Below are 144,179 nucleotides of genomic sequence, written 5' to 3' on the forward strand. Positions count from 1 at the left end.
CAATCGGTTGCAATGTCATGCGAGCTTGCCATGTCATGCAAGACATGTTCACCTACTGCATCCAGTAGGCCAGGTAAAAGTGGGTGATGCAATTGAGGATGTTGGTGTTGGATGGCCACGTCGTTTGCGAATGAAGGATCCTATCTTGATCCATTCAAGAAATGTGGGGGGGGGGGGGGGGGTCCCATTTGTTATGCTCAACTTAGGAAGTTGCTTTGGTTTAGCAATGGCACTCATTGTTTCAAGAGGAGACACTGGCGTGCGTGTGACGAGTGTGCGATTGAAGATCTTTTGGAAGAAGAATCCATAGCGTGACATATTACAATTCGTATAAACATTCCATGGAAAAAGTGTTTTCTTGCTAAGGAGGACACCAGAGCGTAGCTGAATACAGAGAAATGAAAGCACAAAGAGAAGGGAGAGTGGCCAACTTTGCTTATTACTAGGCTTACTTACAAGGGGGAGTGTTGTTTTGCAAAGGGCATACACTTCGCAGAAGTGGTACTCAAACGCAAGACAAATATGTACAAAATAGTAAAGGACAGGTGTTCATATGAGAGCCACACGGGGGGTTCATGTTAAGCACTAGCGACGAATGCTATCACGTATCCAACACTATTAACGGTAAACTCCCCAGACGGTTTCTTCTCGAACAACAAGTTCCCGGTGGCAACTATGCTCCAATTGTGAAACTCAATGAATGGGTAGCGAAGCTTTGAGAAATCATCAACATGGACCCCGTGGCTCTATATGGCAACCTGGAGACCGTCGTGATTCACGACACAACCTTTCAAGCAAGGCACATGGTGAACAACCTGTGGACTGTCAAAGCTCTAGCAAAAGGGGCGTTGCAGGTCTCGATTGACTTTCGACCCAATGCAGCTATTGCATTGAAACTCGACAAGTGGGCTGTTTAAACTAATGAAATGCAAAAGACTATTGACGTGTAACAGAATGGCCAGTTTTGGTTAGTAGGAATGTCCCTATGTATGCAACATGTCGCGTCTAGTTTTTGTACCTTCTTCCCATAGCCTAATTGGGACACCTGGCTAGCGAAAGTCTCCTCCAAAATTGTTCGTAGACATCCCTCGAGAATAGGGACATGCTTGGCATGCATGTACAATATGTTCTTCGCCACATACATGACCATGCCATTGTCTACAAACTCTTGCACTAAGTGTGCGAGTGTGTTTCCTGTCCGCCACCACAAAAGTCAGCTGTGAAAGGGAGGGATATAATTAGCCACGCGCGACTGTCAATGGTGGTTGCACTTCATGCATGTGTACAAGAGGTCTTACCATGGCACGATCTTTTGGGTTTGGCATGTCTACAATAATGATTTGGTCGAACGGTGGTCCATCAAGGTCGACTTTGACAACAACGAATGCAACAGTAGTCATCAACAAAACAAATGATGCTTTGGAGCTCTCCACCTCATTCGCCACCCATGGTGTGTACGCTCTTATTGCCTTCTCAGGAGCAAATGAATTATCGCCATCAAAAGACTCTCCCTTTAGGATTGTGGTTGTTGCATCCACACGTAGAGATATAAAAGCGGTGCCCCCTTCACCGACAACTTTCTTGGTGATATCAAGCCCTCAATTCGAAAGAACCCATCGACCTAAAGGACATCCTTCAGTTGTGAAACGAAAGCGTGCGAGACGTGGAGTGTTATAGTTTCACAAGATTGTGAGTCCATTAGCTCTGCTCGCATGAAAATTAAATATGACACGTCCTTTTCTTTGAAAGTGCCATACTTGGCTAACACCTTTCCCTCGAACTCAAAGCGATATAGCACATATTCAAACAAAGCCTCTATGGATAAAACTGGGAGATGATTGGAGTGCAAGAGAATCGCGTTTGTTGGCACTATCGTGTTTAGAGTTTGTGTTGCAATAGCTATTGCGTTCGAGCAATGTCTAGGAGGGCTTTGCCCTTGTCGTGATCAACCCTTGGCAGCACGATGGAGCTTGCTGGGAAAAAGCGTGCATGAGCATATGTGCGTAGTGAAATATTCTAGCACTTGCGTTCGATCCTACCTTAATTGCTAGCATCTTTTTGTGAGAGCTTGTGTGAAAAAGGGTTTTTCAATTGTCCAAAGCCTTTGTGTCTTGAAGTTTATGCTTTCCAAGTGCTCATTTCAAAAAAGCTTAAATTATGTTTTTTTAATTGGATCAGATTGTGGGCACATTCATTTGCAGTTTCAAGGCCGCAAAACAAAAACATACTTGCTGTTGCGTCCTAGTGGATGGAATTTTGATTAAGTACCAAAGATTTTAGTTAAAACAACGCAGTGCCACAACACAATCCAACAAGGACGTTACACCAGCATATGAACACGAAACAAGCAATATAGGAAGCTACTCTATAGCAATGTCTGATTCGCTATCTTCTTCGACATGTGGTAATTTCAATTCTGCTATAAGCAAGGCAAAAACCCATTAAAGAAATGAGCCATAAGCTGTGACATTCGTTGTTTACCTTCCGCATATGCTTGCTCTGCTGTGGCGTGGAAAATTGCCCTCAGTTTTTTCAGAATGTTCTTCTTTATCTTTGAGCTTTTCAGTAGAGTTCCGTCCTTACGAAACGCTTTAGTGGAGGTCAAGACCAGTGGGACATCGATCAAGCATGGTGGACCAGGTGCTGTAGTTTTGAGAAGGCAGCCACCGTATCCTTTACTGGCAAGAGCCCGAACATCCTCGGTGACAATTGCTATATAAACCAGGTTTGAAACTGAGCTAACATATACAGGCACGTCTCCTACATTTCTGTGTGTGCCACACATCAAGAGCGTGAGGATTTCGAAAGCCTTGGAAACCCAAAATCAGAAGCATTTAAACAATGCAGCAAATGGCAAAATGAACGGAAACAAGGCAGCGAACGGAAACTAGGACTGTGGAAGTGCAGAGAGCTTAGTAGTAGTCCAAAACCCCAAAAACACAAGCGTGCTATGTACAGACTAGATCATGTGGCCGCCAAACAATGAATTGGCGTGGAGAATAAATTCCAGAAACAAGGGAGACGGGCAGGGCAAAGAAACTTCGAGGGCCAGAAGACGTTGGTTGACAAACAGGAACACCGATGTAGACGGACATTTATTCTGGGCTTGGCAAGGAGTCATGAGAATCGTGTTCCTGCGGACAAGTTACCGTGGTTTCGTGCTTCGTGCGATCCCTCTCCAGTCTCACCAATATTTGCTTTCAGATTTAGGCAACGAACATTGAAGATATGACCACCACATGGCGATATCGTTAGATTACCTTCGTCCTGGGTTTCATATGCTCATGTAAAATCTTGACTTTCGCTTGGTCTGAGGACAACAGTGTTGCTTGATTGTGGTGTCTTCACCTACATCTACAGCATGAGGGATTTCCGGTGCACCAAAAGAACAAAAGCACTACGAGAATCGGGAGAGAACATCAAAACGAACAGCATATTGAAACACAGGAAATCAAAAAAGGACCGCGATAACTTGAAGTTGCTTCTTCAGCGCAGCCTGGGGCTCGGCTATGCTCATAGGAAAAACACCAAAAGTGGCTCATCATGTTTGCACACAGCTATAAGCAATGAATCGAGAAACAGAAGAACGAAGCCACAAAATAGAAAAAAGAAAGACTGAACGTGAATATCGAAATAGGCATGGAAATTAGAACCGCTCCGTACCTTTTTCAATCAAACTGGCGACTACTAGTGTCCATTGAGTCTGCAGAGCGCTCCTGTTCGAAATTAGCCGCCGATAACTCATTCTCTTCGACATCGCCACCCATAATCACGAACAAGAGGAGCAAATTGTGTAGCGCCACCACCATGCTGTGCTACCTCATCAAATGGGCCACATCTTGTACCGTGCTCCCAAATTGGCATCTTGTATGGGTTAAGGCACAATACACCCAAATAGTAGTTCAAGAGTCGAACGATCCAAACGTTCGTTGCACAAATAGAACAGCTATGTAGGTTGCCCATGCCGAGGAAGGCACCAAAGGTAAAAGCAATGACTTTAACCCATCGAAACCCATGCTGAAACATCCATAACGCAGTAAGCGTTGGACTTCCTACATGATCAGATAACGCAGCAACAATGCAAATTCCAAAATTTGTCTTCAAAGCTTGCTTATTGGGCAAGGCTCTTCCCGTTTGTGCCACATGGCAACCTGTAGTGCTCCTCCAGCCTCTCCCTCAGCTTCTCTCATTGTGTGTCAATGTGGCAGTTTTAGCCTCTCCGTGTGGCACGTGGCTTCTCAACCTCCTTTATATATAGTAAGATAAGATGCCATCACATCATATTAGTTTTCAAGCTCTTTAACTCCTTCAAATAATCATAGTCCTAGTTTGTGTTTCCTAAAAGAGGTGGTGGTGCCTATGTTTTATGCATTAAGAGACCATGCATGCTATTGTGCCATGTCTCTTCCTTTGAGAGAGAGAGAGAGAGAGCCTTTTAAAAGTAGGAACTAGAGAAAAACAATAACCAAAGATTTTTAAAAATTAAAAGATAACTCATGAAGAGGTTGTAGGTGCTAAAGAATTGTAACACCTCCATAACAAGATTGACATGGTATCTCCAAATCGACCACCATTTCACTTTCTAGAAATTTTATTTCTAACATCAAGTAAACTATCTAAAGAAAAACTTTGCTTTTTAAATAGAACTCCCACCTAACATTTCTCTTGGAAGACACAACTTAAAGATGACAAATTGACATGGTTGAAGTTATTTCCCTTTGTATTATTGAATAGTAGAAATAGATGTTATGTCAAGCCCAAATGCAAGGCGTGTATTCAGCCATGTGAGTGAAGAAAAGAATAATAATTTTTTAAAAGTTAGGCCACAAGGCAAATTGACATAACTTCCTTCGTATTATTGAATAGTAAAAATAGACATTATGTCAAGACAAAACCATGTGAGTGAAGAAGAAGAAGAATTTTAAAGTGAGGCCATAAGGCAAATTGACATGGTTGAAGTTTTTTCCTTTTTATTCTTAAAGAGTAACAAGGTGAATGATATTTAATCATTCATAAGGCCTGCCCAAGATAAACAAGGTAAATTATATTCATAAGGCCTACCCAATATTGTCAATTGTTGTGTATAGAAGGGAGTGGTCAGACTAGTAAATAAAGTTTATTCCATATGTTGTGTTGTTATGCGTTTTTCTAGATATGGTCAATTGTGGAACCATGAATACAAATTGGTTCTTCTATTAATTGTTTGAAATCGTTTTGTGCCATGAATTTTTGTAGTTGTGTTGAATTTGTAGAATTGTTGCAATGTATATTGAAGTCTCCTAAGATTGTAGTTGGAATTTGTTGTTGTACTTTGTTTATCATTGTTTGCAATATATTTATGAGTGTTTATTGTGGTGAGGAAGGGTGTTTGTAAACATTAATTATTGCAAAGGTTGAATTTTGATATGTTTTGAATATTGTTAACAAACACTCTGACCTTTTGTGTGTAATGTATTCTTGCATTTGCAATTGAACATGAGTTTTGTAACATGTTGCAATACCAACACCATTGTTGTTTTGCAAGATTGTGAAATTTTTCAAGAAGAGTGATTCATTATTTTGGCAATGAAGTTCTTGGAGGCGTAATATTGTGGCACTCATGAGGCTTTTGTTGGCAACAATGTCTTTGTAGTGTGAAGAGAATGCTCTAACATTTAAAGATTTCAATGTCATTTGTGTACTTTTGTTTATGGAGTGGTTAATTTGTTTTGTAATTCATTGTCAATGTGATCTCAATCTTTCTATTTCTTTCACAACATTTTTGTCGATTTTGATGTGCTTAGGTTCAAGTGGCTTGACGAGGTAAAGGTTCTCCGGGTCGCAAACACGTGATAGTGCTGTGTATGTAAGGCCATGTGCCTTGATGAAAAAGGGGTCAAATGCAAGATAGTCCATAGATAGACCTTGCAAACGATGTATTGTTCTTGCAGCTGCTGGTTGTAGTGCAAATTGTCGTCTAGAGAGTGTTTAAAAGGTTTTTTCCAATTTGAAATTCTTTTATTATTTGGTGTATTGGTGTCCATTGTGGAGGAATGTCGCTAGTGTAGAGGTGCTTGTTGTTGAAGTGAGTTTTGCTTCCAATGATATTATTAGTAAATTGGACCCAAACAATTTGTGGTGAACGATTGTTTGAATATTCCGTCGGCACCATTGACTAGACCATCACCAATGTCCAAGTTTCCTGAACATATTTCTATTGTCATTCCTGGCTTTAGGTACAATATTTGGTGTAATCCATATGTGTTCTTAGGAGATGTAGCAATGTTTTTGTTTTGCTACATGTCCTGTGTCTTTTGTTAATTGCTTTCAAGATGTGTGGATTTTCCTTAAGCAATGAGAAGACCTCCTCATTGTGTGCATCCTTGGTTGCATTTGTGTAGAACAAGTAAGGTATGTTTTCCTTTTTTATTGGTTGACAAAAGTATTTATTGTTAAGATATGATATGTCTTGAAGAGTGTGTTCTCCAATTCTAATGTGATTTAGAATTTCTATGTATGTATTGTCCTCTTGGCACATAGGCTTTATTAATTTATAAAGTAGGACATTGTCTGTCCAAAATGATGACATTGATCTTGTGTTTGTTGCTTGGTCCATGAATATCCATGAGTCTTTTGTTGGACTTGCTTAACACAAATCTCCACAAAGAATAATGTCTAGACATTCCTCCAAAGGGGTGCAAGTGATTGTGCTTAGTCTCGCGGAGATGCATGTCAACAGCCACAAGTGTACTGTGTCCAATTAAAGAAACCTCGTCAAACACTACTAGTCCAAGGTCTTTGTATAGTTGAGATAGTTCTTGTAATTTATCGGCTAAGAGGCTTGTATAATGAGATGCCATTAGTGGTAAATGAAGTGCAAAATGTATGGTTGTGCCACCAATGTTGAAAGCTGCTTTTCCTGTGTATGCAAGCAATAACACTTTTGGGAGCTCTATGTCTAATGATTGTTTGTGTGAGTAGTGTCATAAAAGAGCTTGTACTATGAGTAATAGTGTAAACGTTTTCCCTATTCCTACATTCCCTGTTAGAAATAGATGATGTCATTTATTTGAAGCACATCTTTTCTTTAGCATTATGTCTTCGAGAAGTACGTTGTTCATTGTTTAGTAATCTCAAGGAATAGTAATATTGTGTGTTAGGTATCATTGAATATTTGGGCAAAGACTTGTCAAAATGTTAAGAGGTTTTTGCATTTTTTGGCATTTCTAACCCAATGTCGTATTTGTCGATGCTCTTTAATGTTTGGGTTGATGTTGAAGATGATGTTGTTGATGTATTATTTGACCTTGTGGGGAATTTTGGAATGAGTTTGATAAACTTTTCTTCATTGGGTTGTATGATGTGTTTGTTGAAAAAGAACATGTCATGCCATGTCTAATAAGTTCATTATTGTGATATGGAAGAAATAGAATGCATTTCTCTTGGTAGTTATTTTCTAGGTCTTTCTAAAGGTTGTAGTTGTTGTAGCGGATGATCTTAGGTTTCTTTCTCTTTTTTGTATTTGAAGTGGTAATTATGTATTGGCTTGTATAAGTTGCTAGGCATGTGTCGAGAACATTATTTGTGCGTTTCAAGTACTTCATCATAATGTCATCAAAGAAGATGTTGGTATTTTTAGGGTGCGTTTTCTCCAATTGCTCTCGACGTTTTAGTAGGTAAGTACATTTTTCGAGAGGATTTGTGTTAATATATTGAAATTGTCTAGTGGATGATGATAATGGCAAAGAAAGTGCTAAGTAAACTGATTGTTGAGAGCTAATATGTTGAGTATTCAAGATGGCATTGCCCGCTCTATGAATGTGTTCATTTGTTGGAGTGTTGGAAGCAATACTTTCGGTGAGTGCTAGTTTCACAGATTCTGTTATTTCTTTGTCTATTTTGGTTATGTACGATGTGCAGTATGTTGTTGCTCCATGTGGGTTTAGAATGAATTGAATATCTGTGTTTGCCCCCATAACTTTGACATTGTTGGGTTGAAGTTATTTGTGTAAATGTCTTTTGGTTCTCTTTTTGAAAATAAAGTGGGTTGAGAAATAGAAGAACGAATTGATGTATTCCTCTTCGCACATAGTCAATGCCTTTAGAAAGCTTGTGTAGTTGAGTGTTAATGTATGTTCTTCTAGTAGGTGACTTTTAATTTTTCTCATTGTTTTTTTGAAGTTTTTGTTTTCGATATGATCTTCCAAAGGTTCCAAGATTCGTGTCTCTTGCATAGGAAAACGTGAAAATCCAAATCTACATTTATCTTTTCTTTTGAAGCAAGTTTTATGATGTTTACGTGTTTGCATTGGAATTTGGAGATATTTGTTGAAATGTATTTATCAACAAAATCTTCAATGTCATGGTTGGAATCAATTCCAAACCTAGGGAAATTTTGGACGCACAAGAGGCCATGATCATGTTACTCCCTCTGTTTTAAAATTCTGTTACAAGGAAGAAGTCATTTATTTTTCCTAGAATTGTTGCATCTTTTTTAAATAAATTTTTAAGGGCTTGAAATTTGTGTACATAGTATTGTGCTGTTGTTATTGTATGAGATCTTATCAAATTACAAATTTCTATGTTTGAGTTAGAATTTGTGGATTCTTTTGGAGGATTTAGTTTTCTCAGACATAGTAAAAGTGGTTCCCAAAGTTTTTCTACAGCAGATAGTGTTATGAAGAAACATGGTGGTCCTAATTGTCTTAACATTGCAAATACCTGTTTCTTTTGAGTTGTTGCTTGTAATCAATGGAAGTTCTTAGATGTGTGAAGTCACGAAATCCAATGTTTGATTGTAGAAGCTTTTCAATATTAGTATCCAAAAGAGCATCTTTGACTTGCAATGTTGTACCTTTTGTTTGTGCTTTACGCCTACAAACCCAAGGTGAAGAAAGAATTTGACGGACCAATATTTTCATTGTTTTAAAAAAGAGGTTGTCTATAGACATTGCGAATCGACAATCCACATTTAATAATTCCCAAGTTGCAATAATTTGGTATGAAGTGCGCTCTGGAATTGCATAGTTTATTTCTTGCCCATAAAAAAGTTTAGGGTATGCTCTTCACATTATTTTTCTTTAAAAATACTTAGGGGTGAAAATCCTTCAGAAGGTGCTACAACAATAGTTTGATCTTCAAAGTTGACAACTTGTTGGCTTGCATCTGTGCCATGAACAAGAGTATCTGTTGCAATATCATCTTCTTCTATTTGGATACGCTCTTTAATATCTTGTTGCAATTGTTCTTCCAATTGTTGAATATTCTTAATATGACTTTCCCAAAGAGGATTTACTTTCACATTATATTCTTGATATAAAGGAGTGTCTAATAAATCCACCAATGCAAGCATAGTTAATGTTGGACGCATAGTACCACTCATGTAGCTATGTTTGTATGATAACTTGCATTTTATTGCAACTACAACAGTGTCATTTTGCCCTATGAATCTTGGTAATACTTGTTGGGCTCTATCAACATCAACAAATACATTGACAACACTTCCATGTAGACCATATTGACCTTCGTACGAAAGCTCGCAAATTTGTGCAAAGGGTATTTGAATGGAAACCAAACGTGCCTCGAGTTCATGTAGTTTGCTTGTGGATGGTAGCATAGTAGGCATTTGCAAGTTCCTCTTATTTAGTAATGGCATTTTTCTTTTAATCACATCTTTGTTGCAAATATGTTTTTTTGAAGTTGATGTTGATACGTTAAGTCCATTGGTTTGCAAAAATATTTCCTTTTGCTCTATGAGCTTTCTCAACTTCGACAGGAATTTCAGTTATCCACAACAAATACATGGAAATGATGGAGTATCCAATATCTTTTTCCAATATTGCTTTTCCTATATATTGTCATTCCTCTTTCTTTTGCATATTTGCGACTTTATTTTAGTGTGTTGGTCTTCTTCAAGTAAGATTGATGTATTTAACATCGCACTTGGGCAAAGAATATTTCTTTGCATTTTGTATACTTTGTTTAAAACTACTTGCATTGTATAAGTTGGTTATTCGGAAGTTTGGAAAAACAATGAAGCAACTTCTTTGGCTGAGAGGAAAGGATTTTGAAATAATATTTGTTGTAGTTCATTTGCATCTTTTTCATTCCACACTTGATATGTTCGTTTGTTATTTAAACGGATTAATGGAGTTAGTGTCTAAACATCATTCGATTCATCTAACAAGAAAGTATGTCTATTAATTCGTTTGGTGGGTCCTATTGAAAATTTATTTTTGATAATAACTCCATTGTAGCATAGCAAAGCAAATGATGTATCAAACATAATGTTGAATCTTTTTATAATATCAACAATTAATGCAAGTGATGTCGATGAACATTGAACTAAGTTTTATATGTCATTTATTGTTAAACATGACTTGTTAGACATTGTTTGGAAGATATACCATGGAACACCGAAATGCTTTAAATCAGAAACAATGTTCTCGAATAGAGTCATCAATATTTACTCATAAGTAAAACTTGGAAAATTTTGTACAAGACAAATGATGAGATTTGTGTTGAAGGGATATTGATTGTTAAAAGCTTTATCTCTTGTGAATTGTTTTTTATGAAGAAGAGTTTGTAAGTCCATCTTGACAAATAGATACAATTTTCATTCAATGTGTCAAAAGAACAACAAATTCTAATTGTTGTTGACAAATTTCATTACAACAAAAGTAGTGCAGTAAGCAAATGCAAATACTATGCATTAGGCTCAAATGCAATTACAAATCTAGAACTATTGACGGTGAAGCTTCCGCTAGGCTTTGTTGTTTTGAGCTTGCTTCATGCCATCATAAGATCTTCCTCGTACATTTGGAGAAAAGGAACACTTGAGGAGAGTATGATGTCCACATATGGACCTCGAACATGAATTGGAACCACCTTTCCATTGCGTTGAACTATATCACCAGTCAAGCTAGCAACTTGCTCAACATTTTGAGGGCCTTTGCAAGAATAGTGATATGGTTGAAGTGGGTCTCTACTAATGCGAAGTCCTTCACAAGTCTCACATACATGCTCCACAAGGTTTGCATTCACATTTGTGAAGTATGAAATTCCAAATACCTGCACTTGTGCAACAATTTGTTAGTAATTATTTCATGGTTGAATAATTAGCAGAAGTCTGGAGGCAAGAATATGCACCTATGTGCCATAGCCTATCCGAGAAACTTGGCTAGAAAATACTAATTGCAAAGCATCTTTGGTTGGACCATCAGGAACCTCCGCCAAAATGGTGAAGTCAAATACACAAATTGTATTCTTTGCCTTCAAGAATGAAACGTTCTTTAAGATGTACATAAGAACACCTTCGTCATTGAATTCTTGAATAAGCTGAGTCAATGTGGGTTTTCTCTCATTCACAAATCACACCTACAAAAAAAATTGAACATGAGTAAAAGCATACTTCATGATAAAGAAAAGGAAAAACTTTTGAGATTAACTCACTGCAGCTCGGTCTTCATCTTTTGGTCCATCTACAACAATAATCTGGTTGGCCATCCCTTCTTCATTTGCCACTTTGATTATTACAATTGCAATTGTGCCCATCACATTTGAATTACTCAACTTGCCAAAGTTTATATGCTCTGTTGCCCAGGGGATGTATGTGCATAGAGAATGATCAGGCAATAAACAAAGGTTCCCTTCAAATGGTTCGCCTCTAATGATGCATGTGGTAGCATCAACAAGCAAAGAGAATCTAGAGGTTCGACCCTATGTTGGTCCTTTTACTACAACACTTGCTCCTTCTATTTTATAGAATTCTCCAACTTGCAAAAAATTTACAAATTGATGAATGTAAGTGGAGGGAATGAGTAAAGTGACAGTGTGAGAACAAAACCTATCGGCAAGGTCACCTTTCAAGAATGTGGGATACTTTGGATTTGCTACTTTTGCTAAGTTGCACTAGAGAGTTGCCCCCACCTACAAAGTTTTCCTTTGACGGCACTATGGCTTTGGCAATAGAAGGGAAATTATGAGGTGGTGGTTGCAAATTTTGGGAATGATTAGGTCCATTGTAGGAGTTAACCTCATCATTTTCCTCTTTGCACAACAATTGTTTGCTTGCTACAAGTACAAATGTGGAAGAAAATAAGCTAGTACACTATTTACAATAATTTTATTTAACAATCATATATCTTTATGTTGCAATGTGATTGAAAATAGCATATTGTTTGAATGAAAAACACGATATCATGTAGAAATTAAATCCATTAAGATGAAGAATTTGAAAGAGAATGGAAGCACTCATAAATTTCATGTGAATTATATTTGCAATGCTTCAAAAGATAACATATATGCCAATAGTCAAATAATACAATGAAAGAAAGAGCATCTACATTTTTGGGCCAATGTACTCACAAATGCCCAAATAGCCATGTGAAAATAATAGAGTATCAATCAATAATAATCACATCCTTCTTGCTTCTTTTGGAGGGCACTAGTTTTAGTTCTTTGCTTTTATGTTTTTCACGCATCTTCCTATGTTCCACATGGGATGTTATAGTAGATTTAAAGCTAACATACTCCAGGTTTTCACAAACAAGCTTCTTCACTGGCACAAAAAAAACACAAATTAAAGAGTATTCATTAAGAAGAAAAAAGCAATTCTAGTTATGAGATCACCTTGAGCGTATGCCTCTTATGCCACTTTGAGGAAAGAATGCTTCAAGAAACGGCGTGGACTTTTCTTGATTGGAGAGTTTTTCACCAAATTCTCTTTTGGGGGTCTATTTGGGCTACCAAGGATAAAAGGTGTTGACCTTGGACTAGGCGGGGATGTTATTTTTTAAGCATGAGAGCAAACAGAGGCAGCAGGAGTGCCTAGAGAAATATAGATTATTTAGTCAAACTTGACAAAAAGTAAGAGAGATTAAAGGCATGAAATAGAAAAAATAATGTAAATAAACTTAATCTATGTTCCTGTTCACCACCAAAACGAACAAATAATAAATGAACAACGTACTTATATTCACGATTCACATACTATGAAAATGAATACTAAAATAAAAACGTATGAAAATAACATTTCAGATTACTGTTTATGTTTACGTATCCACAATAGTAAAGCAAAGTGTTCACATTTATCTAAGAGATGACATAATAACATATTTGACTGTGCGCAGTTCAATATTCTTGTTAAAGAATACAAAAGAACACAATGTTCGAGTCATTAATCGTGTCCAGAATATAAAAGCACTAGTAAAAACAATGGTCCTTATGATTTTCAGCACGCTGAATTGAATACACTAATCTCTGGGACAATGAAATAGAAAGGACTCTACCTCGTCACATCAGTGACCGAATAGTAAATCATCGAGCACAGAAATATTAACCCGGTAATAGGCACACATGTGAGACTAAAGCGGGATTTTATGAAGAAAAGCAGAAAGAAATGTAGGAAGGAATGTACTTCTTCAGTACCCACCGAACAGTCCAGCACACCCATATTAACTCGTTAACAGACAGACTTGTGAGTTGCATCGCAACGTGTACCATGGATCCTGTTAATTGGCTTGCCAATCATTTGTAAAGGTTCGATGACCCCTGCTTTCGCTGACGAAGGTGTAGTAGCTGATTCCAATGCATCCAGGCAAACTTTCACAAGTCCTGCACCCAAACAAAACCATAGCTAGCAGTCGAAATCTAGAAGTAAAGAAGTACGTTTAAATACGAAGGCAAGACATGAAGAGACAAGCATATCTACTTCAAACCTTTCACAAAGGCTCCACTATCAGTATCCATGTAATCTATGGAGTCCATATCACCAATTGTGGGTACGAGAAAGGAAAAGGAGTAGTGCATGTTTGCGAGATCGACGTACCAAATATATAGAGAAGTTATAAATTCTATGAGAGCATGTAATGCGCGACACAGAAGATAAGAAAAACGTTTGCACCAAGATCAAAGCATGCAAGGGACTAATCACTTGCAAATGGACAAACGGCCACCGAATTCCTCCAACTACTTCCCTGAGCCCTCTGTCATAATTCCTCATTAAACACAAGAATATAAGATCTTCCATTCCATGCATACATAGCCACCATGCGATGCACTAATCCAGTGAAGGGTACACTATGTGGGGACCACTAAGGCAGCAAAACTCTCCACCACCATGATTGTGAAATTGGACTAAATGGAGCATGCGACCTGCACACAAATCAAATCACATATTAAGCTTGTTGCACATGAAAACAACAAAATATAAACACACGATTCAAATGAGGCATAAGCACTCACAATAGCTCCACTGCAGTGATTGTGGAAATCCCGATTCACATTGCAAGTTCACCATCCACCGCCACACAAACTGCCTTAAACTTGGAGCTTTGAATGCATGCAAAATGACGAGGCTTGTTCGACGTTGGCAGAGGTGTTAATGAGGGGGGTGTCAGAAATGGGGATAAATAGGAAGAAGCGCGGATAAGGATGGCAGACTGACGAGACGCTGGTAGAGTGATTGGAGAGGAAGATGTGCAAACAAAGATGAAGAAGAAAGGCGTATGAAGAAGGGCTGCTTTGACAGATTTTGCAAGTTGTAGAGGGGGGGGCATCGTAAACGAAGATCACGATAAAATGAAGCAAATCTGCATGGCAAAAAGATGCTGCCACATAGAGTAACCACTCCACATGCACCGCCAAATTGACCAATCGTGTGCATCCATTTAAATAAATTATTTATTTTAACTCGAAAATCCAAATTTTGGCTGTGTCAAACTGTAGTCATTGCTTAGGCTACCCCAAGGCAGGCCAAAAAAGCAAACAAAAGGAAATGGTGGGGAGGAAGACTCTAGGAGATAAAGGGGGGGAGAGAGAGAGAGAGAGAGAGAGAGAGAGAGAGAGAGAGGGGTGGGGGGGGTTGGGGCGGAGGGAGAAAAGGTCGTAAGAAGACTTGAGAAGATAAAGAAGGGGACATGAGAGAGAGAGAGAGAGAGAGAGAGAGTGTGTGTGTGTGTGTGTGTGAACCACTTTAAAGTCTGCAATCGAGTCCAATGAAAAAGAGTCAACATATTCCCCAATAAGAAAAATGCACTTCCAAAATTCTAAAAATGCCTAATTTTTGCTTTGCCAAATTTGAAGCATTGCTAGGCTACTTAGATTACAGGCCAAAAATTGACGTTATGTCAAGCCAAAATGCAAGGTGTGTATTCAGCCATGTGACTAAACAAGAGAAAGAAGATTTTTTTAAAAGTCTGGCGACAAGGCAAGGCCGTCATGGAGTCATGTTTTTTTAAAGTAAAACGAGAAGGCAGGGCTCATGAGATGTCCATCCTCACGATCAAAACTTAACACCCAACCTCACGATCAAATTCGCTCTTGATGGTAACACCCAACAACAAAGTCACTCTTGATCCTAACACCCAACAACAAGAGTCACGTACCCTTTTTAAAAAAAACAACAAGAGTCAATTATCCTCAAAGTCTAACACACCCAACAACAAAGTCTCTCTTCGAATGACAGTCGAAGGAAATTGTATTGATTCTTGTTAATTCACCTCTCCGTGCAAGAATTCGGCAGTTTAACGGGAAAAGATGTCTTTGCGAGAAACACGCGAACAGAAGGGAATCAAACAATCGTCTTCATCGCCTCCAACAATCGCAATGCAAGAGCCTACGCATTGATTGATCGTCGGAACCTCCTGCACCGGATCATCATGAGCACTGTCTTACATAGTCAAGCAATGGCGATCCTGCCATTGATCCAGGCCTCGATCATGCGCTGAGAATGGAAATTCTGGTCAGCGGGCACCAGATGCCCGGCGTTGGACACCACTACGTGCGTGAGGACGGAGTAAGAGCGGACGTATCCGGCGAGCGTGCCGTTCTCCGTCCAAATCCGTCGGTTGGAGCCGAAGAAATCCGGCATTCCGTCCCATTGAATCAGCTCCATCCATTTTTCCGTCGATGCCACTCCGTCCTGGAGGTCGAACTGTCCTTGGTAGAGCAATACGGGGATCTCATTCATCAGCAGCTTCTCCACCAAATGCTTGGTGCTCTTCATCGTATCGTTGGCCAAACGCTCCCCTACAAGATCGCTGCAGTCTTCCCACTGCCGTTCTTCCGCCTTCAATGCCTCCTGCACTTCGTTTTCGTTCAGAAATTCCGTCACATAATCCTCCCCTTCCTTCGTCGTGTAATATGGCACCTCCCTTCTCACGTCCAGCAACGTTGCAAGTCCTGTCGCATTGCTCACATAGCCCAACACTTCCGTCCTCGCAGCATGCGCTGAGGCCCAATCTCCCTCCTCAATCAAATCCACAACTCTCCCTGCAAGCTTCTGCGTCTCGGCTGCTTGACTCGCATCGATCAGCCCCATTGCGTACGCTGTAGGCGCGTGCACCAGCACCTGGGGGCTGAGGATAATCCTCATCCTGCTCACTTTGTCTTTTGTGGGAGCAGCGCTTGCATGGGTCCCTCCTTCCGTCAACGGGCCTGGAGCCTAACGGAGTTTTCCAAACGGAAGGGCATTTATCTGAGGTGAATTACGGGGAAGGTTAACCTTCCCCAACGAGGTAAGCATTTATCCCCTGCTGCACTCCATCTCCCCTGCTGCTGCTCCATCGCCCCTGCTGCTACGCTCCATCCCGCTCCATCCCTGCTGCGCTCCATCCTTGCTGCGCTCCATCACGTGGAAGACCAACTCCCTTATCCAAAGCTCCCTTATCCAACGCCCCTCCATCGCTGGCCATATTGGTGGAATACTCTGTTAACACTGGCCTTATCCATTGCTCCCACTCCCTACTCCTTCGCAACTCCAGCCTGAGGCCTCCCGTTTGAGGTGTGCTCCAAGGTTCGCTCCCACCCTCACCTGCAAAGTTTGCTGGCTGTACCCGCTCCAACGTTCGCCCTTCCTTTGCTCCAAGGATCCACAAAGCAATAGCCTCTAAGGCTCGCTGCCCCGACGTCAAGCCTCAGGCCCTCCAAGCAAGACACCTCATACTCAGTAAGCAACATTCTACTAACCCGTTTGTTTAGTCTAAGGCAAACTAATAGTCATGAATGTAATCACGCACTCTGTGAATATAATCTCACTATCTCTGGTTTTTTTTTTGTAACGCCGAAATTTTTAAAATCCCCAATCTCTTTTTCCTTTTGTTGGCCAATCTCTCCATGTTGAATGTAATAGCATGATGTGTGAATATAATTTTTGCATTAAGAACATTTTTTTTTGGTAATGTAAACCTTCATAACCAATCACACACCCATGTGAATTTGGTGTGGAGGTGTGTAGGAGCTTATCTTAGCCACCAAGAACGTCACAAACCATGGCCGGTAAAAATTTCAAGCGCGGAGTGGAGGATGAAGGGCACTATTGGTTTGTTTGCTTGGTCAAAAAATGCCCGCTTCAACGCAAGAAGTTCACAACTCTAAGGACATTTAACAACCACAGGCGAATTATACACAACATGTCTCCTATTCCACACTTGAAGCGCGGTCCGAAGATAAAGCGAGTATGCAAAGATAAGAAAAGTGAGGATGCATCATGTGCTTCTCGCCACCTACAACGATCGATAAAGCGCTCGTTCTCGGTCGAAGAGAGGTATGCCAATTGTAGGGCTCAGGCAAAATACAGGGCAAAGCTTAGTGCCAAAAAATTATGGAAAACCTTGCCTTGCAAAGAAGGGATAGATGAAGCACAGTGGATTGAGGAGCATGTTCAAGGTTTCATGGCTACCTGGGACGCTCCAGCTCGTAAGGAGAAGCGTTTGTCCCGAACTTCCGAGAAGGTTCTCGGAAAGAAGCAAGCCCGTCAAGCCTCCATGGCTACATCCCTCGTCCCTGAGTCAAAGTGTGATAATCCTTTTGTTGATGATTCCTCGGAGGAGGACTAAGGACCTATTTGCATCTTGTGCTTTGTATTCAAAATGCAACTATTGTAATCTCTATTTGGAAATGACATTGTAAGCCTTATTTATTGTGAGTCATAATACAAGGAGGACTAAGGACCTATTTGCATCTTGTGCTTTGTATTCAAAATGCAACTATTGTAATCTCTATTTGGAAATGACATTGTAAGCCTTATTTATCCATGTTAATCTTTTCATTCATATTAGTCTCCACTCTTTATTATGTTTCCTCCAAGTTTAATATTGCTATGTAATCTCAATGAGTTTAAAGCTAAGAGAGAGAGAGAGAGAGAGAGAGAGTTTCTACCTACATGATCATATGACTTTGTGCATTATGAAGGATCCACCCATTTTTAAAGCAAATTAGAAGGCTAGAGACACAATTACAACATTTGTATACAGTCATCTCAAAATATGCAAAAAATAATCCATAATTGATGACATGTTCCTAGGTAGACATTCAATTCAATGTTTCAAGATTAACAATAACATCAATGATTAGGTTGTCTTGATGTAGCTTGCTTGTCTAGTTTTTTTTGCATCGTTACAGGAGCCTTCTTCTTGGGCCTTTGGAAAGGCTTTGCACTCTCATGTGGTGTTCTTCGCCTAGCAAGACTTCGTTCCACAAATGGCTTCTTTCGAACAATGCTGTTATCATAACCATCTTCCACAACCTGAAACTGAAGTACACAATCTGTCGCCTCGCTAGCATCTTTTACATCACAAAATTTATGCTTCATTCGCCTCATTAGGGACGCTAGATGTTGAAGTAGTCTCATGTCATCACCTGCATGAGGAAAATTTCAAAATTAGAGGCTCACCGTTTTCTTAAAAAACAAATAGAGACTCTCCAAATTTTTACGGCAACACTGACATACAAATGAACTTCGATTGCCTACTCACCTATACTCTCCATTTCCCAAGCGGATCGTTCCGTTTTGCAAGAAGCATAGGAAGTGCTCTGGAATATTTTGCCTAATATGAGATTCAATCCAGTGACTGTTCTCACTTCCATACAATACAAAACATGCTACTTGAATCTTTCCTAAAAGCAGCCATAGGAGCAAATGTCCCAAATTTTGGGGTGGCCTAATACGAAAGTCACATTCAAACCAAAAAGCCCATCTGGTATGAGGATCACTTGGCATGTATGTCAATGGGAAACCATACATCCATGGCACTTTTTCATCTGCCTTGTCAAATATTATTTTTCGCACGTGCCTGGGAATGCTTAGAGCCATGCCATCAATGAAATCTTGCAAATTCGTCTCTAACTCTGCCAAAATAGGGTTGCCTTAGCCACACGTTGTATACAAGAGGTAAGCCTATTCCATGAGATAGACACACAATGATTTATTACAAGCTTCTCTTGGACATTATACCTGGACTTTCGGGATCCCCTGGCATGGCAATGCGCAATCTTCTTTGTGGTGCCAGCATAGGAATCTTGACATGACCATGTCCCATATGTCCTATGCCATTTTGAGCAAAGCAGAGGAATCTGTCGGGTATGTGTGGTCTCACTTGCTGCTCTATCCATGGTCCCTCACCATTTGTTTCCAAACAAAAACAAATTACTTGTATTTTGCCTAGAACTATCCACATAAGCAAAGGTCCCATATTTTGGATGGGATAAAATTGAAACTTCTTTTCCAAGATGTAAACCCACCTCGTATACAAAGATGTGGGCATGTAGTATAATGGAAGACCACACTCCCAATTTGATTGGGCTTGCACAAGCCCATATATTTTTGTTTTGATGCTAGAGGGTAACTTTCCCATGTAGTGCTTGAAGATAGAAATTTCAATAGGGTCGATTGCTATGTGTTCCTCAGCTTCCCCTTCTGAAGTCGATTCCATATCTGCTACAAGTACATAAAAGCAACCAAGTAAACACATTTGCATGTATTTTTCTACACATTGCCACACCTTGGCTCTGACCCTACCAAAGAATACCTAGTGCATGAACCGGAAAATTATGCAATCACCTCTAAGTCCATCGGGACTTAATGCCATATCAATGTCATGTGACTCCTTTGATGACATGGTAGGAAAATATTTTGTCTTTTCCTTGAAGGTGGAAATCCAAGCACAGGCTTTTGCTATATCTAATCTTGGTGCCCCCTTGAAGACCATGTCTGCTACAAGTATGCACAAATTCATTAAAAGAATGTTCTTTGGTCTCACCCTTCCCTATGAATGAAAACTCCTTTGAGCAATGACACACATGCATGCAGTGGAAGAAAAAATCACCTGCGATCTCGACTGCTTCATCCAAGTCTGACATAATTGACTTCAATAACATTTCTCGATTGTGTGGGTCCTGGTACGAAGTATCTGCATGAAATTCTAGCCAATCACATGTGTGGGCATGAAGTGTAGGTGTTGGACCAAGCGTACATCTCATTGCAAAATAAAATGACATAATTTCATGAGTTTATTATGTGTACCTTTACCTGAACGTTCATGTGGATGTAGTGTCGAGTCATGTACATGCACTCTTGTTGTTGGAGCATGTGATGAAGAGGAAGCACCAATCTTGTCCTGGTACAAGTTGTGGCACTTGCGAACGATCGTGTGCACCTCTAAGCCCTGAAGAAGCATAACTTTGATTTGATGCTTGCACACATTCCCTTTCTTGGACCAGTTACAATTGCAGCAGGCCCATTCAGAGATGGCATTGTACACGGTGTAATAATGTTCGCGTTTGCTTTCACTCAGAACTGATGCAGTGCGTCCATCCCTTGAAAATGTAACAGATGCATCGCTAATATTGAGGGCTCTTGTGACAGAATGCTCTATTAGCCGTTCGATGTTAAAGTTATGCTTAAAGCCCTTCTCTTTAAGAACATCCATATACCAGTAGTAGGGTAAGCAGGCTGATGTAAGCTTATGTACCAGCCAATCTAGACGTCGCCCATATATTTTTTTCTTCTCACATAAAAAGCGAGACTTCAGAGTTGCGTGGTATGACTCGATTGCCCCGTTCGTGTCTTGATTTGCATGTGGGAGAGTACGTGCTGCTCGAACCCACATAGCTGTAGCACAACTAAGCAAGAGAGAGGTTACGCACGATTTGTAGACCCAATAGACAAGTCAGCATATAGAGAAGTAACACCACCTTGAGTATGGATATGTCCGAACTTACGTAAGCGATGGGCCCATCGATCTTGAAAATACTCTAGGAACTTCGATTCCTCGACAAAGTCTTCTATGAATTGGTCAATCTCCATCTCAACCTCAACCATCAATTGCTTGTCAGACCATGATTTATCACGTCCCATATGCATGATTAATCCCAACCTCTTAAAAATCTCGGCACGTTTGGGCCAATCGTTGACCTTTTTAATGACATGCTTTAACCAGCACCGTCGAACATGCCAAAGGCATAAATATATAGGTACATTGAAGACACGTCTACATGCATTCAAAAAAAGAGTAAGTAAGCTATTAGGAGGTCTTAAATTAGCAGAGACTGAGAACACACAAATGACAATATGCATTATCCAATAAGTATGTGTACCTCAAAGCTTGGATTTCTGCAGCTGCATCATCTACCATAAAGGCATTGATATCCCACGACTTGTTGAAGTCAAGGACACGATTGCGTAACACTCTCAACCAATATTCGGCCACATCCGTAGTGGAACTCGAGGTGATCACCCAAGCAACCGGAACTCCATTACGATGTGGATCAAAAACCAACATAGTGTACAATTGAAACTACAAGGTAGCCAAAGTGTAGCTATCATTATATTACTAGAACATGAAAGAAATATAGGATGAGAATGAGAATGAAAAATGCAGTTATAATAAGGTGTAGAGAAATATAAACTCTTACCTTATACACATTTGTTCCAAATGTTGAGTCTAATGCAACCAAGTTATCATTTCCAAACTCACTCATCTTCTGTAGTTGCCAAGGCGTTTGGATACCAAGGATGAAGTCATGGTGATTGTCTTGTTCTTGATATACGAAGACATGGTCTCTATTCTCAATCATCCACATTCGTATGCTTTGGGCATCATTGGAGTGTAGTTCATACGTACTCGAAGCTAAACGCTTTGCAATATTAAGTACATCCCTAATGGAAACAAAATCGTCTCTTTGATAAACACAATCCGGGCTTAACTGTTGCCTCTGATGCACCATTGCAATGTGCTTGTCCAAAACTTGTGAGGGAGTGAACCCCTTACACAACATATTGAATATCCATTGTTTCCTGTCTAAGGATAGCCATGGGGCAAAAGCAAGGTTGGGATCACTTATAATATCCATAGAATTTCCATGGCAAATAGTGTCATCCAAGTTAGTGTGATGCATGTGAATGTATGAAATGCATGCTACGTCAACCCAATGATACAACTGCTTTACCACAAAATGGCATTGGCAGCCTACTGCATTCCGCCCATGCATTGCATGAGGCCTAGATCCTTTTCCTAACTTTGGAACTTTGTTGGGATCCACAGGGAGTAGTAGAGCATTTTTGGCATCCAAGGGACCGAAGGAGCACCAATACCTACACCACACCCATATTGCAATGAGGGAGGACCTATTAACAACAAAGGATCGAACTCAACATAAATTTGGCATCCAAGGGACCGAAGGAGCACCAATACCTACACCACACCCATATTGCAATGAGGGAGGACCTATTAACAACAAAGGATCGAACTCAACATAAATTGATAAGAGCTTACGTTTTTTTAAGTAACCAAGAATTGTCTTTTGACTTTTTGAGGCACCCATCCTTTTTATGTTCTGTCTTTTGGATGCGAAAGCTTGTAGGGAACATCGAGTTTTGGCTCTCTCCCTCAATGAAGTCGTCAACACGATCCATGTTGATGTATGCTATGCGACAGACCTTGTATCGAGATCCAAGGTCTTCAACAAGATCCCAATGCAGGTTGCTTGCATTAAATAACCCAATGGGAGGTGTCTGCAATTTGCTGATATGGTATCCAGAATAAGTTTGTTTCAAGCAAATTGCTTTTTTCTCAATGTCTTGAAGCCTGTCATCGAAGAAGTTTAGAAATAGGTAAAAAGGATTTAAAAAAAACACAACCACCATGATTGAATAGAAAGGCACAACGTACGCAGTCACTGGGAGGGAAGCCATGGGGTCGACGGTGGATGGTAATCTTCACAGAGATGCTTTTGTAATTCTTGCAGATGCCCACGTGTTGGCCTCCCGAACCTATAGAACAAGCGAGGGCCAAGAAGACGTAAATAACTATGAGGAAGAAGGAGATCCAAAGGGGGGATTAATGGAGGGAGTAACGTTTGGGGAGTAAGGGGACACATGTAGTATTGGTGGAAGGGGACACATGGAGTATCGGTGGAAGGACAGATGGAATATTGGTGGAAGGGGACACATGGAAGGGGACACGCGTCGACTTTGTGGCTGGAGCAATCGACCCATGAAAGCGCTGCAGGTGAAGGTGGGAGCAAACCTTGGAGCACACCTCGAACGGGAGGCCTCAGGCTGGAGTTGCGAAGGAGTAGGGAGTGGGAGCAATGGATAAGGCCAGTGTTAACAGAGTATTCCACCAATATGGCCAGCGATGGAGGGGCGTTGGATAAGGGAGCTTTGGATAAGGGAGTTGGTCTTCCACGTGATGGAGCGCAGCAAGGATGGAGCGCAGCAGGGATGGAGCGGGATGGAGCGTAGCAGCAGGGGCGATGGAGCAGCAGCAGGGGAGATGGAGTGCAGCAGGGGATAAATGCTTACCTCGTTGGGGAAGGTTAACCTTCCCCGTAATTCACCTCAGATAAATGCCCTTCCGTTTGGAAAACTCCGTTAGGCTCCAGGCCCGTTGACGGAAGGAGGGACCCATGCAAGCGCTGCTCCCACAAAAGACAAAGTGAGCAGGATGAGGATTATCCTCAGCCGCACCTGGGCCACAGGGTGAGTCAACCCGTTGCCGATCGCGAGCCCGTCCAGCCTGATTTCTCCTTTCTTCCCCAGGATGTACTCGCTCAACGCTGGCACATACTTCCCCGCGTAGCTCTCCCCTGTGACGTAAAAGGGCCTCTCGCGGAAGCCCTTGTTCCTATCGAAAAAGGCTTCCAGAGCTTTGTACAAGTCGCTGGCCACATGTTCTTCGTCTGTGGGTATGTCCTCCACGTTCGGCGCGATGCTGAATCCAACGCCCACAGGATTATCCACAAAAAGGACTCCAAACAAGCGATTCCAGGGCGCGGAGTTCTGGTGGAGCTCCTTGTCCTGGCCCACTCTCCAAGGTCCAAGCTCATAGAAGTTGCCCACCATGCCAGAGCAACCAGGGCCGCCTTGAAGCCACAGGATTATGGGCGTCGTGGCAAGGTCATTCTGAGGGGAGATAGCTTCGTAAAATGCGAAGAACATGCGGGAGCCACTGCTATGATTGACGAGGAGGTAACCAGAGTCGGAGGGGAGGGCCTGAGGGGGGAATGCTGCGTAGAGGGAGGCGAGGGAGCTGATGAAGGAGGCAAAGAAGAGCCAAGGGAAGCGTGCTAGGGGACGGCTGAGCTCCATGAATTTGTGCTAGAAAGGTGCTGTACATCAGAGAGATCTACAGGAGAGTTTTTGCACGATGCATCCTGTGTAGATTTCGGAGAGGTTTTGTATGATCTACACAGAGAGATGATCTAGAGAGATTTTGTATGATCTACACGGAGAGATGATCTAGAGAGGTTTTGCATGATCTACACAGAGAGATCACAGAGATCTATCTACACGGGAGAGTTTGATTCTTTTGCATCGTACTTTGTTACCAATTAAGCACAATTTCTGCAACGGGAGTGATCAGAAAGATTTACGCTGGAGAGTTTGATTCTGCAAAAATTTGCACGATGCGTCCTTCGTTATTACCATTCTGCAAGAATTCTGCAAGTTTGATTCTGATCTACACGGGAGTGATCAGAAAGATCTACACTGGAGAGTTTGATTCTGCAAGAAATTGCACGATTCGTCCTTTGTCATTACCAATCTGCAAGCGAGCACACTCGTGACTGCAGCTTGTGAATCACATCACAACGTAGAAACGTGTTTGTCTTCGTGCTCCACAAAAAGCCCCACAAGAAACCACTTGTTTATCCATTTCAACATTTTGAAACTTGTAAAGTTGACAGGGAAAAATGGAAATTCGGTTCTCGAGGAAGAAGAGGGGTGAAAAGTAAGAGAACCAGGCCATGCATATAATATAGTCCCTAAAATCAAGGCACCTAAGTCACCTTTCTAGGGTGTTTACACACTCAAGCCGCCCAAGCTCTTCCACCAACCGATGAGCGCTTGAGGAGAAGGATGGCAGGTGGAGTGTTTACAAACTGCCCAAGCAAAAAAAAATCTTGCCGATATGCCCATCGAAAAGAAATTCTTGGTGGCTAGATTGGGCACCTCCTTATCCACCAATCATATTAATTTATAGTTTCTTACGTAACACTTTGTAGTTGGCGGGTAGCAAGAGACATTGGGCGGTCTGCAAAGACCCTCACCCAAGCTTGTCATAGTGCTTGGGCATGCATGGGCGGTCTTTAAAGGGCTTCACCATTATGGCTAGTTCAAAATAGCTCTCTTTCATCTCTTGGACCAATTCTAGAGGAATACATTTTTCCAAGCATATTATTAGCACTCCCTCGGTAGACGAACGTTGGATATTAATTTTCTAAGGCATTACTTGGACCAATTCTAAATGAAACCTTTTTTTAAGAGTTGGCTTGTTGATCTTTTGGATTTTCCACATGTCTTTTGTTATTCTAGTATTATTTTTACAAAATCCCCTCCCCCCCTTCTCTCTCTCTCTCTCTCTCTCTCTCTCTCTCTCTCTCTCTCTCTCTCTCTCTCCATCTGCCATGAGCATTCATGCTCTCTTGTTTTAAAACTATGTGCTTAAAATATATCACTTGCCAATTTTCGGGTCTATTGGCCACTTCTTCCATGCACAAAAAGCGACTCGATAGCACAAATAGCCAAGATTAATCCATAAGAAGGAGGTTTAGTATAGGAAGAGGGGGTATAAGCATTGCTAAATTTGCTAGAAGTTGGTGTTGGTATAAGTGTTAATATAGGCGTCATAGTTCACTTTTTTTGGGGTATTTTTGTTGTGTATAAAAATATTTAGTTTCATGTGGGTTCTAAATTTGTGCACATTGTCACCATTCCATCGCAAGTTTGTCCTTGGCCTCCTTGTAACTACATCTTGAAGTGGCAGACTATGCTACCGTGACTAACCAAACCTATGTCTTAAAGCAAACGGTTGTATATGTACTCAAGAGAAGCGTGGAAGAGTGGTATAAAGAGGGAATTATCTTATTGGATAAGCATTATGAGAAAGATCTAAAAGATAAGGATGAGATAATCGAGCCCTTCGGACAACGGTTTTAACTTGGAGCCAAACACTTCGAGTTACTAGATGGTCCCAAACATCTTCAACCGCTTTCTCACAAAGGAGATAGACATGGTTGATAGCTAACCAACATGCTAGCCTCCCTCTAATCAGCAACCATGGGCAAATTTATCAAATTTAGCTACCATGATCAACCACAACTAGAAGGGCAAAAACCATATGCATAAACATTCCAATCCCATATTAACAAGCTTTGTGAAATATTGTATTTGCCATTTGCAAAGATGATAACGTCATTCATGACCTCCTTCCTCTTAGAGGGGCACGTTGCTATAGTCTCCATGATGAAAAGATGCTTGAAGGGCAAGAGTCCTAACACGAGCCATCGAAGATACTTGTATTTGTGTGGTTGCCCATCCGTCTTACCTCTTAGCCTTGATTTCTCTTGCATGGTTGATGATCATGTGTTGGATGTAGCAAACATAAGCCTTACCCTATCTTTTCAAGCTCACTTGCAATGGGCCTTGCTTTGTGATTAAGTTTGTTGTATGTCCTATGGATGTCTGCATTGTTGTTATTTCGAAAGTGTGTTTGATGGCTTAACCATTTCCATAGCTTGGGTAGGTGCGCCAGTGAGTATTACATTGAAGTCCATGTGGGTTGATGTTGGTTATTAACTTGTACTTTTGAGAATTTTGCATGTAGGGGCCATGAGGGGTACTTCTGCTTCAAATTTGGAAATTTTAAAGTAGCCTACACTACTATATTGCTAAGGTGTATGCGAACAGGCTTTTGGTTATACGTTCCTGTGTCATAGTTCTTTCAAGTTTCTCTCTACTAAATTGATATGACTAACTTAATTGCATGGCCTACTTAGTCATTTTGAGGCTAGATATCATGGACTCCAATCTTTCTAGAAATCTCCTTGGCCCCTTAGACTTCAAGTATTCACATGTCACAATGGCTATACATGCATACTATAGGCCATACAAGCTATAATACATATATTCACAAGTGGTTTCGAAGACAACATACATGTATAGTATAGGCCATACAAGCTATAGTACATGCTCTTTTTTATTGTCCTTGGCATGGCTTAAATGGAGATGCCACATTTGTCCTTGCTTTTATTGAGTAATGGCCTCATCTGGGATTGTTCTAGCATTAGGACCATCGCTATCCAAGTCCAATACAATCATCTTTTATCAATTCCTTGGAAGGACTCTTTTATAATGCTTCTGGATTAGACTTGGACAAGAGATGTTGAGTAGGAGATGGATCTTGCTGTGGAGGCTATGGTCCTTAAAGCAAATCTTCTTCAAGTGTGGGGTCTCATTCGATGCTTCATATTGATGTGTTTCCACCTTGACATTGGAAGGGAAATCAATTACAAACTGAATTCATCTAGGTATGTGAAGTCAATGCTTGTTTCTTTTGGATATCTTGATTGATAATACTCTTTTATATGTACAACATCCCATAGTTATATGAGCCGGTATACAACATCCCATACTCTATTGTGTACAACATCCCATGATACTTTGAGTTAACCAAAAAAAAAACTAAAACAAAAAAGGTTATATACATTGCAAAATGGCTATTAATGTTAAGAATAGTGTAAATTCCACTTTTCTAGAGAGAACTATAGGGGCATAAGGACAATCCCTAACCCTAACCCTAATGCATAAAGTTCATATATTCTTCAATCATATTCATAATGCATGTAGTGTACAGTTACCTATCATGTACACTTCTCTCTCCCCTGCTTTCTCAACATGATATTGGAGCACATGGTTTCTTATGCTCACATCTTTGCAAAAGTTATTGCGCTTATCTTGTAGCCTAGAGAGAGACCTATATTTTGATTATTACAACACTTTGATGTGAGCTTCCTAGCTTATGATATCTCAGCTCAAAGCATTCAAACTCTTGTGTTTCCAAATTTCTATGAGTTTGACAGTCTGGTTGAACAATTGAGGAGAAAGTTCCTTTTTCTAGTGTTTCCTATCGGAGAGTCACATAGAGGTTTCCCTTGGGCACTCTATGCAAATTGCCTTGTGTGATGAAACCTTTAGAGCTTCGATCCGGAATAGCAAGGCCACCTCTACCTTTTGACACTTGCAGTGCATTCCAAGGAATATAATGAAACTTGCTCTTGCCAAGGGACTCTTCCCACCTCCACGAAACCCCCTTAGTAGCTTCTCCAATTCTAACCAATGACTCATTTATTTACGAAATGCCACATTAAGGCCACATATTTGTCACAAACAGTGAGCACATGGTGGATGACATTAATGTCCCTCCCCTTGCTCCCATGCATGATGGATTCTCCTTCCTTTCATTAATGCCCCTCTCTCATTGGATCCCTCCCTTGGGATTCCTTTCCTTCAATGAATGATCATCTCCCCCTTCCCTCAATGATCCCTCTCCTCTCACATTAATTGTTCCCTCCCCTCACGCTTTTTAACCCCTTCTTTCCCTCCTCTTTAGTTCCAAAGTAAGGGGCTTATGTCATGGAGGGGAAAAAGATGGGAAATAGGTATTTCCCTTATGTTTTACATGATGCATGAGGGGAAATAGAGGGGACCAAGGCAAATAACTCCAAGGCCTCTTGGTGCTATTTCCCATACCCTTGAGAACCATTAATGCGATACTTCTCTAGAGTCCTCACTCATTATGTTACATTTCTTCATAGCTGTCTCTCATTTTCCCTTTCACACACTATCATGCACTCTGGGAAAAACTTTAGATTTATGATCTTCCATGGGGAGAACATCCATCCCTATTTCCCTTGCATGACATAAGCTTAGTTATTTGCATTTTTGCATGAGATAATTCCAAAAGATGTCACTCTATTTAGGCCTCTTTTCCACCAGTAAATCTTATTTGGGGCGTTTTCTTATGCACCATGACATATTACCTATTAGAAAAGTCACACTAAATTTCACTTCATCTAATCAATTAATGTGGCTTAATCATAGGCGTGCAGCACAAAGGTCACATTTCACTTGGAAACCATGAAAATTATATGTTCCATAGGGTGCACAAATTTCAAAGTTTTGATCTCCCCATGGAGGGAAGGGACTTGGGTATGAATGGGAGCCACTTGAGGGTGACTTGGGGTCACAAAGTCCATTCCATTTCCTTCTTCATGTGCCTTTAACTGAACTATCTTCCCTTTTGCACAATCCATTACCACTCAGCAGCTACAATGGCAATTTTTGCCCTTTTGCACTGATTGGGCTAGGCAAGATGTGTTCGCAACACAACGCATTTGGATTGTAGGTAGTAGCATACAAAGCTCCTTCCATCTTTCTCTCTCACAAGACAAACCAAGACTAGGTAAGTTGTGCAGGGTACTTCGATCTCCTCTCACCCTCATCGGTATCCATCTCATCATTAGGCAGGGTCATTGGAATATCAATCGTGATTATCCAATCGAAAGTGTTCCGTAATCATAAACTGGACACTGCACGATAGCTGGCATGAACTTTAATCATACACCGATCAATCTGTTGCCAGTGGTGCCAACTCCTTCGTCCATTGATGGCTGGGAATTCGGGACAGCCGCCAGTTTGTTTTGTTTGTAGAGCCGGCTATGCTGTGTAGACAGAGACATCTCATGGAAAACTCTTTCCCCCCACTGGTCAGCGGTGGCTGGTTGAAAACCCAATGAAACCAACCCCACTTTCACCCTCGATTGGCTACTTCTTGACCTTCTCCTTCCACCATATTCCAATTCCCTAATCAACTTTAAGCTCCTCATATACCTTTGATTCGTAAACATCCAGCTCACAATCTTGGACTCGCATCTTTGTTGTAGTTCACTTCATTTATTGAACTTCCAATCCAGTGAAAGCCATTTGTCAGTGAGCTGGTTCACAAAATTCCAATGTTTTTTTTGGCGTGAACAAGCGTCTGCTGGTTCACAAAATTTCAATATTTTTTTGGCGTAGACGCTTGTGTGAGCAAAATGTCGCCCGATGGAAGTGTTCCGGCATGAGATAGATCTTCCGTACGTTTTGAAAGATCAACTTTGTCCGACTCTGTCGTATGAAAACGTGTTTTGATGACTTTTCGGGACTAGCTGCTCGCGCCTGTCTGTTGAAGCTCCCAATTTAATGACAGCCAAGGCAGCAAATTGTTGAAGCCATTTTCGATTGCGGGATGCAGGATAGTCCGCACTGCATGTAGTACAATCACAACCTACTATTGACTGCTTGTAAGATGTGCCATTTCTCTAATCTTTTTTGCTGTTTCAACCTTCTCATTGCTTATTCTTTGTGAAATACAAATCAGATTGCTAGACAACTGTAGTTTTGACGATACAATCGAGCCTTCTTCTCATGCTACATGAATATAGAGCAAAGATCCCTTAAAGTTACAATCCGGCAGTCTTAAAGGGACTAGCAGCTTATCTCTTCAATTACTGACTGTTCTCTATGTATATTTTTGCGTACCCATCGCTTCACTTTGAGAGCAATAGTATCTTACTCAAAGCTGCACTAAGGGTTTTTCTAATCATCTGGTGTAATGGATGTTCATTCCCATGTGTAGGTATTAGAGGAATGGATCATGATGAAGCCGATTTTGGAGACAATTTCTTTGGCGAAGAGGACGAGGTATTGGTAGACATGGAGGTGGTGAGGGAGGGAATGAAGCTTGTTCCTCTTTCTGACATGTGCTTTGGAGAACCAGATGGCGTCATGGATGTGGAATCCTCTATGAAAGAGCACATTCTGAGCCCTTTGAAATATACGATGCCGGACCAGATAAATTTTCAGGTCTCTCTCTCTCTCTCTCTCTCTATATATATATATATATATATATATATATCTATTTCCCAGGCAGCTTGTAGCAGAATAGGGGTCCACGGACCATACTAGCGCTCAAATCTCACTCCACATTTTGCACAGAATAGAGATGCTCAAATTTGCATCGTTACTTAGCAAAAGGGAGCACAACAGTGTCATTATCATGCTCCTCTGAAGAAGACTGATTGAAAGTTCAAAACTTTCCCGAAGTGTGCTCCATGTAGACAGCCTAGAGCTGACCTAATTGATGCAAGACTCTAGAAGCCTCCCACACCTGCTAGCCTCCCTTACTCCAGTCATAGAAGAGTAGTAATTTTGCTGAGCTTATAATTGATGGAAACAAATGAAAAAGGTTGCAGTGCCAGTTGAGGTCTTAACATTTGGCACAAGGAGCAAACTTAACAATGTGGGCACTGTACTTCTCCCTGTTCCCCTAGCTGCCTATTCAGCATACACATGATCACTTTCCTTCAATTCAAGAAGTAAGCAAAAGGCCCTTAATATTTGAATGGTGCATGAGGATGGAGTATGGTTCATTGAGAATTATATTTGAAGCATACTTTTTGAGTGGCAAACCTTCAAACGAGTGCAGGTGGATAAGGATAGTTACGAAAGGCTTATTGGTATTGGGGTAGGACCCTCAAAGGGTTTCATGAGCATATGTTCATATAAGTATAGGTAAAGGATTATAACGGAAGTGTTGTAACTTGTGAATGCCTCGTGGAGGGCTAGTGTATAATAGAAGATTTTTTCTAAGGGGGGGAAAGATCATCTTTGCATTTTTTAAAAGGGGGGAAAAGATCCTCTTTTAAGGCAGGGAAAATATCATCTTTGCTTATAATAGAAGATTTTTTTTGACGGGGGAAAAGATCATCTTTGATTTCTGGTGTGAGTATGGATTTGGTTTATGAGGCACTTCTTGACTGAGGTTCTTCGTTTGTTAATGAAAGGTTGCCGGGTTTCTTTGCATAAAAGTCCAGCTTAATTATATGGATTTTATGTCTTAGGGTTCTATAAAACAAGAAATTGGAGCTGGAGGCATCGAGTATCCAGGAAAGAAGAGATTTGAAGATGGTAGTGGACAGGATATTGTCAAGAATGCCAAAATAGAAGCTAACGAGATTGGAAGTAAGCCACCGAGCCAAGTCTTCAGTGATGTTGGAGCAGAAACTTTATTAAGAGTTAACTGTGCATCATGTATCTTTAGGTGCAGCTTAAGCTTCAACTCTTGCAATTGACATGTTTTCATTAATTTCTTTCAACAGGTTTTGGAAGGACATAAAAATGCTACATTGCTGATAGGATGCCTTTGATTACATTGAATTGTCTTTGTATTCCCTCTCTCTCTCTCTCTCTCTCTCTCTCTCTCTCTCTCTTGCATTGCTGAGCATCCAAAGGGGACTCTCATCTTTCTTTGTCAACCTAACCATGACTCGGAGTTTTGGCTCCAACCAAGGGAGTTTCTTTAACCTAAGGCCCTTTGATTGGGGTCTAACTTTGCCCATGTGTAGGGGTCCCCATTTGTAGAGGATGTCTCACTCTCGATGCACCTTGGATTTGAGTGGTGGCCAGATGTAGTACATGTGCTGACCACTATCTTGTGAGCGAAACCATCCCGCTTTTTGAAACAATATTCTTCTCTGTGTCCAAGCTTGCCACAATATCCACATTTCTGCCCGTCCTTGGTCTTTGCTTTAGATGCCTTGCTTATGAATGCGTGTTCCTGATCAATGGTCAGTACCTTGCGCCTCTCTTCGTCCAGTAGCATAGAAATCATTTTTGAGAGACTAGCATCATTGCTAACTCTTAAGATCTTAACAAGATCATCATAAGCTGGTGTAAGGCTGGAAAGAAGTACAGCTTTAGAATCAGCATCTTCCATAGGAACACCAAGATCAGTAAGTTGTAGAAGGATAGAGCGCATTCGATTTAGATGCTCTCCAAGCGCCTGATTCTCCGTCATCTTCAAACCAAAAAATTGTTGTTTGAGTAATACCTTTGAATTTCGGAGCCTTCACCCAAACAAAGTCTCCACTGCAGTCCAGTTCTCGCATGCTGTCTTGGAGAGGTCAAGATAATTGGCTATACCTCTTCAAACCAAAAAATTGTTGTTTGAGTAATACCTTTGAATTTTGGAGCCCCGACCCAAACAAAGTCTCCACTGCAGTCCAGTTCTTGCATGCTGTCTTGGAGAGGTCAAGATGATGGCTATACCTCTGCCAAGTGCTCGCCCGAGAATTCCCAGAGCCTGATCTATTGATTCAGGAGAGTCATGAGCCTTTTCCCCCGTTGGTTTCTTCTCAGCACCTGACACAATCGACCAAAAGCCCTTCTCCATCAAATACAAACGAAGCGTGAGCTGCCAAATAGGAAAGTTGGTGCTGTTCTAAGTAACCAGCTTCACTGCGTGTTCGGATTTGCTCTCCATCCTCTCTACCTTGGCTCTGATACCACTGTTGGTATGTGGCTTGTATGATACTATTGCATGCAATAATAAAACAGAAATCACTATCTATTTCATAAACTAAACATCTGATGCAAAATATTGCAATGAGAAAGAAGTGAGCTCTATCCTGTATTCACTTTTATTCATCTCCTCAGCTCGACCGAGCTTGTTTGAGTTACAACTGAATCTACACACACACTCTACTTACAACCTAAAACATGAGCCATATTATAGAGGAGGATTGAAGGTAGACATCGCCAAGCTCATCACGATCCGGCCATCGCGGAGAAATTGCAGCAGCTGATCACAAACGCGGCATCAGAGGGAGCCGAGGTCACAGCAAGACCATCAACCAACTACGCTTAGATTCCTCCATGCATCTGGCCATGGAGCTCAAACGCGGCATCAGAGGGAGCCGAGGTCACAGCAAGACCATCAACCAACTACGCTTAGATTCCTCCATGCATCTGGCCATGCAGCTCCATGTGGAGTTGATCTACCAACTCCCCTTGCTCAACCATGCACTCAGCCCAAACTAGAGTTTGCATGTCCCAACAAGGTGGAGATCGAGGATGTTTAGATCTTGAAGTGCAGGGTCACATCTTTCGTTTGAGTCCTCATAGAGGAGGCCGAACATGATAAGCACAAGATTTATTCCTGTTTTGTAGACTCCAGGATGGCCTTTGATTGTGTGCCTCGAGCAATGACATACCCACGCTAGATTATATTGGAATTCTCCAGGCAATTGGAAAGGTCTAGCTGATTCAATAGCAGGGCTGTCTGGACCAGTTTCTAGCAAACATGGGGTTTCCCTTTATCTCCCATGCATGCTCTTTGCCTACAGCTCATTAATAAATGAAAGAGGATAGAATCTCATTTCCATGTCCCCAAAGTGGACACGAAGCTGTCTCTTGTTTTGGAGGGACGAAAAGTTGGTATCCTTGATTATTGAAATCACAATTTTAATGCGAGAGCACATACTATAATTATATTTTCTTCCTCATGTGTATGGTCAGTGTTTTACACCTCTGTTGTGTTTTTTCGATCTGAAAAGTGTGATTGCTTTGTTTTTCAGTTCAACTATGTTTAATAATTTTGAATTAGTCAGGTCTTGACTCAGTGGAGGCTATTGGGGAAGTAACAACGGTGGCTGCAAAGGTGGCTGCAGAAATTGGTGCCAATGTTGCTACCAGTGGTGTTGTAGCAGAAACTGGCCCTCGTCCAGACTTCAGCTCCTGGACGGTGCAAGATGATCTTATGTTGAAAAATGCTATGGAGGTTCTTGTCTTTGCTACTAAGGACATTTAAAGGCTATCATAGTTTTTTGTTGGCAGGGTATCTTTGTCTTGTATCATTTTGCTTTGAATAGCATCAGTTGAAAACAAACTGACGTGGTCGACTTGGGATTTTAGGCGGGTGCAGCTATGGAGGCACTTGCAAGAGGTGCAGTGAAGTTCTCACAACGTTATACAGTAAGAGAGCTCAGAGAGCGATGGCGAGCTCTTTTGTATGATCCAGAAGTTTCAGAGCAGGCAGCAATTCGGATGCTAAAAAGTGAAGCTGCTGCAACAAATCCTGGGAAACTGTCTTTTTTGAACAGGCAAAAAGATCCACAAGATGCTCTGAGAAAACGGAAGCTGAACAGTGTCCGGACACATTATTACAAGATGAGGAAACGTATTGCTGCTGAAAAATTTATTGATGATGGTGAAGCCCTACCAAATAGGATAGCCACTGATATTATTTGTAGAGATTCTCCCCCAAAATCTTTGCTTGCCCCATTAGATGTGTGCACTTTTGAGCCTGGTGAAACAATCCTGAAGGAGCTGGAGCCTTGTGTAGAAGAGAGTACCTTTTCTCAGCTGGTCAGGCTGCTGGCTGTGGGAGGAGTTGGGGCAGTTGTTCAAGCACTTCCATCTGCTGCTGCTGGTGATCAACTCCAGGAAACAACACATGGTCGTGAGCATATGGTCTGTGTTTTGAATACTGAAGATACAAATGTCCCTTCCCCTCCTCCTGGTTCAATCATGCACTCGCCATCCTTCTTTCCCCCTGTAGATTCACCATTGGAGATTGAAGGTGAGGAAAACGAATCAAGTATTTCAGGTGGAGAATATGAAGGGACTGATGACTTTGAGATATCTGCGCATGAGTTATTGCCAGCCATTTCAGAGGAAAAAAAGAATAATTCAAGGGTAGCACCAGTTGGTAAGAAAGAGCCCACTTTAGATAACCTAGAGAGCAGTGGAAGAGATTCCATTGACACTCAGGGTTTGACTGCTGCTGTGCAATCTGGCATGTTAGATGGAATTGTTCAGAAGAATGACAAAGAAGCAATTATTCGAAATGCTGGAATTCACATCAGGAGAAGTTGTGGGATAGCTTTGACATCAATAGGTCCAATGAAGGAGAAGTCTTATCCCGAGGATCTTTTTGCAGCTGCTGCCAACCATCAGTCTAAATCCTATTCTAATCTACCCACATGTGCAGAACATGGAGTAGCCTTTGCTTCGCATCCAGAGTTTTCCGGCCAAATTGAGGAAGGTCTATGGTATGAAAATGGTGTGTTAGCACCCAGAAATGGGACAGGTGCTTCGCAGGAGAAGTATGAGGAGAGTTTGGAAAGTGAAGAAGAAATGCCAAGTTTTTCGGATGTGGAAGCAATGGTACGCTCACTTTCTTTCTCTTTGTTGCTGTATTTCCTTTCTTTTCCACTTGTCAATGATATTCCATCTGTTTATAGGTTGATAGTAAAATTTAACATGTCCAATGAAGGGACGTGGGGGTTTGGGGGGGTGGGGGTGGGCATTTTTCTTGTTCAGATTGTGTCGTGGAGCATGACATTCTGTGCTAACTGTACTTGGCTTGCACCGAACCTAGGTTGTGCTTTTACTCCGGCATGGGATGTATCAGCGAGGGTAGTTAACCCTTGAGGCTAAGACCGACAAGGTGGAGGTCTAGGTGGAATAACAAATGCATCTAAATGTAGCTTTAGGGGCTGTGGCCTATAAGAGGCTTGGTCCTCATAATGTGGCTATTAATGATTGTGCAACCTGGATTCCTCATATGTGCACCAATTGTGACCTTGCAAAGGACTCGGCACCACCAATACGCAGTGAAGACCCTAGCTGGACGACAGTGTGCCAACTTGGTTGGTCTCAGTTAACATGGCCCAACCGAGTCAATTAGATGACTTGGGGCAACTCGGCGGTTATCTAATTCAACCATTTTGGTGGCATATTGAGTCTTTTAGTAAGGGGTCTAGCCATTCTCCCTCACATACATTTGCACAGGCTTGAGCATGCCGATCATAATCTTTTGTAGCCTCTAAAGGTGCTTCTAGAGAATAAAGAGGACATGGACTAGTGTTTGATGAGAGGAGAGTTTAGCTCTCCCCTAGTGGCTTGAAATGACCTGGCTGATCTAGAAGGGGCCCACCGCTGAGTTCTTGGAATAAAAACTGCCTGGGATGGTGTCCTCACTCCTTGTTCATCCTTCCTTTTGCTGATTTTCTGCTCCAAGATAGTGCCATATAACTTTGCCATTAGGCTACTTACCATGATTGTCCGATATTTCTTTTACATCTTGCTATCTCCCTGCTTATGAATGGGTACAATCTTGCTTATCTGCCAATCTAATCGTAACCCCTTCCTCTAAAGCAATGTTCATAAGCCTGGTAAGCATTTGAGATAGAGAGAGAGAGAGAGAAAGAAAGAAAGTCTATTAATGTCCACGGGAGACCAACAGATCTATGGGACAGCAAAAGAACCATCTAGTACATTTGCTTTAGGGAGGGAACCTGACAGCTCCCAGGGAGTGCAAAAGCAACCCCAATTATTTAGATAGATAGATAGATAGATAGATAGATAGAGAGAGAGAGAGAGAGAGAGAGAGAGAGAGAGAGAGAGAGAGAGAAGGAGAAGTAGAATTTATTAGCGTCCTCGGGGGGCCAAAAATGACCCATGGGACCCATCTCAATACAATGTACAAAGAGTCTCCTCAAGGAGAGGGGTCAGGAGTCTATGAGTTCCTGACGACAAGTAAAAAGACGAGTGACAAAAGATCCCAAAGCTGCCGGAGAGGCAGTGGAGAGAACTGATGTCAACTGAGCGGAGTCCTCCAGTATCTACTGGTAGTCCTCCCTAATATGTGCATAACGGGGGCACTGTAGAGCTACATGTGCCTCCGTCTCAACTGTCTGCATGTCTAGGCTGGTGTATCCAAGCTCCCTGCTCAATGGCAAATGTATGAGATCTGGTACGGAACGTGGCTATGTTCCTGCGATATAGAAGGGGGATAGGTGTGCTAATATAAGGCTGAGCATGCGTCTCTATGGACATGTATGTAGACCAACATGAGGGATTTATGTTGTTTTTATACTATTCCAACTTTACCCTCTTTTCACTTGTCAGCCAGTGATTCTGCAAAGTGCTCAGTAAAGACAGTTGAAAATCTTGCATGTTGACCTTTGTAGGTGGCATGGTCAAATATGCTTCCACTTTCCATGTGTTGAACCATTTTCTTATGTTGGTTGCCCATCCTGTGCAGATGATCTTACTTTTGTAGTTCTTTTGAAGCTTTGTGCTGGCCTTTCATGCTTTATGAGGCAGCCTATCAGGTTGCATTTGCTGTACCTCTATTAGGTATTGCATAACTCTGATCAATGCATGAAATTTAATCGGTCTCCTTCCCGTTTCCAACGGAAGTACTGAGTATGGAGTAGTGGGTTTGACACAAAGGTGTCGCCTTAACAAAGCTTTTTGCATTTTCTCAATATCATTCCATGTAGAGGCTGAAATGCTGCCTCCCCATACTTCCACTCCATATAATACTGTCTGCACTACATATGCATCAAACAATACATTTCGAAATTTCCAGTTCTTGGTGTCGGTGTGCCTGCAATCATTCTCAAACTGGTAGCACTTCCCCCAGCTAGTGTCCATCCTTCTGTGTATACATTGCCACCATCTATGATCTGCCGGGATATCAACCCCTAAGTATTTGAAGGTGCTGAGATACTCAATAATCTGTCCACCAAAGGTGATCTGAGAGAGAGAGAGAGAGAGAGAGAGAGAGAGAGAGAGAGAGAGACGATATGATACGGTTATATGAAAGTCCTCTTGAGACTCTTCCAAATTTATGGGATTGGTGATCACTATCAACAAATAGTGATCTTTTACATCCGGTGAAAGAAAATAATGTAGACTTACTATATTGTTAGATGAGCTGGCTTGTGTGCTAGCCCAAGTATCTTGTTGTGGTGTTCCGAAACTTTATTTAGATAACTCCCTAGCTTTGTAGCTGGCTGCTGTAACAGATTTTCAAGTTGCCTCTTTTGTCTCTTTATCTTTCCCTGATGTGTGCATAGGCCTACATCTTAAGAGTACATGTGGCTCATTTCCCGCCTCCCCTGTGGGGCGTATTTTACATATTCTTTCTTCTCTTGGGACCCTAGGTCTTGCCCACCTTCCCCCTCTCCACTTCTCGATCATGTGAGCTGGTTCTCATTTTGCATATTAAATGCATTTTAAACATTGATAGGTCTTCCCCAAGGTTTTTTTGCATCCCATAGCTGTCCATTGGGGTAATGTCCGGTTTGTAGAACTGCATTTTATCTCTTGGGTCTTGCCATAATTTTTGTAGCATCTTCTTCGCCACTAGCTGTTATACCACATAATTCCATATGTTATACCACATGCATCCTCTGTTGGAAAGGTCACCTCCCCATCTGTAAGCCCCCATATGAGGAGAGCATGGAGGAGGGAGACCTAGGCAAGAGCTGCCACATGGGCATCTGTTTGGATGCCATGTGGGCAGCATGTCGAAAGGAAAGAACATGGAGAGGGGGCTGCCACATGGGCAGTACCTCACAGAAAAAGAGGATAAGGGGAGGCCACATGGACAACATCAAGGCTGTCATATGGGCAGCACTTTTGGACATATACTTGGAGCTCCAAGCCTGCATCAGATGGCGACTTGGTGCAGGAAAGATGGCGGGGGCATCAAGCCCTTGATATGGCCTGGCAAAGAGGCGACTGAAGAGCAACATGGCGGGGATGCTCTGGGTAGCAGGCTCCTTGATGGCGAGATGGTACAGCAGGGTAGTGGGCAGGCACATGGCCTGTAAACATGTATGTCAGCCTAGGTAGGCAGCCCTCCAAGCTCAGTTTGCCGCTCTTCCTTCTCTCCCAGTCCTCCAGGAATAGGCTCCAAGAGTAGGTCTCCTGCTGCTCCTGACAGCTTGTCTTTTGGTGCTCCAGAAGATGAGTAATGAGGGCTGGAGGCCCTCATCTTATAGGCCCCCAAGGGCCCTAAGAAATGGCCGACCCAGCAGGGGGATGAGCCGACCCCCTCTGGCCGACTTGGTTGGCTGGCACCAGCCGACCTGCTTGTCGGCCTGGTTGGCTGGCTCCATTTCCTATATAAGGGCCCCTTCTGTGCTGCTGCCAGAGACCCTACTCCAGGCCGTACACCTTCCCACAGACCCCCGCCATGCTGCACCATCATTCAAGGCCGGGCAGCAAGGTTGAGAAGATCATTTTGGACGGAAAGTCTCTAGACGCTCGAGGTGGAGCACGCGAGCTCGAGTCTAGAGAGAGCCAGAAGATAGGAGGAGTACCTTGTGGTAAGATCATACGACCACACCATTGGTGGGACTCTGGATCTATCTCTTTTGTATTGTGTCCATAGCTTTTGGACGGAAATATATTATTTTGGTGGTTTCTCTATCTGGCTGGTTCACTATTGATGAGTCTGCACATCTATGCTATGCACATAAGTTTAAGAAGTTTGTGATTCCACACCCCACACCACACTGTGTGAGCTCCTAGGCAATTCTATCAATCTTCTGCTGTGCGTACCCTCTGTTGGTCGATTTCTAACATCCTCTGATATATCAGCAGTTGTTATACCACATAATTCCATCCATTTCATCCCATCCAATCCCAGTGCCATCTGGTGGTGTGTGTAGCTTCCAATGTCCTGTGAGGTATCTTGTTGGCATCCATCTTCTCAACTTTGTTGAGGTAAGCCATGAATTGGCATAATGTCTTCCCTTCGGGAGGTATCATACCCATCTCAGCCAATAGGATGAGGTACGGTGTTTGAGCCTTAACCCTCGATTCTCCTATGAGAAAATTCTTGTGTAAAGTTTCTATTCTTTTTCAGTAGGTCCTTGAGAGCCCGGAAGCCGATGCTAGACATCCATAAAGGATCATTGTTTATACAAGCATTGTGTATAGAAACTATCTCATTTCCCAATTCCACAGGTGTGCCTTCCTGCACTTATTTTGGAAGCTGTACAAAGCTTTCAAACCCCTAGGATTATTCTTTCTACACATGTATTCCACTTGCAATCATCCGTAAATTCCAGCCTTAGGTATTTATAATTATTTGATTGTTTTCAAAGGCTCCCCTTCAAAATTGACATCAATCTGTTGATCGTAAGTCCTAATCAACATGAATTTTGTCTTGGCTATGCATGCATTCCCAAGTGTCTGCAGAAGTCCCCTAGTTCATCCAAATGTGCTTGCTCTTTGCGAAGAAGACCACATCGTCTGCATAAATAAGCAATAGTAAAGCATACGTTGCAATTTGGACACCTTCTTTGCCATTTATTCTCATCTAATCTTCCAGAGCATAGAGACCAAAAAGACTCGACGAGAAGGGACGGTCTTGTTTGACCCTTGTGTCACTGCTTATGAAGGATTTCCCTTTGGACCTTGACCCATCCACAAATGGTTGTGCCAGCTCATATAGATGATATGTAGCCTCTTTGAGTTTGTGGAATCGTGTCAAAGGTTTTCTTGACATCTACAAAGCAACAAAATACAGCCTATTTTTTATATTTGGCTCCTTTTGATGTAGCCCTTATGGCAATTAAATGTTATATTGTCGAGTGTTTGGGGTGGAACCTTGATAGGATGGTGCCCTGACCCCTTGTGTCTTTGCCCAATAGCTGATTTTTTGCTTATGAATAGTGCCATACAGTGTGCATTTAAAAAAAAAATGTGGGTGAGGACTTTCTCCATGTCCTCATCCTCACTCTGTTGTACTCCCTCCATCCGGATGTTATGTGCTTTCTCCATGTGAAAAAGAGGGGATATGTCTGCAATCCTCATGTGAGTGTCCACCCCGGGTTAGTAGGTTTGTGGAGCCATGCACTTTGGCTTTGTACTACCTCTGGTCCCTTGCTAAAACATCTCCTGACCTGGTCAAGTAACTACTTGACTTTGGAGGGGTTCATCTTTGAACTAGAGTCCAAAGCAACATGGGATAAACACACAAACAACCCATAGGGGTTTGAGCTAGCAGCTCACCTCACAACCGTAGGCTCATTACATCGAGCCACCCCCGAGCTAGAGGTCTAGAGCACTGTGAGAACAAGCTAGCCTCGAGGTTAGAACATGCATCCGTACCACATGCCCCTCTGAGCTATTGCTCTAAAGCCAGTAATTCTATGTCCAGAGGAGAGTCCACTCCTTAGATCCTTGATGCTGAGCCCCTGACCTATTCTTATAGATCAAGCGCTAGATACCCTTTGCAGTATGTCCTAAACTTAGGTTGCATGTCCAAAGTAGCTTTTCTTTTCTTGGGGTCCACGCTTTGCCATCTTTTAGCTCTACATACATATACATACATATACATATACATATACATATACATGTGCATGTGCATGTGCATATAGCATTACATATACATATATGTGTATGTACCTATAGAGGTACGTGTTCATGTACTTGTACACATGTACGTTGTACATGTACAAGTGCACATGTACTTGTACTCATTTATCTATACACGTATAGGTACATGTACATGTGTATAGGTATAGGTATAAGTACATATACATGTACAAGTACATGTAGACATATATGATGTATATGTATGTATACGTACATGCACACATGTATATGTAGATGTACATGTAAATGTGTATATCTACATACATAGTCACCCGTCCAAACGTTCATTCTACATATGTACATGTACATGCACATATCATGTGCGCAAGGGGTTGTACATGGCGCGAGGGGGGGATGTGTGCACATGCACGCAAGGGGGGGGGGGTTGCGTATGCAGTCACCCGTCCAAACGTTTGGATTTACATATACATATACATATACATGTACATGTACATATAGATACGTATACATAGACATATATCTACATACAAAGTCACCCATCCAAACGTTTGGATCTAGTTTAGGCCAAACCCAAATGTGGTCCCAATAAGTAATCCTTGACAATAGACTCTTCAAAATTTACATTTTATCTAAATCAACATTCTACAATCATGGAATGTGCAATGCGCATCTATACATGGGGCATATGTGTAATTGTACATTGTTGAATGTCATGGACGTTTTCATCATCCAACATTCAAATTTCAGATTTCATAGTTCATGGATCTTCAAACACAACGTTCACTAAATCAGCTGACCAGATCTCCTCAAATTTGGAAAAATCCCGTTTGGCAAATGAGTTTGTTTTGAATGGCCGCAAACATTTGGATCGTCTCTATTCAGTAAAAAACACTTGTGCATGCACCCATGCACATACAGACATATTTCGCACAAGCACCATAGCTCGTGAAGGACTGGAAGGAGGCCTTTGTCCTGTTTTACAGGGTATGTAGGGGCTTGAGTGCATCTCTTTAATTTTCAGATTTGTCCAGGATAGAACAGAACTCCCATATGTATTACTGTCTGTTGGAGGATATGCTTATTCTAATATAAATGTTGCAAGAGGATGAATAAACAGTTCTCACTAGGTCGACGGGACCAATAAATTGCATTGTTGCTCATGTTTGGGATTCAGACGGAGTATGCAATTTTAGAAAATGAAAGTTGATTCCTGACTGTGGAACTTGGGTATTGTTAGAGTGGTGTGCTTGTAGGTTGCCACGTCAGTTAGTGAGAGTCCTGCCTTATGGATTTCTTCTTTAAACACAGATATTAGACATGGATCTGGACCCAGCATTTGATGAGGATGTATCAGCACGTGCAGGTATTCCAATAATTTCTGTTTGTCAAGAAGTTTGGATTGTGTCTTGGCTGAATCGTTATTTCCTTCATGTCTATGTCTATCTGATGAGTTTTCCCTGAAAGTTTAGTCTAATCATTGAAAGTGTTTTTGTAGAGGATGTTCCTTGTATTTGGTGGTTGGATCATCAGGTTCTAGCATGCTTTGCTGCTCTATTAGAACAGTTTGTTCATCTTGTTAAGTACGTAAACGATTTCTGCTGTTTTCTCAAAGGGGGAAAAACATGGCTTAGCAAGCTCATTTGTACTCCGGAGGTTTATCTTAACAGCTGGAATATGCCATCTAAAACAGTACATGCTGAAATATCTTCTTATGAAGATTCATCCAATGTTACAAAAATCCCTTTAACATCTTCTTATTTAATCACAGAGCTATCTTTTTAGATTTGGTCTTGTAAGAAACAGGGTGCATCCCAGGAAATATCATCTTTTTTTTGCATCACCGGTGGGTAGAGGGAACCTGTTGCTCACTTTTAAGGGGGGAATCTTAAGGAAGCTTTAGTTTCCTTTTTAATCATCTAAGGAACTTGAAGTTTTAATTTCAGCTTATTGCTTTGTAGGCCACAATATGTGATTGTAATGCTTTTCTGAAGCAATGATATTCCAGACAGTTTCAGTGGCTTGTGATGTCGGACTGCTAGTTGCACTATATGTTAAAGTAACATGACTGATTTTTGTACGTTACTAGAGAAATAACTTCACTGAAGAATTTTTAATCAGGCTTTTGTTCTGTTATGTCCTATTGGTATCTTAATAATGCAACACGGTCTTGGTCTTTTCTCATTCCACCCACACAATTTACAAAGGTAAAGGGTGTCAAGGAGAATTGGAACAAGGGGAAGGTTTGAGAGAGTAATGATTGTTTTACAAGACAAAAAGATAAAGGTTTATTTAGAACAAGAGTTCATTCTAGTTTCTTTGATTGTCACAATTTTATTTGGTAGTATCCATTCTTCCTAGGAATACTTGAACCCTCTCTTTTCTTTATTTGTGCATTCCTTTAGCACTTTCTGTAGTACCAGGGGATTCTTTTTGTGTATTTGATCCAAATCTTGTCTCTTGGCAAGTACTCCAATGAAAAATGATGTAGGCAATTGGGTGCATGTAATGTCCATCTCAAATCTCCATGTATGCCTTAAACTCTATTCTTTTAGGGTACAGAATGTAATGAAACAACAAGAGTAAAATTTCCCTTTATTCATTGCCACTTGTATTACATTTATATCATAGGTCTCTAGGCATTGATTGTACCTCCACATTGGCTTTGCTCATCTTGTATCTTTGCGCTGATGCATTTTTTTCAGTTGTGAAATTCCATTCTCTTTTCATCATACATGTTGTGAAAGAAAGAACGGACAAGAAGGATGACCTCATCCATGGAGCCATGCCAGCGAAGAGGAGGAGGCATGTGGGGGTTCTTGTATTCACATGTTAGATTATGAGTTGTGTGGTTTGAACACACCCTTGGGGCACTTTTCTCTCTGATTAGGAGGCTTTTCCCTAGGGTTAGTATTAGGGTTAGCTTCCTTTGTAGAGGATATATTCCTCATTTCGGTCTTAATATAACTCTTGCATTCTCAATACATCTCCACATTTTGGTGTATTAAAAGTGGCAGCGGAAGATGCAAGCAAACTGAAGCTACAGAATCACACAGAGAACACTAGAGACAACAAGATGTGCCACAAACAGATTTGCTGTAACTCAGCCCTTAAACCAGGGCAGCAACTGCAATACAGGGAGTCCTGAATAGGATGAGAAACAGGAGCTGCAGAAGGGGCTGAACTGGAGCAGAGGATAGGGGCACAAGGAGGCTGGAGCCTGAGAGCACGGAGGCTGGAGGAGCCTGAAGCGAGGAGGCAGGAGCCTGGGAACGAGGAGGCTAGAGGAGCCTGAAGCGAGGAGGCAGGATCCTGGGAACGAGGAGGCTGGAGGAGCCTGGAGCGAAGAGGCAGGAGCCTGGGAACAAGGAGACTGGAGGAGCCTGGAGCGAGGAGGCAGGAGCCTGGGAAAGAATGAGGGATCTGCAGAGGGAGCGTGGGCAGCCAACAGGACAGCTAAGGGGCTTAGGTAGGGACGGCCATGAGCAGGCAAGAACTGGAGCCCTGAGGAGCTGCTGGAGTGGGTGTAGGAAATGAGGAGGGGGAGGGCCCTTATATAGGGAAGGCCAGAGGGTCGGTCTAGTTGGCCTAGACCGACCAGCTTGGTCGGTCAGCCAACTGGGCCGACCAGTTGGTCGGCCAGGGGCTGGTCGGCCAGGACCTGGTCGGCCAGGGGCTGGTCGGCCTGGTCTACCCCCTCTGTCCCCCTGCTTTGGCCCTGTTGCGTGGGAGCTGGTGTGCGCCCTGTGGAGGCCTGGAGATGTCAGTCTCAACACCCCCTCTCAGCTCCAGGGTGTGGCACAAGACCCAGAGAGCTGGCATGACGCTGGAGAAGGGGAGAGGAAATAGGTTTGGTAAAAATGTCGGTGACGTTGTCGGTAGTGGTGCTGAAGAGGAGCAAAATGGTACCGTCAAGAACCTTCTCTCGAGTGTAGTGGTACTGAATTTCGATGTGTTTTGTCTGAGCATGGAAAACCGGATTGCGAGCAAGGGCGATACAGCTTTGATTGTCACAAAAAAGTGTGGTAGGAGCGTGTTGCTGAAAACCACAATCGAGAAGAAGGCGCCGAAGCCACACAGCCTCACAGGTGGCACTACACATAGCACGATACTCAGCCTCGGTGAAGGATAGGGCGACCGTGGGTTGTCGTTTACTGGACCAGGAGATAGCGCAGAGCCAAAGGAGAAAACATAGCCCGTGGTAGAGCGGTGAGAATCGGGGTCGCTAGCCCAATGAGAGTCACTCCAACCTCGGAGAGTGAGCGGGGAAGGAGAGGAGCCACCGGCAGTATATAGGAGCCCGAAAGTAGAGGTCCCCTGAAGATAGCGGAGGAGACGTCGAGCAGCCTGCCAATGAGAAAGCGAAGGGGTTTGCATAAAGGTACTGAGGGTGCCGACAGAGAAGCCGAGATCCAGTTGAGTGTTAAGTAGCCATATAAGAGAACCAACAAGCTGGCGGTAGAGGGAGGCATCAGGATAAGCAGTGGACCCAGAAGCAAAAGGTTTAGAGTTGGGATCCATGGGAGAAGTGATGGGCCGACAGTCAGCCATGTGGAAAGTTTCGAGGAGCTCGTGAACATAGCGCTGCTGAGAGACAAAGTACCCCCTCTTGGTCTGCCAAATCTCAAGACCCAAGAAAAAATGGAGGAGGCCCATATCCGTCATCTCAAATTCAGTTTGAAGAGCAACTTTAATGGCAAGGATATGATTGGTATGACTCCCAGTAAGAATCAGATCATCCACATAAAGAATGATGAAGGTATGAAGCTGTCCTTCATGAAAGAGATAAAGATTGGGATCAGCCAGAGAGCGATGAAGCCCTTGGCGGCAGAAGAAGGTATCAATACGCTGATTCCAGGCCCTAGGAGCTTGCTTGAGACCGTAGAGGGCCTTGCGAAGGCGACAGACCATGGAAGGAGAACGAGAATCAATGAAGCCGGGTGGCTGATCCACATATACCTCTTCTTGAAGATCACCATTCAAAAACGCAGATTTGACGTCCATTTGAAAAATGGGCCACTGATGGTGGGCCACAAGAGCAAGGATCGTTCGGATGGTGCTCATCCGGGCGGTAGGTGCAAAGGTCTCCCCATAGTCGATGCCGGGTTGTTGGGCATAGCCTTTAGCCACCAGCCGAGCTTTATACTTGTCGACAGAACCATCGGAGGCGTACTTTGTTTTGAATATCCACCGGACACCGATTACGGAACGGTGTGAGGGACGAGGAACAAGGTCCCAGGTATGGTTCCGAAGAAGAGCATGAATTTCCGCTTCCATAGCCTGTTTCCAATGAGGCTGGGCCAGAGCCTGAGGAACGGTAGTGGGCTCGCGAGTGGCGAGGATGCGAGACATAAGGGCGTAATTGACATGGAGGGGATCAGAAGAGGACAGTGGGGGGTGGCGATGAGAGCGACGAGGCCCATCATCAGGGTGTGGTTCGGAGTAGGGATCCTCAAGACCAGAGGAGCGGAGAGTATCAATGAGCCATCGCGGAACACGTACCGAGCGGGGTTCCAAGGGAGGAGCAGACGAGGGTGGCGTCGGAGAAGGAGGCGGAGGAGAGAGAATAGGAGGTGATGTAACGGGGGACGAGGTAGGTGGAGGGATAGAGGGCTCCGGGGCATCGGACGGATCTCCAAGAACAGGAGGAGAGTCGGAGGATGGCGGAAGGACCTGCTCGTCGAAAAGGACATCCCTGCTCATGGAGATAATGCGACGGCGAGGATCATATAGGCGATATCCAGTGGAGACGGAGTTGTAGCCTACGAACAAGAGCTGGAAATGGGAAACATCGGGCTTAGATCCATAGTAAGCCTGATAAGGGGTCATGCCTGGAACCGCTGATGTCGGAGAGCGGTTAAGAGTATGGATCGCTGTCATCATGGCCTCAGCCCAGAGGGACTGAGGGAGCTGACTGTGAGTCAGCATTGTCCGAGCCATTTCAACGCCGGTACGATGTTTACGTTCAACCACGCCATTATCAGAAGGGGTCCCTGTGTTGGCAAATTCCCGTTTGACACCATGACTACTCAAGAACCGATCAAACTCGAGAGAGGTGAACTCACCACCCTTATCAGCACGAAGAATTTTGAGTGAGTGGTTGGATTCTTTCTCGACCAGGGCCAGCCAGGTCTGGAAACGACTGAAAGCCAGATCCTTGTGGGAAAGAAAATAGATCCAAGAATAGCGACTGAAGTCATCAACAAGGAGCATGTAGTACGAGGCTCCCCCCAGTGACATAACCTGCATAGGGCCACATAGGTCGAGGTGAACAAGACCAAGCGGAACGGTGGCACGGCGAGAGGCATGACGGGCGAACGGCTCGCGATGTTGTTTGCCCAATATACAAGAGGGACAGAGACCTTGGCGAGTGCCGACGTTAGGGAGGCCGAGGACAAGCTGGTCACGGAATGCACGATGGAGAGCATCAATGTGTAGATGACCAAACCGATAGTGCCAAAGGTCGCCAAGGGAGGTGCTTGTAAGGGAGGGAAGGGCGACAAGCTTGTAGATACCATTGGTAGAATGGCCGGTCCAAACCGGCTGTCCGGTAGCACGATCGCGGATGGTAACAGAGGCCGCTTCAAACTCGACCTTCATATTGTTTTGACAAATCTGATGAACCGAAAGGAGATGAAAGCCGAGAGACGGAACATAAAGAACACGAGAGGAGTGTTTACCCCCTTTGCCATCCGGAATAATATCAAGAGAGCCCTCTGAATGAACAGGAATAGAGTGCTTGTCGCCGATGCAGACACGACCAGGATGAGGAGTGAGATCCTGGAGCAGCGAGGAGGAGGGGGTCATATGCCGAGAGGCCCCACTATCAACGATCCATTCACGAGCATCGGAACTATGGAGAGCCAATGACTCTACGGCAGGAAGGGGTACCGAATTCAAGAGCTCAAGGTGAACAAATGCAGGGGTGGGGGTAAGGGAAGCATCAGCCGCAGCGGCCATGGGTGCGTCAGCTCGTTTGTGTTTGCGGTAGGGACAATTGCGCCAATAATGGCCAGGAGTGCCACAGTGATTGCAATTACCTTTGGGAGCAGGACGGTCACTGGAGGGATCTGAAGAAGATGAGTTAGTGGCAGAGGAGGGAGCATTCTTGGATCGAGGTTTGGGACGGTGGGCCACAAGAGCCTCAGAAGGACCATCAGAGGATTTAATGAACTGTTCCTCCTGATCCATCATCATGGGGACAAGTTCCTCCCAAGTGATGGTGCTGAGGCGGCCAGAGGTAATAAGAGAAGAATAGAATGCGGCGTATCGACTGTCAGTAATAACATGAGATAAGAGAGTAATAGCCATATCTTCGGAGGAGATAGCCTTGCCTGCATGGAGGATGTCCTGATGCATGCGCTGCATTTTATTGATGTGGTCCCGTATGGAAGGGGAAGTAGCCGGATCGAGGCGACGAAGCTGAACTTCCAAGGAGATACGTTTCATGGGAGTGACGCGAAGGTACATGCCATCAAGGAATTCCCAAATAGCACGTGTAGAAGTAAGGTGCTTGATATGATTGAGAACCCCTGGTTGACAATCGAGAAAGGTGAACGAGCGCACACGAGCATTCAATTTGTCCCAGATAAGAGAAGCATGTGGATCCTCCTCAGGAGACGACGAGGGATCCCGGGATCAACAAACTCGGCAAGATCATAAGATTCCAATACAGATGCCATCTGAATTTTCCAAAGGGAATAGTTGGTCCCATCTAACTGCCGAGCATATGGAAATGTAGGAAGAGTGGGGATGCGTACAGGCTTGTCAGACTCTTGAAAGAAGCTGGACATAGGGGGAACGCGAAGATCTGGAGCAGAATCCTTTGTTTCAGCAGCCATGACTGAAACCAGGGAGTGGACAGCAACCAGGGGCTGAAGAGAACGGGGCTGGTGAGCAGATCGAAATCTAGAACGGGGCTGCCGACAAGAGGAAGGCAGCAAAAAAAAATATAGGGGAAGAAGAGAGCTCTGTAGTCAGCGGGAAAGAGAGTTGCCGACGAGGACAAGCTCCTTCAACTTCATCAATACAGGAGCTCCAAGATTAGAGAGTATTCTGGTGCTCTGATACGATATTAAAAGTGGCAGCGGAAGATGCACGCAAACTGAAGCTACAGAATCACACAGAGAACACTAGAGACAACAAGATGTGCCACAAACAGATCTGCTGTAACTCAGCCCTTAAACCAGGGCAGCAACTGTAATACAAGGAGTCCTGAACAGGATGAGAAACAGGAGCTGCAGAAGGGGCTGAACTGGAGCAGAGGATAGGGGCACAAGGAGGATGGAGCCTGAGAGCACGGAGGCTGGAGGAGCCTGAAGCGAGGAGGCAGGAGCCTGGGAACGAGGAGGCTAAAGGAGCCTGAAGCGAGGAGGCAGGAGCTTGGGAACGAGGAGGCTGGAGGAGCCTGGAGCGAAGAGGCAGGAGCCTGGGAACAAGGAGACTGGAGGAGCCTGGAGCGAGGAGGCAGGAGCCTGGGAAAGAATGAGGGATCTACAGAGGGAGCGTGGGCAGCCAACAGGACAGCTAAGGGGCTCAGGTAGGGACGGCCAGGAGCAGGCAAGAACTGGAGCCCTGAGGAGCTGCTGGAGTGGGTGTAGGAAATGAGGAGGGGGAGGGCCCTTATATAGGGAAGGCCAGAGGGTCGGTCTAGTTGGCCTAGACCGACCAGCTTGGTCGGTCAGCCAACTGGGCCGACCAGCTGGTCGGCCAGGGGCTGGTCGGCCTGGTCTACCCCCTCTGTCCCCCTGCTTTGGCCCTGTTGCGTGGGAGCTGGTGTGCGCCCTGTGGAGGCCTGGAGATGTTAGTCTCAACATGGTGTTCTCCTCTCACTCCCATTCCCAACATATGGAATCAGAGCCCTACTTCTCTACTGGCTCAAGCTAGTTTTGCCTCAGGAGTTGTTCTTCCGGCAAAGCATCCGCCTTTCAAGAATAAACGCTTGATAGGTGAAGATGGGAGCTTAGCTTGATGCGCGATGACTAAGGATTTAGAGTGGCTTTTGGCTATTGATACAATCATTCCACTTGGCTTCAAGGAGGAACACATATTCTCATACCACTGCTATCGTCGCAATCTATGAGCTCCATGACATCTTTTTGTCTGCTAATGGTCGTAGGCTGTCACTCTGTTTGTTGCGTGTCACAGCTAGTCTCCTCACAAGTTGCCGCCGCCTGTCTCGTCTTAGTATTGTGCGAGCTCATGACCTCTTTTCACCTGCTCAGGGTCATACACGGTCTTTGTGTTTGTTGCATCGCACACTTAGTCTCCTCGCGAGTTGCCATCACCACCTGGCCTCAAGTCAATGTACTAGAGTGTTGGTACAGTCAAAATGACATATGGGTAAGCTTGGGAAGCTCCCCCGTGCGTTGTAAAGATTCATTTTGTCCTCTTTGTGACCTATGCGCCATTGTATGAGACCTGCTTTTTGTGTATGTGTTCATCCTCGCAACCCGCATCCACATCTGGCATTTTTCCCTCTAGTTAGAAGGTTTTCCCGCCTAGGATTAGTATTGCGGTTGGCTTCCTTTGAAGAGGATATATTCCTTATTTTGGTCTTTCTTTGTAACACAACTCTTGCATTCTCAATACATCTCATGTGGATCCCATTACAGGGGGGGATTGGTAGATTATGGGTAGTGTGGTGCAAACACACGCTTCGGGCATTTTTCCCTCTAGTTAGAAGGTTCCCCCCCTAGGATTAGTATTACGGTTGGCTTCCTTTGAAGAGGATATATTCCTTACTTTGGTCTTTCTTTGTAACACAACTCTTGCATTCTCAATACATCTCATGTGGATTCAATCCTAGTCAGGTCTAAGTACATGGAAGATGATTTTGTATGTACCTATTCAATAAACCAGCCCTTTAGTCCAGAAGAGGATGTAGCAAATAGGCAGCCCAATGGCATTGCGTGGTTGGAGGAGGTAGGTGTTTCAATGTGTGATCTATTGATAGTACATGATTACAGCCGTTCGGATGGACACTTTCCACTGTATCTGAGGTGTATATTGGAAACATCAGATAGTGGATCCAAGGCAGGCCGACCTCTGAGGGAGCAAATGGTTTTCATGTTGCAGGACCTTGCATATTTATAAAGGAATTACAGCAGGAATCGAGAATGTTGAAGTACCAACCTCTCGAGTCTCTAGTGACAGTATATGCAGTTGTGAATGTGAGATGGTGCCCTTTTTTCATGATTCTTTTTTAGACGTTTGCTTTCTATATTGTTTTTATATATGCAATCATGCTCATTTAATCAATGTTTACATAGGCAGCAATACAGGGATTTTCTGACCATTAATTATTGATTGATCAAAATTAGAAAGATGTAGATCTTCCAAACGGTTACTGCACTGCGCTCCCTGCTCTTCCTGCTTTTGATTTTCGTTTGCTAGTTTCATCAATGGTGAAGATTGCTAATCCAAATATTTTGCATGGTAGCCCGTGCACCTAGAGCAAGGCGAGGATTGAAGCTTAGTTGTGCACGCACAACATTAAAGAAACAGGGAGTACAAAAATACAGGCTTGAACTTACCTGGCTTTGCATTGACATAGCAGGTAAACCGAAATTCACCAAATCAAGGCAAATCTTCACTCCTGAATGAAATTCACGGAAATTAACCAAATCAAGGCAAATCTTCACTCCTGAATGAAATCTTTATTTCTGAATTCTCACAACCACGAATGAGGATGTTCTTAGAGAGAATGCTCCATATTTTGTATTGGCTATTGTGCGATGTTTTATGCTGTAAGTTTCCAAGCCTGGCAAGTCATTTGGAAAAGGCGGCGCTGCATTCTTTCTAGTAGCAACCGTTAGCCATCTAGTGACTACATTGTGGATCTTACCAATTCTCAGCAGGCACATCTGTCAAACCTATTTTGTCGTCAAGGCTAGTGCAGGAAATATCTTGTTTAATCAAACACACGTGTTTAAATTGCTGGCATACTTATCGAGGTAAGCCCAAAATTGGCATTTGGTGGGGAACTTAGTACAAGAATGATACTCTTCGGGTAAAACATCTATTTTTGGACAACTATATCTCTTGCATTATACATCTCGAATGAATGGCCTGTAAGACAATCTCTCACTGTGAGCAAGCAACAACAATTGATTGAGGTCGTATTTCCTGCATGGTTTTATGTGACGCCCTGATTGTATATTGACAATGCTATTGTTAGCATTGTTATCATTCTCTAGCTTCCTTCTGGCAAAATCCAGCTATATATGTTGGGCTTGGCACTATGATGCACATGATAAGTTGTTGTGAATGACCTACATCTTTCTCAACCTGCCGGACAAATGCGTTGTTTTACTTGGGAGCAGCATACCTCGATTTTCTCTGTGTATCCCGATCAAAATATCGAATCAAGTTAAGGAAAAAGTTGCAGTTAGTATTGAGCAGGAGAGAGAGTGAGGATAGTCTTATCTCCCGCTACATTGGTATTAGAGCTTCAGATTCTTTTCTAAGACAGAGGGGTTTCTAGGGGTATCTATTTTTATATTTTGTCCCTACCCCGAACAAGTGGTAGTACCATACTCCATTAGCTGCTCCCCCCCTTACTCCATCGTGCATTGGGCTTGCTCCCGTCTTCACCCATAGGTCTTTACCCCTTGCGGCGTGCAGTAAAGAGGGGGAATTTTTTCCGTAGGAATTAAGAGTTTGAGGTCAGTCAAGGACAGCCCCCATCGTGTATGGTCTAGACAAGATCCGGTAAGGACACCATGAGCACCAGTGAGCACCCCGACACAGGGGCAGGGGGGGTTTCAGTGCCTCAACCACCGCCACCATGACATGTCCATGTCTGCCATGGAAGCCATGTGCAGGCTATGATGCAGATGCAGCAACAATGGTGCGAGGCTCTCTTCACTTGCATGACCCAGCTTTAGGAGATGCAGGAAAATCGTGAGCAGGCTGCCAGAGAGCGCGAAATGCTAGCTTGGGAGGCACAAGAAGAATGCAAAAGGGAGGCTTGGGAAGCAAAAGAAGAACGCGATTGAGAAGCTCGAGAAGCCAAAGGGCAGCTCGGGAAGCAAAAGATGAATGCGATAGAGAGGCTCGGGAAGCCAAGGAACTTCGGGACCATGAGGCTCAAGAGGCCAGGGAGCTTCGAAAATGTACCGCTCGAGAAGAGAAGGAAAAAAGGGATCGATAGCTTCTCATTTCTGTTCTACGACCAGTGGGGGAAGAAATGGAGAGACTTCCACCTCTGGCCAAGCCCTCATTCTCGGGGAAGCTCAATTTCACATGATACAATGGTAAACATGAACCCTTTGTGTTGACTTCGTGGCTCAATCTGTTCGAAAGTTATTTTCCAGTGATGCCCACGAAGGAGAACAAGCGGTGCATCTAGCATCCATGCACCTCATAAGTGAGGCGGATGAGACCAAGATGCCTCTCTCAAACCCAGTCTTCCTCCGTCCCTATCACCTATATGCACCGAGGAAAGCCATAGGGAGCATCATCCTGGAGTATTAACCCACAGCACATATCCTTACGAGAAGTCAGCACTAGATCCAGGAATTCAATCAGGGTTGATGCGCTTAGCATTCACTCCTGGATTCATGAACCAAGTATTCAGATCAAGATTTGTCAGCCAGGTATACCACAGCCAGTCACCTCCATCAGCATGACGGGAGGCCACTTTCATATACTGATTCGAGTTTCAGCAAAAAGGTATATATGTGTGTGTGTGTGTGTGTGTGTGTGTGTGTATGTACATGTGTGTGTGTATATATATGTATGTATATATATGCATATATGTAGATACATACATACATACGTACGTACATACATACATACACACACATATATATGGATATGTGTATATATACATACATACATGTATATATGTGTGTGTGTGTTTATGTATGTATGTATGCCGTGTGTGTGTGTGTGTGTGTGTGTGTGTGTGTGTCACGGGCATCCTCAGCCCATAGCATGCTGGACTGCCATGTGGGTTGTCCAATCAGCACCCATCAGCCATGTGGGCAGCCACTTCAGCTGACTGCTATGCAAGCAACATCCAGATCAGCAAGCTGTACAGCGTGCCACGTTAGCAGTGCACCACATCAGCGATGACATCGGCAGGTCGGCTGTCACGACAGTAGCTGCAGCAGGATGATGAACATGAGCAGTCTGGTCGGTGGGCAGAGAACTGCCTGGTCGGTCCGTTTGAGGCCCAAGGGGCCCTATAAAAGCAGCCCTTTAGGCCTTCACTTCTCATCCACTCCTCAGGCCTCCAAGCCTTCACAGCAGCAGTATAGCCAGGCTTCCCCGCAGCAGACCAACAGGGTGCCTCAGCCTCTACAAGGATATAGTGAGGATTCACCTCCTCTAGGTAGTCCAGTTTCTCTACAGTTTTGCAGTGATGATTTCAGCCCCTCCATACAGTTGTATTCAGCCTTTTGAGCATTCATACATTTTAGTTATATATTCCTCTTCCGAGGTCCACTACATTTCTCTCCCTCTGATTCTCTCACTCACATCCACGGTATCGCTTTGTGTATTGAATGCATCATCTTGCAGTTGCAGTTAGTATTGAGCAGGAGAGAGAGTGAGGATAGGCTATCTCCTGCTACACTCCTTGCAAAGTGGCAAGTTCTTGCTGCAATTACGAGCTTTTACTAATAATATTGTCGAGGAAGAAATTGCTTCAGATTTATGCTTTGTTTTGCACCTTGTTTAATTGTTGGCCATCATTTGGTCTGGTTCTTTTGTCCGGTTTTTGTGTGAAAATTTTGCCTGCTCCATCAAGCAGTTGCGTGGTTTTTGTGTGAAAATTTTTCCTGCTCCATCAAGCAGTTGCGTTCAGCTGTGTTTTTCACTTGCTAGTGTAAGCTGTGGTGGCAAATTTAGTATCGAGGTTCTCTCCTTCTATGACCCTTTTTTTGGTCTTTGTACTTCTCTAAGTTTTTAAAAGGCTTGGGCTCTCTGAATTCTCAGTTGTTCAATTTGCTAGTTTATTTTTCTGTTGCTTATGTCTTGCAGATCAAAGGATTGCATTTTGTAGCATGTCTTTGTGGTAGTTTCTCTAGCATAGTGCTAAGTTGTAGAATCTTTCTTGCAGGAATGAAACTGATTTTTGCTGAAAGTGCGCAAGTTTGCATGCTCCATATGCCCTGTGCAAATCCTTACTCTAAACTCGTTTTTGCCCCCAAAGTCGAGTATTATGAGTGCTATGACAGTCAATATTATTGTGCTTTTTCTCAGTTAAACTTAGTTTAATGTTAGAAAACATGAAATGGTGGAGTTAGAGAGTTATGCCGATTGCTTCTGCCAAAATATAGTGCTCAGTTACTGCTGCTCTTCTTTTTGGTTGTGTTGGTAAGGTTGCATGTGTTCGCCTTTTCAAGGATCGTATTTAGAAGGAGATAAAGCTGAATTATCGTCTTGGGCGTCTTTAATACATCTTTTAATTGTAGGTTTTTTTCCCTTTAACTCTGAAGTAAATGTGATGTTGAACTTTTCATTTTGCATTGCTTGCTAATTACTCTTTTTGTAGAATCTCGGCGCTTGTACAAGAGACACCGCAAGACTGTCATGAGGTTGGAACAAGGTGCTAATGCTGCTCTTGAAAGGACTTTGCATCTTCGAGGAGCCATTGCTATTTTCTATGGACACCATTTACGGTATTTTATCACAAGAAATGAGGTACCAATCTATCTCTCAGTTTTTAAAACACATAGTCCACATCAGAAACAATTAGCATTTTCAACCTAAAGGAGGTTAGAACATGTTCAATACATAAAATCATTGTTAAAAGCCCTATGAGTGAAAAATGGAATCTGAAAATCACTTTTTGGTGGTCTAGAAGGCAACAAACAAAACTGATTTCGAGGGAGCATCATAAAAGAAAAATGTAGGCACAATTTTTTTTGCCGAAAAAACAGTGCTAATTATATTACTTCGAGAACAAAATACAAGAGGTCAGCTTATAGCTGACGGGCTGCGTTCACAAACCGGACGCAGCCCTAAAAGGTAGCATAATAAATCATACTCTCACGGAGGGATATGCTGAGTGTGAATGAACAGCCATCGGGGTAGTGTGAATGAACAGCCATCGGGGTAAATGTAGGCACAATTAGGGACCCAATTGTGCAGCATATACTTTCCTGGTGGCTGGTTTTGGAAGTAGGAATTGTAGAAGTGGTGACCTATAGCAAGAATTCAAGAGAATTCTCAGCAAAACGTCAAACTGGAGGTGAAGAAATAGCAATACATCAAACTGGAGGTGAAGAAATAGCTGTAGGAGGTAGGCCAGCAGCAGGACAGCAAGAGATGTAGCAAATAACGATGTAGGCACAATTAGGGACCCAATTGTGCTGCATATACTTTCCTGGTGGCTGGTTTTGGAAGAAGAAATTGTAGAAGTGGTGACGTATAGCAAGAATCCGAGAGAATTCTCAGCAATACGTCAAACTAGAGGTGAAGAAATAGCCGTAGGAGGTAAGCCAAGAGCAGGACAGCAAGAGATGTAGCAAATAATGTGGAATTGGAGAGGTAAGATGAGTGATGAAGGTAGAGGACAGTAGGAGCATCAAGCACATGCAAGAAGATGAGCGATTGAATCAAGAGTGTGGCATGGAAAGAAGAGGAACATGGCACCAATAGTAGAGGGTGGATAATCTTGCAGCGAGGTAGCCAGGTGTTAGAAATGACCCAAGAGAGGGTACACACAATGGAAGACTTATAGTAATGCCCAGGAGCTCACACAGTGTGGTGTGGGTGTGTGGAATCACAAACTTCTCGTCGAAAGGGCATACCCTTCCACAAGTGTCCATTCATTAAACCATCCATACGTCTAAGGTATAGAGAAAGAATTACGTCACAGATCGTGACATCCCCTCCCACTCAAAATAAGACCTTGGTGGAGATAATGAACTGGTGTAGAAAATATCACGGTAAATTCTGAAAATACTGCTGTAAAATGTCAGGGTACTGCTGTAAGTCTTCATCAGATTGCCAAGTAGCATCGGAGTTGTCCAGATCTTGCCAAAGAACAAGGAATTCGGTGATAAGTCGATGTTGAGTCTCTCGCTGTCGATGGTCTACAATATGCTCAGGAATAAGAAGAACATAATCGTCTTCGATTTTTGGGACATAATCACCTGCAGGAGGAAGTGCTTCATCGCTTAGAATGTACGTCTTTAGCCAAGAAATATGAAATGTTGGATGGATTTTACCCCATGATGGTGGTAATTCCAAATTGTAACTTAAAGGTGAATTTTTCTTGACGATCCGGAAAGGTCCATAGTATGTGAGTAGACTTTCCGTCTAGAATGATCTTCTCCACCTTGCTGTCTGGAAACCAGTCTAGGTGGGCAGCTTCCTGTTAGCTGAGTCTGCAGCACAAGGTACTACTTTCTCCTCCTGACTGTAGGCCCAAAGATAGCCCTGCTGCTGCTCCTTCTGCTGGTGGAATTGCTGCTCCAGATGATACTGAAATGAGGCCTGAATGGCCTCCTTATATAGGCCCCAAGGGGGGGCTGATAAAAACCGACTCAGTCTCTACAAAAACCGACCCAGTCTGTGTGAAAACCGACGAGACTGCTTGGAAAAAACCGCCCTTAAAGGGCTCACAAGTCAGGCCTTTTATGGCCCAAACTTCCAGGGCTTTTGGCCCTCCATTCAAGGCAAATATGCAGCCTATAAAAGGCCTGCCACCTGCCCACTGACAGTCACATTCCTTGCTGCAGATCTGAGCCTGCACTCCCTGCCATGTCTGCACCTCTGCAAACAGTGCGCCTCCATGTCCTAGATCCTCTGCAATCTCTCCCAGACTGTCTTGCTTCTGCTCCGTACTTTCCTGGCCCTGTGTCCTGCCCTTAACAGTCCTAGATGTGCTGCCCACATGCCAGCCATGATGCTGTCTATGTGGCAGCCCCTTTCTCTCATTTCCTGTTGGGTACTGCCCTAGGTCTCCCTCCCCCATGCTCTCCTCATATGGGGGCTTATAGATGGGGAGGTGACCTTTCCAACAATATCTTGGTTGCAACTTAGGAAACATAGACTTGACCGTCTTGTAGCGATGTGGGGCTACAAATAATAGCACCATGTCATCAGATTCAAATTCTAGGTGACGTCTATGTTTGTTGGCGGACCGTTGATACCGCTCTTGCGCTTTTCGCATATGATCCCTGAGTTGGAGTAGAATGTCTTGCATTTCTTGAACCAGTTGATCAGCTAGGGCCACTCGATGTTGAAGTACAAAATTCGTTGGTACAATCGGAGTGTGTCCACAAGAAAGAGTTATTATAAGCAAACTCAAGGAGTGGTAGATACTCTTCCCAAGCTACCAGGCGTGATTGAATATAATGTCGGAGCATTTCTTCCAGAACTTGGTTGACTCTTTCAGTCTATCCCTCTGATTCTGGGTGGTAGGCTGAACTGAACAGTAAAGTTGTACCCAAAGATTCGAATAGTGAAATCCAAAAGTGACTGGTAAACTTGGGATCTCTGTTGGAAACGATATTCTTAGGCAATCCATGGTGTCGGAAGATGTGTTGTATGAAAAGTTTGGCGATGTCCGGAGCCTGTGCACTTCTTTTGCAAGCAACAAAGTGTGCCATTTTGGACAATCGATCAACAATTACCATAATCTGAGTGTTATCTCTGGAGGATCGTGGTAGTGTTGTAATGAAATCCATGGAAATACTTTCCCACCTTTCAGTTGGAACTAGAAGAGGCTGAAGAAGTCTTGTTGGAAGTCATCGGCTTGCTTTCATTTGTTGACAAAATAAGCAAGATGTGACCATTTTGATGACGTCGCTTTTCATATGAGGCCAGTAGTATGTTGCGCTGAGTAATCTGTAAGTCTTGTTGATGCCTGGATGGGTAGCATAAGGAACTACATGATGCTTTTTTAACAAAAGACGTCGAACATCCTTGTCATGTGGTACACATATGCGATTGTGATAATACAGAAGGTCGACCGTATAATAATAGGATGAGAAAATCTTTTGTTCGGAAGTCGAAGGTTGATCTTTCGAAAGAACTTCTACTGCTGTGCTGAAATCTTTATCATTTAGATACTTCCCTTTGAATGAATTTGGTACATCCACAGATAATGTAGAGATTACCATAGCTGATGCTAGAGTTAACCTGCTGAGAGCATCTGCAACTACATTGCGTAGTCCTGGAATGTACTCAATGGTCATGTGAAAGTTGGCCAAAAACTCAACCCAGCGTGCTTGTCAAGCGTTCATGACTGGCTGAGTAAAGATATACTTTAGAGAGTGATGGTTTGTTTTGACCACCGAGTCGGCTCCCATGAGATAATGTTTCCAAGAGCGATAAGCATGTACAATGGCAAGAAACTCCTTATCATAAATTGGGTATCGGGTTTGGATATCGGAATGTTTATGGCTGTCAAAAGCAATAACTCTGCCTTCTTGTATCAAGACTGCTCCTGTAGCGATGTCAGAAGCGTCGGTCATGACCTCAAATGGAAGGGTTGGGTCAGCAATAGCCATAACTGGTGTGGTAGTGAGTGCTTGCTTGAGTTGTTGGAAACTATACTCTGTTTCGGTAAGCCACTGAAAAACAACTTGCTTTTCAATAATTCGGACATAGGAGTTGCGATCTCGGAAAACTGATAGACCTTTGTATGGTAGAAGTTTGCCATTCCAAGAAAAGAGCAGACATCATGAACATCCTTAGGAGTAGGCCAGTTTCGGATTACCTCGACCTTCTTGGGATCCACCGAGATGCCTTGAGCTGAGAACATGTCCCAAATATTCGAGTTGGGTCTTGAAGAACTCACTCTTCTCAACGCTGATGTAGAGAGAATTTGCGCGGAGAACTTCAAAAACTCGGTGAAAATGTTGTTTGTGCTCATGTAGGGATCTGCTGAAAACGAGGATGTCATCGAGATAAACGATGACGAACTTATCAAGGAAAGGCATGGAAATGTCGTTCATTAGTGTCATGAATGTGGCCGGGGCATTGTTTAACCCAAAAGGCATGACCAAACAATCATAGTGTCCATACTTTGTTTGAAAAGCTGTCTTGTACTCATTGCCTTCTCGTATGTGAATTTGATGATAACTTGAACGAAGATCAATCTTTGAGAATTGTGTTGCGTGTAGAAGTTGATCGAAGAGGGCATCGATGAGAGGCAATGGATACTTGTTTTTGATAGTGAGCTTGTTGAGGGCTCGATAGTCGATGCAGAGGCGCATTGACTTATTCTTTTTTTCCACAAGTAGTACAGGAGATCCGAAAGGGCTGTGACTGGGCCAAACGTGACCTTTGTCGAGTAGTTCGGTTACCTGTCTTTGGATTTCTTCATTTTGAGTGTAAGAAACCGGATAAGGAGGTTTCGACGGTGGATTACTGTCGAGAATAAGCTCGATTGGGTAATCCACCAGCGTCGAGGTGGTAACTGCTTTGGCAATTCTTGTGGAAAAATATCCAGGTAGGGCTGGAAAAAAGGTTGGTTGAGGTACTCAGGAGGATCCTTTGTTGGTGTCTCCTCTGCTGCCGTAACCAACAGAAGTGAAGTTTTACTTGACGTTTACGAACCCACTTCTTTACTTGTAGGGTAGAGGCAACTGGGGTTGAAGGAGAGTCCCTAGAACCAGTTAGCTCAATAAGTTTTCCCTGGTGGACAAACTGGATAGTATGGCTGCGAAAACTGATTGATGGATCATAGTCGTAGAGCCACTATTGTCTGAGTATGACATCATACCGAGAAAGAGGCATGATGTCGAAGTTCAACTTGTCCGTATAATGTTGGATGCAAAAAGACAAGTTTTTGATCCTGGTGTTGCACAAGAAGGTAGTTCCATTTGCGAGTTCAATCTGATAGTCCATGGGACTAGGATTGGTGGTCAAGCGAAGTTTTTCGACCATAGAACTAGCTAGGAAGTTATGAGAGCAGCCACTGTCGATGAGGATAGTGACTGTTGTTCCATGAATTGATCCTTGGACACAAAGTACTTGAGTGGCCAGGGAAGGTTTGGGTTGCTAGCAAGGCTCATGTGGATGGTGTTTGCCATTTGAAGAGTTTTGCCTTTCTTGTCTTGTGCTGGGGTAGCATCTTCTGGTTGGTAGGTTACAAAATCCTTTTGTGCTAGAGTTGTTGTTCTTGTCAGTGGCCGCACCTTTATGTTGGTGATGACGGTCATGACTTTGTGAAGAGGAAGATGCGCGATCCTTGGAGGAGTGCTTCTGTTGGGATCTAGCATATGATTTCTGAGACTTGTGGGGATCGTGAGACTGTCGCTGACCTTGATTACCCGAGTTTTTTTTGAACTTGGGGTTATCTTGAGGGCGAGCACCTTTGGTCATAGTAGAGTTCTGTGTTCTATCAGAACTCTGCTTCCTTGTGTTTTGGAAATCGGTAATGCGCTCTGCATAAGCAATAGTGCCAGCTGTGGTGGTGATGTTTGCTTTGAGGACATCAATGCTTAACGAGGGATTTAGGCCTGAGATGAAAGCATGAAGGCAATCATCATCAGTTAAACCATCGATCTCCAGCACCAATGTGGTGAACTGAGAGATGTAGGCAGACAGGGAGCCCGTTTGCTCCAACTGTCGGAGTTTTGAACGTGCTTGGAAGTCTGCATTGGCAGGTATGAACTGCTTACGGAGCACATGTTCAAAACGTTCCCAAGTTAACACACTTTTGCTGTCCTTTAAGCGTCGTTGCCACCATAGGAAAGCTTTATCCTTGAGGAGGGAGGTTGCCAAGGCAATCTTTTTGCCTTCAGTGAGGTCAACAGTATCAAAGTACATGCACTGTTTTGCGAGCCATTGGTCAACTGTTCGGCGATTTCGTTGACCAGTGTAGGCTTCCGGAAGTTTAATGTCAAGTCTTTCAGTTTTGGAAGCTTGGAGTAAGCAGTGGAGGGCACAGAGTTCAATGTTTTCTACCTCTGGTGGGAATGAGTCCACGTAGTCGTCCGGTGCGTCACGTCATCCTCTGTATGTGTAATACTGCGAGAATCCTAGAGTTGTTGGACTTTCTGGACCAAGTCGGAGATGCTGTCCTGAAGCTGAGAAATTTGAAGTTGAAGTAGTGCTTCGCCTTGTAATTTGACTTCAGGGGTCTTTTTTGGACTTGAGTCGCTTATCTTCGGAGACGCTGCATGCAAGCGTTGCGACATATCTGAGGTCCCTGTGAGAAGAGCACGAACGTGCGCTCTAGTTTGTACCATTCATGGGAGAAGATCCGGGCTGCTCCCTAAGATTGCTCATGTTGAAGGGGGCAGGCGAGGCAGGATGGAACCACCTGTGGAAATCTGGTAAAGGAGGTCCTGTCTGAGGTAACACTGGTGATGCCGAAGTGGGTGTTATTGCTCGTGAGAGTACAGGGGTGGGTTGCAGAGTCCACGGATCTGAGAAGGGATAAGCAGCCGCTGTTGGGAGTGGAGGATATTTAGGAGGAGTGCCTTCAGAGTGTAAATACTTTCTTGGGGAAGGTAAAACTGTGCAGGAGGATATTGTTGGGATATCTCAAGGTGTATGCCCTAGGCACACCTTGGGTTCTATGTGTGTGTGCTAGAGGCACAGTTAGGTGCCCATAAGCACTGTTAGGTGGTGGTAGATGCCACATAGGCTGATTGAGAGATTCTAGGAGCTGATTGAAGAGATGATTGTGGAGCTTGGTGGCTCATGTAGAGGTGCCTACATATGGACCTCACCCTTCTTCATTCTATAAGCATTCTCTTGTTTTGTGTTCAGCTCCATGCTTTCCTTTCACTTCTCCAACATGGTATCAGAGCACTACGATCCTCCTTGAGCCCATTTATGCCATGTCATCATCTTCTTCCCCACCTCCACCTTCGTCTCCATTTTTCCCCTTTCTGCCCAACCACTTGGAGGGCTGAATTCTCCTCCTACAGGCAACCTCTTCTAGAGTCCTTCTGGCTGGAGAGACCCTTCGTATAGGCGACCTTCCACATGCAAGGAATTAGAGAATGATTGTCGCTGCTGGTCATCATTCCCCGAATTCTGTCGAAGCTCTCTTTCGCGTATTCTCCTTCTCTGCTCCACCTCTTTCTAATTCCTTTTAGGGAAAGCTTTCCCATACTTTGGACTATCTTGTATCCAAGTTTGAGCAGCAATGGTTGTATATTCGAGGAGAACAGAGCCAAAAACCAGTCGACATTGACGACGTTCCAGTCAACAACACCGCGCGACATTACGCTTGACCTCTGCACTAGAGATTTGCCCATATGTGAGCTTTCATTTGAGCTAGAAAGCCCTCTTTTTTTTGCTTTGAAGAGGGAGATCCAAGCCCTCCAAGATCAGGCCTCTGTTTTGGACAGTTTTGACAGTATTATGAATTTGGTGCTACATTAGATGCTACTTTGGCATTTCTGATATTTTAAAGTGTTGAATAGCATCAGTACAATTGTGGCTACAACTTTCTTTTAGGTTTCTATACCTGGATTTGCTCGGAATACTTTCATTTAGCCACCTCTATGAAGCATGCAAGTTGAAGTATCATTTCCACTATGATTTTTATTATGGAACTTGGTTACAAGTCTTTTCTACACCAAATGCTTATACTTTGAAGCTTTTTAGTTTTTTCTAGCCTTGTAAGAGAGTAGACACTGCCCATTTTGGGTAAGACCCTCTCATGGCTACCTTCTTGCATATTGATAAGTTCAATGGTAAAGGCTTTCACACATGGCAAATGAAAATTAAGTTTGCATTGATGAGGGAAAACCTCTGGGGGCTTGTCAAACCTACTTCAACTTCTTCTTCAACAGCCTCTAATGCTGGAGAATCCTTAGCTCCTACACGCCCGGCACGAGATCTTGCTAAAGAGGAGAAAGCCTATGGCATTATTGCTCTTGGCTTAGGAGATGACTGTATTCATCACATTTCTGATATGGAGTCTCCTTTTGAAGCTTGGCAAAAGCTTGATATTCTTTTTGGTGCTAGCTCTCACATCTCAAAATTGTCACTTAAGTTTGCTTTCTTTGAATTGAAGATGGCTAGTGGCACTCCCTTGGCTGCCCATGTCAATCACATGCGGAGTCTCATGACTCGACTTGCTTCTATCAACTCTCCAATCACTACGGATGATGCAATGGCAGTATTTCTCAAAAGTATGCCTGAAGATTATGATCATGTTGTCACCACATTGAAAAATCTTCCTAATCCTACTCTTGAAGGTCTTATTACTGCCCTTCAAGAAGAAGAAAGGCACAAGGAACTCCGAAGAGGCAATGACACAACCTATGCCATAAAAACTCAAATGGGCAAGTTTCCACCTTGCAAACATTGTGGGAAGACCAATCACCTCTCAAAAGATTGCTTCAAGATCAATCCTTGCAAATATTGTGGCAAAAACAATCACCATGAAAAGTTTTGTAAGGCCAAAAAGGAAGCAACTATAAAACCAGAAACTGCCAATTTACTTTCGGTTGATGTGCTTCCACAAGATGAGGCCTCCTATTATGATTACGCTTTTTGAACCAGCTCCACATATGCTCCATATCTCTCTTTTATGTTGAGTCAAGGTACTTTGCCTGGATAGTCCTCCAAAATGAATGGAATAAACTATTGTGTTCTTTGTAAACACCTCTGGTCACCATATGATGTTGTATGTGTTTAGCTCCATGGTACCTCCTGCAGACATTGTGTGCATGTATATGCAGGGGAGATAACCATTGGGGGGTCTTATATATCCCTTTGTTTGCCTCACATGCTTGGGAACCCTTGCTAGCATGAGATCCTAGCCATAGATTTATCCTTGACCACCATGAGATGGCTTGAGACACTATGTGACTAGATGCGTCCTTGACATAGCCTGAGGCATTCCCTTGAGGGGGGGTTTGTTGGGATATCTCAAGGTGTATGCCTCAGGCACACCTTGGGTTCTATGTGTGTGTGCTAGAGGCACAGTTAGGTGCCCATAAGCACTGTTAGGTGGTGGTAGATGCCACATAGGCTGATTGAGAGATTCTAGGAGCTGATTGAAGAGATGATTGTGGAGCTTGGTGGCTCATGTAGAGGTGCCTACATATGGACCTCACCCTTCTTCATTCTATAAGCATTCTCTTGTTTTGTGTTCAGCTCCATGCTTTCCTTTCACTTCTCCAACAGATATCTGGGAGCTGAAGGAGGTGGAGAGTACCCTGGAGATGCTGAAGCTGAGGGGTAAAAGTCTCTCCAAAGATGGACAGCAAACTCGTGAGGAGTATCGGGTTCTGGCTATCTACGTGTCTCGTGAAACACAACCTGGACTGTGCTGAGGAAGTAATGTAATTGAGGTGCCTCATGCAGAAGATATAGGATGTGGTCCAAGTCATTGGAAGGGCACGTGACACAGAAGACCCACGATGGAAAAGCTCCGAAATGGGCTGGTTGTGCAATCTGAACACGATATTATGTGATCGATGATGCCTGAGGTGTCCTTGAAGGGACTGGGGCATTACCAGGGGTTTCCATGCTTTAAGGAGGGGGCTTTCATTTGCTGTAATTTGATAAGGAGCAGCAAATAACAATATGAAAGCCTTTCTCTCATGATCGAGATCTGGAACTAATCCCAAAGATGAAGCCAACTGTGGAGTGATGATGTTATCGGAAGAACTAGCATCAAACAAGAATAAGGATGGCTTGTTTCCCAGATGACCCCATGCCTTAAAGATTTGAGTCTTGGCCCATCTTCTTCCTCTTCTTCCAAGACAGCTTTTACCTTTGCTGCTTCCTTTTGTTGCTTCCCTTTCCTGAAAGGACAATCCAAAAACTGATGTGCACCCTCATATCTAATACATAAATCCTCTTTCTTGTACCCGTTGATAGTTTTCTGATCTAATTGCTTCCTTCTAGGTGCTGTGTTTTGTGGCTGATTGAACCAAAGCCTCGTCCACGATTTGGATTTGGCCTAAAACTTCCTTTTCCGGTGGAATCTCTCCCTCTTCTTCCTAAACTCCAGTGTATCCCCTCCAGTGGAGAATCTTGCCCAATCCCCTCTCTTCTTCTCAACTTTGAGAGCCAAGGGAATGATCTCCTCTAAAGTCTTTGGATTGAAACATTATTTTGGCTTGGAGAGTACCACACAAATAGACTAATTAATTGCTATTAATTATGAAGTAATCAACCTAATCGAAACCAAGACTAATAATTAGAACTAGTTTAATTAATTGTAGTTAAACTTGCCCCATGAACCCCCTCTAGCCATGCACACCATCAATTGGTAACAAGGTCTAGAACAAATAATTGACGTAGTCTTCTTATGCCCATAACTTGGCCTACTAAACTTGGAGTAATCCTATATTCTCACTAATGGGCGAATTGCAATGTGATCTCTCGTATGTGCATGTGAGTGATTAGGATTGACCAAGATAGACACTCAAAACGCTAAGCGGCTCTAAAGATCAATTTTGATTCTACTTGATTGAGCAAGATAAGTATTCAAAGGCTGGCGGTTCTAAGATCACTTTTGCCTTACGGTCTTCATGATTTGAATTGCTATGGAAGTGCAAAGTATCTCGGTATAGCATTCGATCTATGATCAACTTGAGGGTAGTTTGGTAGTAGACTGAAAGTCTAAGAGTAGTTGATAAACTCATAATTCCATTGTGTGGTTTTACCTCATGCGCTAGCCCATGGTGAATGGCTAAAAGATTTACAAAGTGCCGATAGTGGCTACCTTTGCAAAAGGTGCCACCATTGTAGCAAAGATGGTGTAACTGAGACACTGAACATGATGCTAAGTCATGGCATTAAAACTGATGACGACCAATGCATTGGTGTAGATGACCAACAGTGGTGTGAAGTCTTGTCAAAAGGAACTTGAAAATAATTAGTAAACAGTTGCACATAAATAATAGTAAATAATTGAGAGAATGGTGTAACTGAGACACTGAAAACAATGCGAAGTGATGTCATTAAAACTGATGACGACCAATTTATTGGTGTAGATGACCAACAGCGGTGTGAGGTCTTGTCAAAAGGAACTTGCAAATAATTAGTAAATAGTTGCACATAAATAATAGTAAATAATTGAGAGAAAAACAGAAATGGAATATTGGTGGAATATGTAGGTCTGTTACATCTTAATTGAGATTAAAACAGAAATGGATATCGATGGAATATGTAGTTTGTTACATCTTAATTGTCTCGAACTATGGGGTGAAGTCTTTTCAAACTGAATATGTAGGTCTCTTACATTTTCATTCTCATATACTATGGCATGAGATGATATTTCCCCATGGGGTTCTTTTTGTTTTGGATAGTAGCTAGGAAATGGATCCACCAATCGTTGGCTCTTCTTGATGTATATGTTTGATTCTTTTTGGATTTGACTGGTTGTTGCCCTATCATTTTCTTTGGACGGGTAGTATGTGTCTCTTTGTTAGCACTGCCTTGCAAGGCAGCGAGCTACTGAGACTTTTGAACAAAAGTCTCCTGCCATTGATTTTGGACTTTCATCCCATCCATGCCTCGATTCACTAGTTTCTATTCTAATTTTGCTCGTGCATGAGTACTCTCTCTCTCTCTCTCTCTCTCTGTCTCTCTCTCCCCCCTAAAAATAAAATAAAATAAATTGAATTAAAACAAATCAACTCATCCTCCTCTATCGACATACTCCAAGGCTCGATAAAACCTAAAAATATCGAAATAATGAAGGCAGTGCTGTCGAGCACATCATGTGCTCTCTTGTTAAAATAGTGGTTATCAATAATAAATAACATTAAATGTCAATAAATGCTCAAATATTTTGCCAGGAATGATATAACAATCATAAATGATGCAATTGACATAGAATAATTTATAGGTGTCTTTCTAGCATTCTATTATTCTAAGCATTGCTTCCAGTAATGTTTGTGTCACATATTTGTTTGTATGCATCATGCATCTTTATGATTCGTTGATTTTTGATATGGAATAATCTGGTACTCTAATGCTTGGGCAATGTATATGTAGGTATTACTAGGGAGAGTGACACAAGATATCTTTGTTGATATCGATTTGGGAAAGGAAGGTCGTGCAAACAAGGTTTCTCGCCGGCAGGTTGCCTATATATTTCCATCGCCTGATTTAAGTCTAATTTCTATGTGGATGGTGACTTGAGAGATGTAATCTTTGATGTCTTATTTTGGTCATCCTACATGACATATTCTGTTGCTTTTAGGCCAATATCAAGCTGAAGGAGGATGGAGTGTTCTACCTAAAAAATTTAGGAAGGCGAGATCTTTCAGTGAATAATGTTTCTATTGCAACTGGGCAACATGCGAGTCTTGGGTCCAATTGCCTTATTGAGGTTTGGGGCCTTTATCATTTGATTTTCATAAGTTCTTGTTGGTCGTTATTTTTTGGTTATGCATGAAAACAAAGTGGGCAATCAAATAAAGTGTTGTAGCCAGGAGTTTACCTTTTATGCCGAATATTGCAATATTGCTGGAAAAAGAATCGTTCAAGAAATATACAATGAGCTCTGCAGATCCATGAAGGAAGGTGATTTTCTTAAAAACATTACAGGATGGAGCTAGTTTTCAACTAAAATCTTCACAAACAGAGAGGAATGAGCATGGAATTAAAAGAACCATAGAACTGCAGAGGCCTACAAATTAACAAGGCCTCTCTATGTCATACAGTCACTGGCTAAAAGAACAGTGCTTTCTTGTTCTCAAAGAGAGAAGTCCTGGTAGTGCTTTCTTCATCACCTGCATCTTGTAGACAAGCTTCTCCTGGAATGTGTGATGAATCTTTCACAAGTTGTGTACCAAGGAGGGACACTTAAAACACTGGTGAACTGGGCCTTCCATAGACTAGGAAACCGGTTCCAAGGAGAGGGACTTGAAACCATGGTCAAGTGAATGCTTTAGGAGACCACAAGTAATTCATCTGAGAGACTTGTATTTGGACCAGTGCTTCTAGAAGAATTTAGTCCCTTGACATTAGCTCCCCTGTCTGATGCATTTTGATGGCAAATGATAAGAACTTTTTGGTTGGAAATTTATGGAACTAACGTTCATGAACAACCAAGGTAGAAACGTTTGTGAGAAGTATGGGGTGTCCTTAATTCTAGATGGTTGAGACTCGAATGATGTTTTCTTATACCCCCTAGAAGGCATTTTTGCAGCATGAGCAATGAAAGGTGTACTTTGTGCGATTGAGTAACTAAATTAGCAGTGGTACAGGCTGACATATGAGAGAGAGTGGTGCCTCAACGCTTTGTCCTGTTCATATGATGTAATAATTGGGACTTGTTATTCTCACATTACTTGGATTTATTATTTCATGTTCCTTGAAAGATGAAACATTGGGGGAAAGGGATGGCTAGGGAGTGCAGTTTGTCTATGATCTAAGTGACTTGTCTCTGGATTCTGCACAATTTTTTTCAAAGAAAGGAACCTTCTATTAATGCTTGAAAGATTTTCATACAAGACAGCAGCCCCGAAGGTGCTGAGTATGGAAAAAACCGGAAAAGGCTGAAAGAAAAACCGGCCTATTCCAGAGAAACCCAGCTCACGGCCTAGGGGATCTCTGGAACTGGGGCTAACAGCCAAGTGGGGGGACTATACAGCCAGTGAATCCCTCGCGGAGTGAAGATGTAGAAAACACCTGCAGGCCAAGCCTTGCAGAAACGAGCACGCCTCTTGATAGTCACCCTGGAGCCTAGAGTCCCGCGCTCCCAGGTGGACCGTAGAGTGTAAATGATATCCAGCTATATGGCAACTAGGGTAGCCGCGGGTGGAACCGGGTGCTCACCCATCACAAGACTGCAGCAAGCCACCCAAATGTTCCAAGCCGTGATGCTGGCTACCACTTCCCAGACACTGTCCTCCTTAGGAGGAGGAGCTAGACTGTCAGGGGGGACTGCCTCGTGGAGTGCGATCCTCTGGATGCTCTTGAACCCTGTATCCGCTAGGCTGGGGAGATCTCATCAATCTGAAATGCGTGTCCTCCCTCTGTCAACCAAGCCACCATCCCCTATGAAGACTCTGCATATGTGTCATGGTCCTGAGGGCTCCCATCTAGATCCTCGCTGCGTTACGACAGCTCCACAGGCAATGCGGGATAGTCTCCAGGGCACCATCGGAGCAACAATGGCTCTGCCCGTCCACTCCAACCATGGTCCGATGGGCAAGCGTCCATGGGCGGCCAGCCAGAAGAAGTAAGAGATCTTCCTCGACTGCAAGCTGGACCACAACCGCGTCTAGAACCTGGAGCGCACATCCCGGGGCACTCTCTGGGTCACCCAATGTCTCTCCCTCGAAGGGGTCCACCTCGACGAGTCCATTTGAAGCCTCCTGCCAATCCGTGTGGTGTAGGAAAAGAAGGGCACCTCATCCACGTGCTCAGTTGGGCCACCCTTGGAGGGCCAGAATCACTCTCTTGGATCCCATTGGACCTCCCTCAGGGGTCTACCCTCCCACAGCCAAATGCGCCATCTAGAGGTATCCTGCTCTAAAATACTAGGAGGGTTAATGTGCCACTCCCAAATGGTCCACCACTCTGATCATCTGCCAGTGTATCCCATGAAGACTCCCATCTATCTCGGGGTCACTCTTAGTGAGTGGCTGAAGTAGGCCTCCAGGTCCTATACGAAAGAAGCCGAGGTGCGTGCTGCCGCGCTACATCAACATCCTCAAGGGAACACCAGTACGGAAAAACTGCCCCAACCATCTGCTGTCTCTCCAAACGTGAAGTCCCTCCCACCAGGACTCCGGAATGGCTAAGTCAATCTCGCCCATCCGCTGCCTTGCCCCTAGCAGATTCGCTAGGGCATCAAGCCTCGCCTTTGTCTCCATAGGTAGTCTGCTCCAACGGCCAAAGGACCCTGTTGGACCATTGTCCCACTGTGCCCAACCAATGTGAGTCCGTTGTCCGAGCATACGGCCCTCCTGATCTCTGGTCTCTAGGTGCCACATAAGGGGCTGGTGCTCAAACTCCTCTCTGCATCTGGGCGGAGCACAAATGAGACCCCCTGCCAGTCTCTGCCATACCATGTGAAGACTCCTCATCAAGGGGGAGCCCTTGCCCGTAAGGGGGGCCTCTGAGAAGATCCATCGATATGAAGGCTGCCAATGTCCCCTAGTGCGTGGGGTGTTCCTCAGAAGCCCTCGCTGTAAGAGGAGCTTCCAAGACTCTGCACCTGGGGTGAGGCCACGAACCACCAACTTGCCCAAAAGGGCCCTGCTCTGCATCTCCGGATCAATGACACCCAAGCCTCCCAGTGCCTGCGGCATGATCACTGTCTACCAAGCTACTCGGGCCCTAGTGTTCCTCGTGCCATCAGAACCTGCCCAAAGGAAGTTCCGTACCAATCGTCGGAGCTGCCCAATGCAACCTCTGTGAAAGCACTAGCAGGAGGCGATATACAAGGTCGTGGCAAGGACGTGGTTTGCCACTAAGGCGCGATTTGCTAAGGAGTCTTTGGCCGAGCTTCAATAGAGAAGCTTGCGCCGAACACTCTCAAGGACCGGGGCAATCTGTTGCTCTGTTGTGATGTCAATACCCACCTGGCATCCGAGGTATCTCGTTGTCTGGCCCTGCGGTATCCATCTGAAGCCAAAGTCACTCCCCCATTCCCGGATCTCTTGTAGATTTCGTCTAGTTGATCCGTGCCCTCGAGGCCTCACAATAAATAGCCAGGGCGCCCCTGACTCTCTCCAGACTCGCTGTGGTGCCCTCAACATACACGGCCGTGTCGTTTGTAAACTCCGAGTCAAGTAGCTCCTCCTGCTGTTTGATTGGGAGCTTCAACCCTGTGAGACCCGCCACCTGTGATCTCAAATGGTAGCCCAAAGCCTCCGCCATAAACAAGAAGAGGAAGGGAGCAAGTGGGCAGCCCTGGCGGACTGAGCGAGAGAGAGGAAAGGCCTTGCTTGTGTGTCCTCCGATAAGCATCTAGCTAGAGCTCCCTGCATATAGTGCTGAAACTCCTCTGACCCATCTGTCTGAGAAACCCAATCTCCTCGTAGTGCCCTCCAAGAAAGACCCATCCACCCTATCGTAGGCTTTCTCAAAGTCCAAGAGAAGGATGGCCAACGGCTGTGACTCCTCTTTGGACCAATCCACAGCCTCCCAAAACGTGAAGCTGTTGTCCAGGATGCTACGCTCCTGGACAAACCCAGTCTGTGTCTCATGGATGATGTTGGTAAGATGGGGCTGTAACCGAAAACTCAAGACCTTGGCGAGGATCTTGTATGCAGTATCAAGCAGAGTGATCGGCCTCCACTGTCGGATGTTTGACCTATCTCCCCCTTTCGGGATCAAACGAATCCACCCCCTGCTCAAAGACTGAGGGAGAAGGCCTGTGTCAAAAATCTCCTGGCAAGCTAGACGGAAAGGGGTGGAGATAATCCCCCAGAAGTTTCGGAAGAAGGCCGGAGTCAAGCCATCCTCACTCGGGCACATCTGGGTCTCCTCACTCGGGCACATCTGGGTCAGGAGAGCCTTGAGGGCTTCCCAGAGCTCCTCATCTGTGAAAGGCTCCTCAAGTCTGCTACATAAGTCCTGCGAGACTACTGGCGGAACGTGATCCCAAACCAGCTCTTGGGCCACAAGACCAGCTGGGGCCATCCTCTCCGTCTGAAAGAGCTGGCTATAGAAACCCATGGTCATGTCCAGAATCTCTTATGGGTGTCAGTGTGCATGATGCCCTGCGAGTCTCGAAGATGCTGTAGCTGTGTGCCTACCGATCAGGGCCCAGTGGTCTGAAAGCACTGCTTTGTCATCCTGTCTCCCTGCTGCACCCATTGGGCATGAGAAGAATGATAGGAGAACTCAGCCCGCCGCACCTCTGTGTCCTGGAGCTTGAGATGAGCGCTCTCGAATCTGCCACTAAGCCACTGAGACACTGGGTCCTGCTCCTTGAGCCTCTCGATTGAGACGAGGTCTCTCCTCAAAGCCCGCTCTGGCTCCTGAAGGGTACTCCTCCGCCGAATGGCGTGAGCCTGCAGCTCCTCACTGCTCCTCTGAATCGTATCGGCCACTCATGTAGCCCAGCCCTCACACGGTGCCGTCTCTGACTGCTCCCAAATCCCTACCACGACTTGCTGAATCTCGTCGTCCTGCAGGAGGTCCTCTGGAATGCGGATCCCCTTCTGGGGGAGACCTCGGCAGGGCTGATCCAAGTGAAGTACCACTGGAGAGGGGTCTGACATCGTGGTACCTGCCAGAATCCTGGTAGATCCGCCTCTGTGTAGTGCTGCCTAGTCCCCAACATAGAAACGGTCTAGTCTCTCTAGCAATCCATCGTGTCTCCTCTGTCCAAAGGAGAAGAGAAGGCTGCCAGGTGTCCTGCTGAAATTTGGCTCTCTCCACGGGTCTCTGCCAGTGATCATGAAAATGAACTGCTCCCAGGTGTGATATGCTCTAGTGCTGGCATCTCAGAAAAAGAGGCTCCGCCCTGCTTGTCTTCCCCAAACTCTTGGTTGTTGAAGTCACCTCCAACAATCTAGAAGTCTACATCCGGAAGACACTCTGACAACCTCCTCCAAAAGGCCGGGCGGTGCTGTCTGCACGCTGGTAACTCCAGCGGCAATCTAATAACTCCTGTCGCCAAACCACACACCGGCTCCTTGTGCGTGAAGCTCAATTGGAAGTTCACCTCTGCACCATGGGCGTACCAAAGGTCTAGTCCATGTGGTCCCATCCACTCATCCATCATGAGTGTAATTTGATTCCCCAAAATAGCATCGAACACCTCTGGGGACCATTTCTCCACCCCTGTGGAGGCAAACGGAAATCTCCAAACGGGGTGTGTCGGAGATCCCACTGCATTGATCAAACCCCCCTTTCGAGGCTGAAGGACCATGAGCATTACCTCCAATGGTAGAGGATAAGAGTCTGGAACCTCCAGATAGTTCCAGGGTCCTAACCTCTAGAAGTCCCGCGGTAAGGGACGCCCAGGCTAGAGGTTAGGGGCTGCTGACTGGGAAGACGATCCTCGTCCCTCAGGATCCCTCCCTGAACGGGCCTGCTGTTGCGATGAGGCAGAAGGGGGCGTCATTGTTCCCTTGCTAGCTAGTAGGGGTGTCGAAGCGAAAGAACTTGTTGCCGAGGGGGACAGCAGGAGAGGGAGCGGTGGGGATGCGGGGGATAGAGGGAGGGGGGCGGGTGGTGAGGGTGACTATAGGAGGGGGGGATGAGGGGGGGGGGGAGGGGGTGGGGGGAACCCTGGAGGGGGAGGGGGAAGTGAAGATGAGGAGGGGGAGGGGTCTTGGGGGGGGGGGGGGGGAGGGGGAGGGGGAGGAGGGATAAGGACGACATCAGGTCCCCCCTCTTGATCTAGCTTGCCAGGGCTCCTCTGCAGTCCTCATCGAACTAGCAATTGTAGCTTCCGCCATCACTGCGTCTGGAGCTCCTGGGGCTTGTTGTTGCTGCAAGGGTGGGTGCGGAGGTTGAACCTCCGAAGCTGGAGGATCGGCAGAGTGGGCAGTGGCCCCTGCCGTTGGAGGAGGTGGCTCCTGTTGATCCTCCTTCGAGGCCTCTTGGGCAACCCTATCCCTCTCTTTGCGATTGGCTCTCTGCCTGCGGCGTTTGTGGGCCTGCTTACTTTGTTTCTTTTTCTTTTTAACCTGTGTCTAGTCCCTTGCTGAGGGGTAACCCATGGGGTCTGAGACTCCTGTTGCTCCTGCTTGAGAGGGTGCTGAACTCGGGCTTGCTGACTCTGCCTACTTTGTGGAGGCGGGGGGAGAGGCGCACGGGGGAGGCCACGGGGGCAATCTCTGGTGAGGTGACCCATATGTCTGCACCGAAGACACTGGCCTGGTAATCCGGAGATCTCCACCCTTTGGCGAAGTGTGCCCCTTTCCAAGGTTTCGAGAAGGATCAACTCTGGGAGGAACTCTGGGCTCTCAACCACTAGCATGATCCTGGGAACTCCATCATCTGCTAGAAGTGAGGTAGCTGACTCTGGCGGGGACTCGAGCACTGTGCCAAATGCCCGACCTATGGAAGGGAGGATGGCACGATACTCCTTGGGGAGCCCTGGGAAACAGAGTGTGACCGGAAAACGTGGAACATGATGTGTCGTATCCATGTCCTGCAATGTGAACCCATGACACCAGGGAAAGAGGTAGACAAGATGCGGGCCAAGGAGGATGGGGCTCTGCTCCACAAGTGTCGAGGTAGTGTCGGAGGAGCTCAGCTGGATGAGAAAAACGCCTCGTCCATAGATGGTGACCTCTTGAATGTGGTCTCCCTCTAATGCCAAGCTCGCCTGGATCCACACTCGCACCTGTCTCCGTGTAGGCGTGAGGCCCACAATTCTGCCCACAAGTGCCTTGTCCTGGAGGGACTGAACTACTTGCTGTACCTGTTGCTTGTCAGCTGGGGAAAGAAGAACCTTAACGGCTGTGGGATTCGAGGGTGCTGCCATAGAGCCCTTCTGGCCAGACCAAGGGTCACCACCAAGGTTCTTCTTTCGCCTTAACAAGCACAAGCGCTCCCACTGCAGGGAGGAAGAAGAAAAGGAGGGTGAGGAAGAAAAGCGTTAGAGGGGGAGGCGGAGGCGAGGCGGGGTGAAGGAGGGGGCAAGTATAGAAATGAAAGAAGGAGGGCAAGGAGGGCGGGAGGCGGAGGAGGAGGGAGGGCGAGAAGGCGAGGAGGGAGAAAAAGAGGGAATGAGAGGGCAAGAGAGTGGAGAGGAGGCAAGAGAGGGGGGAGCCGACGGGGGAGAGGAGGACGACGCGGGGGCGGAAGAGGCGAGGTGGCGGGGGGTGCAGGTGGAGGAAATGGAGGCGGAGATGGAGGTGGAGGGAGCGGGTGGGGCTGGCGGAGGTGGCCGAGATGGAGGCAGAGAAGGAGGTGGAGGAGATGGAGCAGAAGCGGGCGGGGCTGGCGGGGGTGCAGTAGGCAGAGGGGGCGAAGCAGGCGGAGGGGGGGCAGCAGAGGTGGAAGTGGAAGGGGCGGGCGGGGGGCAAGGAGGCAGGAACTGAAGGGGCGGCAGAAGCAGGAGAGGCGGGAGCAAATGGGGAGGCTGAGAGGGCGAGGGCGTGCAGAGGGGGAGCAGAGGGAGGCGGACAGGGCGAGGCAGCGGGGCAGCTAGGGGGGGGTGTGGCTCCTTGGTACTCTTGCTCTCTCCTAGTCCAGAAGAATGGTACGTAGTTTATCCTGCACAATTCTTTCTCAGAGACGTGCCATTAGCTCCCTGTCTTGTGCAATTTGATAGTGGATATGTGGGGCCTTGATGATTTAGAGCTAAGCCTGCAACCTATCATGGTTTGAGATGCAACAATTGATACTTGGTATTCTCACTTGAATTATTATCTTGCCCATCGTCTGAAACATCTAACATGGGGAACAGGCTAGCTAGGGGCTGCATGAGCAACAAGGAGATAAGGGAAGGGAAGGAGACGGTTGGGTTTGGTTGTGCGCGTGCGTACGTATGTGCATGCATGAGAGAGAGAGAGAGAGAGAGAGAGAGAGAGAGAGAGAGAGAACATATTGATTCAAACCCTCTATGCTTCACTGCTGTTTGCGTTACATCATATAATATATTCTGGCAATTTTGTGCTAAAAAACGATTGTGAGGAGGATGAGGCAACTAAAAGTACTTAAGATTCAACTTGCACTAACAAGCATATATTTGGGTGCTGCAGGTGGGAGGCATGAAATTTATTTTTGAGATTAACAAAAAACTAGTGAGAGAGAGGGTGGCAGAAATGATGCTTTCCCGGCAACATGGTTAACTCAGAAAGCATGTATCAAATTTATTCTTTGTTCGGCATATTTTGTGTAAATTTTATGAGAATTCTTTTTGTAAATCTGTATGCTGAGTGGAGTAATGTATCAAATTATTCCATGTGTAAAATGAGAGTCATCATATCTAATATCGATTGGATACTCTTGATATAATTAGCAGAACATTGGTGGTGGCCTACCGCCCCCACCCACAGGTCACCCTTCCTACGCTAAAGAGTTGGGTGCCAATACACGTCATCCTATATTCATGTCAGGACATATTTGTGATCCATAATTGAACTGTTTGATAGAGATCGGTCTTGTTTCTTCATGATGACAACATACTCCTGATGCAACATTATAGTTGGATATCTTGAAACGATTTTGTGGAGGCATGCTCAATCCAATGCCATCATCTAAGTTCGAAGAGCGGGACGTTGAGTGTAAAAGGTTTACGTAAATTTCTGGCGCAAAACAGTTTCTAGTGCAAGATAAATGATTTTGTGAGTTGAAAAGTGTATCGTATGATGGTATTTTAGTTGGCTGTACAAGGAGTGGCATGAGATGGATTCAGTCACTTGCTAATAGCATTATTGGCCATCCTATGTGAGTTTTTTAATATTACTTTTGGTTTTTTGGGTTTGACTAGTTGGTCCTTTTGTATAATCTCTTTGAGAAGCAATACATTCGAGTGTTTCTTCAAAAATGTTGATGAATGATTGAGGCAATGGACTGATTTCTAGGCCACAAATAGATAAGTAGCTTTACAGAGCTTGATAGAAGGTCCTATACGATTCCTTAAGAAGGGCTTTTAAGAAGCATACAGTCTTGACCTTAGGTATTGAAGGTAAATGTTATGAAGACTATGCAAATGGAACTGTACATTTAGTAACATGGTTCAAAAAATAAGTCTCCAAGTGGCAGCCCCCAATTTTCTGCAACAATGGAGGTTTGAGTACCAGCAAATGTGACCCATTGTTCTGTCAAGCAAGCAGCCTGGCTAGATGGACAATGGTACACATATTGCGCGAGGGATTAAGTAAACTAGCGAAGCAGAAATGCACTTAAAAGCTTGGCAAAAGGTAAGTGTTTTACATGTCACAAAGGATAAATGGAACCATGCATCAAAGTTTCAGTCAGCAGTTAAATTGTCCAAGAACCGCCCTATTCTATGGTCCTTTGGCTGGCAATGATGATCCTATAAGGACCCTTATTCTGTGGTCCTCTCGCTGGAATGGCTGTAAGGATGGAAACAAACTGAATATCAAGAAGAACTCTCTATTCTTGCAACAATGCCTTGTATCTCATGTTCCTAACAGGTGGCATTGTCGCTAATGGATTTGTTGTAGGATAGTGCTAGAATTAGCAATGATGAAGATGAAATGGCAGTCTTAATCAAGAATATGAAGGGTGTATCTCGATTTGAGTCATCCTCGGAGGTCCTTCGTGTGACGTTTGAAGATATGGTGGCATTGTTGCTCAGAATAGATCGAAGGAACAAAGAAGACGAGCCATGACTCCATTGACACTGCTTGTGTGTCCTCTTCCAAGTCGAAAGCTGGGAAAAGGATCCAATGCTGGTACTTAAAGAGACTCGGTCATAAGGTAGCTCATTGCTTCAAGAAAAAGGAGAAAGAACAAGAAGAGCACCATGCTAACTTGGTTGAAGAGGAACGAGCAGAAAGGATTGGTCTTAGACCATTTCACCATTTGCCCCCTCAGTGGTAGCCACTTGTGCATAAGTCTCCATACAATGTAACTAGCTTTTCCCCACCTCCCATTCTCATCTCCACTCTTCTCCTCTCCTCTTTCCATATTTGTTCAACATGATTAGCATCGACATTATGTAGTGAATCTTTTGTGTTTCTTGTGTAGGATTACATCCATCACGCATTCAGAGTAGGATAGATGTCTCCTTCACATTTCACTTTCCTCTCATCAATGTATTCCTTCACATTTGAGATCCCTCTCATTAATGTATCCCTTTGCATGCCACCTCCACATCATGATGTTGCTTTTATTAGCTACATGTCACTTTTCCTTTGTACCTATGATGATTTGGGGACATCAATACCATTTGTCGAGTACATGTATGATGAGCTTTTTGACACACTTTAGGGATTGTGGACTATCCACACGATGCCATATTTTGATATATTTTGACATTCTTTACTCATGATGGCACTCCAGGGTTAACCACGCTTCTTGCCAGTGACGATTGTAAGAGGTTCTTGAGTTTTTCCACTCGGATCTATAGTGGGATGGGGATGTTATGCAGTATTGTCCTTCACCTCTAGCGAGGCACCTCATGATTTATTGTCAACATCCAGTTCCCCTTTGAGTCTTCATGATGCTTCCTCGATCAACACCTTGTCATTATCTTTAGGTACTTCTTCACTTCTAGATGTCATAGTTAGGGAACTTTACCCCTCTCACTACATCATCTGAGAAACAATCTCTTCCTTCATCCATGAGCACTCCATTGACAGATCCGGAGGTCTCAGCTCCATCATTTTCGGTTTTGAGCTTTGTACTTTTTGATTCATACCTATAGCAGCTTCTAGAGCACTAGCTCTTAGCATTTGGATGTGGGATTCAGGCATGTACCCAAGAGGTCCTATTTGCTCTTCATTGACATCGTCTACATCAACTTGTGCTTTATTGACATTATCTTCAGTGATCTCTTGGAGTTATGCACCTTCATTTCGGAAGGAATTTCACTTTCCTATTTTTATTTGGGACCCAGGTGGAATAGTGTGTCCTTTAGACATGGGCGAGCATCCCTTACCTCAATCATCCTCGACATGGATTATGCACTTCTTCGGCATATCCTCATCGGCCAACATTATCACCTCGAGCCACATTTACATATCCCCTATATTCTATATATACCTTGAGGCACATTTATATATCCCCTATATTGTGTAGTGTGCCCTTTAGAGGTGGGTGAGCATCCCTTACCTCAATCATCCTCGACATGGATTATGCACTTCATTGACATATCCTCATCGGCCAACATTATCCCCTTGAGCCACATTTACATATCCCCTATACTTGTATTTTTAAATTTCGAGGATAGACTGTACTTTAGAGATGGGGGCATGTTAACCCAATTCCAAGGTTAACACATTGCCCATCCATGTTAGATAGCTAGGCTTCTGTGCATAATTTGCATTTTTATAACATTTAGGTGTGCACATATCATATGGTTTGGACCATAGGGTAGGAGGATAATATCATCCTATTGGTTGCAATCCATGTGACCTGCCATTGTATTGCACATGGCAGAGAGGTTACCTCTTTGATCTATATATTGAGAGCATGGTGAGAGGATTACTCATTCTCTCTAGCCCTAGTTGGAATAATTCTTGTGTCCCTGTTTTTAGCATAAGTGCTTGTGTCCTTTTTTAGAATTCTTATGTATGTAAGTTCCTTTGAGTGTGAGAGACTTGAGGTGGCTTATGTGCATCAAGCCTTGATTGAGGATCATTACATGATGAAATACACTCTTGTGTGTGGTTTAGATTAGAAGAGTGTTTTGTGATCACTTCAGTGGCATTCCTTTCTTCTTTCTTAGGGATTATTGATACTCTTGCTGGTGTGTGAGTGGAGCATGTGGATGGCATACCCCAATTTTCCCCTTCTTGGAGACTTGATCTACCTCGTTATGTACATACTTAATGCAAGGGCTTGTATGGTTAGGATGGGAGCACCCCATGATGATGCCCATGCCATGTGTATGGTTAGAGTGGGAGATTAAGTGTTGAAAGAAGAGGTTGAAAGTGAGTTGAAAGAGAAATGAATGTGTGTGTGCTTGTGTGTGTGTGAGAGAGAGAGAGAGAGAGAGAGAGAGAGAGAGGGTGGTCACTCTTTACATATGCAAGATAGCAGGTTCGTTCATGGAAGGGGATTATAATAAAATTTGGTGACTTACAGGCTATTTAGGGATAGGAGGTTAAAAAAATACTTATTTAATATAACTATGATATATAAATGTAAGGAGGACATTTAAATTCAAATTTAGGACATGTATATGTATCAAAGGCGAGTAAGCAATTAGGTAGAAAAAGAAAAAGAATTAAATATAGGGGTATTTTAAACATATGCTTGCTTACACGTGTTTTATAGGTTTTTACATAGTGACCTCCAAGAGAGAGAGAGAGAGAGAGAGAGAGAGAGAGAGAGAGTACTATACCTTCGTTCTTTTTCAACATTTTCCTATCGACATTTAACACGCACGGATGCAAAAACCATTGATATAGTGCAAGGATGAGTTTTTTTTTGGTATTGGTATTAGTATATACTGACACTAAAGAGTGTTGGTATATACCGACAGTAACCAACAGTGTTCGTATATACTGACGCTAGTGAGTGTTGATATATTGAAAAAGTTTGGTTTATACTGACACGGGTAAAAATTTTCCATACTGACAAAATTATAGAGTGTTGTTTGCAATGAGATCCAAAATAAATTTTTGCTACGAGTTTTATCATTTGAAAGATACAAAATATAAGAGTATGTACTCCAAGTTTGAGATACTCATGTATTCATGGTGAATTCAACATACTAAGGTACATGATACCACTATAAAAGTGAAAGGCGTGAAGATAAAGCCTTATCGATGACAAAAGAATCAATTAGTAGGATTTACATCAACAGATTAGTCTTGAACCAAGTCCAACATGCCAAATAAGTCAATTTCTAACTGTATAGTCAATTGATCACCTATATCATCATCGTCTATTGTACATCTATCTAGGAGTTGATCCTTTAATTCATCTTCTTCAATAATATTGGGTGATATATGATCCCCATCGGCAAGGTCCCGAGGTCGACGGTCACCGGCAGAATTGACTTGCGGATGTCACTATCCATCGGTGGAAGATCCACCCAGGTCACCATCACCCTGCAAGGAAGGACATGCCACGTCCTCCCCTGACGCCTTGATGCCCGATAAAATCCCCTAGTCGGCTGAAAAGCTCCTGGCTATCGCCTATAACTTCCAGCCTCCCAGGGGATTTTCCCTTAGAGCTTCTTACCCAATGTCGTGATCTCCACCTTCCTCCATTACGTTGTCATTATATGCACATTCTTCTTGGCTCATATCATGAGATTCATCTTTTTCCCTAGATCCATTAGGATCAATTGGATCCATTGGCGGCATCTGCATATCCACATACCTATCTTCAAAAGTATGTTTACTTCAAGGAGCAACTTGAACCACACCCCACCATTATGGAACATAATGATCTAGATGGAAGACCACATATACTAAAGGTGTAACTTAAATGCCATCCATTGTATTAATGGATGCTTAATTATATATGAACATATACCAATTCTTTAAAAACGAAAGCATTAGCTTAATGCAAAGAAACCACTATTGTCTTTTTTGATTGTAGCATTGTGACCATTGTAGATAGTTCTAAACCATTTTAAATCAAGAATAAAAATACTAAATTGTCTAAAATCAACTTCATAGATTTCATGTATGGTCCCACAATACTCTAATTGTGAGGAGAGAAGATTGGCATTAGAAGCACTTGCTCGGCTATCTTGTATGAAGTTGGCCATGATTCCACAATTATATGTGACTCTCTTTGAATTGACACGTTCCATGCAAAAATGGCGTCCATATGATCACAAGGCATTGTAATTAAAAGGAACATTATTAAAATAATGACGATGCATTCTATTAAAGTGATTGTGACCATGAATATATAATTTGAGTCAAAAGGTAAGCAACTTACTTCTTCTCACACTCCTTTTGTGTCTTTGTCACCAAGCAACTGTGCCCAAATTGAAGGCCTATATATATATATATACATATATATATATATATATATATATATACATATATATATATATATATACATATATATATATATATATACATATATATATATATATATACATATATATATATATATATATGCATGGGATCTAAGAGGATTGATTTCCAATTGACCCCAATACAAAAGATTGTGAATTATTGATAGCCTCTTGATACTGTGAGGAGGGTCCTCTCCATTTTCCCTCCAACAGGTAATCCAATCACTTACCTTCAAAGAGGGTGGTGGTGGATCAAGTTGATCCCATCACGCGTAGAATGGTCAAGCGTAAGGTATCGAGCATGACCTTCATAAACCATTCTTCTCGTATATTTGGAGTGTCATGTAAGCTCATTCAAACTGCCACTACAAATAGGACAAGCATGATACACACTTATAGCAAGTACTATATGCATGCATAAAAAGGTCACGATATCTCCATGCCTTGGGTAGACCAAATTGCTGGGCATCCAGACTTTTTGACAAAATAGGGAAGGTGGTTGTAGATGATATGCTGTAAGACATAAGAATGCATAGTAAGTAATAAAAAAAAGAGGATCACACTTAAGTAAAAGAAGAAGACAGAACCTTACCATGTAGTGAGTTATATTGCAGGCTATCCATGCGTCTTTCATTGACTTCCCAAAATGTTTAATTGCCTCCTCAAAGTTCTTGTAATCACTCTTTGTCCATGTTACTTTGTCATAGAACATGAAGAGTTGATCAAGAGACCTCCACACCTCTGCCTTCACATTTTGTGCTTCCCCATCTGCCTCATGATCTTTCACGGCATTATGGACTTGCTTCCACAATCCATAATTAATCTTTGAAACTATTCTACCTTGCCTTACTTGCTTACTGTGTTTGGGTTGAGACAAGAATCTTCTTGCCTTAACACCACCAATAGAGGGCTTGATTGGTACCTCCTTGCCATTGGTAGACTTTTTAAAATCCTTTGTGATTTGAACATCTCCTCCATGCAGACCTATATCGGATAACACTTTTTCCAATGCTTGAAGAGCATCCTTTCTATTTTTTCGGGACGGAGTTTCCAAGCAAATCCAATATACAAAAATACCAATTTCTCAATAATTCGACATAGACCATGCAATGTGCAGATGTGAACATTACATAGTGGAATGTCCAGAATGGCCTTGAAGTCAGGGTCAACTTTATCTCTATTAGGTGCTCTCTTCCACCATTTGGAATCCATTACTTGAGCTGATTCTTTGCAGTAAAGACAAGGAGACTTTGAGTTGCCTCCTTTACTAACATTATACATGCACTTAAGTGTTTTAAGATCCCCCACCATGTGCCACTCTACTTGAAAATCACCTTTTCCTGCAACATGGAGATTCTCGCCTTGCACTTGTCTTTTGATTATTCTTGGTATTTCCGTGTTGTGAAACACCCAATCTAGTGTTTCATGGTCTTCTGTCTTCACCTGCCAGATTATAGAAAACAAAAGTCTTACTATAACAGATTTGAAAACAATGACCAAAATCAAGTACAAAACAAAAAATGATCATACCTGGAACGAGCCTAACCACCATATGTGTTTCTCCGACTGCACACTAAATTACTTCGAACTCGCTTCAGTCAATGATGTATCAAGTGCTCCATTCATCAATGTAATAGTAACCCTTTCCATTTTCTTTTCCTTTACAACCTCACACTCATCCAATTTGATAACAAATTTCAAAATGCCTTTGCACTCCTCAAATGTTATTCCATAAAACTCGACCATTCTTCTTTGAAGTTGTTGTAGATCTACAAATATATTGTTCCAAGGGTCATACACACTGGTTCCTTTACCACCATGAAATATTTCTTCAATATGGATATATTACCCAATAAACTCATTTATACTTTCATTCAAATGACCTCTTATCCTCCACACGGTTGCTGGATTTGGCAGTAAAACTCGTTTAATCCTTTGATCTTTCAAAGTTGAGGATATCGCATGGAAAATCGAACTATATCCCTTCCTGCTAACTCCACTAACATCAAGAGCCTCTTGGATTGTAGTGCCATCAACTTGATTATTGGATACAAAGTCCTCTACAACATTGCGTTTGACTGTTTTGTATTTTTTTTTCTCAATCAAACCTTTTGCTACACCACAAGAAAGCAATCCTTTCATTTGTTTAACAGGAAGAAGGTTCGGATCCATATTTTCTTTTGCAAGCTCCAATAATTTCCTATAGTAACAACACAATATGCCTATATCATTCAGCACCTCCATTCTTGTTTTGCGGTAATGGACGAAATAGATATAGTCATTTGAGAGCCTTTTTGAGTATACAAAATGATAAATTTCAATCTAACCTTGCTTCCTGAATTCTTCGCTTGCATCCACCAGTCCCAGCCTTCAAATTTGCAATGTTTTTAATCTTCCTGCTACGTAGTCTGTCTCCAAGCATGGTTCTCTTCTTTCTTGCTCTTGTCAACTCTTTTTTACTCCTTGAATGCTCCTCAATTTCATTCTGCAACTGCTGCTCCAATTTTGCATGAATGGCTATCTCCTGCATCTTGGCCCCCTTTTCTTGTAGGTTCATCATTTTATACGTTTCTGCAAATGCAGACTGCAGTGAAATATAACCAAGAAGTCCATTTTGTCCATCGCCGGCAAACCTCAGTAATGTGGTGGGATTGACAAATGGAGGTGTAGAGTTTTTTACTTGACATTTTGGATATATGCTTCCATCGCACCATAAGTCAATATGTTGAAGCCCTTCTCTTCTCATATTTTCCCACTATTGAGCATTCAGCACCGTATCCTTTCGTCTTTTTTGTGCTGGAGCATATTGTTCTTCTAAGTCGATGTGAAGATGGTGTAATCGCTTCTTCTGAGATAGTGACTCACTAGTATCGGCCATTTTTTGTGCTTCTGAGTTTGTGAAGTTTGCTTGTCAATCTCATAGTCGTTTTGTAACATGAATCGTGGAAGTGTGGCGGTATCCATGTAAATATTTTGAAAAGTTGCAATCACCAAGTTCAGTGATGGATTCTTTATGAAAGGCCTACACACGTCGGCAAAAGAGATGCCGAATCTTCAGTAAACAAAAAAAAATCAAAGGAGATATTTAATGCAAAATCATGTTAGTCAGACAAAAGATTATCTTATTCCTTTATGAACTGACAATTCTGTAGTCCTTACTGACAGTTCTGAGCCACATTTCCGTATTTTACTATTTTTGAGGTCTTTTAGGAGAGAAATAAATAAAAAAATAGTGAATTTCTTACAGGGTCCCAAAATGAGCTCCCTTTTTCCCTAATGCATGGACAGGGCCACGTGGAGCAAATCTCTACCTGAATATTTAATTCTACATTAGTAAACTCAGAAGAGCTTAGTTCGAGCCATGCTTGTGTCTTTTGCTTATTATGTTCTTATAGTATCTTTGACATTCTATCCTAACAACATATGCTCTAAACTAGAAAAGGCGAGTGTGATGGGAGGAGCCAGAAATTAATTGAAAATTGCTGTTTGTATGTGACAATTTTTCTAGGTAGGATTGCAAGAGTGATTTAGATGCTAAATTTATGATGGAATTATGTTGTGAAGCTTCAAGAGGTATCTTGTCCTCACTTCCCTTGGGGTCAAAGAGGAATAATTTTTAACTTTCCTTGGCTTGAAGGAGCTACATTTAAGCTTTTTACGGAAACACAAAGAAGACCCACAATGAGATGGATCCAAATGAAGGGCTTGAGTTGCATCTCTTCTCATATAGTTTTAAGTAGTATATATAATGCACTAACCCATAACACAACAAGGAGGAGAACTACAAGGAGGTGAAGCCAAAGAAAGACTTTGGGGGGCCTAATATCAGTGTGTGCTTGTGCACTTCTCGCACAAGTGGCTCGCAACTAGGCATAATGGTTGCTATCCCACACATAATAACTGCTATTTTTGTTTTGTCCAAGTGCTTCCACCTCCTCTTTGATGATCTTGTGGTGACACCAACATAAAATCCTACTCCTCAATCTTTGCGAAAGCATACCTCCATTCCTCAGCAGCAGTGCCAAAAATGTGTAGTCTCAATGGTGACTCACGTGTTGTGGTGGGGATGTTGAAGAGATGCTGATGGAGCCTCCTTCCTTTCTTGGTCTATTGTAGTAAGCCCACTTAACCTTGGCTATTCTTCTTCTAGTGTCACTCCCCCCCCACGCCATCCGCATGTGTCACTGAAGCGGCTTCCGGATTGTCACAATGTATTTCCACGAGAGAAGAGGGAAAGGGGGAGAGGGAAGAAGAGAGGGGAGAAGGGAAGAGGAGAGTGAAGGGGGATGGAGTGGAAAACACAAGGGCACTATGAAGGAGACAAAATAACACCCAAAGGCACTCTTGGAAGAGAAGAGGGAGCTTATATTCCAACTTGTGCAAACAACAATGAAGACCAAAGTCAACCATTTGGCCTTCTATACATGTCACCTTTTGAAGGGTGGGCCAACACTTTTCCTTTTAGCACTCTCCCTTTCTTTACATTAAAAGGCTCTTGGGCCCGTAGGGTGCCAAGGCATATTGCTAACCTTTCCATCTCTCCCTACTAGCAAAAATAGCGCTTGTGTTAACCATATAAGAGCACTTGGGACAAGCTTGGCATTAGGAGGTGCTCCTAACCGGCTCCTAAATAGAGCTTCTGTTAGCATTGTGCCTCCAAGCCCTAAGCTATTTGGGGCTTAAACCCCTTGTATGAGGCTCAAAACCTGGAGTGGCGAGGCTTGACTCCCATGAGACACTTAATGACAGCTTGCAGTTGGAACCTGCAACCTGTGCCCTATACCTGCAATCTTTGACCTTGGGGTATTTGAGGCTCAAACTCCCTGAGCTTGTACTGTACACCCTCCATGGCTGCAACCGTTGAAGTAAATCATGAAGCGTAATCACCTTTAATATCATTGATTACCTTGCATTCAGGGATTGTACTCCGCCGTGGATGTTTTAAAACACTACTATTCTTCTATAACAACAAGTTCTCCTTCTCAAAAAGGAGAAAATGAGCTGAAGCAAAAGTTCTAGAAGCTAGAAGAGAGAGTAAAAGTGGCCAAGGGCAAACTAGAAAAGGCAAGCCCCATTGTAGTTCATGATGAAGCTGTCGTTAGTCAAATGGAAGAGATGAATGAGGGAGAGATCCAAGAGAACCTCAAAGGAGAAGTAAAGAGCTCCTTAGATAAATAGATGTCTATTCAACTATAGAAGGAAGTTACAAAACAAGCTGATAGATTGTGCGACTTAAGAGTGCTCAAGATTAGAGGTTTACCAAACAACTAGGAGTATTGGAGATCCATTCAATGTCCACACTACTCTACAAGGAGTCTTCTTTCTTCTTGTTATCTATCCCTTCGTAAATATTCCAAAGGTGTCTTTCGTTGCCATTTCGATACCATGCCATTTCTTTCCTCGACTCGCAATGTATTCCTTGTGCCTTAACTAGACTTTTTAGCTTTTCTATCTTGCAAAACCTCTGTCTATATCTCTTGCAAACAAGCGATGGTGAGCTACATGTAACCATTGATGCCTTGGCCACGATCAGTCCACAATAGTCCCATAGAAGCTAGCTTGTGAGGTGAGCAAAGAATAGAAGACAACATACCCAAAAGAAACCAAAGTCTGTGTAGGGTCACGTCGAGGTACGTGTGGGTTGCAGGGCATTTGCAAGGCGAGGGCAGGCTACAAGTACTTAATATTCCAAGATTTAATGGGTGGGAGGTGTGAAAATTCAAAATTCGCGAGAGTAGCAAAATTTTCAGCCACCAGGTTTCCCCGCTCCAATGATACACATTAGTAGAATTGGATATCCCAAACAAATGCATTGTAGTCTAAAATGCTTCAAAACACAAATAGGCCAAAGGGTATGCTAGCTATCGAATTTAATGCTATGTTTTATGAAATGCAATGATCTTTGGCATGCTTATGAGCCCTATAGCAAGCAAGTGCATGGAAAAAGACACAATTCAACATTGTAAATAGTGTTGGATTTATTAAAAGATCTTTGCACATCCACAAATTACACATTTTCAACTTCTTCCATTTTAGGGTGAATTTAGATACCAATATCAAGAACTATCAATGTTTTAAGGCCACCAAGTGGTAGTCCCACTAGTTTTGATTCCAAATTTTCAATCTGTTTTGGTGTTCAACAAATCGAAAAAAAGTTATGGAGTGTGCCTTCAAATGGGTGTACATCACTTTAGCATAACATTGGAGGCCCATTAACCCATACTTAATGTTCTCATATAGGTGTGTCCTTGGGTTAAGGAGAAGCTCACATAGTGTAATTTTGAATGATTAGTTGGTTGCATGTATGTACATAATCAAATTTTGATGCTTTTGAATAAATTGCTATAACCTATAGTCTTCAGGATGCATGCTTCATATACACAAATGCCATGGTTCTTATATTAATCAAAGTTTGAGCCACCGCAGGTGACTGGAGGCCCATAGGGAAAGGGATGAGCTTGTTGCCTGATGTGCCATCCAAATAATCATGAGTCATTTTAAACCACCTCCTTAATTATTGAAAATCCAAGGAGGGTGCTATCCCATGGTGCCATCCAAATAACCATGAGCCATTTTAATTACAAGCCATTATAGTGGCTGGTAATTAATTGCCAGCATAGTGGAATCTTAGGCGCCACCTTAGATGCCACCTCAGTAGAATCTTAGCTGTCAGTGACACGACAGTGGCAATTAATTACCCACCACCACTGATGTGCAATGGTAATCATGAAGAAGACCCCACCAACCTAGTAATTAATTGGTAATTAACCACACTCTACTGAGCATGCAAGCTTGGTGACTAGTAATTCACTACATTCTATTGTTCATGCAAGCTTGGTGGTGGTGACTGGCCCGGTGAGTAATTGCAGACCATTGCAGTGTGGCTAGTAATTAACTGCCAGCCTGGTGGAATCTTGGCCACCACCACCAGTGGAAGGTGGCAATAATTACCATAGATGTAAATCATGAAGTCTAGTCACCTCTAATCACTCATTACCATGCAAGGTATAGTACTACCGCCTTAAATTAATCAAAATACGGTCCAACCACTGAGATGGCTCTTACCTTGATAGTTCCATTTCCTTCACTATTTTGTCTTATATCCATCTCAACCATTTCTTTCTCCCTTGCAGCTGGGCTATAAACTTAAGCCTCCACTATTGCATTCCCTTCACTATTTCCTCTTCCATCTCTCTCGACCATTTCTTTCTCCCTTGCACTCGTACAAACTTAAGCCTCCACTATTCCATTTCCTTCATCACTGTTTTGTCTTCTATCCCTCTCAACCTTTCTCCCTTGCACTTTTCTAGCAACTTCTATCCCTCTCATAATGGATCCACCTGGACATATCAAGCTCCAAAATGTGTCTACACAATTTGAAAGCTTCTCACATAATCTTTCCTCCCCCTTTGCATAGTCTGGGAGCTCCTCACACGATCTTTTCTCCCCCCCTACAGCACAGTGCAAGAGCCTCTTCTCCCGTGATCTTAAAATCATGACATATGGGAGCTCCTCGCTCGCTCTTACTTTACCAGGTTGGTACAAGAGGTGAACATGAAGGAGGGACATATAGTTTGTTAGGGTCAGAAGATTAACATCATTGAAACCAAGATTAAAAAGGTGCTAGGATTCTTAGAGGCAATTTGCAAGCACACTTCTTGGAGAAGCAATGGAAGAGACATGATATTCTAGATGTATACCCTAATGCTTAGATTAGTGCAGATGGTGGAGTTAGGCTTTCTACCTTGCTAGCAGACCTCCTAGATGTGCTGAAGAAGACAATGCACTACTTTCTTAATACGATAGGAATGGTGAAGTTCTCACATGTTCAAGCAATAGTAGAGCAACTGAAAAGACGCGATGGAGAGAGCTTCAAGGCCATGAAGGATGGGGCAGAGAGCAGCCATGGTGGAGAAGACAATGAGATAGCTCTTCAAGCCAGGAAGGATGCAGAGAGTAGTCATGGTGAAGAAAGTTGTAGTAGCCATAGTGGAACTTATTACCTAGAACCACTTTTGCAATTTTGGAAAGATAGGCACAAGAACCTGCAGCAAGATTAAGATAAGGTTGTGCACAAGCTTAGAGTGGCTTTTGAAAGTTTTGAAAAGAAGTCCGTCTAGGTGAGAGAGGTCCAAACTAGGGTGGAAGTCTTAGAAACGCCCCATCTTGATGCTATTGATCAATTTAAGCAGCTTTAAGAGATCGTGAGGGAATCTAATGAAGTTGTTGCATGGAGTGAGCAGAGAGTGGAGGAGGTGAAGGGGAACATCCACATCCTTAGGATCATGGAGGAAGGAATCAAGAAGCAACTTCTTCATGTATAGAGTTAGATTGTGGTATTGATGGTCATAATAGTTACATCGAATTCCTATCATGTTATGTAGTAGGGTCCAAAAGGCTCTATGTAAGTCTCTGAAGACTTTCTCTGAAGATGCCCCAAGCTTTCAAAATGGATGGCAAATCCCTTGACGAGCTATCCCCTAGCCATTTCCAAGATAATGACCAAGTTCCTTGGGGAAGGAGACCCGATCTCTCACGTGGAAAGGTTTGAGCATATTTGTGAAGCCTTTGGTGCACCAGGCAACCTTGAAATGGCCAATGCATTCGGCCTTAGCTTGGACGGCAAGGCAGGTCAATGGTATAGAGCTCTCATCGTGAAGGAAAAGATCAACTGGGAGACATTGAGAAAAGCTTTTATTGTGGGATTCTCTCCCAGCAGTCATAAATGGAGCCTGATCAACCAATTTTATGGGGTGAAATAAAACGACAAAGAATCCCTTAGGGAATACATTGCGAAGATTAAGCATCTCAATGCCCGCTGTGAACCCTATGTGCAAATGAGCGACAAATGGCTGTTGCCACTCTTCCTTAGCAGACCCAAAGCTGCACGACCACCTCATGGTGATGAACCCCACCTCCTTTGATGTGTGCAGCAAAGTGGCCATTCGTATATGCGACAACATGATTGACAAAGCAGATTCAGATAAGGCCTCGGCCCCCTCCAAAGTAGCCCCATCAGTGAGGTCCTCGAGTGTAGAGTCAAGTAAGAAGGAAGCTAATGAGCCCAAAAGCTTGGACGTGAGTGAGCTAGCCTCCACCTTGTTGGAGTAGCTAGGTTAGCAGTGGAGGGTAGGAACCTCCAAATAAGTGCCAAGCAACCCCCACTTGTTTCCACGATGAGATAATGTCTAGTGTGGGACGGTATGCAATGGCAACCACCCCTCCAATGAGTGCCTGTGCCTAAGGGCAAGGCCAGCACTCTACTGTGCACACTTCCATAGGTGGGGAAACAATGATACCTCCCAATGTCGCTTTCCGAGGTCCCTTCCCCAACCCATGTATCAAATGCGATCCCCATTGGCCCTAACCACCCCACCCAGCCCCCAACTCCCGCAAGGTGGCCCTGTAGCTAGCTCGAGCCAGTACCATGCTTAGCCCGCTCCCCTGCCTCCACCCATACTGGGCCCGCTACCATGCATTGCCCCAGTCAATCAAGTGTTGGTCGAGGAGTTGCCCAACGACTAGGAGGAAATGGATCTTGATCATGGGCCTCATGATTATTACCCTTACGAGGAAGGAAGTGGAGCCTTAGCCTGCTACCTCCCGGCAGAGGATCAACAAGTCCCCATATTCTAGACTGCCCCTGTAAATGCAAGGGCAAGAGATTTGAACTCAATGGCTCGGAGGCCCCCACTCCAATGTTATACCTGCCAAGGTCCCCATAGAGCAAATGAATGCCCTTACAGAGGCACTTTGAACCCGTTGGTGTCTTATTTCAAATGCCAGGGTCCACACTTCTTGAAAGATTGCTCGTACAGGGATCGTACGCCCACCGCCCCGACCACAACCAACCTTGCTCCCTTGTGCGCATGATGTGGCATGGAGCACCTATTCCAAAAATGTCCCACGAGAAGACCGACCACTCTGCTCACCCGCCCAAGAGCACCGGCCTCAATCTACTTAGCATCGACTACTTAGCATCGAACAAGGCCATGTGGCCACCGTGCCACTACAAGTCATCACTAGGATGCAAGCCAAGGCACTAGGCAAGGCCATGAAGAAGCTCACCAAGAAGGGCAAGGTAGCCTCGTTGCTCGGTTCTGAGATCCCTCCACAGCCGCTAACCCATTCCAAGAAAGCCATTCGAGTAGGAGACGGTTTCGATCAATTGTTCATCCAGGACGGTTCCAATGAGGAGACAGCTACCCTTGCCACCTCCTCTACTTCCCAGCAATCTTCCATCCAGGGTGACCCTGAGGTACCTCCGATCCCAGAAGTAAACAAACCAGTATATATGCTCAGGGCCTAGGACCAACTCCCACCTATAAAGAAACCTACCCTGACCCGGTCTTAGAAAAGCAATACATAAAAGATGCTCAGGACTTGGTGCGTGAGTGCTAGGATAAGTTCGAGCATTGATTAAAGGCCAGCAGGGGATGAGATACCATCCATCTAGCCCACCTGATGGGGCATCGAGGGGCGAAGTCTCTCAAGTTTTGAGAAAGAGTGGAAGAAACAGAACATCTCAGTGTGGAGCAGTCGAATGCTCCGGATCTAATGCAGAGGACTGTGGGGGTTAAAGGTCACTGTGCCTTTACCCCGGTTATGTACAATACTCAAACACATATATAAATGAATGAAAAAGAAGATTAGGGTGTTATGCACCCACTAAAACTTGTGTGGCTCTATGTTTCTCTCTCTCCCTCTTTTTCTCTTGCTTCCGTTGAGAGCACTCTCAACTGATATTAGAGCCCGGGTGATCTGGCTGAGCGTGCGTGAATGCTTAGAAGCTCAGCAACTCTGTGGGAGGAAGGAGAAGCTCTGTGGGAAGCTTTGTGGGTGACTTTACTTGCATTCGAGTGTGCAGAGACCTTGGAGGAACCTTTGGAAAAGTCACTTTAGTTTTGCAAAGTGGTTTTGAGAGCCTGTTAAGTGTTTTCAAAGAAAAAGTCATTTTTAAAGCTTTTTCCTATTCCATTCGATGATAGAGACTTCGTATTGACTTGTAGAGGCAACTCTTGCTTGTTTTTAGTGTCCATTTCACTTCAAGAGCTTGGAAACACCTTTATTCTTGAATCTGGGATCATTTCATTGGATTTCTGACTCATTGTGTCAGTTTCTACGTTTTTCTGCCCGGGTGTTGGAAGCCAAGTTTGGAGCAACCATTTGCAGATCTGTCAATTTTGATGGACTTAGGAGGTCCTAAAACTTCTATGTTGCTCATCATTCACACTCCAGTGGAGTTTACAAACAGTTCTAATTCAAAAAAAAAATTTCAGTCCATGTGTTGGACCCAGTGATTGAGACCACGGTTTCCAAAACCGTCTGTCCCATTGCGTTCGAGATGCCTAAAAACCCCTACTTGTCAATTCTTGCGCAATTTGGTGGAGTATTTTCATAGTTATAGAATCTGTGTATTGGATTTTGTCTCTCTGTTATGGATTTTAAATTCGAAGGTTTTGAAACCTTAGATTTATGCCACATGGCAGTGGATAAGTGTTGACTCCCATTTTTCACTCATCGGTTGGGATTTTGGAGTTCCAGCAGAAGAGAGATATTTGCAGATTTTCTTGTTGAGTCCGATTATGCAATGGCGCCCATGTTTTGAGGCATCTCAGGTTCTATTTTTAGTAGTGGTCATTGCCATGGGACCATGATTTCTTGAGCATACCTTATGCAAATCATTCTGGTTGCAGTTTGAGCCATGTGCGCTCATTCGTGGTGTGCATTGGGTTGCAGTGGATGATTTATAGGCCATTTGGATGCATTGCGATCCTTATTGGATGTGTTGATAGGCCCAGATTACCTTGTGGGATGCTATTTTTAATGGACGCTTTGCACATGGATGCTATTTTATGTTGAGGGACAGCTTTGACACATTGCAGGTGATGCATTGATAGTGTTATGCTCTCTTGGATGAGATATTATTGATGCATATGCCCATGGACGGTGTTTATGCTTGAGCCATTTGGCACTTATTAGCATTTTGGATTGCCATTGCAGCTGGCATTTTCTTTTGGGCCAGATTTGCTCATATGGATGCATAGTACATGCACTTGAGTCAGCTGCATCTTTTGACGTTTTGAGCTTTGAGTTTTGGTGAGATTTCACTCTATTGTGGCATACAAATTTGGGTGCACCTGGTATTTGGTGTGATTCTCTCTTGCACGCACTAGTGTTTGGGATTTTGCTTTATTTGCATCATGGCATCCTCTTCCATGTCTGAAAAGGAGTTTTCCAACATTAAAAAGTTTGATGGGACAAACTTTTCTTTTGGAAATAATAGATAAGGGATGTGCTTATTCAAAAGAAGTAGATTAAACCCTTGGCAGCAATTGAAGCTAAGCCTGCAAATATGTCTGAGGATGATTGGAATGAGTTGGATGCATTAGCAAAGTCTACTATTAGACTTCATCTTGCAGAGTCAGTTTATTTCATAGTAGTAAATGAGTAGACTACGGAAGATTTGTGGAAGAAACTGTGTGCCACTTATGAGAAGGAAACTGCCTCTAATAAAGTTTAACTCATGAAGAGGTTGTTTGAGCTGCAGATGAAGGAAGGGGTCTTCATTGCTTCTCACTTGAATGAATTCAATATTATTTTCAGCCAGCTTCAGGCTCAGAAGATGAATTTTGATGTTGAGACTAAGGCAATATTTCTCTTATGTTCATTGCCATCATCATGGGATACCTTCTGTACAGCTGTTAGTAACTCTGCACCTGGTGGAGTACTGAAGTTTGATGATGTTGTGGGTAGTTTGTTGGCCGAGGAGATTAGATGGAAGTCTATGGATGGCAACAAGCAGGATGCAGCCTTAAATGTGCAAAGGGGCAGATCACAGTTCAGGGGGAAGTCCCAAGAAAGAGGGAAGTCTCATAGCAAATCCAGGGCAAGAAACATTGAGTGTTACCACTGTGGCAAGAAGGGCCATATGAAAAAGAATTGCTACAAGCTGAAAAGAGAGCAAAAGGATAAGAAAAAGAATGCAAATTGGGGTGCAAATTAGAAGGAAGAGAGTCCAAGGGAGGACAAAGGAAAAGTGAAGATCGAGGAGATCAATGCAGTCACACATGATAGTGACAATGACATTCTCTTCATGTCTAATTTATCTGCAGATTTGCTTACCACTTCAAATGATGCATATTCCCAGGATTGGATTTTGGATTCTGGTGCTTCATTCCATGTTACTCCCCATAGGGAATGGTTCTCCACTTATGATAGTGGAAAGACAGGTTGTGTGCATCTTGGAAATAACTATGCATGTGACATAGTGGGAGCAGGTGACATAAAGTTTTCTTTTGCAAATGGGTCTGCATTTGTTTTGAAACATGTGAGACATGTGCCTAAGTTGACCAAGAGTCTTATTTCAATGGGTCAGCTAGATGATGCTAGTTTTCACACCACTTTTGGATTTTAGAATTGGAAAATTCAGAAGGGCTCTATGCTTTTGGCCAGGGATGCCAAGTGTGGGACTTTGTATCCCGTACATGTATCAGGGGTGTTTGATCATGTTGTTGCAATAACCGAGCAGCCAAGTACTTCTTTGTGGCATTGCAGGTTGGGGCACATGAGCCAGAATGGAATGAAACTCTTATGCCATTTGGGTTATGTACTGCATTTGAGTTTCTTTGATTTTGAATTTTGTGAGCACTGTCTCTATGGGAATCAGACTAAATCAACCCATAAAAGAAGGGGAAAGAAAGAGTTTGAAAAGCTTGATTTGGTGCATTCAGACGTATGTGGTCCCATGCCTACACAGTCATTAGGCGGGGCTGAATACTATGTGACATTCATTGATGATGCAACTAGGAAAGTGTGGGCTTATGCTATAGCTCGGAAGAGTGATGTGTTCCAGGTATTTCAGAAATGGTTGGCCTTGGTTGAGAGTCAGTCGGGTAGAATGCTTAAATGCCTACGGACTGAAAATGGTGGAGAATATCTCTCTCATGACTTTCAGCATTTCTATGATATACATGGGATTAAGAGGGAGCTCACATCCCCTCGTACTCCAGAGCAAAATCTAGTTGCAAAAAAGATGAACCGTACCATTCAAGAAAGGTGCAATGAATGCTTTCCAATGCAAGTCTTTCTGGTGGTTTTTGGGCTGAGGCAATGAAGACTGCAGTGTGTGTGATCAATAGATCACCTAGTAAGAGTTTGGATGGGGTATTCCTAAAGAGGCATGTAGTGGCAAGAAACGCTCTTACTCTCATTTGCATATATTTGGGTGTGAGGCATATGCACATGTGCCAAAAGAGCTTCGAAAGAAGCTAGATCCTAAGTCTACGAAATGCATCTTTCTGGGTTATGGTGAAAGTGGAGAGATGGGCTATCATCTCTGGGATCCAGAAGCAAAGAATATCATACGCAGCCATGATGTAGTCTTCAATGAGAAGAAGATGCATAAGGCACCCATGAGGGATGTGGAAATGAGGAGAATCACTTTCCAGGATGTGAATCCACCTGCATATGTTGATAGACAGCAAGCTGTCCATGCACCAAATGTGCAAGAAATGGTACCACCAAGTACTCCCACAGGTATACAATCAAGGATAGATGATGGATCATCTATTGGTGGAAATGATGAGCCAAATGTGGCTGATATGCAAGTGGGACAGCAAGCTGAAATGCCCTTGAGAAGATCATCTAGAGTGTCTAGACCACCTGATAGGTTTGCTCCAAGGGTAGACTATGTGATGCTTACTGATTGTGGGGAGCCTTCTTGCTACAGAGAGGCTATGATGCGCGAGGATCAACGCAAGTGGGAGTATGCTATGCAGTCAGAACAAGACTTAGGACTTGGTTTCTTTACCACATGGAAAGAAAGCATTGCCATGTAAATGGGTCTACAAGAATAAGACTTAGGACTTGGTTTCTTTACCACATGGAATAAGAAGAATAAGACTTAGGACTTGGTTTCTTATGAAGAATAAGACTTAGGACTTGGTTTCTTTTTGTTTACTTATGAAGAAAAAGACTTAGGACTTGGTTTCTTTACCACATGGAAAGAAAGCATTGCCATGTAAATGGGTCTACAAGATGAAGGTCACAGGTGATGATGTGCCTAGGTACAAGGCCCGTTTGGTCGCTAAAGGGTTCAAGCAAGAGAAGGGTGTGGACTTTGATGAGATATTCTCTCTAGTTGTGAAGATGACCACACTTAGATGCATGCTTGGACTAGTGGCAGCAGAGGATATGGAGCTTATGTAGATGGATGTCAAGACAGCTTTCTTGCATGGGGATCTGCATGAGGAAATTTACATGGTGTAGCCGGAAGGCTTTGAAGAAAAGGGCAAAGAGCATTTAGTTTGCAAGCTGAAGAAGAGTCTCTATGATCTTAAGCAAGCGCCTAGAGAATGGTATCAGAAGTTTGATGCTTTCATTCGGTCCCAGGGTTTTAGAAGGAGTGAAATTGATCACTGCCTCTACACTAAAAGGGCTAAGGATAATAGCCTGATAATCCTGGCACTATATGTGGATGATATGCTATTGGCTAGCAAGAATACTTATGAGCTAGATGATTTGGGACTTGCAGGTCATATTCTTGGTATGCGCATCAAGCGTGATCGGAGTAGGAAACTCCTTTGGCTTTCACAGAAGGAGTATGTTACAAAAGTATTGCAGTGTTTCAATATGGAGGGGGGGAAGGCAGTGAGTATTCCATTGCCTCCATATGTGAAACTGAGTCATACAGATAGTCCCAAATCAGATGAGGAGAGGGCCATGATGGCCAAGGTTCCTTATGCATCAACAGTTGGGAGTCTTATGTATGCTATGATAGCTACTAGACCAGACATTGCATTTGCAGTGGGAGTTGTTAGCTGGTATATGGCTAATCCAGGAAAGAGGCATTGGGAGGCAGTTAAGTGCATCATGAGGTACATGAAGGGTACCAAGGAGATGTGCATCTGCTTTGGTAGAGGAGACATGCGTGTACTTGGGTACATAAATTTAGACTATGCAGGGCATGTGGATAGTAGGAGATCCACTTCTGGTTATGTATTCACCTTTGTAGGTGGTGTAGTGTCATGGATGTCTCATGCACAGAAGTGTGTTGCTTTGTTTACCATAGAGGCTGAGTATGTTGCAGCCACAGAGGGTTGCAAGGAGGCTATATGTTGGGGATTCATACAGGTGTACCGACATTGCATAGTGATTCTATGAGTGCTATTCAGCTAGCACGGAATCCGATCTTTCATGCAAAGACCAAACACATTGAGGTTAGGTACCATTTCATCAGGGAGGTACTTGAGGACAAGCGCATAGAGCTTGTCAAGGTTCATACATATGATAACCCTGCAAATATGTTGATGAAGAGTCTACCTAGTCAGCGGTTTGAGTATTGTCATGTATTGATGGGCATTGGATAGTATGCTCCTTGGTTGTTCTCCCTTAAGGCACATTGTCCTTTAAGTGGGAGGTTGTGGGGGTTAAAGGTCACTGTGCCTTTACCCTGGTTATGTACAATACTCAAACACATATATAAATGAATGAAAAAGAAGATTAGAGTGTTCTGCACCCACCAAAACTTGTGTGGCTCTCTGTTTCTCTCTCTCCCTCTTCCGTTCTTGCTTCCATTGAGAGCACTCTCAAGGATGCTCTGGATCTGATGTAAAGGATGTTCCAAGAGGACCCAGTGTTGCACAACCTCTAGGACAAAGGAGACCTGTACGGCTTCGATGACATGTTATCCATAGAGGAAGAAGCTTCATCAAAACCCTACGATAGTGCTGGGTTGGCTGTCTTCCTATCTAGAGAAGTGAAAATGCCATTCATGTCTTTGCTAAGAGGAAATCCCATCCTATGGCGTGATTTGTCCAATTGAATGAACATGCCATTCCTACCTCCAGCCCCTACCAGTAGCCCTAGGCCCAACCAATCAACACTAAAGCTGTACATAGAGAAAAAGAGCTCAAGGCAGAGGTAGCTAGGATGAAGCGCTAAGCCATCGAGGAAGCTAGGATCCATAGTGCTAAGATCCGACAACATAGACAAATGACTCTTTTTAAGGCAACAATTGAATAGATTTAACTAATAGATGAGCTAACAATAGAGCCAACCAGGTTGCTTGTTCAGCTATAAGTACTGTGCTTGCACATCAAAGCACTTATAGACCCAGGAACAAGCCACAATTTCATCTCTTGAGAGGTATGGGACAAGCTACAGGCACCCCTAATCCTCACCGTTGCCTCAATAAGAGCTATAAACGGCCAACTACTTCAAACCTTGGGTTATGTAGATCTAAATCTAATGGTTGTTCGCTAAGCTGTGGATATATGCTTTTATGTTCTCCCTATAGAAGACACTGAAGAGCATATTATTCTAGGAAGCTGCAAATCAATTGGCTCACTCGAATAGTTTCGCTTACAAATGGTGGTTAAATATCAGTAATTTTGCTGTGCAGACCAAGCCCTCCCTCTTCAGCACCGACCTTGCCGATTCATGATGACAATGAAGCGATGCAGTAAGGCCAACCAAAAGCCCCAACTTTCACCAGCACACCGCCCAAGGGCCCAGCTCAAAAGGAGCACAAAGCTAGCCGCAGTGGTAAATCGATGCCATTGCATGCTCAACCCACACTACCACCATAGATTCATGAGCGGCAAGTACAAGATGCTATCCTCTATGCCCAACGTCACTTTGATCGGAACCAACACCTTGAGAATGACAGCATAGCAATAGCAGCTCAGGTCACCTCAAGATCCCTTCCTCCACCCCCATTTGCCACCCAGAGAAAGCCGCGTACAATGCTCACACCTCATCCGCCACCACCACACCTTGCCAATAGTTCGAGCAACACTGCCTACTTGAGCCGTTGGAGCAATAAGGTCACCTGGATCCAAAAAAAGACATTGCAAACCTCGAAGGTGATGAAGTCAGCACCACAAGAACCTGTGTCCTCCCAGGATATAGCCCCACAAGAACCTGCCAACGATCCCGACACAATAGGCTAGCCCCAAGGTACCGAATACACAATGGTGCCACGAGCGGTTCGACTCAACACAAGCATCACCACCGCTAGTCAAGAGAACCCTCAGGATCCGAATTCCATCCCACCAAGAGTTACACAAGAACCTGACCTTGGGGATGACTACTCAACATCGAGGCCTGCAACAGCAGTAAGGTCTGACCCAAAGTTGCCTCTGGCATCCAAGGTAAAGAATAAACTGGACACATACTCTACATGGCTCCTTACTCATCACTATGTTGTAGTACGGCATCCACCTCCACCACATTCATCATAATCATCACATCTAGGTCTAGGTGATTCAGTACGGTAGGCATCTCACCTGACGCACCAGCAGCACACAAATCCCTATCGAGCACACTGCACATGTAGACACGATCAGCACTAGGTGACTAGGGTCTGCTCTTGCATTGTTTATAAGGGCTCATGTGCTTGCATGCTGACCCCCTTGTCACATCACCCAACACAAAGTGCACTCTGCTCTGCCCACTCTTCACCCACCCCACTCCCCCTTCCTCCCCTTTTTTTTTCTATTTTCCCACGGTCATCACTACAGCACCGACCATCAGCACCGACCATCACTGAAAGGTTTGCCACCGACCATTGCTGAAGAGTATAGCACTGATCGTCGCTGAAAAGTTCATCGTCGACCGTCCACTGAAAGGTTCGACACCAACCATCACTCAAGAGTACATCATCGACCGTCGCTGAATAGTTCACCACCGACCACTAAAAGTTTCGACACTGGCCGATGCCATCCCGTGGGTCATCGCTATCCCACACTGCACCACTGCGTTGCCATTTGGGTACCACGTCGGCCGTGGCCGACATTACTTCACACCAATTGTCTCGCCATCTATGTTCACCATCGACCATCACCATATAGTATCCCACCGATCGGGGGGATAAAAATATCAAACCAGGCCTACCCCACTGGGCGGCCGGCTCCTAGGTCATGTAATTTTGACGAAAGGAATTGTGGTGGATCTAGACAAAGTGGCAATGATCATGCAAGCACCTGCTCCAACAATGCCTTAAGAGTGCTTGCACTTTCTAGGTCAAATTCGATGGCATGAAAGACATTTGTGGTTCCTGGCTCACATGGCGATTCCCTTGAATGCACTTGCTCATGTGGAACCGAAGGCATTTATGTGGACCACAGAGTGCGACCAAGCTTACCGGTAACTCAAGATCTAACTTTCCAGAGCACTGGTGCTAATGTCTCTGGATTGGGGGAAGAATTTCCATGTATTATTTGATGCCTCGGATAGAGCTATTGGAAGTGTTGGTATCGCCCAATCTACTACGCAAGCCAATGGCTCTCAACTACCGAAAAGAATTACTCTGTCATGGAGAGAGAAGGACTGGGCATGATTTATTCAGTCAAAAAATTCTAGCATTATTTGTTTGGCCGACCATTTGTGTTCCATGTTGATCATTCTGCATTGTTGTACTTAGTAAAATAGCAAAGTCTTATAGGTCGATTGGCACGATGGGTATTGTTACTGCAGGAATATGATTTTGATGTTATTCATCAGTTGGGCTCTCAGCATGCAGTAGCAGATTACTTATCTCAACTGGAGGCTGGGGAGCTACCAATGGGAGTAGAAGACAAGTTTCCTGATGCAAAGTTGGCGACTATTTTTTGAGTGGATCTGATCGAGGCAGAGGTCGAAGACGTTCCGGAGGGCCCGTGGTCATGGTACGATGAGATGCTCCCATTCCTATCTACCGGCATAATGCCCAATTACATGAATAGAGATCAAAGGAAATGATTGGCACTATGGAGCCAATCTTTTGAAGTGGTCTTGGGCCAGTTGTGCTAGTGACATTTGATAGAGGCTCGGCTGCGGTGTCTTCAGCCTCATGAGCAAGAGGCAGTGCTAATGGAAGCCCATTGTGGGATTTCCGGTGGTCATTTTGCAAGGGAAATAACCGCAACAAAAATTCTACAAGTGGGCTTATGGTGGCCAACCATGCAGATGGATGTCAGATGGTTTGCTAGGAGTTGCGACCTCTACCAGTGGCAGCTGGGCCAACCCATAGATTGTAATCTAATGCCGCTTAACCCCATTTTGCCACTAGAGCCATTTCAAAAGTGGGGTCTGGGCTTCATGGGTCCATTCAAGCCAGCAGTTGCCCGCACATGGAACTGTTACACTTTGGTAGCAAGTAGATGGGTTCTCTCCTTGATGCTCTCCAAGGGGATGTTTGTGCGAAATGGGACAAACAAGTTGCATGCTAGCATGAGGCTATGGTTCTGCAAACATGTCAGGAAATGGTTTCACAACAATACTGACCCGAAACGGATGGAGATGCAGGTGCTAGTGCAGGGTCCGGACCGCAAATTGTTCCACAAGTGCAAACAGTGTCTGGACCGATGGGTTCCAATAATTCCCTAGGTGGGAGTAGTAGTGCGGATAAGGGTAAAGGAGCGGTGGCAGAGTGAGTACCTATTGGGGAGGATTGGCACGAAAAGTATGACTCATTACAAAAAAAATTGGACTCAAAAAGGGCCCTTTAGAGAATCATTAAAATATTAGAGGCTTGGATAAGGGAATATGGAATCCATTAAGGAGATTATGCCATGTGGACTTCTTTGTAATAGAGGCTCCTCAATTCTAGGGAAAATTCCATCTTTTTTTCAAAATACCTCAAAAAACATCATTGGTCCTTCACAATAAAATATTGCCCATGGCAAGTCTGGCCTGACATGGGCCTGACATGGGCCTGACCATGGCAAGTCTGGCCTGACATGGGCTTGACCATGTCAGGCCTCCTTGTTTTCCTCCCATCCAAACTAGACCCCAACTAGAACTATGCTCACGTTTTCCTTCTAGTTCAACAAACTTTGACTTCCAAACCAACTCTCACTATTCTCTCTCTTCCAAAACCTTTCACCTCCTCCATGCACTCCAAAAATGCATTCCTACCATCTTGTAGCACCTTGTTTCAAACTATCTCTATTCTACTCTTGATTAGTCATTTTTCCTCCTCTTTGTGTACGTTTTTCTTACACATGCAAAAATCTCTTAGAGAAAACTTCTGTCCAAGCTTCTTGTTTCAATCTACTCTTGATTAGTCACTTTCCCTCCTCTTTGTTCACGTTTTTCTTATACCTAGCGAAAATCTCTAAGAGAAAACTTCTGCCCAAGCTCTATTCATCCCTCCTCTCTTCTATTTCGTTATTGTCATCTATGTGTTTGTTGCAAAAGGTAGAGAGGAAGAGGAGATAGAGGTTGATGATATTTAGAGCCATAAGATTATTTCGACATTTGTTTCTTCTTTGGTATAGGAGGGACAGAGAGAGGGAGAGAGAGAGAGAGAGAGAGAGATTATAATTTCTAGCTACTATGTTTGTGAATTAGTTAAAGGCAGATACCATGGAGAGAGAGAGAGAGAGAGAGAGAGAGAGAGAGAGAGAGAGAGAGAGAGAGAGAGAGAGAGAGAGAGAGGGAGGGAGGGAGGGAGCGAGAGAGAGAGATTATAATTTTGAGTTGTTATGTTTTTGAATTATTTGAGGCATTATTTGAAGGAGTACAAAAAAAGGGTGTTCCATCATTTTTGTCTCTTTCTCTACGTTATTGGAGTATAGAGAATCAACTTCAGAAGAAAGGACACATAGTTTCAAGGTAATAAAGTTATTTCGCTTTGAAAGTTCTCTTTGTCTTAGAAGTAGTCTATATACTTGTTGCAAAAGGTAGAGAGGGAAAGTTAATCGTAAGACTTCATCCCATGCTTGCTTTTAGTATATCCCAACAACCACCACATTGGTTTCCCATAACAAATCCATTCATCTTGCAATAATAGAAGCAGACCACTGCACTGGTGGCTGTTCATATTCTAGTGCAACCAACCACTACGCTAGCAATAACTTATCCTACACTAATCTTGCACTACTACTGTGCTAGCCCTACACTACTGCCGTGCTATCCCTACACTACTGTCGTGCTATCCTAAAATTTATTGCATAGTGCTAGTGCCCTTTAGACTAGGTATAGTTAACCATCAGATTTCAACCATCGGGCCACTTAAAACATTTAAGTACTAACATGAAGTAGGTGGATACAAAATCAGGTAAGTGAGTGTCAAGCACAGGGATTACAATATGTTGCATTGGATCATTTACGAATATAGAGGAGGTCCCTTATGTTCCAAGTCCTTATAGCTTTTTGTGGTTGCAAGACTTTGTGCAAAAACATGCCGAGGCTCTTTCAAATAGTGACCAGTTGCACTTATCGAATTTCTCCAAGTGTGAGATCCATTCCATGTACAAGGATACCATGGTTACTGTAGGTGATGAGTACATGACATACCAGCATTTTTGTAGGATTTGGAAGAATGAATTCAACAACATGAAGGTACCAAAGCTTTGTCGCTTTGGTGTGTGTGCCACATGTGTGGACCTGAAGGCCTTACATAATAGAAGTCAAGGACAAGAGAGAGGTGTGTGTAATGATGCCATGAAATTTTCTTCTTTTTTACAAAAATCGTTTCCTTGCAACATCTAATTGATTTCTATATTTGCAGAAGATTCAATTGCAGAGTTGCAAATGAATCGAGAAATGCAAGCTCTAGAAAGGAAGAAGTTAGCGAAGCATCACAAGAAGAGATACCAACAGCTTGATAAGTATATAACCATCATCATTGATGGGATGGATCAAAAGAAGTCCAATCTTCCACACTTCAAACAAGTGCCCAAGGTTTTGAAAGAGGAGAACTTCATCAGATATCACATGGTTGGATGCATGATCTACCATGGTGAATTAATCCCCAAGGTTTATCTAACAACACCAAATGTAAGAAATGATCCTAATCTCACAGTTTCCATTCTTAATGATGCATTGAGGAATCTTACACAACCTTTTCCAAAAGTGTTGTGTCCAACTTGATAACACATCAAGAGAGAACAAGAATCAAGTTGTGTTGGCATACCTTCGCATGCTTGTGGAGAAAGGCATATTTCTAAAGTGAAATTAGGATTCCTTATGGTGGGCCACACACACGATCATATTGATCGGATGTTTAGCCGGTTCTCAGTAAAGCTGAGAAGGAAAGAAGCATGGAATGGGGATGCAATGATCCGCATTTTACAAGATGCATATGTGCCAAAACTGATAATTGCAAACGTGGGGAAAACAACAAATTTCAGACGCTTTGTGTTTGGTGACAATGATCAAATTGATCGATGTATTGAAAAGCTCAACGAGTTAAGCTTTCAACACCGATTTTGAATGAAGAAAGATCAAGAAGGCACGATGTTATTGTGGGGGAAGTTCATCATCAACTTGGGTTCCAGTCAAAGGATTGAAGTTCTTGAAGTGTGTTCTAGAGCATGAGTTGTATGTGGCACCCTTACAACCTTTACAATCAGTGAGGGAGGTGCAACGAGCCATGAAGGAGGGGAGAGATGTAAACCCTATTAGTTCAGTCAATGAGATTAGAGGAACAATCCAGCATCCTGCAATGTATTTTGAAGATGTGGTGTGGACATGGTGGAATCCATTCTCTACATCCCAAATACTTATCAATCACCAACTAAATGACCCCCAAGATGTGTCAGATTTTAGTTGGCCATAATGCATTGAACAAGATTTTGTAAATGCGCATATGAATGCTTCTTCAAGTGCACATTTACATGCACCTTCAAAGAAGAACTATCTTGGGGAGGAGAGAGAAATGTACCTTAGAGCAAGAAAGTCCAAAAAAGCCAGGGAAAGGGTTCAAGAAATGTGGAGTGGTAGCATCGAGGACTTGGCAGTGGGTATGATGGTTGCTGTGCTAGCAACAGATGATCCTAGTGGATTTCCTTTTTGGATTGCTAAAGTTGTGAAAGTCAAAAAGGAAGGTTCAAAGATCAAGTCAATAGAGGTGCATTGGTTTTTCACCAAGTCCATGGATGCTTTCACAGGTCAATATAACCCAGAGATGGTGGTAACAAAGGAAGCGTGGCCAAAAAGGGAAGAGGGTGACAAAGAATTGTCCAAGAATTGATACTCTACGATTAGATGAGGTAGATATTTTGGTATATGCATTTCAATTAACACAAGCCAAGAATTTGCCAAAGGAGACACAATACATAATATCTCAAAAAATTCCAAAGACATTATGGAATCCAAGACACGCCATGCAAAAAAGAGGGTGGCAGCTAAACTTGCCCAGGTTGAATGTTCTAGTGCATAGCCTAGAGGAGGAGGGATCTTCAACTTCTACCACACAAAGCTTAGGCTTTAGTGCATTTGAAGGTGTAGGATAAAAGGATGAGAACTATTCTTTGTAGGATCAGTAGCATGTATGTTTGTGCAACAATGTGATTTGTAACTTTTTAGGATTTTGAAATGTGTTATGCCATGGTCCTTTTATGTGCATTGGATGCACAGGCCCTTATTGTATTGGTTTGAAAAAATTAATATACTTTTTACAATTTTGGTATTCTAGGTGTAGGTGTTTGTGCCCGTTTTCCAAAAAAACTATCGGTAAAATTTGAAAAAAGCATGGTTTTAATGTATTTTTTCAAAAACCATGATGCAAAAAGGCCATCTTTTTCAAATAAACGTCAAATTCACATGAAAAAGAGGGAATCTTTTAAAGATTCCCCTAGAGTTTTCTTTTTGAGGTTACAGTTCTCGAATTAGATGTTACACTGTCTATAGTAGGGGCTCATATTAATTGGAACAAATCCAATAGATTTTGGATTAGTGATGAGGACACTCCAGACTGGGGGTAGGATTCACTTGGATTCAAAGGATCTTTCCATCAGGTACCTAGGATGCCAGGTTGGGGTGGCCATTTCTCTAGCACAACAGTGGGATCCCATGTTGGAGAGCATCAGGAGGAAACTCATTTTTTGGAGTTCTACCAGACTTGACCTTGCATCGAGAATAGTGGTTGTGAACCATGTATTATTGGCTATACTACCTAGTTCGTTTGCTCATATTGGTGCAACAAATCTAGAAGTTGCATCTCTCAGCTCATGAGACCTATCGGGAACTTCCTTTGGAGTGGGTTAGATGGCACCTCAAATGTTGTACCTAGGGTGGCTTGGGAGGCCCTCATTCTCCCCACAGGGGAAGGAGGTCTCAATATTATTGATTCAAACTTGCAGTGTATGGACTTGCTCTACAAGTTTGTAGTGAGAGGATTAATGCCTGAACACGAGCCTTAGAAAGTTTTTTTCTTATATAGCATTAGTCTTATACACCTTCTCACGGGGGAGATTGGATGGACAGCTTGAGATGGATTTTTACTTCAGCCCACCATCTTAGATCTCCCTATTCCCCTCCTATGGCTTAGTTAATGCTTGTCAGAGTTACTTTCGCACCGATCTAATAGGTTGTTGACCAGTGTTGTAGTGGTTCCTCGCCGACCGTTGCTATTTCTCTACCCTGCCGCTAGCATGATGAACCTACCCCTTTGTCCGTACTCATATCGTTCCCCTCCACTGTTGCATTACCACATCACGCTACCTGTCACTATGAAATCCCACCGTCCAATGTTATCCGCGTACTACATCGTCATCGCTATACTATTCCATCGAGTCATTTTCCCATCGATTGTTGTTATACTATATCCCTACGCCCATGGGGATAGTTCGTGCTTTAGATCATACCGACCACGTGGCACCTATTTCTCCACCGATCGTCACCATACATCCATCGCAGCTCAGTTCTATTCCCTTAGGCTACTGATCATCGCAGAAGGGTTACATTGCTGCCCACCATCAAAACCATATTACACTGCCATTGCTATACCCGTATCCCACTATCAGGTGCTATAGTTCTAGCCCACCGTCCAGTGGTGGAGTGCTACCCCACCGATCGGGGCTGTACCTCTGGGGTAGCTAAGGAATTAATAGAAAATTCCAGAACCTGAGTTCATCTTAGGTGTCCTCAGCCAGAGGCACCCCACATGCACTTGAGGTCCATAAGGATATTGCCAAAGGGTCCAGTGCAAGATGAAAGCGCTTTGAGCTACGCTCAGCCCACCCTCCATCCTAGTTGGGGATCCGGCAGCTCGATCCCAAGCCTCCACTTGTTTGTAGGTCCCTGTCCAGAAGCTCAATCTAGTTCAGATGACACAGAAAGTCTTGAAGGAGTAATGTAAGACCCCACGGGTCCAAGGGCATCAGAAGCCCCCTTCACGACTGTAGCTTCTCCCAACTCTCCCACTCCTTTGGTTGCATCCAAGCTTAGAGGTACATTCTCTAATATGTTTGGCTGCATGGGGAGAACAGAGTCAGCAGACATGGAGAACCCCTTTGCCGGCATGTCCACAGGAAGGGAGAGCCAGCAACATACAGTTCCTGAGCCACAAACTAGGCTAGACACTACTTTCTCCAATCCAAGTTCCTCCTCGTATGCCAGACCCCCTCAGTGGGAGAACATGGATGATGAGGATCCATGGATGAGGGAACTTCATTGACAAGAACTAAGTCGAGGGGATGCTAGGAACTTCCAAGGTGGAATGCCTTATGACCCTCTGACTGCCCCAGTCCCCCTAGCCTTTATCAATTTTGGAGCACCGTAGTTTCCACCCTACCACCCCTAGCATGGGCCCAATGCTACCATGCCCAAGGACCCCCCACCACCAGTAGTCCATTCCTACCTGCCTATACTGATTGTGCCAACAAACACAGGCATGAGTACTTCCGTCCCGATGCCGACACCAGTAACTACATGGACCCCACCACCTGGGCAAGGCCTAAGGCCAGCCCTGTGACCCGTCAAGCCCATAGCCACACCACCCCCGCTAGCTACTCAAACAATGTTGACTGATGAGGCTATGCACATTTTGGTGAATGCCCTAGGAAGGGGGGCAACACCACCTCCACCCGCACTAGTGTTCCTTGTAGCTGGGCGGCAGGATAGACCATGGTCAGGAGTTAGGTCGGCGGGGAAGTGCTACAGCACCGGGTCAATGATGTTTGACTGACAAGATCCAGCTAACGCACCGGTCAGTGGGGAATCTGGTCGGTGTGATACGCTACCGCATCGACTCAATAGGATAGTCAAACACAGTTGTGCCGATTGAGATTGGGTGATTTCTGAAGATTTTGCAGTTTCTGTTCTTATTTTTTTGTGATGGGGGGGTGCTACACTACCTAATCTACCTACTCAATGAAAAAAACTTGAAAACAAACACTTTTTGAAAGTCAAAATGCAAAAACTCAAAAAAGGCAAGTTTTAGAATATGAAACTGCTTCAAAACTTGACAAAAATCCTTAGTTTTGTTGTTTCTTGAGGTGATTAGACTACATCCACACCTTAGCAACCAAGTTACTACGTTCCTATCAACTTGAAACACCAAAAACAAGCTTCCCAAGCTCAAAAATGACATTCCTACATGAAAAAATAGATTTCCATCCTCTCTCTCTCTCTTTCTCTCTTTCCATCTCTCTTCTCTCCTACAACTCCACTAACAAGCTCCAAGTTAAGCTTGAGAGCTTATGTAATGGGAATATAATGAAGGAAGACAAGTGCAAATGCAAAAGCATACCTTTTCTCCCCGGCAGCGATGCCAAAAATGTAGTGTGATCTCAGTGGTGACTCACGTGTCATGGGGTAGTTGAAGATATGCTGACAGAGCTTCCACTCCCGACTACTCCTTATGGGACCAATGCATAGCACGAGCCATCTGCAAGTGTCACTCAAGTACCTCTGGATTGTTGCAATGTGGTTTCACGCGCGAGAAAGAGGGAAGGGAAAGAGGGGAGGGGAGAAGGAGAAGGAGGGAGAAGGGAGGAGGAGGAAGGGAAGAAGGAGAAGGGAGTGAAGGGGGATAGAGTGAAAACCACAAAGACACTACAATGGAAACAAGAGAACACCCAAAACACTCTCTTAGAAGAGAAGAGGGAACTTGTATTCAAACTTGTGCAAACAACAATGAAGACCAAAGTCAAACTTTTGGCCTTTTATACAAGTCACCTTTTGAAGGGAGGGCCAACCCTTTTCCTTTTTAGCACTCTCCCTCACTTTACAACCATGGGCTCTTGGGCTCATAGGGCGCCAAGGCATATTGCTCTTCTTATTGACTCTCCCTATACTAGTGGAAATAGCACTTGTGTTAACCATATTGAAGTGCTTGGGACAACAAACCTAAAATTAGGAGGTGATGCTAACAGGTTCCCAAATAGCGCTTGTGTTAGCCTCACCACTCCTAGGCTTGGGTGATTTGGGACTCAAACTCCCTGAACGCCCTCACACCTTCACCTATTTGGTGTCATGCATGGTGCATGAGACTCAAAACTAGAGTGGCGAGACTCAGCTTTGTCGGGACACTCAACGGTAACCCTTTCTCGGGATGATATTTGGGGAACAGGCTCCTTGAGTTGAATGTTGCTGGAAGCCTTTTCTTCAAAATATTTGGGGATCAAACTCCCTAAGTTTGAGCTATACTCCTTTCATGGCTATTTTTGTCAGCATCGCTATTTCCTATGGAGTGGAGCTGAAGAGCACAAGGTGTATGCACTCTGAAGTGTGCATCTCCTTGCTCCAACACTCCATGTTTTTGGGCGGTGGTAGCTGGAACGTACAACCTATGCATGTTGCCTAGAATCTTTGGACTTTTGGGTAGGCTGGGGGTATTTGGGGATCAAACTCCCTAAGTTTGAGCTATACTCCTTCCGTGTGCACATTGCTTGTTGTAATCATTGGCCTTGGTGTATTTGGGTATCAAACTCCCTTGAGCTTGTCCTGTTGAAGTCAATCTTTTTGCTTGGTCACCTTTACTCATTGATTGCCCTATATTTGGTGGTTGTACTTGTGGATGTTAACAATAAAAGCACTTACTATACCCATTTTTCTTCAAATACTCGAATTGAACAACTATTGGATATACTAGCCTTTGACACGTGTGCTTCTTGAACACGATGATGGAGATGAGTTCTTGCAACAATATCGTCTACAAGATGGCTAAGCTAGAAAGGCAAAAGGAGGAGGGGATGATGAAGAGCAAGGTGGGAGCGATGAGGGGGGTGGGAGCAATGATGAGGACAGTAGGAGTGACTAAGCTAGAGTAGTTGGATATAGAAAGTGCAAGAGACTATAATTTTGTACTCACGAAAACATGAGATTGTTTACTCAAATTTGAAAGAAAATATAGAAACTTTTATACTCAAACTGAATGTAAACATATAAAATGGCCAGTGCACTATAATACAAACCTTATATAGAAGGGATGCCCTTTTAAAAACTTTCCCCAAATCTAAAGCATCGATATTTCCATCAATACAACTTTGGGTTTCCTTGACAGTGTCGATATTTTCATCCATATAAGTGTCGAAAACAAAGTTCCCAGAGTCAATATCTCCATCCATATTAGCATCGAAAACTGATTTATCGATGAACTTTTTTAACTATAATATCAATGTTTATATGGAGGCTAATATCAACGCTTAGGAGTTTTTGGAAAAAATAATTAATGTACTTTGTGTCAAAAAAAGTGTTGAAAAGGGAGCCAATGGTTGTAGTGTGGTAGCTTAGCGTACCACTGATTCACATGCAACATAGCACTTGTAATGCTTTAATGGTCTCATTACAAATCTTTATTCCATTATTTTTTGGTCTCATGTTCAAGATTAGAATTTCTACTACAACTTGAAGACAACGTTTGTCGAATTTTGTTGATCAATGCATAAGTTATGGGCCAGGCAAGATACCTATATCCAAAAAATGCCTTGAACCTCACAAAAAATGGCTATGCCCAAGCAAATATTGACCCAACAATGCTACTGCAAGATATTAACAAGGAAACAAATGATAATCTTTAAAGCAAGTAGCTAAAGAATGAAGCAAATTGAAGCTAGGAGACAACCTACCAATTGAATAATTTACAGAGAAATTTCATAGCAATAACTTTCAAAAGACAATCCACTTAATAAAATCAAGTAGATAAAAGGTACAATAGCCAATTCTTTATAATAATTAACAAAATCATGCAAGTCCGAGGACTCAAAACTATTATATATGAATGTGAGCTAGAATTTTGAGGCTTCAAAGCAATAACATGAGTTGAGATTGAATGCTATGATATGATTGTTAAATCTCATCTGCTAGAGCTTCCACGGCATACTAAGAAAAGCCTGGTAAAATGCACCAAGGAACTAGACAATTCGGCTCTTAAGCTCAGCAACTAGTGCCCCTATGAAGAAAAGTTAGTCTTTGAAGAATATACCAAGGGGGAATACTAAAGTGAATGTAAGATAACATGTGTGTTCAATAAAATGCATTTTTATTTTTTTGTGGAGTTACTGAAATACACATAGATAAGGGGTACCTAAAACCCATTCTATTGAACAAAAATGATATCGAGGGTCTTTATATACTGAACTCCCCAAGAGAACACAACAACACAAGCCATTTGACTGAAGAACAAATCCATACATAACATGTTCATGAAGCACGCTAACATTACTGAACATGTTCATGAGGCATGCTAACACTAAGCTAACAACTCAGAGTACAAACCAAAAAGACAAAGTGGAGACTTTTTACTTGGCCATACCTAGCTCCTACCTAGCTACAGAGGATGATACAAGCAAGAACAAAGGAGAGCACACATGTTAGATGATGGTTAGAAGCAACAAAGCTAGATGTTTAATATGTCACAATGCACATCTAGAAAGTTGAAAGCAATGATCCATCCATTGCAAAATGTTTGCAAAAGACACAAAGTATTGTGTTGTGAATTGTAACTTGTTTGAGTCCCATGGCATGAAAGCAAACAATACTGGAAAGCATCCATTGTAACTACACCTGTCAATAGGATCAAAGGATAGGAGGAGTCTCTAATAACTAGTTGAAATCCTTTTAGCACAAAAGCAAATGATACTTGAAAGCTAAAATTTGTCACTACCTCTATCAAGATGTCTTTTCTCAATCTCTAATGTTACTAGAGTCATCATACAGACCAACTCCTCCACTGACAAAGACACCCAAATATAAAGTTTATGGTAGGCTACTTGAGTGGCACAGGAAATCAATGATTGAAACTAGCTTTGTTTTTTACAAACAACCAACCTTGAGATAAAAAATGTAAAGAAAACTATAAAAGCTCTTAACTGCCTAGAAGAATCCCACACTGTGGTGGTTAAAGTCCCGATTGAACTTGACCAATATGTTACTTCGAACGAGATACACTACGCATAGATGTTGACCCAGATGTCTCATCATCAGTTGTAATTACTTCCCCTTCTACTACTTATTTTTTCAGAGCTCCCTCCTTAAGAAGACCCCCAGCAAGATCACCCACTATTGCTGCCAGAGGGCCTGAGTTCAGAGAACCCTTTTCTCCTTCCGGTTTAGTCGACCTATTGGTGATGTTGTAGAGGGAAATGCCACTACCACTGAAGGCTCCACCAAATCTGCCCCCTGTGGCTATACTCCATAAAAAAGCAAGTACCCGTGATGCCGGGATGACAAGAGGAAGACCCCTAATCCCCAACAAGTCAAAGATGAAGAGGAGTGAAATCCAGATGCTGAAAACTTTTTTGTTTAGACCATACTTTATCTGTGATGGACTTTTATGGAGAATCTCTTAAGATCCAAGAATGTAAAAAGATGACATGTAAATAATATATAGCTACCTTTTTCTACACAAAATAAAAAGCTGACGGATGATGTGATGCATGTAACTCACTCAGAAAAGACCAATAAACCTTCTCTAAACCTTGAATGCTCTAAAAGTCGTAATGGCAAATGACAAACACTCCAAAGGGAGCAAGTGAACTTTTAACTGAAGCAAGGGATTTTTTTTTAAACAGACCTTCAACCTAAGCAACCTAGTTTTTCAAGGAAAAAAATACAGTTACATGTGGCAATTTCGCAAAAGTAACGCAGTCAACTCTCTTCTAAAGCACTCCCTCCTTCATAAAGTAACATCCACTTCCATTGAAGCACCCCATCCTATGGAGGTAGTGCTAATAAAGGAACCCTCCAAGTCATCCAGTTTTTGCATCTCAAAACATACACATTTGCCAGATTTTATGCTGAATCACTAAAAATCTTAACCAAATGGATGAAATTTGAGGTGGTTTTTCTCAATTTTAGGAGGTGCAAAATACGCTAAAGGGCCATTTTGTCCTAACATGGCGACTCAAGTCAATGTTCACAATTGAAAGAAGTTTTATGCTTGTAGATAAATAAATCTTGTACTTTTCAAATCACAGATTCTTCTCACAAGGCCAAAATATAGCTAAGACGTAGAATTCTTTAGATAGAGAAACTTTGAACTTTTCAAATCACAAGTATTTGTCAAGTTTTAAGGCCAAAATGCAAGTAGAACGTGGAATTCTTTAATAACTTTTTGAAATTGCAAAGATCATTTGTCACATCTTTACAAATCATAAGTTTCTCTTAGAACATTTCAAGTTTTCAGGCTTTATGAATTTTTAAAATTTCAAAGATCATGGGTCAAATGTTCAAAAAGAAGTCTTGTGTTTGTAGATAAAGAAAACTTAGAAGTTTTCAAATCACAAAATATAACTAAAACATGGAATTCTTTATGAATTTTCAAAATTGCAAAGATCTCGGGTCAAATGTTCCCAAAGAAGTTTTATGTTTCTAGATGGAGCAACCTTGAACTTTCCAATGAAAGGTTCTTCTCAGAACTTTTCAAAACTTAAGGCCATTAAAAAAGAAGTTTTATGTTTCTAGATGGAGCAAACCTTGAACTTTCCAATGAAAGGTTTTCTTCATAACTTTTCAAAACTTAAGGCCATAAAATAACGAACATGAGAAATTCTTTATGAATTTTTAAAATTGCAAACATAAATTTGTAGAACAAGGTGAATGACATCAGTGATGGCTCAGAGATTGAATGTTAACTATATAACTCGACTTATGTTGTTCAAGAAGAAAGGAGGAAGGGAGCCATAAATTCCATCCAATAACACCACAAAAAATACCCTTCTCTAAACGCGAAATCGCCAATTAAACCTTCCCGAGGGGGGTATAATAATTTGCAAACAGTGAACCGTATAGGACTATAGGTAATTTTCATTGGAGATCCACCACTACACAACACCAAAGTTACAGCGATTTTCGTAAATGAATCAAGCCATCTTGATATTGCCGTTAATCCAGCCCTCGATCATGCGCTGCGAATGGAGATTCTGGTCGGCCGGAACGAGATGCCCGGCGTCGGACACGACAACATGAGTGAGGACGGAATAAGAGCGGACGTATCCGGCAACGATTCCGTTCTCCCTCCAAATCCGTCTATCGGAAGAGAAGAAATATCTTATTCCGTCCCATCTGATGAGCTCCATCCATTTTTCCGTCGATGCCACTCCGTCCTGCAGATCGAACTGCCCTTGGTAGAGCAACACGGGGATCTCATTCATCAGCAGCTTCTCTACCAAATGCTTGGTGCTCTTCATCGTATCGTTGGCTAGACGCTCCCCTACCAGACCGCTGCAGGCTTCCCACTGCCGAGCTTCCGCCTTCAATGCCTCCTGCACTTTCGTTTCGTTCAGGAATTCCGTCAGATAATCCTTTCCTTCCTTTGTTGTATAATACATCACTTTCCTCCTCACGTCCAATAACGTTGCAAGTCCCGTCTCATTCCGCAAGTACCCCAACACTTCCGCCCTCGCATAGTGCGCTGAAGCCCAATCTCCCTCCTGAATCAAATCCACCACTCTGCTTGCAAGCCTCTGCATCTCGGCTGCTTGAGTCGCATCGATCAGTCCCATCGCTTGCGCCGTAGGCCCGTGCACTAGCACCTGAGCCACGGGGTGGGTCAACCCGTTGCCGATCGCCAGGCCGTCCAACCTGATTTCTCCCTTCTGTCTCAAGATGTACTCGCTCAATGCCGGAACATACTTCCCCGCGTAGCTCTCTCCCGCGACATAAAATGGTCTCTTGAGGAAGGCCTTGTTCCGATCGAAAAAGGCTTCCAAGGCTATGTACAAGTCGATGGCCACATGCTCTTCGTCTGTGGGTATGTCGTCCACATTCGGCGCGATGCTGAATCCAACGCCCACAGGATTGTCCACAAACAGCACTCCAAACAGGCGATTCCAGGGCGCAGAGTTCTGGTGAAGCTTCTTATCCTCGTCCACCCTCCAAGGTCCAAGCTCATAGAAGTTGCCCAGCATGCCGGAGCATCCAGGGCCGCCCTGAAGCCACAGGATAATAGGCGTCGTGGCAAGGCCATCCTGAGGGGAGATAGCTTCGTAATATGCAAAGAACATGCGGGAGCCACTGCTAGGATTGACGAGGAGGTAACCAGAGTCGGAGGGGAGGGCGTGAAGGGGGAATTCTGCATGGAGGGAGGCGAGGGAGCACAGGAAAGATATTGCAAAGAAGAGCCAAGGGAAGCGTGCGAGGGAAAGGGTGAGCTCCATGGCTGGACTAGAGAGGCTATACTAATTGCAGAGAGGTATATACAATACAATGGATCCAGCATGAAGCTACTTTAATGTATCTCGTGTTCGGCCTACAAGGAATCGTGTTGGAGAGGTCACCGAGTTTGCAGAAAAAATACGGCAGCTGGCGGCACGGCGTAGTAACTAAGGGCGTTCCTTTGTGTCTTCATTTCATATCACATTACATTTGCTCGAGCGTGAATGTTCATAAAACAAGGTCAATTACATTCAGAAGGCAGAGGGCCTGCCCTATCTCATGTTAAGTGTTGTGTAAACAAGAGAGTGGTAATAATAAATGTAGTTCTTCCGAAAATATTATTTTCATTAGAATTGTTTGTCCATATGTGATCTATTGTTGATCCATCTATAGTTATTGGATGATTGATTAATTGGTGGAATTTTTTTATTGTCATGAATTTTTGAAGTTGAGTTGTAGTAGTGTTTGAGTAATTTTGTTGAATATTGAAGTCACCAATGATAGTAGTTGTTGTACCACTTGGGATTTTGTTGAGTAGTAAATCGAGGAGGTTGATAAGATTTGATTGCGGCGAAGATGGGGATTTGTATACGTTAATGATTGCAATGTTTGTTTGGTTGTTTATTTTGAATATAGTGAGCAAGCATTCACATTTGGTATTTGTAATGTATTTGTTCTTTACCAATGTTACATTTTCTTTGTAACATGTTGCAATCCCAATGCCTGTGTTATGTTGGAGACATGTGAAGTTAGGCAAGGAGATTGTTGTTTGTGTTGTACAATGTAATTCTTAGAGACATAATATTGTGGCATGAAGGAGGCTTATGTCGTTACATATGTCGTCATAATGTGAGCGAAAGCTTCTTGTGTTAAGAGATTGTAATGTTAATTGATTTTGGTTTGTTTTAGAGAAGTTTATTTGTTGTGTATACCATTGTCGTTGAGTCCTCAAACATTGAATTTCTTAGAGAACGTTTGCATCTACTTTGATGTGTTTTGGTTCGATCGGGTTGAGAATGTAGAGGTTTTTTGGATTGCGTATACGAGAAAGGGCATTGTATGTTAGGCCGTGTGCTTTGATGAAAGATGGATCAAATGCAAGTGAATCCATTGATAGTCCTTGCAAATGATGGATTTAGGCCGTGTGCTTTGATGAAAGATGGATCAAATGCAAGTGAATCCATTGATAGTCCTTGCAAATGATGGATTGTTCTAGCTATAGCTGGTTGAATGGGGAATTGTTGCTTACATGCTGTGTTTAAGTAGTTTTTCCCGATTTGAAATTCTCTTGTGATTGGAAATATTGGTGTCCAAGTTGATGGTATATTGTTGTTGTAGAGGAATCGGTTGTTGTAGCATGCTCATCTTCCTATATTTTCATTTTTTAAGAAAACCCAAACAACGTTTGGTTGAGTACTTGTGTTCGAATCTTTAAAAATACCGTCTGCTCCATTCACCAACCCATCTACAATATTGAAATTGCCAGAACAAATTTCAACTATCATGCCAGGCTTCAATTTGAGTGTTTGGTGCAATCCTGATGTGTTTTTTGGATCTGTAGGAATTGCAATAGTTTTGCTGCATGTTTTGTGTCTTTTGCAATTGCTTTGAAAATGTGTGGTTCTTCTATGAGTAAATTGAAAATTTCTTCGTTGTGCAAATCTTTGGATGCGTTTGTGTAGTATAAGTGAGGGATATTTTCCTTTGCTATTGGCTATTGAAGGTAGTTTTTGTTGAGGAAATCAGTATCTATTTATTTGTGTTGTCCTGTTCTAAGTTTGTTTAGTACTTCGATATAAGTGTTGTTGTTTTGATGCATTGATGTGATTAGTTCAAATATGTGAACATTGTCTCTCCAGAATGATGACATTGATGTGGAGTTACATGATTGTTCTACGAATATCCATGAATCTTTTGTGGGGCTAGCTTGACAAAGAGCACCACACATAATTATGTCCACTCCACCAAATGGTTTCATGTGGTTGTGTTTAATTTCGCGCAAGCGCATGTCTACTGCAATTAGAGTACTATGTCCAATTAGAGATATCTCGTCGAAAACAACTAGCTCAAGGTCTTTGTATTGCTGTGTTAGTTCTTGTAGTTTTTCAGTGAAGAGGCTTGTGTAATGAGCTACCATTAGTGGCAAATGCAATGTTGAGTGTATTGTTGTGCCGCCAATATTGAATGGTGCTTTTCCTATGTACGTCAGAAGTAATACTTTTGGCAAGTCCACGTTTTTGTGTGAATAGTAATGCAAAAGTGCTTGCACCATGAGGAGTAGAACGAAAGTTCCAGCATTTCCTGTTAAGAACAAGTGGATTGGAGTTGTTGGTTTAGTTCTTTTTCCTAACATAATATCCTCCTCATATCCTCTAAAATTAGACATTGTTCATAATTTAGCTTTCTTATACTCATGTAGTAGTCTTTGTTCGGTATCATTTTGTATGATAGTAAAGAATTTTTTTGGGTTTGATTTGTTTTTTGTTGGTTTTGCATCTCTATACCAATGTTGTAGTTGTCAATATTTTTAAAATGTGATTCATTAGATGAGGATGATGTTGTTGATGAATTACTTGATGTTGCATTTGAGAGTTTTGGTATTAACTTGTTGAATTTTTTTTTGTTGGGTTCTATAATATTTTTGTTGATGTTGTACATGTCATGCCATGTGGTAGTATTTTGTGGAAGTGTTAGTTCAGTTGTGGTATATGGCAAGAAAAGAATGCAAAGTTCTCGAAAATAGTTCTCAGGATCATTGTTTTCACTGTAATTGTTATATCGGATTATCTTTGTTTTTTTCCATTTTTTGGTGGTTGATGGTGTTGTTGTGTATTCGCTTGCAAACATAGCCAAGAAAATGTTGTTGAGATGATGTGAACGCTTTAAGTATTTAGCCATGACGTCATCAAAGAATATGTTTGTACTTTCAGGATCCAATTGTTGAAGTTTTGCTCTTCATTTAAGTAAGTATGTGCGCTTCTCTGGAGGATTTGTGTTGATGTATTGAAATTGTCTTATGGATGATGATAGATGTAATGATAAAGCTAAGTAAATAGCTTGTTGTGAGCTAATGTGTTGTGTATTAAGGATAGCATTGCCAACTCTGCGAATGCATTCATTAGGTGTAGCATTGGAGGACATGCTTTGTGTTAAGGCCATTTTTACTGCTTGTGTTGTTTCTTTATCAATCTTAGTTATGTAAGATGTGCAATATGTTGCTGCTCCATGTGGATTAAGAATAAATTGTATATCAGTATTTGCATTTCATAAGCTGGACATGGTTGGATTAAAATTGTTGGTGTATATATCTTTTGGATGTCTCCTAAAAAACAAAGTAGGTTGTGAAAGTGAGGATCATATAGCAAGGATGTAATCCTCTTCTAAAATGTTAATTGCATTTAAGAAGGACATGTAGTCTAGTGACATTGTTTTTTCATCTAAAAGTAGTGTGTTGATTTGTTTCATTAATTTTTTTGGTGTGCTTTTATCAAATTCTTTAGGGAATGGATACAAAATTTGAGTGGTTCGCATGGGAGCATTTGGGAATCCAAATTGACATTTCATCTTCTTTTGAAGCAAGTTTTTCTATGCTTGTGTGTTTGTATTTCTTTTCTCTCAAGAGAGAATTTGGAAATGTCTATAGAGATACATTTGTCTATATAAAACTATGAAGGTCTTCATTTGTGGATATTCCAAAAATAGGAGCATTTTCAATCCACAACAATCCATGGTCATGCTAGCTTCCTCGATTTTGGAATTCAGTGACAAGAAAAAATCGCATACTTTTCCAAGAATAGTGACATCGTTCTTTAGTAAAGTCTTCAATGCTTGAAATTTGTGTACGTAATATTGTGAAATAGTCACTGGATCTGATCTTATCAAATTTTTTATTTCAAGGTTTGGATTAGAACCATCAAAAGGTTGTAGTGGGTTTAGTTTTTTGAGCAATCCATGAGCGGTTGCCAGAGTTTTTATGTTGCAGATAATGTTATAAAGAAGGTTGGTGGACCTAATTTTCTTAACATTGCAAACACATTCTTCTTTAAATGGTACTTATAGTCAATGGATGTCCTAAGGTTGGTGAAGTCTTGAAAACCTATGTTTGACTACAAAATCTTCTCTATGTTCGTGTCCAAGAGTGCATCCTTTACTTGCAATGTTTTGCCTTTTGTCTGTGCTTTGGGCATGCGAACCCAGGAAGATGAAAGCACTTGTCGCACCAAAATTTTCATTGTTTTGAAGAAGAGGTTGTCTATTGAGAATGCAAAATGGCGATCAACATTTGTAAGTTTCCAAGTTGCAATGTCTTGGTAAGATGTACGATTTGGAATGTTGTAGTTTCTTTTTTGTCCAAAAAAAAGTTTTGGATATGCTAATTCTTCATAGAATTTGTCCTTGAAAATGCTCAGAGGTGAGAATCCTTTTGAAGGGGCAACAACAATAATTTGATTTTCAAAGTCCACAACTTGTTGAGCTGTATATATTCCATGTACTAAAGTGTTTGTTGCAAAATGTTCTTCATCGATTTCATTGTTGCTGTGTAAAGTATGTAGGTGTTGCTCCTCTTCATGTTTTGTGTTATATTTTTAACATCCCATAGTGGATTTATGCTGATATTATTTTCCATGTACAGAGGAGTTTCGAGTAATTCTTTCAAAGCAGTGATAGTGAGAGTTGGACATACAACACCACTCATGTAGTTGTTTTTGTATGATAGCTTCCCCTTGATTGCAATGGCAACGGTGTCATTTTCACTCATGAATCTTGGAAGGACTCTTTGAGCTCTATCAACATGTGCAAAAACATTCACCACACTACCATGTAAACCAAATTGCCCTTTGTAAGTAAGTTCGCGAATTTGAGCAAATGGTATTCTAATAGAGACTAGGCATGCTTCAATGTCGTTCAATTTGCTTGTATTAGGAGTTTTTTCAGCCATTTTAAGGTTTTTATTGCATAGCAAAGGAAGTTTGTTTTTTTTCAATATCTTTGTAACAAAGAGAACATAAGTGATTGTTTTGACACACAACAACACAAAGCAACTATAGACGCGCTTGGTAGACGTGCAAAATAGCGGGCGCGTCTATAGGCATTGCTTTAGTAGAGGAATTACGGGCGCATCTACAAGCGCATCTAACAACTCGTCTATTTGCGCATCTATTAACACGTTTAATTGCACGTCTAATCTGAGAAAATACGAGCCCATCTAACATCGTGTTTATCAGCGCATCTATTTTTACGTGTATTAACGCATTTATTTGCATGTTTACATTGAGAATTAGACGCGCATTTAGATGCGTAGATAGATGCAAACCAGAGAATATAGAAAGTGAGATTTTGGTGTATATCATTGCTTTCCAAACATTGCCCATGATTACCAAAGCACATAATTTTAACAGAACATCAATGCTTTTTTGCAAGCCCACATATACAAGAATTAAGTGAGGTGAGGATAATGAGACAATATGTAAAATAGTTTTGCAAATATCAATGATGGGGCTACGGTTCAATCTCATCCTCAATGAGATCAACCCTTGCCAAACTATCTGTACTTCAAAATCCAAACAAGTGTTTAGATCTACAAATACATTCAACCCACTACTGCTTGTGCTACTCATGTGCTCATTGAAATCAGCATCACCAATGGTAGGCTTGTCTTCACGGGTAACGGCCTCAATATCTATATCTCCTATCTCATGATCATCCTCCTCTCTCGTATCACGATCATCATCACATCCATGGCCATGATCATCCTCCATATGCTCCATATTAGTAAATGTACTATACATCACTTTGGAACGTGGCATAATAGGTATGACATGCCACCATCTATTATTATCCACCATTGGTTGATAGACAACCTAATTCAAACACAAATGCAATCATGTTATTTTTCTTGCATCAAATATTTAAAAGCGAGTATTTTTATATGTGTGCACAGTACCTGTTCACATTGTTGTGGTAGTACTAGTGTGTCCTTCCTACTTTGCCAAAACTTTGTGGAGTCAATAGTTACAAAGCCACTTGCATGGCGTTTGATTGTTGCATTAGGGCCTCTTTCCACCATGTCCTTAAACCACTTTACATCCAAAACATACACAAAGAAGCGTCGAAAGTCAAGCATAATAATATCTTGGATTATGCCACAATAATCATCCATGGCTCCATTGGCTCCCTCAAAGCTAGCAATGACGCCACAATCTTGTGTGTTTCTCTTATCATCAATCCGTTGTGTTCGAAAATGCTTGCCCTCACACCATATAGCATTGAACATAGTGCACTACACCAAGAAAAAATCAATTAAAATTAGTGAAAGCTCCTAACTTATGCATAACATTCTATATACCGACCTTGCTCATGCATCCCCTAGCATACTCCCATTCTTCCATTGTGATATGCATCCCCTCATCTTTCTCTACTTTCTCCATTTCATCAAGTAGCCAATCCACATGCATATCCTTTGGAAGTGCTCTTAGATACTGAGGGCATGGCACACGAGATCCATGGTGTGTACGAAAGAGGGCCCTTTCTTCTTGTCTTCTTGCCTTTGCATCCTCTTATCTTGTCACCCATCTTTTCATCACATCACTATTAAGCATGCAAAAGAGGTTGATACTATTATGCAACTCCGTGTCTATTACTTTGTTGTGTCCTTTCCCTTGAGGCACAATAGAGGTCATCCTTAGGTCTTCATCATCTCTCCATAGTCGTGGGAGAGATGTAGTTGGCTTGTGAGAATAGAACGTGGAAATGTCTCCTCCACTAAACAAACCACCTCCACTGACATAACTCGAGCATTCTCAAGCGTGGTGGGATCTATTTCCTTTGAGCTCACATACCTAGAAATGAAAAAGTACAGCATATTAGCAATATGCATTCAAACTTGCATGGAGCATTGATACGCATCATATTTTGTATCATGTAAAGTACCTCACAAGCTCGCCCATCTTGTAAATACAATCTTTCACATCCTTCAATGCACTACGTGAAATGCTAGTAGGTAGTATGAACTGAACCCACGAGGAGGTGGTTGATTAGTTGCTTATAATTATTCACTCACAAATTTGAAAGGAAAAAGATATTATGCACATAAAATACTTACTTGGAGCATCTTGTGCCAATCATGAGATTTCAAGCCATATAATTGCTCTATACCTCTTTTCTTGCTCTTTGTAATAGCGCGCTTCACCGTCGCCATCTCTAGCTTTGATAACATCCACAGTGCACGAGGTAAAAAAACACGCCCATTTGGTCTCTCTTGTGGCCAAGCTTCACGCATCCTCCCTGTGGTACGTAGATCCTCCCTTATGCCTGCGGAATCTCGTGTACCATTCAAATGCTCCCAAATGGTAGATGCCACATTCTTGAAGATATGCATGGGATCAAGCAGGTGATTGATCTTGAGGTGGGACCAATATGGTAAACGATAAAAGATGGAGTATCTAAACAAAATAAAGTGTTAGCAGGTAATCTTTATTTCCAGCCAATATAGCACACAATAGTTACAAACCCTTACCAGCTCATGCCAAGTGGTGGAGGAGTCGTGGAACCATCCCAAATTCTCATCCAATCTCCCGCGGTGAGTGATTGTGGGAGGACTTCATTCCAAGGCACAACATATCTAGGATGATCAGGTGGGAGAAATTGATGGTGATTCTCATAGATGACCTTATTCAATGCGTTTGCCCGTGAGGCAACTAGCGAAGGACCACAAACAGGACATGCATGGTGACCCGATGTAGTGAGACCTGAACAATAGACGCAATTAAGAGTTGAAGGTGGGTTTAGGGTGCCACATCCTTTGCCTATTCATAATTAGAAGTGCAATGCTTACCTGAACACTCGCCATAGCTTGGGAAGTCATGCATCGTCCACATCAAGACTGCTTTTTGCAGTTGAAGTCTTGTGATGAGGGAGGCCTGCTCACATCATGCACCTCGATATCTCTCCAAAGTATCTCTAGCTCGTCAATCAAAGGCTCCAAATAAACATCAGGGTTTTCGACTTTATGTTTTCCTGGAATTAGAAGGGACAGCATAACATGTCCGTTCTTAATAGCCATAGAGAGTGGAAGATTATAATTCACCAATATCATTGGCCATACACTGTAAGAGGTGCTTTTGAGACCAAATGTGTTCACACCGTCCATACCCAATCCAAGTCTCAAGCTCCTAGGTTCTTCCTTGAAGCTTGGCCATGTGTCTTCAATATGCTTCCACATAGGAGAGTCCGCGGGAGTTCTCCACTTGCCATCGGTTGATCGATGGGAGGAATGCCATGACATGAGCTCTGCAATAGATTTGCACTTGAACATATGTTGGATGCGAGGGATTATGGGAAAATGTCACAGAACCTTACGAGGCAAGTCCAAAGTTTTGAGATCTGCTCTATATCTTGCCTCTCCACAAGTAGGACACTCTCTTGCATCCTTATGTAGTCCACGAAACAAAACGCAATCGTTGACACATGCATGGATGCGCTTGTAATCTAATCCTCCAAGAGAGGTCACATGTTGCCTTGCCATATCTCTTGAGGTCGGTAATTTATTCTCCCTTGGAAGCATTTTATACAATAGCCTGCACGTGAAGACCATAAAGAGACCATAAATGAGGAAAAGCATTCGAGTAATTGACCCACTAGCATAATTCACCATGTTTGTAAAATAGACTTTAAAGCTTACTTGATTAATGCATTCAAACTTGCATTGCTCCATCCATAGATGGTTTGCAAGTTTAGTAACTCAAGGGAGGCACGTAGAATAGAGAATGTGTACCCCTCAAACAGTGGAGTCAATGCTGCAATAAAAAGATCATCCTGCTCCATGCTATCATCCCTCCCTTGATGGACATATAAATCCCGCACCATATCATCAAACACCTCCTCCTCCACGGCTTCATGAGGTAATGGCGGAGGGCTACTATCACCATCACTCCATGCATCCGTAACAGTCCCTCCTGAAGATCCCACCTCATATCACCGACGCTTCGCCTCCTCACGGCAAGCATAGGGCAACATATGCGGGTGTGGCACTGCATCCTGTATCAAATTAAAACGGGATCATAACTCAAACATATGAACACCCATAGGTATCTCAATCAACCTTAACTCTTTAACACTTACCATGTTTATGATTGCATCCCATTCTCCATACTTTGAGATGTGATTGAGTGTAATCCTGCATGCATGATACATGTTTCCTCGACATCGATCACACATACATTTGATTTTTTGCTCCAACCACATTTCGCAATGGTGGATACGGAGGGATTCATCCTCACTGGAGCTACTTGTTGAAGATGAAGACATCCTACAAACAAACAACCCAAAAAATTTTGCTCTTCTTCAAATGTTTAATTTTAAACTCTGTGGCGCGTCTAAAAGCGCGTCTGTTTGTTCTGTGGTGTGCATCTAAAACTGCATCTACACTGTGTATTTAGACGTGCCTATAGACGCGCTATTACACGTGCCTATAGATGCGGCTTTTAAACCTGCTTTTAGCGTGCTCGCTTTGCTTTTCTTCACATTACTTATACTTCGCGCGGCTTGCTTGCTTCATTATTAGCTGATCCACAGTTTCGACACTTAAGAGGAAGGCAGCCACACTTGCTTCCAAGCTTACACTCAAGAGGAAGGCACCCACACTTACTTCCAAGCTTAAAGGAGAGGAGGGCGAACAAGGAGGAGAAGCTGCAACTTTGAAAAAGGAGAAGAACCTTCCATACCTCTATCCAAGGTAAGTCTTTTTGCAGTTGATCTTTTTTGGAAGTTTGCTCTCTTTGGATTTGTACTTTCTCGTATCCACCAAAAAACGCATGATATGGGTATCAATGTCACGTTTGTGTGTCGAGCGCAATGTCCTTTTCTACTTTTTAGAAAAGTCCATCTGCCAGAGCACGTCTATAGGCGCATCTCAGAGCACGTCTAAAACCGCGTCTATAGGCGCGTCTAAACGCGCGTCTAGCCTGTTTGTAGACACAGACAGCCACGTCTATAAACGCGCTGTTATACACAAAAATAGACGTGCTAATCAGACGCGTCTATAGACATGCTCCGACAATAACCCGATTCTCTCTTCCCTTCCCCTTTCTTCTCAGCTCATCAGTAATAGATTTTTTTTCTTTTTTCTAGTTCAACATGTGGCCAGGAAGTGCTTCCAGCTCACCTGATCCCCAGGATTCTATTTGGAGGGACTTATATAACCTTTTAGGGCACCCTCCTAGTCCTGCGGTGTTATACGGGTATATGACAGGTTACTCTAAACACCCCCTAGGAGTCGGCACTATAGACTCCAAACCACCCCACACTAGCTGAGATCACCCCAGTGGAGTCAGCACAGCCCAGTCGGCTACACAGCGCAGGCCCATCTCCCATGCCATCTTATGCCCCTTCCCCCATGCCGTCTTATGCCCCTTCTGCCATGCTGTCTTATGCCCCTTCCCCCATGCCGTCAGGAGGTCCTTCTGTCTCACAGACCCGTCGACGTACTCTTGTGCAGTCGAACTCGGTTCTCCAGCTACGAGTGGTCAGCATAGTCCCGTGCAGTCTCCAACTACGAGTGGCCAGCGTATGAGCTCGACACGACACGGTAGCAGGCGTAGTAGCAGGGAGAGCGGTGGGGGATGCATGGCACAATGCTTTGGGAGGGGTGGCAGTGGAGACGATGATGATTCAGATGATTTAGACGTGCCTCCGGGTGATGGTACGATATTCTATGACATCACTCAAATAGGAGGCATCTTGATGGATGCGTGGGGGAAGGACATCATGGCCTTCATGCGCTCTATAATTGCTAGCAATTAAGAGATTGCTTTATCCACTTCAAAGACCAGCCAAAGAGGTTGGTTGATGAGACCCTCGCTGCTGTTCACTCTAGGTATCCTAACCCCCCCAATCGCGAGTTCACAGATAAATGGGCCAAGTCAAAGATTGTTACGATACTTGGCAATAAAAGATCTTCACTTAAGAGGTAGGCACTAGCGGAGCTTGCCAGGCTTGAGGGAGGTCAACCACCAAGGGGCCCGCCCCACACCGCTCACAAGCGTGAGTGGAAAAAAGCAATGAAGTCAGTGAGGGAGGACCCCAGTCTGCTGCACGTGGAGGCACAAAGGATCCAGATGGAGGAATATGGAAGCGGGCATTTTCGAGCAGGGTGTGTTGAATCATGGGAGGCCCGATTAGTAAGTATCAATCTCAAATTATATTGCTTATGTAGTTTATTAGGAGGTTGTTTCTTTGTACTAATCCCTCCGCAAATTGTGTCGTCTTGCAGCTTGAGATCGTGGGTAGATACCCTACTCCTGTGGAGACAGCCTACCACCGCCACCATCGCAGAGAAGATACATGGAGGCACTTCTATGATGACAGGTTGATTACTGAGGAGTAGTATACCTGGGCTATTGGAGCGGCCCCCGAGGTATTTAAAAGTAATTAAATAATGCCAAAATTATAAGTAAAGATTTGATTTTTCATACATTGATGTATGTTGTCCCTTGTTTACAGGCCTGTGCACAAGACGACGAGGAAGATGAGGAAGGAGGTGCAGAAGGGAGCGCAGAAGGGAGCGTGGAAGGGAGCGAGGACCTAGAGAACATAGATTAGTCGTAGAACTCTCGTAGAAGTAGTGCTAGCTACTCTTTTTTGTACTTAAAGCCAGTGGCTTGGCTTCGTGCCTCTTGTATATACACTCCTCTTATTTTTTGTACTTGAAGCCACATGACGTGGCTTAGCTTCCTTATTTTTTGTACTTGAAGCCACATGACGTGGCTTAGCTTCGTGCTATATGTACATACAAGCACTTTTTGAGCTTTCAATTTTATTGCGTTTTGGAGTTGTAATGTTTTATTTGGAATTGTAATTAAAATGCGGTTGGATGTAAGAATTGAATTACACAATGTGGAAATGGGATTCTTGTAACTATATAGCATACACAACATACACAGCATTCTGTAAATTTAAAAAAAAATATAATGAAGCGCGTCTATCAGTGCATCTATAAACGCATCTATATATGCATCTGTCTGTTCGACAAGCGTCTATTTTTGCATCTATAAATGCATTTATAAGAGCATCTATATAAGCGTCTAAATGCGCGTCTATACACGCGTGTGTCTACTATATAGACGCGCTGGTAGATGCGGGTCTCCAGATGTGAAAATAGATGCGCAAATAGATGCACCCGTAAATTTTTTATTTAGTTCAGTAAACGTGTCTGTGTGCGCGTCTATGGGTGCTTTGTCTTATTATGACATTGAGTTGTTGAAATATTAATTGCTTGGCTTTGCAAGAATATGGACATATACATGTTCTTTAACTTTCTTCAACCTTCTTAGGAATTTTAGAGAACCACAACAAATGCATGGAAAAGATGGAGTATCCAAAATCTTCTTTACATATTCTTGTTTATGGAAATTATTACATCTTTTTCTTTTGTTAGTACATTGACTTGCACAAGTTATTGTTGTTATTAATTTATTTTGTATGTTTAAATTATTGATGGGTGTAAGAAGTTATCTTCTAATTTTGTATATCTTGTTGAGAATAGCTTGCATTGTATAATTATTGTCAACTGATTGTTGTAGAAATGTAGTGGCTAATTCTTTTGCAGATGAAGATGGGTATTTCAGAACTATTTCTTCAAGATGAGTTTGATCCTCTGAACTCCAAAATTTATATGTGCATTTTCCATCCAAATGAAGTAATGGAACTACTGTACATATAGAATTTGATTGGTCTAATAACAAAGTGTTAAATTTTTTGTCTTTACTCAAGCTCATATTCACTATTTTCTTAATTTTAATCCCATCATATTTTAACAAAGCAAAGGACGTTCCAAAAATTGTGTTGAATCTATTTAGAATATCCACAATCAATGAGTGGATGTAGAAGAATTTACAATTAAATTTTCAATATATTTAATGGTTATTGTTTGAACATTCGATATAGTTGTCAATATGTGCCATGGATTTGGATAAGTTTCCACATGGAAACAAGGTTCTCAAACAATGTATTTAACAATTAGTCATAACTTAGTGTTGTAAAAAATTGTACAAGGCACAAAAGATAATTTTTTTAATTAGGATTATGATTCTTAAAATTGAAATTGGTTGTCAAATGTTTCTTTTGAAGAAGTTGTTCTAAATCCATTGTTTGTAAGAAAATGTAGAAGAAACAACTAGATGATTGAAATGAACACAAGTAGATCACATGAAAAGTGGAATAAGTATTTTTATTCCAAACATTCGAGCTAAAATGTTGTTACACATTTGCTTTGAATGCAATTACAAATCTAGAACTATTAATGGTGAAGCTTCCACTAGGTTTGCAAGCTTTTAGCTTGCCACGAGCTAACATGAGGTCATCCTCATACATTTGGAGGAAAGGAATTCCAAAATAAAGAACTATGTCCATGTATGGATCTCTGATGTGCACTAGAACTTGCTCACCGTTGCATTGAACAATATCACCTGTCAAGCTTGGAATTTGAACAATTATTGAAGGACTTTGGCAAGAGTAGCAATATGGTCGAAGAGGGTCTCAATTGACTCGAACTCCTCCGCAAGACTCACACATATGCTCAATAAGGTCAGCATTCATGTTGGTGAAGTACAACGTTCCAAACAGCTACAATTACAATGGTGTTTAATGTAAGTAAATGTCATTTAAGGTGACATCACAAAGTATTTCAAGTAGAGTAGTTACCTTTGTACCGTATCCTAAGCGAGAGATTTGACTTGAAAAAGATGATTTCAAGTCTTCTTTTACTTGTCCGTCTAGCACATCTGCCAAAATAGTGAAGTCGAATACACAAATTGTATTTTGTTTTTAGCCTTTAGGAAGGATACATTTTTTAAGATGTACATGACCACTCCTTCATCATTGAATTCTTGGACAAGTTGAGCCAACGTGGCTTTTTGCTCGTTGACAAATGAAAGCTACAATGACGATCGAATGTAAGCTTAGAAAATGTAAACTATTGCAAGATAAATCTTAAATTGGTAGGACAAATTTCACTTATGGCAGCTCTGTCTTTGTCTCGTGGCCCATCAGCAACAATGATTTGATCCACCATTCCCTCCTCATTCCCCACTTTGATGATAACAATTGCAACTGTCCCCATGACATTTGCTATATTCAACTTTCCAAAGTTGATATTGTCGAAGGCCCATCACACGTAAGTGCAAAGTGGATGATCAAGCAATAAACGAAGGTTGCCTTCAAAGGGTTTGCCGTGAATGATATTTGTGGCTGCATCTACGAGAAGAGAAAATATTGGCGTGCCACCTTCTATTGGACCCTTTAGAACAACATTGGCTCCTTCCACCCTATAAAACTCCCCTACTTACAAGAAAGTTACAAACTGTTGAATATAAGTGGAGGGAATGAGTAGTGTTACGATGTGGGAGCAAAACTTATCCGTGAAGTCTCCTTTTAGAAATGTAGGATACTTAGGATTGGTCACTTTGTAAGTGCCATACTTACAAAGTAGTTTGCCCTCAAATGCGAATCAATAAGGATTACAATCAGAGAATTGAGTTATTGGAATGGATGATAAGGAATTCCCTCCACTCACAAAATTTTCCCTCGATGGAATGATAGCTTTTGCTATCGATGGAACATTATGAAAGGAATGTTGCAAATGCTTTGAATTGTTAGGGACATTGTGAGAATTGACCTCGTTGTTTTCTTCCTTGAAAATGATTTATTTGCTTGCTGCAAATAAATTTAAACATGCAAAGGCAAAATTAATTACTTTAAAGTTATTGTTCTACACAAAATTGAACTGTTAAGTACTTATTAAAATAAGAAAATATTTTCTAATATAATATTTGGAAATAGGACATTAATAACATAAAAATAATTTCAAACATAATCTCCACGTTTGAATTTTATACTAACAATTATTGTCTATGAATTATGAATACCTATGAAAAACAAACATTAAAATATCTTCATAGCACAATGAACAAATGCACATTATAAAAAATTGTAATGATTAAAGAATATTTATTCATCACTTACAAATAGAGAACCATTATCAAAGTTTAATAACACAATAGACACAAAATCCACACTTTAATCAATAATAATGATTGCACAATATTATTTCATCACTTAGAACCAAACAAAGCATAACATAAGAAGCATTCAATCTATGACAATAGTATCATGTACTCCTCTCTTGGGTGTGGCAGAATTTTGGGCTTCATTCTTTGGTTGTTTATAACTACTTTTACGTTTCACTTCTAAGGTTATCGTCGATTTAAAGCTAACATATTCCGGGTTTCATGGATTAGCTTCTTCACTGATACACAATGACAAAGATTCAACAATCAAGATAAAAAAAATGCAAAATATTCTTGTCAAAAGAAGAAATAAGTCAATTACCTTGTGCACAAGCTTCTTGGGCAACCTCTTGAAATGTATGCTTTAGGGAGCGATGTGGATTTTTCTTAATTGGAGAAATTTTTAGAAGATTTTCCTTCGGCGGCCTACTTGGTGTACCAAGCAACAACGGAGAAGACCTTGCACTAGGTGGAGAAGAAGTTTTCTCAACATACAAGCATGCTGAGAAAGCAACTATAAGAAACAAAAACAAAGTGAAAATCGTACCCAAAAGAATGGACGGATTAGAGATACAATTTGTAGAGGAAAAAATTTGCATAGATACTTGGGATACCTTGCACATCAATATTAATAGAGAAGAACGTGATATTAGACCTTTGTGAAGAAAAGAAAAATGTTTTAAAATAATTCTAACGCAATGTATGCATGCAATAAACCTTATTAATGCATGCAGGAATTGTTTGACTGAGTTAGTAACGTCAGTTTAGATTAAAAATAGGATCCTGCAAGTAAGTTTTTCACGTCTATGAATCAATCAACATAAGGTAAATGGGGTTGAGCGATGAACCTGTTCAATTGCCTCTCATTCATGCAAACCTATGCAATATTGGAGAACCCAGTCTTAGATTCGTGAAGGTCCAAGAAGTGGCTGGTGGCCTGACATTTCCACTCTATAGAGTCGAGAGGGAGAGAGAGACGAAGGAGGGATAGGCTACGACATTATGTAGAGTGAGAGGGGAAAAAATTCAAGAAGCACCTGCTTGGCTGGCTCGATGGCGACTGAATATAAAGGGGGTATCTGAGTGCTTGCCTGATGAGGGATAGGGAGAAAGAGAGGAGGGAAGGATAGCCTCAGAGATAGTATAGAGGGAGGAGAGGGGTAGCGAGGGAGCTGGAAGCTGACAGAGATAGGACAGGGAGAAAGAGACGAGGGAAGGATAGCCTCAGAGATAGTATAGAGGGAGGAGAGGGGTAGCAATGGAGGTGGAAGCTGACAAAAGACCAGGGCCTTGAGGCTGTGAATATATCATAGATTGCATGAAGAAAGAAAGAACAACAAAGTGCCATGCAGAGTGCCATGCAATATTTCGACAAGGCACGCTATAGAAATGCAGGTTTCAAAATGAAACTAGAAGGACAACGATCTACACACCATGCAATGCATGTTTTACATGAAAAATGACAGATGCAATTTGAATACATAGTGAACAATTGTGAAGGTATCGAATACGCAGGCTTCACAATCGTGCAACAGATGCCAAGCTAACAAACACACGCAAGTATGTAAACTAAAGCCTGAAATACAAAACAAACACAGGTAGCATTACAAATTACAAAAGCTTATTGCACGTATCAAACTTGGGGCACCTCCGCTTTCGTTAGTCTCGTTCAGAGCTTTGTCCACATTTTTTGCAGGAAGGGGAGTAGCGACCATATCATGGGCATCTAGACATATCTTCACAAGGCCTATAGAGCAAAACAATCAACACATGAGTTTCATTTACGAATCGTGCACCAAAGGAAGGAAGAAATGAAAGATGTTGGTCGTAGGAAATGAAAGCAGAAAACAAAAGCTCAAACCTTTGGCAAAGGTACCACTGTCAGTCTCCATGTATTCTAGAGCTGAGTCGCTCTATCATGTGGGAGGAGACTATATCATTAGAGATGCATCGCTTTGCTAGTGGAGGACTTGTGGTTCCTTGCATTGGAGTCCCCTAGAGATTTAGTTGATGCTGTGCAATTGGGCCGTTAAAATTGTAGGCATTCATTGTTGACGCGCTCTGTTTCTGGCTATAGTTCGAGTAGGTTGGTGCTATGGCCAAGCATGAGACAACAAGCTATTGCCAGGTCGTTGTTGTGAGACGAGAGTCATTGCCTTAGTTGCTTGAATAGCTTTTGTTGAAGCACTAGGCATGTTTGAGTAGCCATCCTGGAGCTTGCTTTGATATCTGCTTGTTGAGGTGGCTTGCAGGAATCGACTTTGCTATGCTTGCAGATACAAGTCGAGATACATGTCTCTAGCTAGTCCAGGATACGCGAAATCCGTGATCAGGGAAACGAGCATGGCAATAGCTCCCATGTTTGCTTCAGAAACACCGCACCAATGTAATTGCTCCAAATAACCTCCCCTACAAAAACGGCGCACCATCAAGGATTCACAGAATAAGGACAATAATTCCATGTTACCTTCCACAAATGAATATGGAACCATAAATGAAGGACCAAAATTAGCCCTTCACATGCACATGCAGAGGCTCACCAATGAATGATTGACACATGTATCAATCAATTGAATTACATAAAAAAATACAGAAAATAGAGAATTTATGTTTCCCTAAAAACGTATCGTCACTTAGGCTACCCACAGGGGGGCAGGCCAATAAACTTATATGAAACATCCACATTACTTCCTCTTCTAAAGAGGGTGGGAAAAGAGATTTAATGGGGAAAAGAAATTTCCCAAGTTGAATGTCATAATGTTATTTTATGTCATTTTCAGCCTTAAATGCTTCCCAAACTCTTTTTCCCACAAACCCATTGAGCTCAAGTGCTCCCTAGTTATGTGGGGAAAAAATGGGAAGAAAAGGTGGGGGATGACTTGCCACCTTGGCATGGAATTTTTGATTTCCCACAAAAGTACCACAATGTAGTAAGGCCTTAAGTTTTTGCCACACTGTGTTCAGTGGTAAGGGGAGCTATGCGAACATGGTGCATGCACAAAAGCACCCCAACATCATCCCCCCCCTCTCGAATTAAGTTGCTCACTTCTCCACTTAGAAGGTCTCAAGCTCCAAATTATTGTTTGGACCCAAATGATAATGTCCCTTCCTCACTTCGCTTGTTCCTATTGTAAGAACCTCTGGACTACTCGAAAGCTCCATATCATACAACATTGCCAATGTATTAACTCAATGAGTTTAGCATTGCCTTGCCCTCGGTTCAACTTGTTTTTTGTAAAGTCTTCTTTGTACATTTTTTTTAAAAAAAAATTTGATGTGCTTTGTCAATTCTAGAAAGCATCAAATGAAACCTCAAAGGTCTTCAAGAAGTGTTATCTCTTTCATTTCCTGAAAGGCACAAGATGCTTCAAGAGTTGGATTCACTCTTAAACAATCCCTCTTTATTATGCTCATCAATAGAGCAACTCTCTACAAGAAGTCTTTTACAAACTTCTTATAGACATTGACCATCCCATGAACAAATTATCGTTTCTTCCACTTTCTACAATAATGAGGCATATTCTCCTTTTAACACTACTTCCTATCTAGAAGGCTGAGAGAAGACCATCTTCCTTTGTGCATCCTTTATATGCAATTTTAGCCTTAGGCTATTCTTGGGCTTTACTTTTAGCAACTCTTGCTAGTTCTTTTTGTTGCTCCATCGCCTTTTCCTTTTTCTTGTTTGAAATTTTCTTAGAGTGGTTATCACAAATAAAAGTAGCTCCATTTGAACGATTGCTTCGGTTGATTAAAAACTCATACTACATATTCTCAACTTCTTGAATTCTATCGTGTATGTAAAAAAATCTCTTTTGGCAAAGTGTAGGTATAAAGACTGTATTAGTAATCTTGGGAAAATGAAATGGGGAGTGAGAACCCTACAATCTCCCATTCTTCTCACATTTTTTTTCCCATCTTCATCTTGGCTCAAGCACATCAATTTTGAAGATCTCTTGTTTCATACATAGTGCATCCTTGATATTTTGTTCTAGAGAATGTATCCATCATTTCATTAATTTTTGGCATCTCTCGTTTCATTAATAGTGACTCTTAAACTGAGAATTTGAAATCCAATTAAATTTTGTTTTGTTGGTTTAGAGATTAATACGATGTTTCATTAATTTTGGGAATAATGCAGAATAATATGATGTCTATTTATCTTAATGATTGTATTTTATTGAGAAAATAAGTAAGAATTTGATGTTTCATTAATTTTGGGAATTAATTATTTGTTGCATAAACTCTATTTTTTTTTTTCAATTATAGTTACACTGAGAAGTCACCTATACGCCACTAATAAATTGTATTTGATAGTAAAAACATGAAAACATCTTACATTCTAGAGAGGTTGTTAAATTCTCAAGAATATCATATCAATATAGTTGGTGTAAAGATACACCATTTTTTTGGAATAGTGCCTTGAGTTACACTAAACTTGTCATTGAGAAGAATAATGTTAAGCATCTTACACATTCAATCACATTACAAATAGAAAGACAATAAACTAAATTGCTCAATAGCTATATTTCAAAGACAACACCAACTTACAACCATTGAATTGTTACTGTAGCTAAATCTACACTTTTGTTCATAACTTTATCGGCCCCTAGTAGTCTTGCTTCTGCTTTCTCATGCACAGTAGGTGGAATCTTGATCGTATTGGGCTTCTTTCCTCCTTTTGGTGTCCAACTCCATACTATTGAATCTGCTTGCTCCCAACACATAGGATCCTTATCATTGAACATTGTTCTACTGCATGTGTTGTCTGTGGCCCAAATCTTATACATGTACTTGGACTTTTCATAATAGGTTCTGATTATGCCTTGATCATGTTTTACCAATATTATATCATTGAGTTATATATATAGCATAAGGTTTTAGTGAGCCTTTGTCAATCCGATGCTTGTTCCAATATTTTATATAGTCCTTTATATCATTGACCACTTGAGTACTATCTTTTAAGTACTCACACATTTGAAGCACCATTGGTTCCCCAACTAGGAGCAAAGGTTTTCCAAGATAATCGCTTTTCCATAACTCTATGCCACCACCATTTGGCATCCAATGACCTTGTGTATGATTCATTTTGTACTGCATTACTAGAATATAATCTTACATGAGAAAATAAAAAGGCAATGGCTTCGAATGTCCAATAAGTCTATCTTGGTCTTCCATCGATAAACCCTTTCAAGTACCAAACCCCTATCATAACAGGCCTTGAGCTTGCACACTCATTGAAGGTTTTCATAAGATGAGCTAGAGTGAGTGTGTGACTTTTCCTTAAATACTCTAAAAAATGACTTAATAATGCATCCTTGTCTTCATGAGTATGACCAACCATTAAGAAACCCATCTCTATCATTAAGAAATCCCACCTTGCCACTAGTAAAGATAGGTATGCAAAAACATATCTATTTTTGTTCTCTGAGCCACAATTGTGTAATTGCAACATGAGACAAGGTGGAAGATTTTTGAAACTTGAAAGGGATGTATTAGATGTACTTGCAAGCATCTGAGGAGCATAAGGATTAGCCTTTTCATCCATTGATAGATTAACGTCAAGATATGTCCTTGAGGTTACATGATTGAGAAGCTGGCATGGAGTATTTAAAGCACTATGTACAAGATCACCATACTCATACTTATCTTCTATTTTCAAGTTTCGAAGACATAGTGCTAATGATCCCATAGTAAAGCTTGGCTATGTGGGCCAAAGACATTAGGAAAATATGGAACTTATTTTAGGGCAAAATGAAAATCCCTCTCTAGCAATCACAAGAGGGCCAACGTAACGTTGGAAAAATAAAAGAAGCTAGCATAATTCCATAAAAAAAGAGAAATAGATAATGTTTTACAGATATACAACTACAAATAATAAATGAAATGATCCTTTTGTATCTTGACAAATATTAAGTCTGACAATGTCATCTTTGAAAAAGATCAAGGACTTGAATGTGGGTTTCTTCCTAAACTAGTTTTCACGCTTGCATTTTGCCCATTGGCATGTTCAGTTGTCTTTGACAAATTAAAGATTCAAATGTGCTTTCTCTCCTAAATAGGTTTTCCTACTTGCATTTCACCTATTGACATATTTGTCAGCTCTCTTTCATGAGTTAAGGATTTTCCTACTTTCCCTCTTAAACTAGGTCTTTGCTTGTGTTTCACTCATTTACAAGTTCAGTTCTCTTTCATAAATCATCCATAGTGATAGGCAACCCGTTACCCAAGACATCCCAATTCGAAACAATGTGTAACTTGTAATGCAAAAGACCTTGACATCGAGGTGAGATTTGTTTCTCATCGATCTAGAGCTTACATATCATCTATAGAGTTTGCTAATCCTGAGGACCAATATATAAAAATAAGCTCTTTGCTTTGTTGATTTATTATTTTTTAGTTTTCAAATGTTTAAGTTTTAGATTGGATCAGCTTTGAATGGACCATGACCATGCATTGTGCAAAACACTATGTTGATCAAAATGCCAAGGACTATGATACAAATATCTTGCCAACCACTTTCTTTAAATTTTTAGGTGCTCAAGTTCTACATTGGATTATCTTCTATAAGTTTCGTATGGGAATGCAAAACCATGATTGTACTTGTGTGAAACTTTGTGTTGATCAAAATGTTGAGGACCAAGATGTAGATGTGCAACCTTTACCTCATCGACCTATTTCTTCTATATCTTCTATAGTAATTGCCAACAGGGTTAGTGTAGAAGGTTTCTTGCAAATATTAGTTCTATCAAAAGGAAGCTAAAGAAGGGAGAGAGAGAGAGAGAGAGAGGGGGGGGGGGGGAGGCAAGGGGGGAATGGCCACAACCACACACTCCCCCCTCCCCTCTCCATCCCCCTCCATAATAACCCTTCATAATACCCATTTGGCATGGTCGTTGCCATGCATAGCAAAAATATTGATTCAACATGCATCAATGCATAAAGAACTAGTGTTGTAGGATTATCCAAACTATCTTCTATAGCATAGAGCCAATTGTAAGTGACTTCTTTGCCTTCATTTTTTAACACTCAAACTTTTTTGCTTTATTCTTGACACCTTTGAGTCTTCATGTTTTGTTACCATAAAATTTTTTGCTAAATATTATTGACCCCCAATATCTAATTTTTTTGCTTCAGACATATATCCTTCATCTTATGAGTAGTGGAAGCTTGTCAAATGCATTTCAGGAGTCTTTAATGTGTTACATGGGGCAATAGGAGAATTGTGATATCAAGGTAAAAATGCAACACTGTTAGCTCAATCAAGTATATTTTTTTATGATCATCTTTACAAACTACTAGAAAAGGGTAATACGCATGGTGTGTTGAAAAAATGAGATCTCTCGCCATGGAATGCCATGGATTGGGCAATTCCTCATGGCAATGTATAGAGCCAAGTTGTTTACAGAAGTACAACGATCTTTACAACCTGGCATTACTACTAGAATTGTCGAAATAAACATCTACATGCCAATCACAGTCTTTGTACAGTTGTTCAACAAATGTTCAGTCAATGTTTGCAAAACAATGCTCACTTATAAGGCATTCCATACTTCTTAGATGATGGTTGGGATAGGAAAACATCTAAACGAAAAATCACATGCTACATATGTTGCCTTAGAATTGGTATCTCGCTTGCTTTTCTTTTTAGAGCATGGAAAGATATTGAAAACTCCTCATTCCCCTGTAATTTGTTGTCTTTCCTAGTGAGCTTATAAAGAGGCACTGTGATCTTGCTAAAATCTTTTACAAAGCTCCTATAGAAGCTCAAAAATGCCACAAATGACATGAGTTGTGCTAGATTCTCAAGTTTTGGCATCTATTGACTACTTGGATCTTGCTTGGCTTGGTTCTATTATGTTCCTTGGAAATGACATGAAAAAGAAAAATATCAATCCTAATGTAGGACACACACTTGGAAAACTTCAAGGATAATCCTACTTGCCCACAATTGACAAAAAATTTCTTGAGGCAATCAAGGTGAGCTGAAAATGCTGAGTAAACTTAGAATTCATCCAAATAAATAGCAATGAATTCAGTGAAGTGCTCCCTAAAGTTGAACCTTTAAAATGTTGATGGCATGTCTTGCAACCCAAATGGCATGACCTTGTAGGCATACACAACCCACTTAATAATGAATGGAGTCCTTTGCTAATCCTTGGGTGCTAATGAAATCTGATTATATCCACTATTGGGTATATGTATGGTAAGGAGGTACACTTTTCACTAATTTTGTGAAGCCTTGAGGAAGTCGTTTTGAATATGAATATCAAGGATTGCATATTCACATAATCACATGAATTTTCTTGTGATTACGTGTCGTGATGATGTATTTCATGCATTCACGGTTACAATCACAACTTTACGCTATCAGGTGGCCTTGACTTGGAAACCGGATACATACCAATGATAACATGAACATTATCGGAGATATCTGGGTATCGGCGGTAGTTCTAATAGTACCGTTGGTAGTTTGACACATTATTACTGACAATAGTAGTAACCATACCACCGGTATTTCTACTACCTTCGGTAGCTTAAGAATAACCCTCGTAGTATTATTACAACTAGTGGTATTATTCTTCTTACCATCGGTGGTACTACTGCTATTGGCGGTAATCTTCAAACTGCCAGCCGTAGTACTACCCCCCCAAAATATATGCCAACTACCAGTTTCATTTTCCACTATAAGAGTGGATTGAGAAGAGGTAAAAATTATCCTCTCTCCATGTCTTGGTCGAGGGGCCTGGTCCAAGAAGTAGTTCTTGGTCCCCCATCCTGAATAGTATGGGGGGACTAGTTAGGACCATGACCTAAAACTAGGTTTCCTTGGCCCTCCACATAAGGGGGGGGGGGCTTTAAATCAAAATTTTTATGAAATTATCTTGCATGCATGCATTGAAAGAATCATTTGTTGCATGCGTGCATTGAAAGAATCATTTGTTGCATGCGTGTAGTGACATAATCATTTGTTGCATGTGTGCAATGAAAGAATCATTTGTTGCATGTGTGCATTGAAAGAATCATTTGCATTTCATGTAATTAAAAAATTTAAGAATGCATAGGGTGGGAGTTATTGTCAGATGCATGTTTGCTCACTATTGTGTGGCAACTGTAGCTATTTGCTAGTGTCAAGCGAGAAAGCTTTCTGCACACACATAGTAAGATCTAATGACTACTGGCACTAAGAGAAAAGTAGGGGAAGAGCTAAGTAAGGGCGAGCGCAAGAGAGTGATGAGAAGCATTCGGGGTGCCTTTTTTATTAGGGTGTGCAACATGGAGGAGAGTGAGATGGAATCAACCCTATCTAGTTTAGAGGGGGTTAGCACTATGAAGAGGAGGATTCTTGATGATGCTAAGACTAGTTTACAATCTGAAGGTCATGATGACCTTGCATGCTAGGTGCAATGGGAGACAGATGCCATGCTTTGGGTTGATAGCTTTATTGAGAATGCAGATACCTGCTTTAATGAAGCATGCAATGCAGACCCTACTCTTGCACAAGAGTTTGATGTCTTCAAATTAACACAATGGATGAGTGTATGGGCTAAGCACAAGAGTAAGGTCGTTGCATCAGATCGCCATGTCATAGTGGCTAAGAGCTGGGAAAAGAAGGCTGCAATAGCTTATGGGCAAGCTACGTCCTTGGTTGTAAGTGGAGTAGCCATCTTCTATACCCTCTCAACCATTGAGAGGTGATGAGGTTCAAAGGGCACAACACATACCTAGTAACATAGACAAAGTGTCCATCTTGGCCTACGTCAGAGAGAGGGAGATCCAAGTTGGCAAGAAAATCGGCTCACAAATGATGCATCGTATTGCTGATTAGAGAAAGCCACCTGCAAAGACTAGTGATATCTTTAAGAGAGTAGAATGTGAGGGAGAATTGGCTATGAGGCCTATGTAAGAGATGACTCTTGCCCTTAGGCTTGCAACATAAGCCACATTTTTTGCCTTATAATATTTTTGGGACACCATGTGTCTTTCAAACTTATTGTAATAAACTTCTTGTTCAATAATAAAATTAATGGCCTTGAAAGCATTTATAATTCAAAAAGATGCCATTTATGTTGTGGATGTATGGCCATTTATATTATAGAAAGATTGCAACATTTGAAAGCATTTATCCAAGATTGCAACATGTACATTTTGCATAGCATATGTAACATCTTCATCTTTCATCGAGCATATTGCACGTGGCATTTGCATCTTGTGTCCTATCTCACACAAGATGAACTCACAAATATTGAATTGGATGCATGCAGACTTTGCATACTACACTCCAAGCATTTATTTATAATGTGCTATCCAAACTATAGTATCCGCACTACATTGTCTAAAAATGTCACAAGGAGAGGATACTCCTCCTTCGCGCAGGGAGGAGGAAGTTTCCAGAAGAGTAGGCAAGCGGTCATTGATGCAACAGGAGGCTGAAGAGGAGGCTCAATGTGTCGAGCATCAATGATTACAGTTTGAGCAGCTACACAGGGTTGCAAGCGTAGTGCTCGAGCATGTGCCAAAGACTATTGCATGTACATCCATGTACGCTCAACCTGGAGGTCTGTATGTTTAATAATTCAATATTTGTTTGAAGATATTGTCAATAAGTATTTGACTAGCAATCAACACCATGGGCGTTGGTTTTGTAGGCATGCAATGGAAAGAAGTAAACAAGCTGGTCTCAAAACAAGAGCTCTAGGCAATCTGGCCCTTAGAGGCAGATGAAGAGGCAACCTCAAGTAGGCAGGCGAGGAGATGTAGAAGAACAGAGGGAGATGGAAGCACCCCAACCCAATCTTTGGACGAGCACGGGAGATGGAAGCGCCCCAACCCAATCTTTGGATGAGCACGAGAGGTGGAAGATAGCCAATTGCTGAGATGAACAGATTCGGCAAATTGCCAGGCAAATCTACGTCGAGGTATATGGAAAGCCCCCACACCATAATGAAGTGGTGATGCACTTCAAATTCTTGTACGCGCACTTCATTAAGGGTATATAGGTGGACTTCTCCTCTTACAAGGACAAGCATATGCATGGTCGTACAAAAGTGATAATCACCAAATCACAATTGTCCAAGGCATTAGAGGGCACGTGGCCCACTGGAGCAAATAGTGGTGCAACTTTGCGAAGAGAACATGGCCCAGTTGGAGCATGTTCAATGCCTAGAAACTGAAAGGCCGTGAATGTGGAGGCAGAGTTGTAGAATGAGATTATTGCTCTATGTGCCCAATTGAAGAGCTTGGAGGACCTCAACACGCGGTTGCAGCAAGAGGCCCATGAAGCATGTGCAACACTAATCGAAGATGCAAGCAT

General features: G+C 42.5%; 2 protein-coding genes, 1 long non-coding RNA gene and 1 pseudogene across 5 annotated transcripts; 1 reads left to right on the top strand and 3 right to left on the bottom strand.

The window, feature by feature from the left end:
* Nucleotides 1-13,437: 13,437 nt before the first annotated feature.
* On the bottom strand, nucleotides 13,438-24,713 carry LOC147883511 (uncharacterized). The gene is made up of 3 exons (XR_015543786.1): nucleotides 24,686-24,713; nucleotides 13,698-13,733; nucleotides 13,438-13,593 (listed from the first exon to the last, which is right to left on the bottom strand). It is a non-coding gene; the product is annotated as an uncharacterized LOC147883511 (long non-coding RNA).
* Nucleotides 15,237-24,753, bottom strand: LOC147883512 (serine carboxypeptidase-like 50). The gene is made up of 2 exons (XM_087399641.1): nucleotides 23,729-24,753; nucleotides 15,237-16,330 (listed from the first exon to the last, which is right to left on the bottom strand). Exons 1-2 carry the CDS (start codon nucleotides 24,347-24,349, stop codon nucleotides 15,659-15,661), a joined length of 1,293 nt encoding a protein of 430 aa, XP_087255767.1. The 5' UTR covers nucleotides 24,350-24,753; the 3' UTR covers nucleotides 15,237-15,658.
* Nucleotides 24,754-29,789: 5,036 nt separating this feature from the next.
* LOC147883513 (uncharacterized) lies at nucleotides 29,790-77,972 on the top strand. 3 transcript variants are annotated; one of them, XM_087400065.1, is made up of 11 exons: nucleotides 29,790-30,174; nucleotides 30,333-30,381; nucleotides 30,717-30,943; nucleotides 31,981-32,101; nucleotides 34,528-34,697; nucleotides 34,832-36,085; nucleotides 43,373-43,427; nucleotides 56,565-56,713; nucleotides 68,951-69,037; nucleotides 69,159-69,287; nucleotides 77,581-77,972. In XM_087400065.1, exons 3-11 carry the CDS (start codon nucleotides 30,728-30,730, stop codon nucleotides 77,668-77,670), a joined length of 2,271 nt encoding a protein of 756 aa, XP_087256191.1. In that variant the 5' UTR covers nucleotides 29,790-30,174; nucleotides 30,333-30,381; nucleotides 30,717-30,727; the 3' UTR covers nucleotides 77,671-77,972. The 3 variants fall into 3 exon arrangements, with proteins under 3 accessions (XP_087256191.1, XP_087256192.1, XP_087256193.1); XM_087400066.1 differs by having other exon boundaries at nucleotides 29,790-30,381; nucleotides 34,588-34,697; XM_087400067.1 differs by lacking the exons at nucleotides 56,565-56,713; nucleotides 68,951-69,037; nucleotides 69,159-69,287; nucleotides 77,581-77,972 and adding an exon at nucleotides 56,130-56,528 and having other exon boundaries at nucleotides 29,790-30,381.
* Nucleotides 77,973-116,344: 38,372 nt separating this feature from the next.
* LOC147883514 (serine carboxypeptidase-like 50 pseudogene) lies at nucleotides 116,345-117,931 on the bottom strand (annotated as a pseudogene).
* Between the last annotated feature and the right edge of the window lie 26,248 nt (nucleotides 117,932-144,179).

Source organism: Dipteris shenzhenensis, chromosome 28, assembly GCF_047967505.1.
Source record: "Dipteris shenzhenensis isolate YYH24624 ecotype China chromosome 28, Dip_SZ_1.0, whole genome shotgun sequence".
In the NCBI taxonomy this organism is placed as follows: domain Eukaryota; kingdom Viridiplantae; phylum Streptophyta; class Polypodiopsida; order Gleicheniales; family Dipteridaceae; genus Dipteris; species Dipteris shenzhenensis.

Bases quoted from the DNA above. Each gene is read 5' to 3' on its own strand.
- LOC147883512 (XM_087399641.1), bottom strand. From the start codon at position 24,349: ATGGAGCTCAGCCGTCCCCTAGCACGCTTCCCTTGGCTCTTCTTTGCC. The intron at 16,331-23,728 runs GTGCGGCTGAGG...CTCAGCCCCCAG, and splicing joins TGACTCACCCTGTGGCCCAG to GTGCTGGTGCACGCGCCTAC.
- LOC147883513 (XM_087400065.1), top strand. From the start codon at position 30,728: ATGGATCATGATGAAGCCGATTTTGGAGACAATTTCTTTGGCGAAGAG. The intron at 36,086-43,372 runs GTACGCTCACTT...CTTTAAACACAG, and splicing joins TTTCGGATGTGGAAGCAATG to ATATTAGACATGGATCTGGA. The intron at 69,038-69,158 runs GTTGCCTATATA...TGTTGCTTTTAG, and splicing joins ACAAGGTTTCTCGCCGGCAG to GCCAATATCAAGCTGAAGGA.